The 102,674-nt window shown below is 42.9% G+C and overlaps 2 protein-coding genes across 2 annotated transcripts; both read left to right on the top strand.

The window, feature by feature from the left end:
* Positions 1–18,285: 18,285 nt before the first annotated feature.
* Positions 18,286–35,368, top strand: mtg2 (mitochondrial ribosome-associated GTPase 2). Its single transcript, XM_078236152.1, has 7 exons — positions 18,286–18,333; positions 20,157–20,372; positions 24,687–24,834; positions 28,787–28,902; positions 28,979–29,197; positions 32,331–32,469; positions 34,883–35,368. Exons 1-7 carry the CDS (start codon positions 18,325–18,327, stop codon positions 35,275–35,277), a joined length of 1,242 nt encoding a protein of 413 aa, XP_078092278.1. The 5' UTR covers positions 18,286–18,324; the 3' UTR covers positions 35,278–35,368.
* A 14,799-nt stretch (positions 35,369–50,167) lies between these two features.
* Positions 50,168–79,585, top strand: LOC144508257 (uncharacterized protein SCO4629-like). The gene is made up of 5 exons (XM_078236074.1): positions 50,168–50,239; positions 54,277–54,400; positions 62,835–62,987; positions 76,730–76,912; positions 79,467–79,585. The coding sequence occupies exons 1-5, from the start codon at positions 50,168–50,170 to the stop codon at positions 79,583–79,585; spliced, it is 651 nt and encodes a 216-aa protein (XP_078092200.1).
* The last annotated feature ends 23,089 nt before the right edge of the window (positions 79,586–102,674 follow it).

Raw genomic sequence — 102,674 nt, 5'->3', positions numbered from 1 at the left:
TTGCAAGAATCCTCCTCAACTGCCCCCTCCTGCAGGCCGAGAAACTCCTTCCAGAGTCTTGGGCCAGGGCTCCCCAGGTCAGTGGGGATTTTGCACTTTTTCAGGATGGCTTTGAAGGTTTACTTGAAGCATTTCCTCTGCCCTCCTGGGGCCTGCTTGTCAAAAATCCAAATAGAGCGCCTTTTTCGAGAGTCTCATGTCAGCCAGGCAGACAATGTGGTCCTTGAACGTGGTTAATGCTTCAATGCTGGGATGTTAGCCTGAGCGAGAACACTGACGTTGGTGCATCTATCCTGTCAGTGGATTTGCAGGATCTTGCGGAGGCAACGCTGGTGATTCTTCTCCAGGGATTTAAGGTACCTGCTGTACATAGTCCACATCTCTAAGCCACTCTAGGAGGATGCATATCACTACTGCTCTGTACTCCATGAGCTTGATGCTGGGTTTGAGATACTGGTCTTCAAACATCTCTTCCTTAAACGTAGAGACCAGAATTGCACAGAGTTCCAGGTGTGATCACACCTGAACAATTGTAGCAAAACTTCTTTATCCCTATACTCCAATCCATTTGCAATAAAGACTAACATGCCATTTGGCTTCCTAATTGCTTGCTGTACCTGCAATCTAACATTCTGTGTTCATTATGTGAGTACACCCCAGTCTCTTTGAATATCAACATTTACAATTTCACACCTTTTCTGCACTTACTAGCAAAGTGAATAACCTCATATTTCCCCACATGATACTTCACCTGCCACCTTGTTGCCCATTAACCTAACCAGTCTCTTTGCAGCCTCTTTGTGTCCTCTTATTTTTCCATCTAGTTTTGTGTTGTCAGCAAACATAGATATATTACTGCCTGAATCTTCATCTACACAGTTAATATGGATTGTGAATAGCACTGATCCTTGCAGCACTCCACCAGTCACAGCCTGCCAACTTGAAATGCACAAGGACACAGGAGCAGGACTAGAGTGGCTCTTCCAGTCTGCTCTGTCATTTGTACCATCATGGCTGATCTTGGGCTTCAGACCCACTTCTCTGCCCATACCCCATTTTCCCTGAGAGACTAAAAAAATCTGTCTATCACAGCCTTAAATCTATACAATAATGGAGCATCCACAACTCTCTTGGGTTGAGAATTCAAAAGATTCCCAACCCTTTGAGTGAAGTAGAATAGAATTATAGAATCCCTACAGTGCAGAAGGAGGCCACTTGGCCCACCGAGTCTGCACCGACTCTCTGACAGAGCATCTTGCCCAGTCCCTATCCCCGTAACTCCACACATTTACTCTGCTAATCCCCCTAACCTACACATCTTGAGACATCAAGGGGAAATTTATCATGGCCAATCCACCTAACCTGCTCATCTTTGGACTGTGGGAGGAAACTGGAGAAAACCCAAGCAGATAAGGGGGGAACGTGCAAACTCCACATAGACAGTCACCCAAGGCTGGAATTGAACCTGAGTTCCTTGTGCTGTGAGGCAGCAGTGCTAACCACTGTGCCACCATAATTCCCCCTCATCTCAGTCCTAAATGATTGGCTTGTTATCCTCAGACTGTGCCCCCCGTTTTCTACATTCCCCAACTGGCAGAAATAATCTCTCAGCATCTACCCTATCAGCCCCTTCTGAGTCGTGTACAATTCAATAAGGTCATCAGTCATTCTTCTAAAGATGGTGGCACACCGGTTAGCGCTGCTACCTCATAGGATCCAACTCCATGTTGGAAATTTTCATGCAAAGGTCTGTGTGGAGTTTTCACATTCTCCCCGTGTCTGCATGGGTTTCCTCCAGATTCTCTGGTTTCCTCCCACAGTCCAAAGATGTACAGGTTAGGTGGATTGGCCATGCTAAACTGCCCCTTGATATCAGAGGGACTAGCTAGAATAAATGCATGGGGTTATGGGAATAGGGCCTGGGTGGGATTGTGGTTGGTGCAGACTCGATGGGCTGAATGGCCTCCTTCTGCACTGTAGGATTCTATAATCTTCAATGATTCTATGAATCAGTAAGAAACTGAAATGGGAACAATACCAATGTAAGGTATTCCCATTTACCTTTCCTCCTGGATACCCATTGGCTTCTGGTGCTTTTCTCTAGAATGTCTCCCCTTATCTGATAGAGGTTTACAGCATGGAAACAGGCCCTTTGGCCCAACTTGTCCATGCTGCCCAGTTTTAGGCTCTCTGACAGATTTCAGCTCTCCCTCAATCCTGGGACAGTATCTGTGATCCCGCCTGTTAGCTGACCAGTAACCTTCATGATCAGGAGTTTATTTTTGCTGTCCAATATTATATACAAGAGCATCACTCGGGGATATAACCATGAAATCCCCTTGCTGTCGTGATTCTCATGAGTCCTCGGGTAAAACTCTCTAATCTTCTTCTGGAAGGTGAAATGATTAACTCTTCAACAAATTGAGATCAGATAAACATTGTCAACCTGCTGTATTTTATAGGCAAAAAGCGAAAGTAAGTATAATAATTATAACCTTAATACAACTTTTCTTCTGTCCCACGTGATAAATAAAACTTTTTTAAAAATGCTGCACTGACCCTTTGTAGTGTCCTACAAAGCAGCCAGCATAATCAAGGACCCCAGACACACTCCCTTCCACCTTCTTCCGTCAGGAAAAAGATACAAAAGTCTGAGGTCACGTACCAAACAATTAAAGAACAGCTTCTTCCCTGCTGTCATCGTATGGATCTACCATATATTAACTTGATCTTTCTCTACATCCTAGCTATGACTGTAACACTACATTCTGCACCCTCTCCTTTCCTTCTTTATGAACCGTATGCTTTGTCTGTATAGTACGCACGAAACAATACTTTTCACTGTATACCAATACATGTGACAACAAATCAAAATCAAAGTTATTTTCTTGGACAGTCTTTTTCTCTGAAATGTCACCAGTTTGTCACTTCACTGACTCACTTGGCAGCCTTGGAACTGACTCTGACCATATGTACCATGTTTCTATTATTTCTAGGGTCCAAAGGAAGTGTATTTGCTCGGGGCAGGGGGAATGTTTGACTTTCTAATCTTCTAATATCCAGTGGTTGGGAGCAGGGTTGCCAATTAGACTGTCCCAAAAACATGCCAGGTTTCATTCTGGACATTTGCCAAGGCAGATCTTGAACCTTCTGATGCTGGGCAATGTGACAGGTCCACATTTGCTTTCACTATGCAAACATTGAGTCACAATATTTGTCACTTAAGCTGTCCTCCTACGTTGGTAACCTTATCTGGTGCAGATGGAGGCTCAGCCTTTATGAGGCCAACAGGGAATAGCTGGCATATTCTGATCATGGCCTAATTGGTGATGTTTCTGACTTTGAAGGCTGGATTTCATGCTAACCTGCCGACGGGTTGAAGGTAGAGGCATGTAAATTCCAACAGGTGGCCTGCCTAATGGCCCACCCCCACCGACCTGGCTTCAATTTTAGCTGGGGGTGGGGGGGGGTGGTCAACGGAGGTGTCAGATGCCCCCCTCTTTCAAACATGCTATTTTCTTGTTGATCACCACTTATGAGAAAGAGTTTCCAATCAAGATAATCCTACGAATCTCTTATCAAACTTGTTCAAAATTCATATTAATGTTATCACTTAAATATGAGTGGAAGAATATTCCTTGGCGCACAGTATTAAGGACACATTAATGTTGGAATCCTTTGCGCTCTCTTCTCTTCCCCTCTCCTGTATTGGGTCCTGACTCTCTAGCCTGAACCACTTGAACTAAGCCACTTGTATTTTTAGAGTGTATTACCTTGGGACGTGAAGGATTAGTGGACAATTATAAAGGACCTCTGCCACTTTGACATAATAATATGACATTCTTTCAATCGCATACGCTTTTAAAAAATCAAATCCGTTTAAGTTCCACAGACTGTACTTTGTGAAATTGTGGTACCAAGGGTTTTACTGGCACCTTCAATCTCTTTCATTGAGATAGACAGTGCTTCACATGAAGTGTAGAAACAAAGTTCTTGTCAATCTATGAAATTATTAGGGCAGCCTAAGGAGGCAATCCATAGTTCTTTTCTCTGATTCGTTTGAATGGTCATGTTGATGGGACTACCCAGACACAATCCTTGATAGAGCCACGCTTGATATGTGCTCTCCTAAATGCATTTGCTGAAATGATACTTGCTTGTCAATCACCTTTTGAGAGGTGGGGGTTTCCAGCCAAGTGAACTCTGTTTTTTTAATGGAACATTGTAAAAGGATATCAAGCTTCTAAAGGGACTCATTTCCTTTGTATTTTGGCCCTCAGGAACCCTTTGGGGAATGATGACAAAATGTGCTGTTGGTTCTTCTAGGAATTGCTTTAGAGTTTCCGTGTATCAATCTAACATTTCTCCTGTTTTTGGCTTCACACAATGAACCCGTGGAAGAAGAGAAGCAGTCATAGAATCATTTACATTTATTTACTTGGAATAAAAGAAATCACTTGAAATTACTACAGAGAAAACTCTTGCACAATTAATAGCCAACAATGTTTAAATTCTCTGCAATAAGATATTTTTGTTTGGCAAATGCTATTGGGGAAAGTTAGAAATATTCACTTGTGAGAAATATGTAAGTGTTACAACACTCCATCAACATTAGATCAAAAAAATATATTTTAACAGCAGTACGTTTGTGGGGGTATGGTAATGTAATGTTACTGGACTAGTGATTCAGAGACGGGGACTACCGAGCTTGAGATTGTGAGTTTAAATCGAAGGATTATGGATTTAAGAATTTGAATTTAGTTTTTTAAAAATCTGGACATGAAAGTCTGACTAATGTCAGTAAAATTGACCATGAAGCTATTGGACTGTTGTAAAAACCCAACTGGTACAATTAATGTACTTTAATCTTTTATGTTTAGCTGGCATGGCTTATTTGTACCTCCAGTCCCACATTAACACATTAATTATTTAATTAGTTGTCTGTGAAGTTGCCCAGCAAGTTACTCCATTGCATAAAATTACTGAATGTGGACAACACAGTGGTTAGTTAGCACTGCTGCCTCACAGCGCCAGGGACCCATGTTCAATTCCTGGGTTGGGTCACTGTCTATGCGGAGTCTGCACGTTCTCCCCGTGTCTGCGTGGGTTTCCTCCGGGTGCTCTGGTTTTCTCCCACAGTCCGAAAGACGTGCTGGTAAGGTACTTCGACCATGCTAAATTCTCCCTCAGTGTACCCGAACAGATGCCGGAGTGTGGCGACTAGGGGATTTTCACAGTAGCTTAATTGCAGTGTTAATGTAAGCCTATTTGTGACACTAATAAATAAACTAAAATAAAGGTGATTTCAATGATTCAAAAAGAAACTCCACCATCTGCTTCTCAGTTAGAGGTGGGCAATAAATACATTTCCAGAACATCCAAATCCAGAGAATGAATTCATTAAGAAAAAAGTCAGATAACCTGCTTTTCACCACCACTCAAAGAGCTCTACAGCCAGTTAAATACTTCTTGAAGTGTATTCACTGTACAATGTCTCATCCATGAGATAGCAGCTCTGACAGTGCAGCACTCCCTTAGTACTGCACCAGAATGTCTGCTTGATTTTTGCACTTACGCCCTGGAGTAAACCTTGTGATTTAGAATTGAATGTGCTACCAATGACGCAATGGCTGACACAGCGCATGTAAATGGCTATTCTCTGTGACCTTAGGCAGTGAGAGGATTGCTAACTGTTTGAGGATAGGAGATCACAACCACACTAGCTCCTGTTCACATAACCGCACATGGACTATTCCCCAACAGGGCCCACTGAATAATGATCAGAGGCACTGATTTGATTTTTAAATATTTCTTCTGCCCTAATTTAACTACATGGAGGTCAATTGTTGAGATTGGACAATTCATAAATAGCATTTTATCCTATTGAGTGAGGTAGACCTTCATTGCTTACCCAGGAGAACATCACAAACTAATTGGGCAGAATCTTCCAAGTCTAGCTTTGACAGTGGGTTTGGGAGGAATGCAGAATGGTCGGGCTCTAGAACAGGAGGGTTCCAATTCAGTTCCTACTTCTGGGTGATATTGCCAGAGACAGGCAGATGTGGCAAGACTGTCTGTCTGGCTGGCAGTGACGGGTAACCACTTTGCATATTTAAATGCCCAACTGTGGGCAGATTGGGGATGCCACTGAGATCTGATTTGGTAGTGGGCAAATTATTGGAATCAATTCTGAGGGACAAGATAAACTATCACTGGGAAAGGCATGGATTAATCAAGGTCTGTCAGCATGGGCTTGTTAAGGTAAGGTTGTGTCTGACTAATTTGATTGAATTTTTTTGAGGAGGTAACAAGGAGAATTGATGATGTGGTCTACATGGGTTTTAGCAAGGCTTTTGACAAGGTTCCACGTGGCAGACTAATTACAAAAAAAATCCATGGGATTCAGGGGAATGTAGCAAGCTGGATACAAAATTGACTCAGTGGCAGGACAAAGTATAATTGTTGATGGATGTTTTTTGTGATTGGAAGGTTGTTTCCAGTGGGGTTCCTCAGGACTCAGTACTATGTCCCCTGCTTTTTCTGGTATCTATTAATGACTTTGACGTAGGTGTAGAGGAAATGAATAAGACGTTTGTAGATTGGCCACACGGTAGACAGTGAGGAAGATTGCTGTAGGCTGCAAGAAGCTATCCATGAACTGGTCAGGTGAGAAGATAAGTGGCAAATGGAATTCAACCCAGAGAAATGCGAGTTGATGCATTTGGGGAAGTCAAACAAGGCAAGGGATTACACAACAAATGGGAGGATGAAAAAGTGAGAGACCTTGGTGTGAATTTCCACAGATCCCTGAGGGTAGCAGGACAGGTGTATAAGGTGGTTAAGAAGACATATAGAATTCTTTCATTTATTTGCTGAGACATAGAGTATAAAAGCAGGGAGGTTATATACAAAACACTAAGTTAGGTCATAATTTGACTATTGTATGCAGTTCGTGCCACCTCATTATTGAAAGGATGTAATTGCACTGGAGAGGGTGCAGAGGGGATTTATGAAGATGTTGCCAGGACTGGAAAATTGCAGCTTTGAGGAGAGATTGGATAGACTGGAGTTGTTCTCCTGTGAATAGCGGAGGCCGAGGGGAGATTTGATTGTGATGTACAAAATTGTGAGGGGCCTGGATAGAGTGGATGGGAAAGTTCTGTTTACTTTAGCAGGGAGATCAGTGACTAGGGGGCATAGATTTAAAGTGATCGGTAGAAGGATTAGAGGGGGGGAAATTGAAGAAACTGTTTTTCACCCAGAAGGTTGTGTGGGCCTGCCTGAAAGGAAAGTAGAGGCAACAACCCTCAACTCATTTGAAAGGTGTCCGGATATGCACCTCACGTACCGTAACCTGCAGGGCTATGGGCCAAATGGTGGACAGTGGGATTAGGCTGGGTGCCTCATTTTTTAGCCAGCACAAACATGGTGGGCCGAGTGGTCTCTTTCTGAGCCGTAAAATTTCTATGATTCCATCTTTCCATCTCTGGATGGTCCCTCTGCTGAGGCCACAACCTGACAAGTACCTGGAAGCAGTTTATTGTTCCCGGTCAAGGAAGGGGAGGCTGAGAGGCTCCCCCTCCATGGTGATGGACTAGCAATGGCCGCAGTTAATATTTACAGAATTGAACCCTCTTTGGGGGATGGTTTAAGATGGTCCCCTCTCATGGTGACAGTGCCCACGTCTGTCAATGGCGCCACAGTCCCTCCAATGTTGCAGGCCCTCTGTTTGGACCTTTCACAGGGGAGGCGGTGGCTGAGTGGCTAGACTATTAATCCAGAAACTCAGCTAATGTTCTGGGGACCCGCGTTCGGATCCTGCCACATGATGGAATTTGAATTCAATATATATAAAAAAAGATTCTGGAATTAAGAATCTACTGATGACCATGACACCATTGTCGATTGTCAGAAAAACCTATCTGGTTCACCAATGTCCTTCAGGGGAAGGAAATCTGCCGTCCTTACCTGGTCTGGCCTACATGTGATTCCAGAGCCACAGCAATGTGGCTGCTCTCGGGTAACTAGGGATGGGCATTAAATTCTGGGCAGCCAGCGACACCCATGTCTCACGAATGAATTTAGCCTCAGGTACAAGCCTGCTTTTCTTAACTGGACAGCAGCCTACCAGGGGGCTGCTTCCTGGAAGATTGACCTAAGTGGTCAGGTCCACTTAGGATTCACTGACGTCCATGATTACTGATTTTCGGGGCCTGACTATAAAAACAGGACACTTCCTAGGCAGGGGAGCAAAGATGGACTGCAGTGGTCTTTACTAATGCTGCACACCTCAATATTTCCTTATGCCACGCATGTGTTAAGCGGAGTTTGAGATTGGGATTTTTATACCATGGCGCAACAGATGGAACAGGTGTTCTCTGTTCACACTGAAAATTTACAACTGCATGTATGGAATTCTCCAGAACTGTATGTATTTAATATTTGTCAGTGACTTGCTGATTTTATCTTAATTTGAGGGAACATTCAAGCTGTGAAATATGCAGCAAAAACCCCCACAACTTTAGACTATTAATAAGGCAGTTAGAAAAGTTTTTAACTTAAATCTTTTTTTTATATATCAGTTTCTTTTTTTTAATCAGTTTTATTAATTTATTGATACTGGATCTTTTTCCCCCTTGCAGGCACAGTACGGAAACTACCAACAATAGGAAACAGCTGATTGCCAACTCTGAAACAGTCATGTATACACAACATCCTTCATTGATTTTTACAGACTAAAATGAAGCATGGACTGTCATATTTCATTTTTGAGAAGTAGCTCAAAGCAGCTTCTGGATGTTGTAGAAATGTTCATTCTTTTCATGGTGAATAGTAACATTGCACTACCAATGACAAGCCAATGCGTAATTGTTTTAGACTTGGTGCTGTGAATATTGTACGTTTTAAATGGTTGCACTGTGGTACAATTACATCTCTGTTTGTTAATAGATTACAACCTAATACTAGTGCACTTCCGATGGTCCACCACGGATACATATAATGGTTAGTTTTATAAGTTTGCGGGCGCTCTCTGAAACAGTGAATTGTCCTGTGGATTTAAGCACCTGTGTGTTTATACTAAACTTTGCACTAAGATTTTCTTCTTCCACATTAAATGCAGCAACCAAGTATTGGATAGTGATCACTAAAAGCCCACTTGTGTTTCCAGCAAAGTCTAATTTGGATCACAACAACATGTTAAGTTTATACACTGAGGAAGCACATTATTACCTTGACCCTAAATGAAGTAAATTACATCCAAGACAGGATTTAATTGTCAGAGGTAGTTGCTGTTGGTGCGTTAGATTTCTATAAGGAAGGCAGTTAATTCTATATTTAATTCCCATCGCTTGGTCTGCAAGTTGACATTCATACTTCATCACAACTTTTTTGGCAAATGAAACACTTGGTAAGTGCTGCTATCACTTGAATCAGGTGAAACTGCTATAAAAGTCAATACACGGGAGAGTTATGTGGCATGATAATAATGGGGCCATCAGAAGGAAAACATCTAAGTGTTAACTATCGGTACATTTTCTCAGTTTATATAAGTGTTCATAATGAGAGTGATGTATACGTAAAATAATATTTACAAGCATTTATTTGTTCGAAGGTGTTGTCTGCATAATGTTGCCTCAAACATGAGTTCTTTTTAAAAAATCACAGTTGTATCTAATAATTTTGTATTTATGAGTGCAATTCTTATGTAATTAAGTATTGAAAATAGTGTATGCCAATATGAACAGATAATGTTGATGAGCCCACAGTGGCTTCTACTTTTCAAGCTCTATAATTAGGTTTCATGCTTATTGTCATTTTTGTAGGAACTGTACAACAGCTGAAGAATCAATTTGATATACAGGCATTTTATGTTTTTATAGTTTATCTTTGGTAGCAACTTGTCTTCAGCGCCTTTTAGGACTTGGCACAGGCCTAAGGAGTGCACTAGCTCTAGATTAGAATCAAAGCCTTGCTACAGATGACGTGATAAGAACACCGACTTTCTTCCAGGAAAAGATCACTGGGATGAGCTCCGAGTTGAATGCTGTATGTACGAGTTCCATCATTTGTCACCAGGGCTGTGGGTGAAGTGGATTACAATTATTAATCAGTTAGCACTAATTGGAGGGAAGGGCCTCAGTACCTGTGCTATTGTTGGCAGCAATTTTAAAGAAATCTGTAAAACGGACCATACAATCTTTCAAACTGGAGGATCCAGGATATTCCATGGATTATGGGTGGAGGTTGGGAACATAAAGTTTGAAAAGTATTAGAATAAATGTATTACGTTTGTAATCACATTTGATTATCGATTTAACCAGAAAAGTATGTCTTTGTTCTAAAAAAATACTTAAGGGAGTGATTCTAAAACACTCAGTCCAAAGTCAACCATTTTGTGTAAATATTAAAAACATTAATTCCAGGGTGCACCAGCTTGTGTAACTGGAGAATCTTTGTCCAATGTGGGAATGTATGGACACGTGACATGAGCACTGATGTTTGCTGTAAAATTTGTATTTCAATGTACAATCACATGGACATTTTGCATTTCATTTGCTGATAGAGCTAATGCTGTTTTTTTTCCTTTTGTCTTGCTGTTAAACAGCTAAATAGCTAAAATACAGATTGTACCGTGACAATCATCTGCTTGTTTTCAAGAAACAAAAAACTTGAGATTTTAGTAATACTGAAATTTTTCGATGAAACTTGTTGTAATGTTACATGTTAAGTCTTTAACTTCTCACCAGTATCTAAACACACTTAACGTTGAATAGATGTTTGTGCACCTCCATAAAAGGAGGCAATTGCTGTTTGAACTTAGTGACCAAAAGACTTTGACGTTGTTGTAAGTACAAGTGAGTTGAGTTGTCTTGACTGTATTAGAAATTTTATGTTGCTATTTAAAGTTGTTACATTTTAATTTTAAAAGGAACCTAATAAATCACTGAGTTAATTATATTTTTAATGTGCTGTTCGCATGCAAATATCCATTGAATATGATTGTTTGATTACTCGATCAGTCATTTGCAAAACAAGACAACTGGTGATTTTGTCTCTGAAGTGATAACCTGCGAGACTCCTATTCGGAGGTGAGGCTTGATAAATTCTGCAGATAGCACGGAATTTGTATTGATTATCACTCATCTTAACAGTTTTAAAGTTTATTTATTCGTGTCATATGTAACACTGCAATGAAGTTACTGTGAAAATCCCCTAGTCGCTACACTCCGGCGCCTGGTCGGGTACACAGAGAGAATTTAGCGTGGCCAATGCACCTAACCAGCATGTATTTTGGAGGAAACTGGAGCACCCGGAGGAAAGCCAGGCAGACACGGGGAGAATGTGCAGACTCCACACAGACAGTGACCCAAGCCGGGAATCGAACCCGGGTCCCTGGCGCTGTGAGGCAGCAGTGCTAACCACTGTGCTGCCCCAAAATTGCAGTTAGCAGAGGATGGCAAATTCATTGATGCCCTGAATGCTTGTTTTAATTCAAGCATAACTGCTTAATGTGTGGCGGACTAGGTACTTCCAGGCTGCAGTGCTTTTAAAAAAATCCGAATATTGTTCTGGAACCCCATAATGACAGTAGATTTTGGAAATTTGGAGATTGATATGGTCTTGAATTCCATGTACTGATTCTGAGAAGTCCATTGTGTGTTTCTGGACGACCAACCATGAAGTTTTGAGTTCAAATTACAGCATGTCAAGTTCTGAAATTGGATTCAACCGAGCAAGCCAATCATTGACTGGCACGATGATAAAATTTCCATGCTGTTTTTCATTTTAAATTATCATTCATGTTATCCATTTTTTAAAAATCTGACTGCTTCATTCTTGTCCTTCAATGGGAAGCTACTACCCTCCCTACCTGCTCCAATTCCATATGATTGACCCACATAACGCCAGGGCAACTAGGGATAGGCAATAAATGTTACTTCGCCAATCTTGCGCACATCCAGAGACTAAATAAAAACACGAAAAGGAAGATCAAGCATTCTAAACAGTGGATATTTGTTCAATCTCCCAAATATGAAAAAAAATCAACATATTATGGTGTGGGGCGGGTTACGAACTTTTTATTTTTTTACAAAAAAGATGCCCCGAGCAATGATACGGTCTCTCCTTGCTTTGCTGAATAGAATGTTGCACTATGCCTTTGGTGATTGTTCATCTGTCACTGCACAATGAATCTTTGTTATCACTCACATCCTGACAGAAAGCATTTGCAAACAAAACTTCAGTTTGTTGTCTGTCTTGAAATGTAATTGTATGTAATCCTGTGCCACTGTGAGTTGATCCCAATAGATTCCAAGTAGAGTCAATGGCCGCTGTGTTCTTCTCTCCAATAAAAGTTCAGCTCTGTAATTCATTGTTTACAACTTAAGCCCCAGAATCATTCTCGCTGTTCCTCTTTCAACTCTATTTTAGTGATATGGCACTCTGTACTGCACACCATATTCCGTATATGGCCTCGCCTATGACCTATACCAAGTCAGAATTCCTTGCTTTGGGTCATAACCAAGTACTTGACTAGCCTTGCTTATCAAAGTGAACAAAAAAAGATGTGTTGGCTAAATAATGATTGCTGTATAAAGTTAACCTTACAATTGTCGCTTGGCATAGATGAGGCCTGTATATTAACATAGCATGTGTGCAAGCTGCCTTCCATAAAGAGATTGTTATTCCCATGTTAAAGACAACGACTATACCGTAACAGTATAATATTTCTATAAAATGTCTATGTATGAAATACTGTCATTTATATTCACCCTTCACACCTTGATCATGCCAAAAACATTTGTTTGTAGTATTGTAGATTTGAGTTTGCAATAAAATTATTTAGAAAATCTATACTTGTATATTCAGTTGGGTGCGGGTTATCACTGAATGAGTGATATATTTGTGTCACAAGAAAGCATACATTACCACTGCAATGAAGTTACTGTGAAAATCCCCTAGTTGCCACACTCCGGCGCCTGTTCGGGTACACTGAGGGAGAATTTAGCATGGACACTGCACCAAACCAGCATGTCTTGCAGACTGTGAGGGGAAACCGGAGCATCCGGTGGAAACCCCACGCAGACACAGGGGAGAACGTGCAGACTCCGCACAGACAGTGACCCAAGCCAGGAATTGAACCCGGGTCCCTGGCGCTGTGAGGCAGCAGTGCTAACTACTGTGCCAGGTTTTGAACTTCATAGTCAAATTTTTGAATGAGCTTTTGGAAGTTCATAGACTATAGCCCAGGTGCCAAATGCCTCAAAAAATCACTGCCAGCTTGCGTGATTGGTAAAATAAGTATGTGTTCAGAACACGTGCCACTATTAATGTGTAGGTTTGGCAGCAATTTCAGGGATTAAGAGATACACTGAGGTGAGAACCTCAAGACATTGCAGTTTTTTTTATTCTTTCATGGAATGTGAGCATTGCTGGCAAGGCCAACATTTGTTGCTCATTCCTAATTGTCCTCAAAGGTGGTGGTGAGTGTCTTCATGAACTGCTGCTGCCCATCTGCTCTAGGTACACCTATGCTACCCCACCATTCCCATAGAATCCCTACAGTGCAGAAGGAGACCATTTGGCCCATCAAGCCTACAGCAGAAACATTCCCCCACCCAGGCCCTATCCCCGTAACCTGATATGTTTACCCTGCTAATCCCCCTGACACTAAGGGCAATTTAGCATAGCCAATCAACCTCACCTGCACATCTTTGGAGCGTGGGAGGAAACCCATGCCGACATAGGGAGAACGTACAAATTCTACACCGTCACCTGAAGCCAGAATTGAACCCGGGTCCCTGGAAATGTGAGGCAGCAGTGGCTAACCACTATGCCACCCTATACACAAATGGCATCTCACCCTTGCCCTCCTTATTTTTCAGAACTTAAACTGGATTTGTACATGAATTACCTAATAGTTAAGTAATTAAGTGTAAGTATCTTTAACAATGTGATAATTGTTACTGCTGCACCTATTGCCCTCTCTGGTTCAGGAATTGGACAAGTTAAATTATTTACTACTTTCAGGTAATAAGTCGATCTTGAAGATTTCAAAATGTCAATTCAGAAAAAAAATCTCATGTCATTTTTTCTGTCTTTTTCCCCCTCTCTTAACAGAATAATTCTTTCTCTTTATTTCTCTTTCTTTTCCTGATTCGGATCTAATTCACCCCTCTGTTCTGTTTCCTTTTCAATGTTCAAATCTCATTGGTTAAGCCATACACTGTTGGTCCTGTTGTTGACTATGGTCCCAGATGCTGCTCCATAGCTTTTGTTATGCTGTTACCATCTCACACAAAAATCTCAGGCTGTAAAGAACAGAGACTGGCCATGCCATGAGATACACCACTTCAGCAAGAGCAACTTGTTCTGGAACTTAAATTTTATGGCAGTGCTTTTGTTTGTATTCCCGATCTTGTGATGAAAATTCCAAAACTTAGGATTTGCTTTTGTTATGGTTCAGGTCAGAAAGTCCAAAATATTTTATGGAGCCAGCCTGGATCATAAATTTTGCATCTTGAATTTGGCTAGAATAAGCATGATAGGTTTCACTTCAGTTATGATTCAAATGACCCACTAGGGAGCTTTTATCAAACAAAGTTTAATTAAGAATACAGTTAATATGTATGGAAAGAAAATTAGCAATAGCTTTTATCAATTACAAACAACTATGATATGATATAACCCTTAATGAATATAGGAGCTGTCCCAATCAAACCAATCTCAGAAACAAACCCTTTCCACAGGTTTAAAACAGCAAAGACTAATGCTCACGTGATACTGGAATTGAATCCTTTGGAAGAATTCTGCAGTTCTTTTGATAGACTCAGAACAGTTTGAAGTCAGAACAGCTTCCCATAACCCCAGGGAGAGACTCTGGTCAAGCCACCAACAGCAGATTCTCCCCTTCAGAAAGGCAAAACCTTGTTTTCAGATAACCAGCAGAACTTCCAAATAAAGCAGGGAGAGAGGAACACTTCTTCTTTTCAGCTTGCTGTCCCTTCTGAAACGAAAACCTGCAGCACAGAACTGAAAACCATGAAAAATACCCTGTCACCTGACCTGCAATCATTCGTCCTCCTGACAATGCAGAGTCATAAACATCCCAGTAAGCAATAAAAAGCACCAATAAAAAGATCCTCCAGACGAACCGGTGCCATAATGAAAAGGCTTGCTTACAATTGCAGAAAACATGATTTAGAAAAAAAGCATCTCTTTATCAAGCTTTGTTTGATAAAAGCTCCCTTCGTGGGTCATTTGAATCATATCTGAAGTGAAACCTATCATGCTTATCCTAGCCAAAGGTACACTAACGTCACACTTTCTTCAAGTACAATCCTGAATTTTACTTCCATATTAAATTTTTTTGAACTAAGCATTTTGTGAAATTCCACTGTAAACTTCTGTTTCATAATGATTGAAATGGTTTATTATGGACACATTTGCAATAAATTCTTGCCCTTTTCCTCTTGGCGGTTAGGGTTATGTGAAGAGCTAAAATGACAATATTACACCATTGGGATGGAATCTTTCATTATCCTATGGAATGTAATTTTAATTTGATTATGTAACTTTTCTTTAAACATTTGACTTTTTTCCCAGTTTGGGGTTGGTTGCGGTGGGGCGGGGGCGGGGGGGGGGGGGGGGGGGGGGGCGGAGCAGGGGAGAGGGTGCACTTCTTACATTTTACCTTAAATGAAAACAGAAAATTCTGGATAAACTCAGCAGGTCTGGCAGCATCTATGGAGTGAAACAGAGTTAACACTTTGAGTCCATATGACTTCTTCAGGGCCTTTTAATTTGATTAAAATTGATTAAAAATATAGTCAATCATTGTTAACGTAAAAGATTTAGAATGCCAATATTGTGAAAAAAAGGAAAACTGAATACTGGCAATCTGAATTAAAAGTAAATAATATGGGATCATTCAATATCTCAAAGATTAAGGAACAGATTCATGTTTCCGTTGATAGTGGTGTCATCGGTACTCAATTCAAATGTTGGGATGTGTTCAATGCTCACTGATTGGGAATATGCAAAGACCCCACTCCTCGGATTACATGTTGGGAGCATGTCTGCAATGCTGACTGATTTGAGCTGTGAATGCTCCAGTGTTCAGTTTAGGTGTTGGGAAGTGTGCATCCAGGAGTTTCACCGAGCGACTGCGAAGGAACGGCGATATATTTCCAAGTCAGGAAGGTGAGTGGCGAGGAGGGGAACATGCAGGTGCTGGTGTTCCCATGTCTCTGCTATCCTTGTCCTTCTAGATGGAAGTGGTCATGGGTTTGGAAGGTGCTGTCTAAGGATCTTTGGTGAATTGCTGCAGTGCATGTTGTAGACAGTACACTCTGCTGCTACTGAGCGTCAGTGGTGGAGAGATTGAATATTTGTAGATGTGGTGCCAATCAAGTGGGCTGCTTTGTGCTAGATGGTGTCAAGCTTCTTGAGTGTTGTTGGAGCTGTACCCATCCAGGAAAGTGGGGAGTATTCCATCACACTCCTGACTTGTGCCTTGTCGGTGGTGGATAAACTTTATTTTAAAAAATTACATGACTGATAAAGTTGACATTACATAAGGAGCAACGCCAAATCCGTTTCTTCCAATGCTATATGTTACTCCTACATTTACAAATGCAGTTAATATTTACAGCATTCATTACATGTCAAACCCACCAGCCTAGGGGCTACTTTGCTCCCCACTGTAGGCAAGTATACAAAGCTCTACTTGAGCAAGGCTGGCATGTCGGCACGGTGGTTAGTACTGCTGCCTCACAGTGCCGGGGACCCGGATTCAATTCCAACCTTTGACTGTGTGGAGTTTGTACATGCTCCCTGTGTCTTTGTGGGTTTCCTCTGGGTGCTCCAGTTTCCACCCTCAGTCCAAAGATGTAAAGCAAAAACTGAAAATGCTGGAAAAACTCAGCAGATCTGACAGCATCTGTGGAGAGAGAATAAAGCCAATGTTTTTCTCTTCACAGATGCTGTCAGACTTGCTGAGTTTTTCCAGCATTTTATGTTTTTGTTTCAGATACCAGCATCTGCAGTATTTTGCCTTTATCAAAGATGTGCAGTTTAGGTGGATTGGCCATGCCAAATTTTTTGATTAGTTTTTTATTTGATTTATTATTGCCACATATATTAGTATACAATGAAAAATATTGTTTCTTGTGCGCTATGCAGACAAAGCATACTGTACATAGAGAAGGAAAGGAGAGGGTGCAAAATGAAGTGTATAGTCATAGCTAGAGTGTAGAGAAAGATCAACTTATTATAAGGTAGGTCCATTCAAAAGTCAGATGGCAGCAGGGAAGAAGCTGTTCTTGAGTCGGTTGGTACGTGACCTCAGACTTTTGTATCTTTCTCCCGACGGAAGAAGGTGGAAGAGAGAATGTCCAGGGTGGGTGGGGTCCTTGATTATGCTGGCTGCTTTTCTGAGGCAGCGGGAAATGTAGAGGGAGTCAATGGATGGGAGGCTGGTTTGCGTGATGGACTGGGCTACGTTCACAATCCTTTGTAGTTTCTTGTGAACCGGGACAGAGCAGGAGCCATATCCAGCTGTGATACATCCGGAAAGAATGCTTTCTAATGTGCATCTGTAAAAGTTGGTGAGAGTCGTAGCAGACCTGCCAAATTTCCTTAGCCTCCTGAGAATGTAGAGGCATTGGTGGGCTTTCTTAGTGTCCCAACATGTGTAGATTCGGGGAATTAACAGGATAAAAACAGGGTAACCGGGCAGCACTGCTGCTTCACAGCTCCAGGGACCTGGATTCAATTCTCGGCTTGGGTCACTGTGCCTGGAGTTTGCACATTCTCCCCGTGTCTGCGTGGGTTTCCTCCGGCTGCTCCGGTTTCCTCACATAGTCCAAAGATGTGCGGGTTAGGTTGACTGGCCATGCTAAATTGCCCCTTAGTGTCCCGAGATGCGTAGGTTAGAGGGTAAATTAGCGGCTAAATATGTAGGGATATGGGGGTAGGGCCTGGGTGCGATTGTGATCGGTGCAAACTCGATGGGCCAAATGGCCTCTTTCTGCACTGTAGGGTTTCTATGATTTCTATAAATATGTGGTTATGGGGATAGGGCCTGTATAAAGAGGCTCTGTCGGAGAGTCAGTACAGACTCAATGGGCCGAATGGCACTATGAGCTGTACCTGGGTTATGGCCATCCCTCAATGTGATCAAGTCGATGCCCCACTCCTCCTTGACCACAGATGGGCGTGGTCAGCAGAGGCCACACCCCTATTTGTGGGTGGAGTCATCAAATGCCCCGCCCCCTCACACGATCCGGGGCGTGGTCACGCCGCGCCCCGCCCCCAGTGTGGATGCCGATGGTGAGTATTGTGAGCGGTGCAGATTCTGCCATTGCTGCCGCTTTGTGGCTCCCTGGTCCGGCTTTCGGGAGACCAATCCTTCCTCCCCCGGCTCGCAATTCACTGCTAATTCCCGCTTGTGAAGCACAGGCCGCAGCTGAATCCCCGGACTCGCGTTACAGCTTCTGCCCGGCTGTGGGGCCTGTGTGCTGCCTGCCCTGCTGGAGAGTGAATGAACAAGGGGCCTGATTCCCCCAAATACTCACTGTTGGTGTCCAAGCATTAGGAAAGTTTAAAGTCCTTCTATAATATGAATTTTATGGTTCTTAATAGCTTATTTTTATAAAGGAGGAAACAATCTTCTACCCTGTGGGGGGAGAACAGTGTTAATGCAAGCCCACTTGTGACACTAATAAATAAACTTAAACATGTGCCTTTTAGACTGAAACAGCATGAAAGTGGAAAAACCTGTAGGTTTAAATTTATTTATTCGTGTCACAAGTAGGCTTACATTAACACTGCAATGAAGTTATTGTGAAAATCCCCCAGTTGCCACACTCCAGCATCTGTTTGGGTACACTGAGGGAGAATTTAGCATGGCCATTGCACCTAACCAGCCCATCTTTCGGACTGTGGGAGGAAACCCACGCAGACACAGGAGAACGTGCTGACTCTGTCTCGAGCTTCTTCCTGCACTTAACACAACTGCTGAGTGGCTGCTTGTAACTGGAAGAATTTGAAATGGGAAAGGAAATGACTTGTTTCCCTGTATTATTGAACTTTAAAGTTTTCTTGTGGGTGTTGGGTCTTGTAGCAGCAAATGTGCGAGCTTGTTGAATCATACAGTGCAGAAGGAGGCCATTCGGACCATTGGGTTTGCACCAACTCTTCAACAAAGCATCACACCCTATCCCTGTAACTCCACGTATTTACCCTGCTAATCCCCCTAACCCACACATCCTGGGACACTAAGGGGTAATTTGGCATGGCCAATCCACCTAACCACCACGTCTTTCGGATTGTGGGAGTAAACTGGAGCACCCGGAGGAAACCCACGCAGACATGGGGCGAAGGTGCAAACTCCACACAGACAGTCATCCTAGGCTAGAATTGAACCTGGTCCCTGGCGCTGTGAGGCAGCACTGCTAACCACTGTGCCATCGTGCTGCCAATATTCAAAAACTTAGGGCCTTAAAAATCTGGGAAGCTATTGTTTGACACATTAAAAAAATGGAAATGGCAACCATCCAATTAGCCCATCAAGCTCACCCATCTTTTTGCTACACTGTGCCTTACGACATTTTTGATCACCTGTTTTGACATGTGATGTGCAGAACTGGGATGAGGTGAGAGTAGCCTTGATCCCCTGTGTCTGGTAGGGATGCCCATAAGCAGTGAATGGAACTGACCTTTACATTTTGATATCTGGTATTTTTATAGTGACAATTTCTAAAATATTGCATCACATTTGTTAAATGATCGATATATTTAAATCCCTCCATGAGTTCACCTCTCCCTGTCTCTGTCACCTCTAGCCCTGCTAGAACTCTGCGTTCTTTAATTCTGGCCTCCTGCACATCACTACTTTCCTTCGCTCAATTTTTAGCTACTAAGGCCCAAAGCCCTAGAATTCCCTCCTTATACCCCTCCACCTCGCCCTCTTTAAGATGCTCCTAAAGGTCTTTGACCAAGCTTTTGGTTTTTTGGCCTAATGTTTTCTTATCTGCCTTGATGTCAAATTTTGTTTGATAACACTCCTACAAAAGTACTTTGTGATGTTTTGCAATGTCAGTGTTACAATATGAAGTTGTAATTGATTTTTTAAAAAAATTCCTCTTTGCCAGCTTACCATGTTCATACGTCAGATCTTGTCACTGGGAAAGCAGGTTCCACTGCAGACTTCTGTGGAAGGTGTTTGGTTATGCCAACACGTGGCATGCAACCTATTGGTGTTCTCTTATGCCAGCAAGACTTCAGTACGAAATTTCACCACAAGTTGTTTAAAATATGCCAAGGCCCGAGGAGTCCGGAAGAAGAAGGAGCTTTCTGAAAAGAAACTGGTAATATCAATCAGCCTTCATTCTTAAAATCATCAAATATCTTGGTAAATTTAACAGCTATGCATTTAGATCATGGGGAAAGAAATTAAATTAGCCTTATAATGGTCCGTGGTCAGCAGAGAATGAATGGTGGGAGCCATTCATTATAATTTTAATTTGCATTGGGATTTGCAGTTACATATAGAAACATAGAAAATAGAAGCAGGAGTAGGCCATTTGGCCCTTCGCTCCTGCTCCACCATTCATTTTGATCACGGCGGATCATCAAAATCAATATCCTGATCTCCCCCTTCCTCCCTTGATCTCTTTAGCCCCAAGAGCTGTATCTAATTTCTTCTTGAAATCACACAATGTTTTGGCCTTAACTACTTTCTGTGGTAGTGAATTCCACAGTGTCGCCACTCACTGGATGAAAAAATTTCTTCTCAACTCAGTCCTAAAAGGTTAACCCCTTTTCCTCAAACTATGGCTCCTAGTTCTGGACTCCCCCACCATCGGGAACAATCCTTCTAAATCTAATGGCGAGTCAAACAGCATGGTACCCTGGACAGGGGATCTGGGTCCTGTCTCTCATTAACCAATCAAATTGAAGAATCTTTACTGAACCACGCCAGAAACTTTGTTAGAATAGTAAACATTAAATCATGTAAAGATAGTACAGGCAGTCCCCGGGTTACTAAATGGTTTTTTTGCATCCGTATTTACTGAGGAAACGGGCATGGAGTCTACGGAAATAGGGCAAACAGGTAGGGAGGTCATGGAACCTTTACAGATCAAAGGGGAGGAGGTGCTTGCTGTCTTGAGGCAAATCAGAGTGGATAAATCCCCAGGACCAGACAGGGTATTCCCACAGACCTTGAGGGAAGCTAGTGTTGAACTTGCAGGGGCCCTGGCAGACATATTTAAAATGTCAGTATTCACGGGGGAGGTGCCGGATGATTGGAGGGTGGCTCATGTTGTTCCGTTGTTTAAAAAAGGTTCCAAAAGAAATCCGGGAAATTATAGGCCAGTAAGTTTGACGTCAGTGGTGGGCAAGTTATTGGAAGGTGTGATAAGGGATAGGATCTACAAATATTTGGATAGACAGGGACTTATTAGGGAGAGTCAACATGGCTTTGTGCGTGGTAGGTCATGTTTGACCAATCTATTAGAGTTTTTCGAGGAGGTTACCAGGAAAGTGGATGAAGGGAAGGCGGTGGATGTTGTCTACCTGGATTTCAGCAAGGCCTTTGACAAGGTCCCTCATGGGAGGTTAGTTAGGAAGGTTCAGTCGCTAGGTATACATGGGGAGGTAGTAAATTGGATTAGACACTGGCTCAATGGAAGAAGCCAGAGAGTGGTTGTGGAGGATTGCTTCTCTGAGTGGAGGCCTGTGACTAGTGGTGTGCCGCAGAGATCGGTGTTGGGTCCATTGTTGTTTGTCATCTATATCAATGATCTGGATGATAATGTGGTCAATTGGATCAGCAAGTTTGCTGATGATACAAAGATTGGAGGTGTAGTGGACAGTGAGGAAGGTTTTCAAAGCTTGCAGAGGGATTTGGACCAACTAGAAAAATGGGCTGGAAAATGGCAAATGGAATTTAACGCAGACAAGTGCGCATTGCACTTGTTGCACATTGGAAGGACAAACCAAAGTAGAACGTACAGGGTAAATGGTAGGACTCTGAAGAGTGTAGTTGAACAGGGGGATCTGGGAATACAGGTACAGAATTCCCTAAAAGTGACGTCACAGGTGGATAGGGTCGTAAAGAGTGCCTTTGGTACATTGGCCTTTATAAATCGGAGTATCGAGTATAAAAGTTGGAGTGTTATGGTAAGGTTTTATAAGGCATTGGTGAGGCCGAATTTGGAGTATTGTGTACAGTTTTGGTCACCTAGTTACAGGAAGGATGTAAATAAGGTTGAAAGAGTGCAGAGAAGGTTCACAAGGATGTTGCCGGGACTTGAGAAGCTGAGTTACAGAGAGAGATTGAATAGGTTGGGACTTTATTCCCTGGAGCGTAGAAGATTGAGGGGAGATTTGATAGAGGTGTATAAGATTTTGATGGGTATAGATAGAGTGAATGCAAGCAGGCTTTTTCCGCTGAGGCTAGGGGAGAAAAAAACCAGAGGGCATGGGTTAAGGGTGAAAGGAGAAAAGTTTAAAGGGAATATTAGGGGGGGCTTCTTCACGCAGAGAGTGGTGGGAGTGTGGAATGAGCTGCTGGATAAAGTGGTAAATGGGTCACTTTTAACATTTAAGAAAAACTTGGACGGGTTCGTGGATGAGAGAGGTGTGGAGGGATATAGTCCAAGTGCAGGTCAGTGGGACTAGGCAAAAAATGGTTCGGCACAGCCAAGAAGGGCCAAAAGGCCTGTTTCTGATCTGTAATTTTCTATGGTTACGAACGCCCGACGTACAAACGCCCGTACCTGCGTACCGACCTCCGTAAAGCCTATTATTTTTTAAAATGGAGTTACATACAATGGTTTGTACTAAACAAACGGGCGCGACGCTCAAAACACTGCGCGTTTTCCAAGTTTTGTATCATTTCCATTTTTTATTATTATTACTGTATTATTATATTTAAGATGTTTTAGGTCAAATATATACTATATACTAAGACAAACATTTGACTAATTGACGCTAGATGTGAACCGTACGTAACTGTTCCGACTTGCATACAAATTCGACTTACAGACAGACTTAAAAACGGAACTCGTTCGTAACCCGGGGACTGCCTGTAAAATAAAGCGAGGGAAAGATATGGGATTAAGAGCAAGAAATGAGAGGAGCATATTTTTAAAATTCAAATTTTTAAAAAGAATTCCTGATATAAAAATTTGAAGGAATGAGGCTCTGCATACGAAATTTTCATTGCCAAAGAGGTTGTTTGATGGTACTTAAGATTTATCATTTGAATGGAAAAGCCCTGACTTTTTTCTGAAGTGTTTGGGGAATATCTAATGGGAACATCTAATAATCTAAGTCCTGTAACTTCATGCCGTTCCATCCATTTGAACATCAAGGGTGGGATTTTCCAGCCATGCTCACCCCAAGACTGGAAAATCCCACCCGAGGTCAACGGATCTTTGCATGGTCTGGCCCCCGCCCGCTGCTGTGGAAGTTAAGTTACAACAACTATGGCAGGCAACTCTGTCAGCAAGAATGGAAAAAGCTTGTTATCAGACAAGGCCTCGCTGAGGTCAGTGGTTGTGTATTCAGGAAAGATTAATCTAACCAGCGGCACGGTAGCACAGTGGTTAGCACTGCTGCTTCACAGCGCCAGGGACCCGGATTCGATTCCCTGCTTGGTTCACTGTCTGTGTGGAGTCTGCATCCGGGTACTCGGGTTTCCTCCCATATTCTGAAAGGTGTGCTGGTTAGGTGCATTGACCCGAACAGGCGCCACTCTGTGGCGACTAGGGGAATTTCACAGTAACTTCATTGCAGTGTTAATGTAAGCCTTACTTGTGACAAATAAATAAACTTTACTTTTAACCTTGCGTGAGTTTCATAAACAGTGTTCCCAGCCTTGGCCACACGATGAAACAAAGACAAGTTACCATGACAAATACCAAAAAGCAAGATGTGATGACATATTATGCTAATGAAGGAGACGGTTTTCTATTGGATAAGAAAGGACAAAAAACTACGCTGTGATTGGTATACTATGTATGCAAATGAAGGGTTAGAGAGTTGCTCGTTTCTCATTTGCTGTAGTTACCTATCACTGCTAATTATCTGTATGAATCGACAGAACACCTAGCAGTGCATTGCGGGGCTTGTGTGTTCTCCCCGTGCATGAGTAATAAACCTTGGAAGTTTGAGTGCTGTTAGTGTTGATTGTACCCAAGTACAGTGCCTGGTGTTGTTTGTACCCAAGTCGATGACGCTATGATTTCCGTGGCGGGCAGGGTGGTAGAATTTCGGCGCCAGTCTCTTGGGAAGGTACCAGTGCAATGCAGGAATGGCAGGGCAACTTGGACATCAAGTTTCCTGATTTCAGCCTTTAACTTTGCATTTGCAGATGCCGGAGGTTGCTCCTTAATAAAACTGAGTGCTGGCAACCTCACCATTGTGATTACTGCATAATCTGGGGCAATGATTAAGGTATCTATGACCACACCATCAAATTATCCAACAAAATGAGTGCCTACAATCCAGTAAATGTAAATGCAGAAAGTTCAGCCACTAAAAGAAAGACAGTTTTTATTACTTATTGACTGGGACTTTATCCAAATGGTTAAGTTTTCTTTGCTCTTTAAGAAGGTTTAAAAAACATTGGAATTGTGAAATTATTTGTAGCCATTAAGCTTCTTGTCATTCAGACCCGGTACTTCGTGGATCAACGTAAAGTCAGTGTGTTTGGAGGGAGAGGCGGTGATGGAACCTGCACTTTCCTTAGTGAGCCTCGCAAAGAATTTGGAGGACCTGATGGTGGAAATGGAGGGGATGGAGGACATGTTATTTTCAAAGGTGAGGTGCTCCTTTTGTCTGATACAGTTCTGAAGGTGTTGGCTACTCTTTTGGAGCCAGCATTATTCAATAATGTGCCATAGTCATGAACGTCAGCAGACTGTTTGATGCTGGAAGGCATCACAACCAAATGTGAGCCTAATGTACACACAACTCCTTGCAAGGTTAGATTCCAAGCTTGGGTCACTGTCTGTGCAGAGTCTGTACATTCTCCCCGTGTCTGCGTGGATTTCCTCCGGGTGCTCCGGTTTCCTCCCACAGTCCGAAAGACGTGCCGGTTAGGTGCATTGGCCGTGCTAAATTCTCCCTCAGTGTTACCCGAACAGGCACCGGAGTGTGGCGACTGGGGGATTTTCACAGTAACTTCATTGCAGTGTTAATGTAAGCCTACTTGTGACACTAATAAATACTCTTAAACTTAACCGCTCTGGAGGTGCAGGGGTTCATTGAACCACCTGTTGTTGCTCAGTCCAGGATTGACTTTGGATTAACTTCCAATTGTTTGGAAACTTTTAAAAGCTGGTATGTCTTTTTAAGAACATAGAAATGTATAAAATAGTAGCAGGAGTAGGCCATTCAGCCCTTCGAGCCTACTTCACTACTCATTATGATCATGACTGATCATCCAACTCAATAGCCTTCCCCCCCTCCGATATCCTTTGATCCCATTCACCCTAAGAACTATATCGAACTCCTTCTTGAAAACATACAATGTTTTGACCTCATAAAATCCATAGAATCATAGAATCCTACAGTGCAGAAGGAGGCCATTCGGCCCATCGAGTTTGCACCAATCACAATCCGACCCAGGCCCTATCCCCGTAATCCCACATATTTACCCTAGCGAGTCCCCCTGACACTAAGGTCAATTTAGTATGGCCAATCAACCTAACCCGCACATCTTTGGACTGTGGGAGGAAACCAGAGCACCCGGAGGAAACCCACGCAGACATGTGCAGAATGTGCAAACTCCACACAGACAGTGACCTGAGACTGGAATCGATCTGCGCTGTGAGGCAGCAGTCCTAACTACTGTGCCACTGTGCCGCCCTCAACTGCTTTCTGTGGTAGCGAATTCCACAGGCTTACTAGTCTTTGGGTGAAGAAATTTCTTCTCATCTCAGAGCTAAAAGGGCCCTTATCCTTAGACTATGACCCCTGGTTCTTGACATCGCTACCACTAGGAACATTCTTTCTGCATCTACCCTGTCTAGTCCCGTTAGAATTTTATAGATTTCTGCCTCATGCTTCTGGACTCCAGCGAATATAATCCTAACCGATCCAATCTCTCTGCAAATGTCTGCCCCACCATCTCCGGAATCAGTTCTGGTAAACCTTCGCAGCACTCCCTGTATAGCAAGACCAAAATTGCTCACGATATCGCAGGTCTGGTCTCACCAAGGTCCTGTATAATCGGAGGAAGACATTCTTGCTGCTGTACTCGACTCCCCTTGCTATGAAGGCCAACATGTCATTTGCCGCCTTTACCACTTGCACGCATCAAATAGTTGATTCTTTGCAGTCCCATAGGACAATAAAATTTGAAGTAACTTCTTGCTGCTTTTGAACATTTTTGTAATTTTTGGTAAAGAAAAAAGATTTGAAAGAAAATGAAACATATCTTTATGAATGTATAGGGCAGATTGCTGTTCATTTTACCTGTTTTGAGTTGTTTATCATAATTTCTGTTGACCAAATAACAATTATGTCAAAATTGCCATTATATGGCATGTACGTCACAGTAATTTTGTACAAAGACTGCAGGTTATTTTGTTAAGATTACAAAAGGAAGCATTTGTATGATAGATATATTTATAAGATTTAATTCATGTTCTAAAGAAAATAAAGAACATGACCTTTTATAGCGCCTTTCATGATTTCTGAAAATTCTAAAGCACATCACAGCTGCTGAAGTTTTTGCAGTGTAAGCTTTGTTATATTATACTTTTAACAATCCATTCCTAGGTTGTGGGTGTTGCTGGCTGGGCCAGCAGTTTTATTACCCATCCCTAATTGCCCTTGAACTGAGTGACTTGCTAGGCCATTTCAGAGAGCATTGGAGAGTCAACTACATTGCTGTGGGTCTGGAGTCACATGTAGGGCCAGACCAAGTAAGGGCAGCAGATTTCCTTCCCTAAAGGACATTAGTGAACCAGATGGGTTTTTACAACAATCGACAGTGGTTTCTCGGTCATCATTACACTTTTGATTCCAGATTTTTATTCAATTTAAATTTCATCATCTGCCGTGGTGAGATTTGAACCCGGGTCCCCAGAGTAATACCCTGGGTCTCTGGGCTTACTAGTCCAGTGACAGTACCACTGCCTCCCCAAATATAGAAATGTGCAAGGTTTCAGAAACAGTAATGAGGTTAATGACCTAATACACTCAACAGGAGCAATGATAATTTCTTGTTGTAGTTACCTATGGGAGAGACCAAATTGACAACATGCACTAACTAAGACTGCAATAGAAGAACGTCAGGAGAATAGACGTAGATATTGGCATGAATTGTGTTCTTCAAGGCTTGAGATTTCTGAGTGACAACTTATGATGAACAATTTTATTCAATGTTGGTGAAGGATAAATATTGACCAGGATAGTGGGAGAGCATCTCTGTTCTTCCATGCAGACCATGGTCCTTTAGGTCCACATTATCACAATAGAAAATAATGCTTAGTTTTCCCTGTCAAGTAATACTGGCCCAAGAGGGCAAACAGGCCTATAGTTCCATGAAGATCGGCCATTTTCTAAAAGCAGGTGAGTGTAGATTGGTGAAGAATCTGTTTAGTTACATATGGGGGAAAAAAATCCTATTTGCATACGTAAAATTTCATGGCAAAAAGTTACAAAAGCAGGAAAGTCATGTTGGAGTTGTATAGAACTTTGGTGAGGCCACAGCTATGTGCAGTTCTGGTCACCACATTATAGGAAGGATGTGATTGCACTGGAGGAGGTGCAGAGGAGATTCACTAGGATGCTGCCTGGGATGGAGCATTTAACTTACGAAGAGAGGTTGGGACTTAGTCTTGGGTTGTTTTCGTTGGAGCAGAGAAGACTGAGGGGCGACCTGATCGAGGTGTACAAGATTATGAGAGACATGGACAGAGTGGATAAGGAGCAGCCGTTTCCCTTAGTTGAAGAGTCAGACATGAGGGGACGTAGGTTCAAGGTGAGGGGCAGGAGGTTTAGGGGGAATGTGAGGAAAAGTCTTTTTACCCAGAGGGTGGTGATGGCCTGGAATGCGCTCCCTGGGAGGGTGGTGGAAGCGGGTTGACTCACATCCTTTAAAAAGTATCTGGATGAGCACTTGGCATGTCATAACATTCAGGGCTATAGGCCAAGTGCTGGTAAATGGGATTAGGTGGGAGTTCAGGTGTTTCTAATATGTTGGGGCAGACTTGATGAACCGAAGGGCCTCTTCTGCGCTGTATGATTCTCTGATTCTAAATCTCAGTACACACTGTAACAGTAGTGAACTGGATTTTTAGGGTTTTTTTTAAATATGTTATCATCACAAGCTATTTTTGGACAATTCAAAAAAAATGAAATGGCAGTGTTTTTTCCAGAATAAAATGATGGTGGAAAGAAGTGATGTTAGTTTGTTTCATTTGTGGAATAATAATGGTTGTCACAGCAACAAAGCTTCACAGTCTGTCGTCCTATAAGTGTTGCTTTAGTCATGCAGATCAAAAGGCTGCACAGCACTTGTCTTTATGAGGTGTGCATCCCACAGTAGGGCTTTATTCTCACTGCTGTGAAATGTTATTGATAGCGATGGTAAAAATAACCGTGATAGCTGTAAACTAAAGCAAAGGCTTAAATGTTTTCCTGAATTGATAAGGAATGAAATTTCAGCCCCCCCCCCCCCCCCCCCCCCAGGTGATTTTTTTGTGTGTGTGTTTGGTAACTTCTATTTTTTAAATTTCAAGTAATATTGACTTTTTTTCAGTTGCTCGACAAATAAAATCGCTCTCGACCATCGTGTCCCTTTATCACGGCAATAATGGAGATTCTGGAGGACGTAAAAATTGTTATGGGAGAAACGCAGATCACATTTATGTAATGGTGGGTAGACAAATTTCCTCCTCATCTTGCATTTTTGATGTCTATTGGCTAAATTAAGTTGTCATTATGCTCTTAGGTGCCGCTGGGTACAGTGGTCAAAGAAGATGGGACGATAGTCGCTGATCTGTCATCACACGGAGAGGAATATGTAGCGGCGTATGGAGGGCTTGGCGGCAAGGGCAATCGTTTCTTCCTGACTAACGAGAATCGGGCACCAATGACCGCCACTCCAGGAGAACCCGGCCAGCAGCGGGTCTTGCAGCTGGAGCTCAGGACTATGGCTCATGCTGGGATGGTATGTAAAGATTTGGAGTTGACATTTTTCAACAACATATTGCAATGCTGCGGCTCAAAATACCTCTTAGCTACGTAAAGCTATACTTTCTACAACTGTTTCGCATCCTAAGTGTGGATATTTGGCACATGAGTCTGATTCCTCATTCAAATTATTCACCACTTATGGCAAAGTTTGTACGAACTTTTGCCCAACGCTTTAAAAAGGCCGAATGTTTAATATAAATCTATTTTCACCCTGCATTGTTATTCGAACATTCTTCTAATGACGCCTGAAAGGGACTACGACTTGCATTCTACACGATTTGCCTATGAATTGATGCATTTGTACCTGATACTGATAACTTGAATAACTTCAACACCAGTGCATTTTAAGAGATTTTACATTGAACGGTGACAAGAATGTCATTTGAATTGCAGACAAATGGAAGTTTTGTTTTAAAAAAGCCTTTCAAGTTTTCTTTCAGCATCACCATTGCTAGTTAAGAAGAGAGGATGTAATCCTGCCCTGAGGCTTTGGTTGACTACATGGAAGTGTAGTATGGATGAGCAGCCTACAGATGATCTTTCCCGGCCCCCTTTATCATATCTTAGAAAAAGCCCTCAGTATTATTAGTCATTTTTATTTCTGCGCTCAGTGCATTCTAGATAGGCAGATTCAAAGTGAGAAGCATTGTGAGATCAGCCCAGTAATGAGTAACTTACAATGACTTAGCTCATTACACAGTTCACTGCGGAATGAAGTAATGAAACAACTTGGATTTATATAACACACTTCAGGACCTCCTAATGCACACTATAACTAACGAAGTACAACCACTGATATAAAGTAACATAGCAGGCAATTTAAGTTTCCACAAACAGCAATGCGATAAAGGACAAAGATGATCAGTTTTTTTTTAAAAAGTGGTATTGGTTGAGATAAAGTGGTTAACAGAATTGTGTATACGCTTGATGTATCTGTTTGAAGTAATAGGGATCACTCACCGCCTGTAAAACCAGCAGAGTACAGCAGTATTCTAATCAGATGAGGTGGTTGTCATGGCACTGGCACCAACGGGACAAGAGCTGGCTGAGTTGCACTTAGTTTTGATTGGCATTTCAACCAGCCAATCCTACAACACCCAACAGTTGAGGGCGGAGCAGCGATATTAAGCTTTGGACATCCTTCCTTTCTGTGGAATTAAGAGAGTCGCAGTAGATTAGTGAGGTGGAAAGATCTTGCTTTCCTTATAGACTGTCAGAGACCCTATTCTGAAGTATTTGGGGTGGCACAGTGGTTAGCACTGCTGCCTCACAGCGCCAGGGATCCGGGTTTGATTCCCGGCTTGGGTCACTGCGGAGTCTGCACGTTCTCCCCCATGTCTGTGTAGGTTTCCTCTGGGTCCTCCAGTTTTTTCCCACAGTCCCAAAAACATGCTGGTTAGGTGCACCGGCCATGCTAAATTCTCCCTCAGTGTACCCGAACAGGCGCCGGAGTGTGGCGACTAGGGGATTTTCACAGTAACTTCATTGCAGTGTTAATGTAAGCCTACTTGGATAAATAGATAAACTTTAACTTTAATGTGCTTGGTCTGCAATAAGCAGGTATGATGGTTGATGGGCAAAATTTACTATGCAAATAGTAATCTAACTATTCACACACTTCACTCAAAATAAACATGTTTGTTGGTTTGTAATCATCCTCATCTCATTAGAGTGCTCAGTCACATGAGTGCACACAATCGGGCATTGGAGTGACTGGAAAGAATCGTTTCTCGGCCTTTTGGCGAAGATCAAGTGTCAGATGAAGCCCAAGATCAGATGCAAGATCTTTTCTTGTCAGCTTGGATCTTGTGTGTGTCTGTTGTGGGGACCATGAAATGGATTCAATTTGAATTGTCTTTTGGAGCAAGTAAGGAGATTGATTAAGGGCTTGTCTGGCCCTCTCTGGGCATTGGCTTTGTAACTTTAAGAATGGAGTTTTTTAAAAAATTAAATCATATTGGGCAATAAAGGTAGTATAATAGGTTTATGTGGGATATGAGATTTGCTAATCAAAATAACTTTAGACAAGGAATATCTAGTGCAGACTCTGTGGCACTTGCATACCACCTTGACATTTAACAACTACTTTAATCAGACAATGTCAATTCTGACCTGATAGTCCCAAATCAGACCATATTAGGAATAACAATAGTGCTTTCGACTTCAATGGCAGGCGTGCTTATGTTAATATATTGCAATCTTTGGATGTGTTGTCTCACAATCCACTGAGGGGCTTTGCAAGAAGAGGCAGATAGATTAATTGCCCTCTGTCTGCACTTTATGTCAACTGTATCCAGTTTGTATTCTCTCTTCCAAAAATTGTCTTACAATACCGGCATGTTGAAAATTCCCATCAAAGGGATGTAATGTAGAGATTCATCTGATCTTGTTCAGAATGATCGGGTCTGTTACAAGGGTAAACCAGCAACTGAACACGAGACCTTTATAATCTTTGACTTACCAATGTGTCACTCGATGCCTTTACCCAATGGATAATGAGAAAAGTTTGTTCCTGACCCTAAATTTAATGAAATAAGAAAGTGGAAGTGAAGCGGTTTTTTAAAAATCAAGGTTGTTATATTTTCTTTGCATCACTTCAGCAAAGACTTTCGGGAGGAGTGGCAGATTGTGATGGTGGTGGGGGAAACATGGCGTGGGGGGGAGGGGGGACTAATTTTCTCAATAGTTATTGAAGCCATTGGAAGTTCATAGAATCATAGAAACCCTACAGTGTAGAAAGAGGCCATTCGGCCCATCGAGTCTACACCGACCACAATCCCCCCCCCCCCAGGCCCTACTCCCATATCCATACATATTTACCCACTAATCCCTCTAACCTACCCATCTCAAGACAATAAGGGGCAATTTTTAGCATGGCCAATCAACCTAACCCGCACATCTTTGGACTGTGGGAGGAAACCGGAGCACCCGGAGGAAACCCACGCAGACACGAGGAGAATGTGCAAACTCCACACAGAAGTTAATATCTGTGAATGGCTTTTACCTTTCTTTTACACCCTTCTTCTTTCAACTTTGACTGAAACACATTTATTTTGGGCCAACATTATTTGACAAGAAAACTGAGCATTACTTTCTTTTGTGGGAAGGTTGGCTTTCCCAATGCTGGAAAATCTTCTCTTCTGCGAGCGATCTCAAATGCCCGGCCAGCAGTAGCTGATTACCCATTTACTACATTGAATCCTCATGTTGGTGTGATACACTATCAAGACTTTGAGCAGATTGCAGGTACGCCATGGCTTAATTTGAAAATGCCTTATTTTCTGTTTGAAATTTTATAATGGCTTAAAAATGTAATGCTCTTTCTCCTCCTCTTACAATTAAGTCTGATAGCTGTTGGCGTGCTTGGAATGTTGTGCTTCTAATCCAGGCTTCGGATTTTGGATTCCATTATTGTTTTCACCAGATCTGCTCTGCTGCATTCTTAAGTGCTGGACCCCTTGGTGGGGTGTATTCTACAGACAGCAGTTTTTGTCACTTGCCTAGACGACCGATCTCCATGCACGAGCCTCCACAAGCGAGTTACAGCGAAGAATTAAATCAGAAAATGCTGGAAATACTTAGCCGCTCTGGCAGCGTCTGTGGAGAGAGAGAGAGAGAGAGAGAGAGAAACAGAGTAAGTGGGTGAGATTCTCCAGTCTCCCAGCCGCATGTTTCTCCGCGGTGGAGGGCGGCTGCTGTTCCCTGGCGACGGGATCCTCTGGTCCTGCTGCTGTCAATGGGATTTCCCATTGAAGGCACCCCATGCCGCTGGGCAACCTGCGGGCAGGGTTACCTGCCGGCGGGACCAGAGAAACCCACTGGCGTGAACGGTCAGAGAATTCTGGCCATAGTTTCAAGTCCCTACGACTCTCCAGAGCTAATGAGAAGGAGATATGTGTTGGATTTATACCTTTCACGAGAGGTTGGAATAAAATAGGTCAGGGATAGGTGGGAGATGGGAGAGATTTGACAAAGGTCTCATGGGCACAAGTGAAAACGAGTGTTAGTTGTAAATGTTAAAGACTCAACATGTTCTGCTATCTTACCTTTATGCTCTACCTAATCTTAAACAACATAAAATCCATCACAATCCTCCCCCCCCTTTAGTTTTGAAGAAGAGTCATACAGACTCAAAACGTTAACATTATTTCTCCCTCCACAGATGCTGCCGGATGTCTTGCGTTTTATCCAGCACTTCCTGTTTTTATTTCAGACTTCCAGCATCTGCTGTATTTTGCTTTTATTATTACAACAAATAATTATCTACCCGTTTGAATTTTGTTCAGTTTTGAATGTCAGTTCAGTCATTCACTGAAGATGGGGCCCGCTTTCCGCTGGTTTCTGCTTACCAGGATCCTTTCCTAGCCTTTGCCCTTCCACTGTTCGAGGAACCCCCGAGCAGATTTTGCTCTGGGTCCGTTTTGACACCGTGCAGCAAAATCAAAAGACTCAAGGATCATCAGAAACTAGCCCTTGAACCTCATGAATGTATTTGGGATGAGTAGCTGGCAACTAAATTGCTTTCTTGATTTGAAAAAGAGTGCTGCAGTTTGGTTTCCATTCCATCCATAGCATCCAAACTACTCTAGTCAAAATACTAATTATGTCTTTTACACCTGCAGTGTGGGCCATCTTTCCTTGTGCTCAGTTGCTCCACAATATTGAACAGCAAACTAGTCAATTCTCCTCCATTAAAGTTTATTTATTAGTGTCACAAGTAAGATGACATTAACACTGCAATGAAGTTACTGTGATAATCCCCTTGTCGCCACACTCTTGTGCCTGTTCGGGTACACTGAGGCAGAATTTAGTAAGATGCCACAGCTGACACCAATCCTGTTATCATAGAATTCCTAAAGAAAGGGCCATTTGGCCCATCGAGCCCGCACTGGCAACAATCCCACCCAGGCCCTATCCCCGTAACCCCACGTATTTGCCCTGCTAATCTCCCTGACATTAAGGGGCAATTTAGCATGGCCAATCCACCTAAGCAGCACATCTTTTGGACTGTGGGAGGAAACCGGGGCTCCCGGAGGAAACCCACGCAGACACAGGGAGAACATACAGACTCCACACACACACACACACACACTGACCCAAGCCGGGAATCAAACACAGGTCCCTGGTGCTGTGAGGCAGCAGTGCTAACCACTGTGTGCATTATTCCTTTTCTGTCGAATTGCAAATAGTCTTAGCAAGAGATTCCTTGGTGAAAAGCACTCCACTAGAGTGTAATCGGACAAAACCTGACCCTGAGCCAAAGAAGGAGATATTCGATGAGGTGAGGCGACCAAAACACTTGGTTAAAGAGGTAGGTTTTAAGCAGTGTAGAGAAGCAGAGCAGTAAAGAGGTTGAGGGTCGAGAAGGGTGAAGGCATGGCTGCCAAAAGTGAGGTGAAGAAAGTGGACAATGCACTAGAGTTCCAACTTACAAACCTTCATATTAAAGTAGCCTTAGTGTTTGTGTATGCATTTTAGCATTTGGAACAAGAAATGCCACCAACAAAAGATGCATTGATTTTTAAAATTAGTACTTCAATGCCATTAGCTACTGCTTTTAAAAAAACACAGAATGGAACAAAATTGCTAATAAGCAATTTTTACATTGCAAGCTAGTTTGAAGAGGATGTGCATTTGAAAGGTGCATTTCTCTCTCTAGTTGCAGACATCCCTGGAATCATCCGAGGAGCTCACAGAAACAAGGGCCTAGGAATTTCCTTCCTGAGACACATTGAACGCTGTGGCTTTCTGCTGTTTGTTCTCGATCTGTCAACGCCAGAGCCCTGGCAGCAGCTGGAAGATTTAAAGTATGAATTGGAGCAGTACGAGAGGGGATTATCAGAGAGACCATTTTGTGTCGTCGCGAACAAAATAGACCTTCCAGAGTCCAAGACCAACCTTGTTCTGCTTCGTGAAAAATTAAAGCAGTCTGTAATACCAGTATCTGCACTAACTGGTGCTAATGTTGAAGAACTTGTAATGCATCTCAGGGAACTTTATGATGGCTACCTGGAGAGCACCCAAATTAAAGGCTGCGTGCCAGTCAAGTGGTAACATTATACTCATTATACTGATGGAAATATATATCCAAAGTAAATTATTAAACTTGTCAAAAACAAACTGAGAGATTCTTTTGTTCTGAATGTAAAATGTTGAAGTCTTTATGGTTCTTTGTATATTAATTCTCTTTAGAAATGCACATTGTCACCAAGAGTTTGTTAACTGTAAATAGCACTGATTTATTCACATGCACAATGCAGCAGGTTTTGATCTGGTACACACATTGGCTGAAAGGATGCAGACCTGATGGTAACTTTCAGAAGGGAGCTGGACGTTGTTGGAAAGGACATATTTGCAGGGGGCCATGGGGAAACCTTACTGAGAATATTTTAAAAATACAGTCTGAGTAATTGAAGCACGATCGGAAGCAACTGATGACTTTAGCTCAATAGTTCTCAAAGCTTTCCACCGTTCTGGGGGCTGTGAGAGGGATAGCGTTCTTAACCTCGTGTCTGGGTCTGTTGTCGGCTAATTGATTGCCCTGATTAGTCGTCAACTGCATTGTTCCCGCCTTATTGTATAATGCAATGACCAGGGTGGCAGAAGGTGAACTAGACAGAACCATGCCTTTTTTACATCCAGCAATTCCTGGTTTCCTATGTCAGTGCAAAAGATTTTTGCTTTATGGTGTAATTGGTTTTATATTCTGTTAATATGCCTCTCAAACAGTGAATTACTTTGAAGTGCATTTGTTGTAATGTAGGCAAACATGACAGTTATCTTTTGCACAGCTATTTCCCACAACCAACAATGAGATAAATAGCTGTTTAATCTTTTTAATTAATTGGACAAGAATTATGTCTGGTCTATTTAGCCACCAGATGAGTCAGCTTTTAGGCAATGTAGAAATATACTAAAATACTTATTTTAGTTTCCAATCCTGATGAGATTTTTTGGTTAAAATGTAATGGCAGTTCTTCAGGGTACATTCTTTATTTGCAAGTGGCGCAGTGATATTCTTACTGGACTAGTAATCCAGAGACCTAGCGTAATGCTCAGGGGACCTGGGTTCAAATCCCACAATGGCAGATGGTGAAATTTGAATTCAATAACAATCTGGCATTAAAAGTCTAATGATAACCATGAAACCATTGTCAATTGTCAGAAAAACCCATCTGGTTCACTTATGTCCTTTCAGGAAGGAAGTCTGGCATCCTTACCTGGTCTGGCCTACATGTGACTCCAGACCCCACAGCAATGTGGTTGACTCATAACTGGCCCTCCAGGATGGGCAATAAATGCTGGTGTGGAGATGCCGGCGTTGGACTGGGGTAAACACAGTAAGAAGTTTAACAACACCAGGTTAAAGTCCAACAGGTTTATTTGGTAGCAAAAGCCACACAAGCTTTCGAAGCTCTAAGCCCCTTCTTCAGGTGAGTGGGAATTCTGTTCACAAACAGAGTTTATAAAGACACAGACTCAATTTACATGAATAATGGTTGGAATGCGAATACTTACAACTAATCAAGCCTTTAAGAAACAAAACAATGGGAGTGGAGAGAGCATCAAGACAGGCTAAAAAGATGTGTATTGTCTCCAGACAAGACAGCCAGTGAAACTCTGCAGGTCCACGCAACTGTGGGCGTTACAAATAGTGTGACATGAACCCAATATCCCGGTTGAGGCCGTCCGCGTGTGTGCGGAACTTGGCTATCAGTTTCTGCTCAGCGACTCTGCGCTGTCGTGTGTCGCGAAGGCCGCCTTGGAGAATGCTTACCCGAATATCAGAGGCCGAATGCCCGTGACCACGGCTTGATTAGTTGTAAGTATTCGCATTCCAACCATTATTCATGTAAATTGAGTCTGTGTCTTTATAAACTCTGTTTGTGAACAGAATTCCCACTCACCTGAAGAAGGGGCTTAGAGCTTCGAAAGCTTGTGTGGCTTTTGCTACCAAATAAACCTGTTGGACTTTAACCTGGTGTTGTTAAACTTCTTACAATAAATGCTGGCCCAGCCACCAACGCCCACATCCCATGAACAAATTTTTAAAAAAGTTATGGTCTGTCAGAAACCAGTGCCGGGATAATGAGTTCCAGGCAGGCAATACCTAATATACAATGCTTGGCTGGAATTCCAATTTTCTTACTCAGGAGAGAGATCTGCCCATGGACATTTGCCAAAAATTCTTCCAGTACTTGAAATTTGGATAGGCATGTTTGAATAGTTTAAATTTATCTGTAGGTTTATTTTTTAAGTGCCCAAGAGGGCCAAGGAATCACTGAAATAGTCTTAAAATGTACTTGGGCATTGCACTGGAACCACACCTCACCTGAAGTCAAATCAAGCAGCAAATGTACATAAATACCTACTCCAGATAGTCTTGCGTTCTCATGTATCCTACTGGGGCTTGAGTCAACTTGTTTTGGATCTTTAGCGTTGCTATAAATTTGAAGAGAGTTAAAGAATCTTTAGCTAGTTAGGAAAATGGGCAATGTATTAACAGAATTATTGCCAGTTAAAACAGTGTATAAATTGTACAAACCTGATGCGGAAAGATAAAGGAAGTAAAAATTAAAGAAAACCTTGGTGGAGAATTGGATCAAGAGCATTAACGCACTGTGTAAATTGAAAGCTTATTGCAATCAGAATTTTGCAGCACTGAAAAGCCGTTTGGCCCATTGAGCCTATGTTGGCTGTTGTGAAAAAGCTACCCAGTTAATCCCACTTCCCCATTGTTTCCACATAGCCTTTTGCAAATTCTTCCTTGTCAAGAATCCCCAATTACCTTCCGAAAGTTACTATACAATCTGCTTCCACCAGCCTTTCAGCCAGTTTCCGCCCCAAATCATAGCCTATTGCATCTGCTGACTGTCTTCAATCTGCGTCCTCTGCTTATTGATCCACTTAGTCAGGGAAAACAATTCTCTTACTCACAAAACCCTTCTGTTGTGGGAAATTCTTCGAGGTGGCTTTATTAATTTAAAGACTAAATCTTTTCATTAAACATTTAATTTCCCAAAGGCAAAAAAAGTTTATTCAGTTCAATGAAATTCTTCAATTAAACTAGTTTTTATTAAAAGATTGAAATGTTAGAATCAAAAACATTACAAATTAAAAATATTCAGACAAACATACAATTAAGACGAGACAAATTTCTTTCAGGCGAAAGAAAGATCTCTGATTTCACCTGCACAAGAAATTAGCTGTGAGGCATTCTTGAAAGATCTTCGATTTCATGCCAAAAAGCCGAATGGTTATACTTTTTGTTATCAGTTTATTCAGCCCAGCACTTAATTAAAAGCAATTTCATTCATTCACTGTTCTGTCAAACTAACAGTGACATGTCCTTCAATCGATTATAGTTTGACACCTTTAAATATTGATCTGTCATTCGTCTGTCCGTTTTACAGAAGTTCTCTCCCAAAAATGGCTTCTTATGATTCAGCATTTCTCTAACCAGTTTAAACTGGCTCTAATACCAAGTAAAGGCTTTTGGCATCCTCCAGCCTGGATATGCAATGGGTAATTTACTTTGTTGCATAATTTGTGCCTGACTTGTGCTGGTATCTTTCATTTTACTGACATGTTACAAATGAACTTCTTAGAGACACTATTAATATGTTACTTAAATATTTTGTATTATTCTCAAGCCAAATATTAAAACAGCTACTAATTATCCTCATGTTGGGTATTTAGACTTAATCAGAATTCTCAACTACACCTTCATTTAGAACACTGCCTTTAAATCTCCAATTACCCTTCTCTGCTCCACAGAACCATAGAAACCCTACAGTGCAGAAGGAGGCCATTTGGCCCATTGAGTCTGCACCGACAACAATCTTCCCTAGGCCCTATCTCCGTTACCCCACTAATCCCTCTAACCTACGCATCCTGGGACACTTAGGGGCAATTTAGCATAGCCAATGCTCTTGTGAAAACAATTCCATCCTCTCTCGCCTCTTCACATAACTGAAGTCCCTCAGCCCTGTGATAATTATGGTAAATCTCTCCACCCTCTCAAATCCTAAAGTATGATGCTGGAATTGAGCAGATTACACGAGGCCTAACTTGTGATGTGTGAAATTTTAGCGAAGCATCCTTACTTTTCTGCTCTATGTCCCTATAAAGCTTGGGATCCCATAACGTGAGTTTTGTAGGGTCCCTACAGTGCAGAAGGAGGCGATTCAGCCTATTGAGCATACACCAACCACAATCCCACCCAGCCCATAACCCCACGCATTTACTCAACTAGTCCCCCTGATGCTAAGGGGCAATTTAGCATAGCCAATCAACCTAACCCACAGATCTTTGGACAGTGGGAGGAGACCAGAGCACCTGGAGGAAGCCCACACAGACATGGGAAAATGTGCCAACTCCACACAAAAAGTCACCTGAGGCTGGAATTGAACTCAGGTCCCTGGCACTGTGAGGCAGCAGTGCTAACCACTGCCAATGTGTCATGTTTAAAACAGTTTTTGAAAATTATCCTGCTACCTTCAAAGATTTGTGAGCTTGAACCCAGGTCTCTCTTTCTGCACTCCCTTTAAAATGGTAATATTTAATTTCTAAAACAAAATCTGTTTTGAAAGCTCAGTATCTGTGAAGAGACAAGCAGGATTAATGTTGAGTGTCCAATATGACCACTTCTCTTCCAAAATACTTCACCGATTGTAGAGTATGCCTGAGCTCATGAAAGGCGCTATGTAAATGCATGTTTTTTTACACTTGCTTCCTGCCTCAATTTTATATACACCCGCTGCCACTGGACCTTTTAATGCCATGGGTTTGAATTTTGAACGGTCAAAGCCAATCACGCTCAGACATAACCAAGACTGGGAAACAAATATAGAGCAGTCAAAATAAATAATTAAGTACTTGGTGAAGCCAAAGATGGAAAGGACCTTTAGAAACACAATGTAGTGATGTAAGTAATGTCGAAAAAAATGACCCCTTCTCCAAAAACGTAGTCTCAGAGGATTTACATTTCATGAAAATATGAGGTGGAGATGTTGGTGTTGGCCTTGGGTGGGCACAGTAAGAAGACTCGCAACACCAGGTTAAAGTCCAACAGGTTTATTTGGTAGCACGAGCTTTCGGAGTGCTGCTCCTTCATCAGGTGAGTGGAGTCCATTCACCTGACGAAGGAGCAGCACTCCAAAAGCTCGTGATTCCAAATAAACCTGTTGGACTTTAACCTGGTGTTGTGAGACTTCTCACTGTGAAAATATGAATGCAACTTGAAAATACAATAGAGCTTTTTAAAAATGGATGCATATATATTAATGTATCAGTGTCACAAATAGGCTTACATTAACACTGCAATGAAGTTACTGTGCAAATCCTCTCGTCGCCCCCACACGCCTGTTCGGGTACACTGAGAGAGAATTTAAGCATGACCAATGCACCTAACCAGCATGTCTTTCGGATTGTGGGAGGAAACTGGAGCACCTGGAGGAAACCCACGCAGACACGGGGAGAACGTGCAGACTCTTTACAGACAGAGACCCAAGCTGGGAATCGAACCCGGGTCCCTGGCGCTGAGAGGCAGCAGTGCTTGGCACCGTGAGGCAATAGTGCCACCATATCGCCCTAAAATGTAGTCTCATAGGATTTGCACTTGATGAAAATATAAATGAAACTTGAAAATACATAGTTAAACAAAATCTAATGGTAGCATATAAGATTTAACATACCATGTAGAGTAGGTACATTGTTACGACAATGGGATAATTTTTGTCATAGAGAAACTCATACATATTTAGCAGCTTGTGTTGCTGCTGCATATCATTGACGCTGCTTTTTATTGGGCCAATTTTTCAGTTTTCTGTTTGGGGAAGGGGGGGGGGGGTTTGAACAGCCCAAAAAAAGCTATTTTTTTGCCCTTGAATGTCCCCCCCTCCCTCCCCCACTTCACCGCCTCCCCGGAATTTCCTCCGCAGGCGAGGCGAGCAGGGCAGGTCGCAGAGGAGGCGCTGAATGGGAAGAGCTGAGACCGGGGCAACTCACCTCCGCTCACAGATGACAGTATTATTGATGCAAACAAAGGGAAACAGATGCTGCCTTTTACCCCTGGGCGGCAGGGACCATGCTGAGCTTGGCCGTGAGAAAAATACCTTGGAAGCAGTGCCCAGCAGTGCCATTCCAGTAATAACCAGGTAAAAAGGGGGGGATTCCGGGGGGTGGGGGGCTCAGGGCTTCTTCTGACTCGTGATCAGATTTTATTGTTTCCTAATACCCGCTCACAAATCAGACTTTTTAAAGATTAATTTGGTGCCTGAATTTTTTTTTGACACATTGGCGCAATACGGGAGGTACAGAGCGCAATGCAGTGATGAAATCATCCAGCCAAGGCTACTGGAATTCAGCAAAACCTGCTATAATCCTAGATGAGCATTCATTTTCCATATTTTCAATTTATTGATCTCCAACGTGTCCTTTTAAGCTTTGGAGTTTATTTTGTTTTAAAAAAGAGGAATATCAGAACAGAAGTAAGTAGCAATTATTTTTTTAAAGATCCCAGATGGGATGGTGCATCATTTTTTTGGTCACAATGGGACACTATAGTGACTCAGTGAGGAGGCCAACTGATTTACTGCAGCCAGTTATTTATCACTTACATATCAGCAGTTTGCATGTCTCTCGCACCTTTGATGCAAAATTGCAATTTTCAGTACATTATGCTGAATATAATGGGTGGAATTTTCCACTCCCGCCAGCAGCCAGCCTCATGGCAGGCAGGAAGCTAAATAAAAATCTGTTTCCCAATAAACTGTTGGAATTCTGCACTCCCGACTTTCAAGGCAAGTCAAAGGTCGAATTACCCGCCGAACAATTTTGATAATTCCATTTGCATGTATTAGCATCTCATGCATAGTCATTAAGAGGCCACCTGGGCGGTACAGTGGTTATTACTGCTGCCTCACAGCTCCAGGGACCCGGGTTCGATTCCCGGCTTGGGTCACTGTCTGTGCGGAGTCTGCATGTTCTCCCCGTGTCTGCGTGGGTTTCCTCCGGGTGCTCCCGTTTCCTCCCACAGTCCGAAAATGCTGGTTAGATGCATTGGCCATGCTAAATTCTCCCTCAGTGTACCCGAACAGGTGCCGGAGTGTGGCGACTAGGGGATTTTCCACAGTAACTTCTTTGCAGTGTTAATGTAAATTACTTGTGACACTGATAAATAAATTTTAAAAACCTTGCCAGAATTCCAGATAAAAGCAAATTACTGCGGATGCTGGAATCTGAAACCAAAAAAGAAAATGCTGGAAAATCTCAGCAGGTCTGGCAGCATCTATAAGGAGAGAAAAGAACTGACGTTTTGAGTCCGGACGACCTTTTGTCAAAGCTTTGACAATGGGTCATCTGGGCTCGAAACTTCAGTTCTTTTCTCTCCTTACAGATGCTGCCAGATCTGCTGAGATTTTCCAGCGTTTTCTCTTTTGGTTTCTTGCCAGAATTCCGTTCGCCCTCCAAATCAAGTTCCGTGCCAATTGTGAAATCGGAATGTTCATTTTTGGTACCGTGTATAAGTGGCAGGCACCTGGTGAGCTTCACGCTGTCCGCATCTCTGAGGTCAATAGCTGCTGCTTTCGCCTTCTTGGTGGCCGCCTGTATCTTCGCTCGAGTGCCGGTGGCAAACTTCGCGCCAAGGCTGGAAACGGGAGGCATATGAAGGTTGGAGGGGGTGGAGGGTGGAGACGAGGCTGGACAGGAGATGCAGGCTTACAGCAGCGGAAGTTGTCTGGGGAAGTGGGGGAGAGTCTTTGGGGAATGAAGGAGGGATGTCCAGGGAAGGGAGGTGAGGTGGTGGGAGCATCCAGGAAAAGGAAGAGGGTGGGGGGCCAGTGGTTGACTGTGGGGGTGGGGGAGAACTGGTGATAGGAGGGAACAGTCAGAGGAGGGAGTAGGATGGAGTAATGTGGCAGGTCCAGAGTGAGAGTCTGGTAGGGGAAGGCCTCATGGGGGGGGGGGAGGGAAATCACAGAGGGGGGGGGAGTTATGGGGGGGGGGGGGAGGAAAATCACAGAGGAGGGGGGAGTTACGTGGAGAGGGACAAGCCAGGCGGCTCAGATAATGGGGCGAGGCGGGTTCAGGGTGGACGTGGTGACAGTAGCCATGTCGGAGGGGAGGGGAAGCATGTGGAGGTGAACCAAGGGTAATGGGGGCAGGTTCAAGGGTAACAGAAGGAGGTTAATAGTGATATTAGGTGGGTAACTGGTAATGGTGGAAAGTGGGGAGGGTGGTGGAGTGAGTTTGAAGAATAACACACACCAAACTGACCTTGATCACTCAGTCAATCATTGAGGTCCTGCGAAGTGGGTGGAGGGCCTTTCTGGCTAGATGGAGTTCAAGCCCACCCAAGTGGCCAACTAAAGGGACATCCTAATAATTATGATTGTCAAAGATGCTCAGTTGTGTTCTCTCTGTGGTGAAGCCTAAGTTGCAGCAGGTTTGATCCCAACATTGTTCTCGTTACATTGAGATTCTGTACGGAGCTGCCGTTCATTCTGTGCCATCAGCTGCAGTCAGAGTCAGGACTGGTGGGAGTTGGAATCCTCCAAGGGGCACGGCTGGTGGAGAGCAGCCAACTCCCAACTCCAAACCTCCCTCCTCCCGGGTGAATAGTCATGCCTGACAAGGGACCATATGGTTAGTCTTTCTATGTTGCCATGGCAATGTTTGTGAAATTGTGAAAATGCGTGGAAAAGTGTCCACACGTGGCTTCTTGCACATGGCGCTCCTCACTCTAGTCAAAGAGCAATATCTCCATGTGCATCATGTAAGAATGGGAGAAAGACCCATCTCTGATCCTTTCGGATTCTCCTTACCTGGACGGAATTGGATGGGATGCCAGGTCCAGATGGAGGCCAGGTGAAGGGCTTAACACTGGCCTGCTGACTTCGAGATGGAGAGAAACCTGTAAAGGAAATGTTTACTTCATGTCTCACTTCATTTTGTTCACACATCCACTGCGGTGTTGATAATGAAGGGTGCAGGCAAACCCGACCTTGGTAATAGCTCTCATGCAGAAGAGGAGAAGCAAGGCCCATCGCAGGTAGTACAGGACCAGACAGAGTAAGGGCCTGAGCAACAAGACGCAGGCGAATGGGATACTACAACAGAGAGCATTGGCCTGACCATGGGGTGTATTGCAGGTGGTGTTCTTATCTAGAGACTTACAAAGGGTAATACTGGGAGAGCCCTTTGTATGTCCCAGGGTGTGGTTGCTCACACTTGCCAGCTTCTTCAGTACAAGCTGCGGCCGCAAGGACTCCGGAGCAGTAATGCATGCAGAGTTCTAGCCTCCAGTGAGTGATTGGATGTCTAGGTGTCATTTAATCATGGTGTCATTTAAACATGGTGCCAGGCCCTTTCACCTCTTGAGTTAATGGCAGGGCTGGTGAATTCCTGCCTGCCGCGCCATGATATTCGCCAAGCTCCTTGCTAACGTATAATTTAAGGGCTGAATAGCAGAATATCACGTACATTCAGCTGCCTGGCTGCCCAGTGGGATCACATCGACTTTCTTGCCAGAGTTAGACTCCAGAATGGAAGATGCTGCTTTTATGTGTAGAGATTCAGTGAACTTGTTTTGTGGCATTGTACTGTGGCAATCTTGTCTCACCAATAAGCACTTTCAGACAACTGTCCCAGATTTTGCAATGGTTAAAACTTTTAGTATTTGCCATTATTACTTCACTGAAACTTACAGCAACTCTGGGAATCCATCAGTGTGCAGAATAACAGAGAAATCTAATTGTTGCTGTCAGTAAGCGTATGCTCCTCCACAGGGTGGGTTGTTGAGACCCCCCACAGAGTACCATCCCCAAGCAATTAATGAATTGGTATCAAGTTCGACTATTATTCAATCTCATTGTAAAACCCTTGAAAATATTATATCTGAATGAGTTGAAACTGGGTTTTAACAGTATTGTTATGACCTTAGTGAAGACATTTGTTTTGCTTGGAATTCTGAAAACCCAGGTATCTACTAAAATAATGAAGCCATGGTTTAAAACAAAGGAATTTCACTACACAAAAATCAAAGACTGTAAATACTAATAAATACATTTAAAAAGTCAATTACATTTAAGATATTAAAAGTACAAAGAACACAATTATCGTAAGGGTGGAATTCTCCTATGCCCCTGCCAGTGGTGAATGATGGGTGGGGTTGTGGGGGAGGGGGGCGGTTGTGGGGTTGTCGATGGGAGGCCCAGAGCATGAATTTCCCATGAGATCTTCTGCTAGTGCCCATCATGACGGATCGAAAAACCCACTGGAGCGTGGCATGAAATTGATTTGCAACCTGCTAATGGGTTGCACATGAAGGCCCGACCACTCACGTCCTAGATGGTAGGTGGAAAACACGTCTGGAACAACATGGCATGCAAATGGCAGGACTCACTTGAAACAATGCCTGGGTCTACCTCCAGAGTTCAGGATGGCAACCCTGGACCCTGGAACAGCACAGCAGTGAGTGAGGGGAGCATCTACAGATGGATCTTCCAGATTCGGTATCCTGGAGGAAGTCCGGCTTCCAGATTCGGAATGTTCTTGCATATCCATCTGCTTTTTCAGGTGGTCCACCTTCATGTTAAGGAGGTCCGTCTTCTTTCTTCAATAATGGGTCAGTGACGTTGGGTGCATTTTCAATATGGCGGCCAGATATGGCTGCAAACTACTTGCCATCGGGCCTGTCCTGCCATGGAGCACAAAAACCCCAGTTGCATAATTAATTAGGTCGGGGCTGGAGGATTTGGTGTGTTTCCCTGCCAGCCTTGCAGTGGGCAATACTATACATTCCCACCCCACCACGGGACTTAGTTCCAGGATGGGGGAATTCTGCCAACCTGAATTTCTTAAGTTAAATTTTCTTCTACACCCACTTGATTTACTCCCCAAAACTGTTTGAAGTTTAAGTTTATTTATTAGTGTCATAAGTAGGCTTACATTAACACTACAATGAAGTTACTGTGAAAATCCCTTTGTCTCCACGCTCTGGCACCTGTTCGGGTACACTGAGGGAGAATTTAGCATGGCCCCAACCAGCACGTCCTTTGGACTGTGGGAGGAAACCAGAGCTCCCGGAGGAAACCCACACAGATATGGGGAGAACATGCAGACTCAGCACAGACAGTGACCCAAGCTGGGAATCGAACCCAGGTCCCTGGCACCGTGAGGCAGCAATGCTAACCACGGTGCGACCGTGCGGCCCTTCAAGTCAGATAGTCAGACAGAAGACTAGCCACTTCATCTGAATACTGTTTCAAAGATTCATATAAGGGTTCAGCTGTCTTAGGATTTCTGCTTAATTTGCAGTTATACCGTCAAATTTCCTCCAACCATCTCATGGTTGTTGACACCCCACTCAACACAGGTGTCGCTGGCATTTTAAGTGTAGCCAACTCGAGTATACGTCAGAACTCCCCGGTTGTAATTTTTTTTAAACTCTGGAACATCTTAGCCCTATGAACTTTCTCTCTCGCACGCTATTCTCTGCTCTGCCATCCTTGGAGTCCAACTCACTGTTACTAGATAAAAGAGAGATTGAAAAGTTTAAGCCTATACTCTCTGGAATTTAGAAGAGTGAGGGGAGATCAAATTGAAGTATATAAGATGATAAAGTAGACATGGAGCAGATACTTCCTCCTGTGGGGCATTCTAGGATGAGAGGTCATAGTCCTAGGATAAGGGGTAGCAAATTTAAAACAGAGTTGAGGAGAAACTATTTCTCCTAAAGGGTTGTGAATTTATGGAATTCGCTACCCCAAAGTGCGGTGGATGCTGGGACAGTGAGTAAATTTAAGAAGAAGTTAGAGAGATTTTTAATTCATAATAATTGAAGGGTTATGGGGATGATCGAATAGTGGAGCAGACTCGATGGGCCGAATGGCCTAATTCTGCTCCTATATCTTATGAAAAGCAAAATACTGTGGATGCTGGAACCTGAAACAAAAACAGAAAATGCTGGAAAATCTCAGCAGGTCTGACAGCATCTGTGGGGAGAGAATAGAGCCAATGTTTTGAGTCTGGATGACCCATCGTCAGAGCTGAGAGCAAAGAGAATCAGCGGAGATTTATACGGTGGGGGTGGGGGGGGGGGGGGGGGTGGCGGGAATGAGACAAAGGGAATTTAACTGAACATACAGAAGGCTGAGAAGGTGTTAAAAAGTGTCCAGTAAGTGATCAGAATGCATGAATGGCAGAACAGAGGTACAGATTGTTAAAGGACTGCCCGAGGAATGGGGTAGTTGCCCTGAAAGGGGAGGGGGAGACGGGAGGGGGCAAGAAGGAGAGCTGGAATGGAAAGTGGAAAAATGGAGGTGAGGGAAAAGGATGAGTAGCATGAAGCAAAATGAAATAAAATAAATAGAAATGGGGGGAAGGTGGAGGAGAGAGTTTATGCTCACTATTACTAGAGTCCTTCTGTTAGCCAGCTTTTTAAAAAGTCCTTTAGCCAGTGCACAGAATTTCAACTGAATCCTACTTGAAAGAAATGTTCCCTCCAGCTTGTTCTAAAACTAAAACCAAATGGCTTGAACACAGAACCACATACACCCAGATTGACTTAGATTGTAGGAAAATCCAATTCGGCCAGTTTATCATGCAGTTGGAATAAACCCCAATATTACCATTGAAATGTAGCCAAGTTGCCCACTACCTTACCCAGAATGTATTTAGTTTGAGGGTGTTGTTGATGCAAAGTAGTTTGACGTGTGTATTCATTTAAAAGTAATAATAAACTTCACAATTGGAGCAGATTGAAACCAAAGCAGTGTGAGCTGTATTTAAAAACCATCTCAGAATGGTATAATCGCATTTTTAGGTGCATTGTAGCTCTAGCCTGGACAAAGTCACGTTTCAAAAATGCTAAGTGCTAATGTTAATATGCTCCCACCTCTATAATTAAATTCTGTTTGATCCTTTCCCTCTATAGTTTATCTCCACGGCAGCTTGGTCACATGATCAGTTAATGGAAGTCAGCTGCTTTGCACAGGAAATCCTCTTTCAGAGAAACCTAATTCTTACAGGGATCATTACCCCAACATAAAACAAAGTTTCCCCAGTCTGCCTCTCCCTTCCAAAAGCACGTGGGCCATCACAGTAATAAGCTTACAATTGCTGTTAAACACTTTGCCCGGCCATGTAAAGTTCATTTTAAATTTTTATAAAGTCACATTTCTCCATTATGATACAAAATTCAACATTTTTTAAACAATATTTTTATAGTTTGATTATGATGTTTAGCTTCCATCTTAATCTATTTATTTTGCTATCTGAGAATTTAATTTAAATGTAATGATAGTCTGTGCCTTTAACTTCCCGGCTTTCTGTCTGTGAGAATCTTTCAATGTGATTGGCTGCTTACTCGGCTGACTGACTTCACTACATTCCACATCCCCTTGACTTGCTGCCGGATTTAAACTGACATTAGGAAAAGTTTGCATCTCAAAGATTACTAGATCTTTGTGGATAGCTTTTACTGAGGTCAGCGGCAAGTGCTGTCACTTAGCCTCTGACTGCATTCTCCAGCCCATAGTAATTCTGTTCTGTTTTTAAAGGTTAAATTTAGATTTACAGTTAGATGTCATCAGATGGATTAAATTTTCATAATAAATCCTTTCCAGTCACTAATTTAAACTTAGATTGTAGGAAAATCCAATTTGTCCAGTTTATCATGTTACTAGAATAAGCTCCAATATTACCGTTGAAATGTTGCTAAGTTGCCCACTACCTTACCCAGAACATATTTAGTTTGAGGCTGTTCATAGAATCCCTACAATGCAGAAGCAGGCCTTTCGGCCCATCAAATCTGCACTGGCCACAATCCCACCCGGATCCTATTCCCGTACCCCCACAAATTGACCTTGCCAATCCCCCTGACACTAGGGTCAATTTAGCATGGCCAATCAACCTAATCCGCACATCTTTGGACTGTGGGAGGAAACCGGAGCACCCGGAGGAAACCCATGCAGGCACGGGGAGAATGTGCAAACTCCACACAGATAGTGACCCGAGGCCGGAATTGAACCCGGGTCCCTGGCGCTGTGAGGCAGAAGTGCTAACCACTGTGCCACCATGCCACCCCCTGTTGTTGATGCAAAGTGGCTTGAGGTGTGTATTCACTTCAAAGTAGTAATAAACTTCACAAGCGGAGCACATTGAAACCAAAGCAGTGTGAGCTGTATTTAGAAACCATCTCAGAATGGTATAATCACACTTTCAGGTGCATTGTAGCTCTAGCCTGGGACAAAGTCAGATTTCAAAAGTGCTTGTGAGGTCTGTTGGACTTTCTAGCTGCTTTATAAACAAACTTTTCAATATTTTTAATGTTAATTATGCTCCCACGCCTGTTCCAGTAGCAAACATTAGAAAGTATCATAGAATCCCTACAGTGCAGAAGGAGGCCTATCGGCCCATCAAATCTGCACCGACCACAATCCCACCCAGGCCCTAACCCCATAACCCCATTTACCCTAGCTAGTCCCCCTGACACTAAGGGGCAATTTAGCATGGCCAATCCACTAACCTGAACATCTTTGGACTGTGGGAGGAAACCGGAGCACCTGGAGGAAACCCATGCAGACACAGGGAAAATGTTCAGACTGCACACAGATAGTAACCCAGGCCGGGAATTGAACCTGGGTCTCTGTTGCTGTGAGGCAGCAGTGCTAACCACTGTGTCACCATGCTGCCCACTGATGCAAACAAGCATACACTTGTGGAGCTATTTTGTATCATTGCCATCCATTGCTGTATACGTCTGGCTGTACATCTTAGATCTGATAACTCCTCATTATTGTCCACACATACTAACCGCAGACCAGTAGCTGCAATAGGACTGCAGCTTAATTGAACTTCCACATGCTACTCCTTCAATGCGATGGCACTGAGAGATATTCGGTTCTTTATTGTAGCTGATGGAGAAGATGTGAGTGGTATGGATAATGACTGCAAGCAATGGGCACAAGTGTTATGGAATTACCTTCGACTGGGACAACCTCTTGTAAAGGTAGGAGAGCCGTATAAATGACAGGCAGAAAGACAAACTGTGCATTAGTACAGCTGCAAAGATAAGCAGTCGAATGATTAATTGTTGTAAAATTAATTTTTCTTCTCCATTCACTCGCCTTTGATTCCATGCCCCTTCCTGGCCATTGTTTCAAACTGAAACAGACTTTGAAACCACTGTGTGCTACCTGTCTATAAGCTAAACCAGCGACCCCAAAACATCTTCATCACAAAGACACTCTACTTCCATCTCCATAAACTCACTCATCTCTGACCCTGGCTTAGCTTGTTTGTTAACAAAGTCAACCTCCATGTTTTTGTCACCTCCAAACTTAACTATTCCTAAGCTCGTTTAGTCAGCCTTCTATCCTCCTTCCTCCATAACCCTCAGCTAATCTAAAACTCTGCTGCCCTCATTTCAACCATGATGTGGAGATGCCGGCGTTGGACTGGGGTAAACACAGTAAGAAGTCTAACAACACCAGGTTAAAGTCCAACAGGTTTATTTGGTAGCAAAAGCCACTAGCTTTCGGAACAGGCTGTCCCTTTAAGACTTGATTAGCCATAAAGACTCTCATTCCAATCATTATTCATGTAAATTGAGTTTGTGTCTTTGTGCCCTGTTTGTAGTCAGAACTCCCACCCACCTGCCGAAGGGACAGCCTGTTCCGAAAGCTAGTGGCTTTTGCTACCAAATACACCTGTTGGACGTTAACCTGGTGTTGTTAGACTTCTTACTCATTTCAACCAGCAGCAAGTCCCAGTCACGTATCATCCCTGGTCTTGCTAACTTCCATTGGCTCCTGATTTCCCAATGCCTCCAACTTAAGATTCTCATCCTCATGTTCAAATTCCTTCATAGCTTCATCCTTACAACCCTCCATGAATCCTGTGATCCAGCAACCTTATCTCTTGCACATCCACCCTCCTGCCCTTCCTTTGCCCGACTATTATTATGTCTTTCGCCATCTTGGGCCCTAAACTCTGAAATGCCCTTCTGAACCCACCCAACTTCTCCACCCCACTTTTGCCCTATACGACCCACCCGAAGATCTTACACTGCTCCGAAAATCTCTTTCATTGGCAATTTCATCTGATTACATGTCTGGGAAATGCCTTGGGGCGTTTAAATATGTTAAATGTTCAGGTTATTGTTTAAATTTTATAGGAAGTAAATTCAGCTCCAAGACAGGTAGTGAAGCTATAGATGCATTCAGGTCAATGTTCTTGAGAAACTTTCAGGGTCAGCACAGTGTATGTTTATTGCATTAGCTGTTGTTCTGGCATCCCTCACAAATTGCTCAACTACACAGCGTTAATACAGATGGCAAGATCAGATTGCTTCGGCCTACATTTATGTCAAGTGTATGCATGGTTAGTTCTACTACATGGGAAACTTGCACAGATGGAAAAGAGATGATAGTGCACAGAAGCAATGTATTAAATGCATTAGCTCATTTACCCTTTACCAGCACAAATGGGCCTGTTCAAATAGTCCAAAACATTTACACAAAACTCAATTTTCTCTCAATACCTATACTATCTTTGGTCGCCATATTATAGGAAGGACGTGAACGCACTGGAGGGGTTGCAAAGGAGATTTACCAGGATGCTGCCTGGGATGGAACATTTAAGTTATGAAGAGAGGTTGGATAGGCTTGGGTTGTTTTTGTCGGAGCAGAGAAGACTGAGGGGGCGACCTGATCGAGGTGTTCAAGATAATGAGGGGCACGGACAGGGTGAATAGGGAGCAGCTGTTCCCCTTAGTTGAAGGGTCAGTTACGAGGGGACACAAGTTAAAAGTGAAGGGTGGGAGGTTTAGGGGGGATTTGAGGAAAACGTTTTTACTCTGAGGGCGATGACGGTCTGGAATGCGCTGCCTGGGAGGGTGGTGGAGGCGGGATGCCTCACATCCTTTAAAAAGTACCTGGATGAGTACTTGGCATGCCATAAGATTCAAGGCTATGGGTCAACTGCTGGCAAGTGGGATTAGATGGGCAGGTCAGGGCTATATCATGCGTCAGTGCAGAGTTCATGGGCCGAAGGGCCTCTTCTGCACTGTAGTATTCTGTGATTCTGAGAAGTCCTGTTAAAATTACACATAGATTACAAAGTCCATGGAGAAACAAATACAAATGATCTTTTATTTATGAGAAACAAGATTATGTTGTCTCACATGAATTTGTCAAACCAAAATTAGTTATTCCAGACATTTACCTGAATAGCTCCAGTTTTAGGGACCTTAGTCTTAGGGGCTGAAGGGGACTGATGTCCCTGAAATGTGTGGCCAACACAAGATCATAATTTAAGCTGGAAAACTATTATACACATCAGGAGACATGGGAGCACCACCCTCCAAGTTCCCTCCAAGCCGCTCACCATCTGGACTTGGAAATATATCGCCGTTCCTTCGCATTCGCTGGGTCAAAATCCTGGAATTCCCTCCTTAACGGCATTGTGGGTCAACCCAGAGCACGTGGACTGCAGCATTTCAGCTCAGCTCTACTTTCTCAAGGGCAACTAGGGATGGGCAATAAATGCTGGTCTAGCTGGCCACGCCCATATCCCACAAATGAATTTTTAAAAAGTATCACGTTCATCGTGTCCTGTGAAGGCTCTCACTGCGGGAGAAGCTGGATTCTGTTTTGTATTGTGCTGTATTAAGTAAAGCTTTCAATTGGCAAAACCAGAAGAAATTAATTCCGTAATTAGGACTAAAGTTTTCTTGATATTTTTGGGTGAGTTTTTGTACTCATTTGGATTGACAGAGTTTGATGCCAGTGAGATTTTCCACTTGATGGTAAAATCCAGTATAGCATGGGGCAAAAGCAAAGTGAAGTTTTATTCCAACAAAATGCCTTGGCACCATTGTGGAAATTTCTGCTGCCTGGGTGCTATTACCATTCCTTACACCAACTTGTTTGAATACAATTGCCAATTTAAGGACACATTTTAAAAAATATATTATGCTGGATAGAAAATCACAAGCAGGTGGGGGTCACATTTTCTAAGACTTGTGGCAGGAGACAGGGAGAAAACAATCCCTTTTTAGTTTAAAAAAAAATTCATTGTTTTAAATTAATTCGTTCTGGAGATCTGGGCGTCGCTGGCTGGGCCAACATTTATTGCCCATCCCTAATTGCGGCACGGTGGCACAGTGGTTAGCACTGCTGCCTCACAGCGCCAGGGACCCTGGTTCAATTCCGGCCTCAGGTGACTGTCTATGCGGAGTCTGCATATTCTCTCCGTGTCTGCGTGGGTTTTCTCCGGGTGCTCCGGTTTCCTCCCACAGTGCAAAGATGTGCAGGTTAGGTGGATTAGCCATGCTAAATTGCCCCTTAGTGTCCCAAGATGTATGGATTAGTGGGGTAAATATGTGGGGTTAGGGGGACAGGGTCTGGGTGAGATGCTCTGTCAGAGAGTCGGTGTAGCCTCGATGGGCCGAATGGCCTCCTTCTGCGCTGTAGGGATTCTATGAACTGACTGACTTGTTAGGCCATTTCAGGGGGGCATTTTTTTTTAAGAGTCAACCAATAATAAAAATGCTGGAATTCTGAAATAAAAACAGAAAATCCTGCAAATACTTCGCAGTTCTGACAGCATCTGCAGTAGAGAGAGAATCAGAAGTAACGTCTGGAGTTCTCCGGCTGTTCACGCTGGTGGGATTCTCTGATCCTGCCAGTGGCGCACCCCCTTTCCCGGCGGCATGGGGTGGCTTCAGTGGGAATTCCCATTGACAGTGGCAGGACTAGAACATCCCACTGCCAGCGAATTGTGCATCGCCTCCTGCCACCGAGAAAAACACTGAGAGGAGGCCAGAGTTTGTTGTCCATTCTGTCAGGTTGATGACCTTCCATCAGGAAACAACTCAACCTGATGAATGTGAAATGTTCAGCCTTGATATCTACACTTCTTAACCTTAATTAGCATTTTGATGACATTTCAGATTGTTTTTGACCATCCGTGTTGTTACTGTTGACGTGGAGACTGCCAATAGTAAGTGCAAAGCAGGCTGATTGAGTGTCTCTGTGTTTCCAGAGTGATGTAATAATAGCCCTGGGGTGTCATGATGTTCGAGTGGCTGAAAGAGCTGCAAATCTTTACCTTGAAAACTGGGCTCCACGGATACTATTCACTGGCTACCTGGGAAACCATACTCTTGGTAAGAAATATCGCTTCTCAATTATATCCGGATAAAATAATATCTCTGTTACATAAATGGCATGCTAATTTCCTGTGGTATGACCACATTTTTTGCTGTGGTTGATAGTATGATATTGTAGGTTTGCATTTTGCACTTAGGACATTTTTATTGTGTTTGTCGGGATTATGTTTGAAAGATTTCCATTGGTTAAGTTTTGTCATGTCTCTTCAACTTCAACAATGTAGGGATAAACATACTCAAGTTTCCGCTCTTCCTAATTTGGCAAACTCATTTGCTTTAACTCTGTGTTTTATAAATTACATACTCATTAAAAATCGAAGATGGGAGGCACTTGGGGGGCACGGTACCACAGTGGTTATCACTGCTGCTTCACAACGCCAGGGACTGGGGTTCAATTCCGGTCTCAGGTGACTGTCTGTGTAGAGTTTGCACATACTCCTCGTGTCTGCCTGGGTTTCCTCTGGGTGCTCCGGTTTCCTCCCATGGTCCAAAGATGTGTGGGTTAGGTGATTTGGCCATGCTAAGTTGCCCCTAAGTGTCAGGGAAGATTAGCAGGGTAAATATGTGGGGTTATGGGGATAGGGCCTGGGTGCGATTGTTGGCGGTGCACTCGATGGGCCAAATGGCCTCCTTCTGCACTGTAGGGATTCTATGATCCTAAGAGTGAATTCAGCCATTGAATCTTGCTCCTCCCACTTGTATCTCAGATTTGTACTTAGGGGTCCAGTTTCCAGGGTAGGTCTCTGATTTGCAGACTTAAAGCATTTCTCACACCTGTATCGGACACTCAGGCTGTTCGTCCAATTAAAAGCCTTGACTAAGGAGAGCCATGGGTACATTGCAATGTCCCCAAAAGCCATCTTCCCTACCCCACTAATTTACAACTGCTGGTTTCCCCTTTTCCAGGAAAAGATAGGTAAAAATCATCCACAAATGTAACAGATATTTCCACAACCCCAAAGAACCACTTGGTAAGACCATACCAGTTACATAGGGGGAGGTGATGGTGTTGTCCTTGGAGGACAAGAAAACTGTCGGAGCTCGAAAGATATTCGGATGCAGCGTTCGCGAGTATCTTTCGAGCTCCGACAGTATTGCCTTCTTCTCAATAAGGAGAGGAGAACTGAAGAATTCCTAAGGCTTCTTCAGTCTGCGCTGCTCAATTGTGTTACTGTTAGCTTCTTTATAGGGCACAACTTCTAGTAAAGATATTTATTTCTAGTCACCCACACCGGTAAATTATTTACATATGATACAAAGAGGTAGACCCAAGACAATAGCTGTTTAATCACGTCCCATCAGTAATGTCATCATCTTTAATGGTGGATGGATGGAATGTCCATTCATACAATGGTTACTTAATCATGTCATTATTACAGTTTCAGTGCTGTTAGCAAGGAAATGCAGTTGTGTCCCGTTGATAGATTATAGTGAAACATCCACCTTTTTATCTTGCTGTCTATTTCATGCAAATGCAAAGACAGCCAGTCTACAGTGGGGGTGCTGCTGCTGATGTATTTTCCTGGCCCCTGGTCGACCCCCTGCTGAGTTCAGGTCTCCTCTCCCACAGTGGTGAAGTGGTATTGTCACTGGACTGGTAATCCAGAGACTCAAGGTAATGCTCTGGAAATCTTGGTTCAAATCCTGCCATAGCGGATGCTGAAGTTTGAATTAATTAAAAGTCTAATTATCATAAAAACCCCTTGGGTTCACTAATGTTCCACCCTTAAAATATCAGTCATCCTTACCTTACACGTGACTCCCAATCCACAACAATGTGGCTGACTCTGAGATGGTCTAGCAACCACACAACCCTGCCACAGCAACCGCTGCAAGACGTGCCGGATCATCGACACGGATGCCATAATCTCACATGAGAACACCATCCACCAGGTACACGGTATATACTCTTGCAACTCGGCCAAAATTGTCTACCTGATACGCTGCAGGAAAGGATGTCCCGAGGCATGGTACATTGGGGAAACCATGCAGACGCTACAACAACGGATGAATGAACACCGCTCAACAATCACCAGGCAAGACTGTTCTCTTCCTGTTGGGAAGCACTTCAGCGGTCACGGGCATTCGGCCTCTGATCTTCGGGTAAGTGTTCTCCAAGGCGGCCTTCACAACACACAACAGCGCAGAGTCGCTGAGCAGAAACTGATAGCCAGGTTCCGCACGCATGAGGACGGCCTCAACCGGGATCTTGGGTTCATGTCACACTATCTGAACTCCCTGGACTTACAAAGTCTCACTGGCTATCCTGTCTGGAGACAATACACATCTCTTTAACCTGTGCTAATGCTCTCTCCACTCACATTGTCTGTACCTTTAAGACTTGATTAGCTGTAAAGATTCGCCTTCCAATCATTATTCATTATTCTGTAAATTGAGTTTGTGTCTTTATATGCCCCGTTTGCTGTTTATGAGCAGATCTCCCACTCACCTGGCGAAGGAGCAGCGCTCCGAAGGCTAGTGGCATTTGCTACCAAATAAACCTGTTGGACTTTAACCTGGTGTTGTTAGACTCCTTACATGGTCTAACAAGCCACACAGTTAAGAGCAACAGGGATGGACAATAAATGCTGGTCCAACCAGCCATGCCCACATCCCATAGGTGCATTAAAAAAAAACACCACTATTTTCTATACTGTTTTTAAAGTTATGATGGTTTCAGGTCAGAAACTCCAAAGTGTTTTATGGAGCCCGCCTGAATTATAGGATTTGCATCTTGAATTTGGCTAGGATAAGCCCCATGATATGTTCCATAGAGCCATAGCGGTTTACAGCATGGAAACAGGCCCTTCGGGCCAGAATTGCACACTTCAGGTATGATTCAAAAGACGCATTAGGGAGCTTTTATCAAACAAAGTTTATTTAAGTTTATTTAAGAATGTAGTTAACATGTATAGTCAGAAAATTAGCAATAACTTTTATCAATTACATGCGAAAACAAAACAACCACAATAATGTATAACTCTTAATGAATATCTTTAATGTGTTCTAATTAAAACCAAAATCCATAGACAAAAAACCCTTTTCACAGGTTTAATATAGCACAGATAATGTCCCTTGATACCGGAATCGAGGCCGTTAGTTGAATTCTGCAGCCCAATGCTCTTGAGACTCAGAACAGTTTGAAGACAAAATAGCTTTCCAAAGCACCAGAGAGATTCTGGTCCAGCTCTCAAGAACAACAGGTCTTCACCCTTCAAGAAACCAACAGAACTTTCAAAACAGCAGGGAGAGAGGGAAAACACTTCTTTTAGTTTGCTGTCCCTTCTAAAACTCAACTCTAACTTGCAGCTCCAAACTGAAACTGAAAATGAAATCCCTGTCACCTGAGCTGCCCACAGTTTCTTTGCTCCTCCCAACAATGACATCACTCATCAAACAGGACTAGACAGGGTAGTTGCAGGGAAGACGTTCCCGATGGTGGGGGAGTCCAGAACCAGGGGGTCACAGTCTGAGGATTCAGGGTAGACCATTTAGGACGGGGTGAGGAGACATTTCTTCACCCAAAGAGTGGTGAGCCTGTGGAATTCTTACCACAGGAAGTAGTTGATGCCAAAACATTCAATGTATTCAAGAGTCGGCTCGGTATAGCACTTGGGGCAAATAGAATCAAGGGTTATGTGGAAAAAGCAGGATTAGGCTGAATGGTGGAGCAGGCTCGAAGGGCCAAATGGCCTCCTCCTCCTACTCCTATCTTCTATGTTTCTATGTTTCTATCACCTAAGGCTGTGAGCATGAATTTTTTTTTAAATTCTTAAAGGTACACTAACATTACAAAGTAAAAGATGCATAAAATTCGAATTATAAACTGCAGTTTCAACAGGGCTACTTTGTGAAATTATGGTACAGGGGGTTGAGTTGCTCCGCCTGCAAGAATTAGCAAAGGTTTCTGTGTTTGTACCTCAAACAAAATCTTCAGACATTAATGACTAATAAAAGCTCATCATTATAACTACACTAGAATTTCTTTGATTTAAGGTATAATGTTTCTTTATAATCAAGAAGAACACAAGAACTTAAAGAGCAGGAGTAGATCAAACGGCCCATCAAGCCTGCTCTGCCATTTAATACAATCATGGCTGATCTTGGGTTTCAACTCCATAATCCCGTCCACTCCTCACATTCCGTAATTCCCTGAGAGACCAAAAATGTGTCTGTCCCAGCCTTAAACATGTTCAAATAAACACCCCTCAATATGTTCCACGTCACACTGAAGAAAAAACTGAAATGTTTAAACATGGAACCGGAAAATTTCCCTGTTTTTTCAGAAGACATTGTGGAAGACCTTGCGTATCCAATTTCAAGAATAACTTTTCAGTGTAAATCAATAATCCTCAAGCTTCTCAGTAGCTGCTGTTCCAGAGAACTCCTGCAGCTCTGAGGCAGCCTCACAACATGGACGAGTGCTTGACAAGCATTCTCATTTTATCAGATTCCCCATTCACCCGACTGAATTGTGGGCATTGTCGTGAAGAAGACCACAAATTCATTTTATCAATTATATTTAAAATGAACAGAATTAATAACTTTAACTGCCTCTACCAATGGAAATGCTGTCTACCTGAACTGATGCACTCAGTGGGATGTTCCCAACAGGATTGATTGTTAATCTTCTACTACAAATTTATTCTGAAACAATAAAAATGGAATTATACAAAAAATAGAAAAGGATAAGTTTGTATGCCATCTTTTGGGTTAAAGAAACAGGTCAAGATCACTTCGAATCCATTCTAATCAATACCTAGTGTTAAATTTCCTGTAAAGCATCTGATCTAATTGTAGTCTGATCTAGTAAAACTGGAAGTAGGGGGCATGGCCTCAAAATAAGGGGAAGCAGATTTAGGACTGAGTTGAGGAGGAACTTCTTCACACAAAGGGTTGTAAGTCTGTGGAATTCCCTGCCCAGTGAAGCAGTTGAGACTACCTCATTGAATGTTTTTAAGGCAAGCATAGATAATTTTTTGAACAGTAAAGGAATTAAGGGTAATGGTGAGTGGGCGGGTAAGTGGAGTTGAGCCCACAAAAAGATCAGCCATGATCTTATTGAATGGCGAAGCAAGCTCGAGGGGCCAGATGGCCTACTCCTGTTCCTAGTTCTTATGTTCTTATTTAGATATTGACTTTAGTTTAGTGGGAACTTTCTCACTTCTTAAGGCAGAAGGTTGTGGGTTCAAGTCCCACCCCAAATAGTTGAGGACATAACCTAGGCAGTCACTTCAATGCAGTACTGAGGAAAAGGTGCACTATTAGAAGTGCTTAAGTTTAAGTTCATTTATTAGTATCACAAGTAGGCTTACATTAACACTGCAATGAAGTTACTGTGAAAATCGCCTAGTCGCCACACTCCAACGCCTCTTTGTTTGCACTGAGGGAGAATTTAGCATGGCCAATGCACCTAACCAGCACGTCTTTCAGAGTGTGGGAGGAAACTGGAGCACCCGGAGGAAACCCACGCAGACACAGGGAGAATGTGCAGACTCCGCACTGACAGTGACCCAAGCTGGGAATCGAACCCGGGTCCCTAGCACTGTGAGGCAGCAGTGTTAACCACTGTGCCACCATGTTCTTGAAATTAAAATTGAAACAGAGATGCTAACTACCCTCTTGCGTGGATGCAAGAAATCCTGTGACACTATTTTGAAAAAGACACTTGGAGTGCTTTCAATGTCTGGTTCAGCATTTAACCCTTAAACAGCACCAAAAATAGGCAATCTGCTCATTTATGTCATCGCTGTTTGTGGGGCATTGCTGTACACATATTTCCCTGCATTATAATTGTTAACTACATTTCAAAAGTATGCCATTGGTAGTGAAACACTTTAGGATATCCTGAGATGCCAAATGATGGCAGATAAAGTTATTTTTTTCTATTTTTTTTATGTTCCATTTTTATTGTTTCAGAATAAATTTGTAGTCACAGATTAACAATCAATTATGTTCAGAATATCCTATTGAGTGCATCAGTAGTGGTAGACAGTGGGTGGGACAAAGGCCCTGCTCGAGGAGCTTTAGATGGTGCAGGCCCTGCCCACTACGATTCCCCTGGTGGGCAGGACAGTAAAATTCCACCCAGTGTTTTTGTTGATAGGGGCAGGTAGCACAAGCAAAACTAAAATTAAATCTGTATACACAAGCAATTTCAATAATGGTTACATTATTTTATAGCCATACAGTCCAGTAAATCTATTGACTGGATTACTGCTTTATTAAGCACCTATTATGCACCATGGGACATTTCACCATGTTAAAGGCGCTATATAAATTCAAGCTGCTGCAGTTACTGATATAATTCACAGATATTCCTCATTGTGAAGGACTAAGATGTCACAATGTATAGATATGCTTATCACTGTTTCTAAAATTTAAAGAAATTGAACAAAGACTTTAAAATGGCTGAAACTGTGTCTGTCTGTGACCCCTGAACAAAAGAAGCCACTTGGCCGCGCTGGTTTAAAAGGCAGAAATTCCCACCCGACCATCAATGGCGTTTCACATTCTCCACTAAAATTCCAGTGGCGGGCAGGATGGGAGAATTCCAGCCCACATCTCGTTATCTCTGAGGAACCACTAACCAAATCATGTGCGCTGTACAGCCCAACTTGAAAGAGAGTTATACAAAGGTCAGCCTGCATTTTGTAACCCAGGCTGGCCGGAAGGAGATGGATCTTCTGTGAAGACAAAGGCCCTGCAACCTTCCTTTCAATTCCTAATGACTGAGACATTTACCAGTTTTTGGAATCCAGACAGTGGATGCACATCTTTTGTCAAAGATGATGGAGAGGTAGAATTATGTGACGTGGGTCTCTGGATTGTGAAATGCGTAGTATTGCCTTGATGAACTGAAAAGCTCAGATGGCTGTTTACCATCTAACTGTGATGTGGAGATGCCGGCGTTGGACTGGGGTAAACACAGTAAGAAGTTTAACAACACCAGGTTAAAGTCCAACAGGTTTATTTGGTAGCAAAAGCCACACAAGCTTTCGAGGCTCTGAGCCCCTTCTTCAGGTGAGTGGGAATTCTGTTCACAAACAGAACTTATAAGACACAGACTCAATTTACATGAATAATGGTTGGAATGCGAATACTTACAACTAATCCAGTCTTTAAGAAACAAAACAATGGGAGTGGGGAGAGCATCAAGACAGGCTAAAAAGATGTGTATTGTCTCCAGACAAGACAGCCAGTGAAAGTTCCGCACACACAAGGACGGCCTCAACCGGGATATTGGGTTTATGTCACACTATTTCACATAAATATTTCTGCTTTTTTCCTCCTGAGTCTTTATCATGCGATCCTAGAATCAGAATTTATGTCACACTATTTGTAACTCCCACAGTTGCGTGGACCTGCAGAGTTTCACTGGCTGTCTTGTCTGGAGACAATACACATCTTTTTAGCCTGTCTTGATGCTCTCCCCACTCCCATTGTTTTGTTTCTTAAAGACTGGATTAGTTGTAAGTATTCGCATTCCAACCATTATTCATGTAAATTGAGTCTGTGTCTTATAAGTTCTGTTTGTGAACAGAATTCCCACTCACCTGAAGAAGGGGCTCAGAGCCTCGAAAGCTTGTGTGGCTTTTGCTACCAAATAAACCTGTTGGACTTTAACCTGGTGTTGTTAAACTTCTTACTGTGTTTACCATCTAACTAGCAGCCTCACAGACATGACGCTCTGCCCAGGTGGAATACTTGGCTCCATTCTACATTGCTTTTGTTGAAAATGTGGTACCATCACCTGATTAATCTCTGCACGCCTACTTCATCATGTCAAGTGAACATCACCAGAAAAGTGAGTTATCCAGCATCAGTTTTCACCCCACCGACTTCCATGAAGGAATACCTCATTAAACGTGGATTCTGGACTCATGTGAACCAATATTTTTTTTTTCTGGTCTTTGTATTGTTAAACCTTCTATTCCCGATTCCTCTCTTTACTGGAGGCCAGTTTGCCTCCTTTCACATTTTGAAAGTGGGCAATAAACTGACCCTTTTTAGTTCTATCCTATCTTGAGTTTCCTGCGGGGTTATAAACAGAACATTGGATCACAGCAAAACTGAGGAGTTGGGAAATATGCCACCACTTATAAAAAGGCAAACAAATCAAAACACCTTTCTGTTTATGGATGGAGAGTGAGAGATGAAACTAGTGCTGTTTAAATTAACCCGCTTCCTGTCCGCAACATTGCATTGCACTCAGTACAATATGCTTTGTTAGTGACACTGGATTTTAGATACCACTGCTTACACTCATTTACACTTTAGCCACAGATCTGCATTTTTAAAAAAAGAATGTTTGTCATAGTAACGACGATATTCACTAACGAATAATGCAAACGTCCACTTCCTTATTGTTAATGAAATCTAGAAATTCATTCCTCTTACTCCTCCTCATAAATATGATTTTTAAAAACAGGAGTGTGGCACCAACCAGAGGCGGATGTTTTTGCTGGAATTGCGATTAAACTGGGTGTGCCAGTTGACAAGATCCTACTGGAAAAAAATGCCACTAACACAGGCGAGAACATAAGATTTGCTTATCAGACACTGAAGAATAACAACATCCCAGGTATACAACAACTTGAGTGTTTATTATTCCTAATTATTGACATGATTGCTTGTCCCATGCGGATTTCTTCTGGGGGTTTGTCTAATGGAATATATTAATACTGTCTTTTCACTGACTGGGAACTCCAACCAAATGTACACAGACTGATCAGATGAAGCCTCCTCAATCTGATCATTCCAAGGGCTCCAAGTGGACTGAACTGGTGCAGTCTCTTTCTAGTTCATAAAGGATGAAGCTAGGTATATTTTTACTGTGCTCAACTATGGGTGGAATTTTCCTGTCCCGCCCGCCATATACCTCACTAATGCCTCCACTCATTTGCTCCCCTTGTACTTTTTAAAAGCCTCTCTTTTCCTTCTCATTGTATCCTGAATATCTCTGGTCATCCATGGTTCTCTGGGCTTGTTATTCCTACCTATCACCCGAGAGCGAACATGCTGGGCTTGTACTCTCCCCATTTCCTTTTAGAATGCCCCCCACTCTCCTGTAGATTTTCCCATTAGTAGCTGTTCCCTGTCTACCTTAGCCAGATCCTGTCTTACTTAAATAAAATCCGCTCTCCCCAATCCAAATTTCTTTTTTGCAGCGTTTCTCTATTTCCTTGTCCATAACAAGCTTATGTTGTACCATGTTGTGATCGCTATCACTAAAATGCTCCCCCACCACCACCTCAACCATCTGTCAGGCTTCACTCACCGGAATCAGGTCCAGCGCACCAGCTCCCTCCCTTGTTGAACCCTCCACATATTGATTTAAAAAGTTCTCCTGTATACATTTCAAGAAATCTACTCCATCCAAGCCCTTAACACTAGGTATATCCCAGTTAATGGTGGGAAAGCTGAAATCACCTAATATAATAACCCTATTGTTATTGTTTTTACACACCTTGTTGATACTCTTTGAAGGGGTAACCAAGAAGGTAGATGAGGGCAATGCAGTCGATGTTGTCTACATGGTCATTGACAGGGAACTGCATGGAAGGTTGTTGCATAAGATTAAATCTCACGGGATCCAGGGTGAGGTAGCCAATTGGATACAAAATTGGCTTGATAACAGAAGACAGAGGGTGGTTGTAGAGGGTTGTTTTTCAAACTGGAGGGCTGTGACCAGCAGTGTGTCTCAGGGATCAGTGCTGGGTCCACTGTTATTTGTCATTTATATTAATGATTTGGATGAGAATTTAGGAGGCATGGTTAGTAAGTTTGCAGGTGACACCAAGATTGCTGGCATAGTGGACGGTGAAGAAGGTTATCTCGGATTGCAATAGGATCTTGATCAATGGGGCCAGTGGGCTGATGAATGGCAGATGGAGTTTAATTTGGATAAATGTGAGGTGATGCATTTTGATAGATCGAACCAGTGCAGGACTTACTCAGTTAATGGAAGGGTGTTGGGAGAGTTATAGAACAAAGAGATCTAGGGGTACAGGTTCATAGCTCCTTGAAAGTGGAGTCACAGGTGGACAGGGTGGTAAAGAAGGCATTCGGCATACTTCATTTCATTGGTCAGAACATTGAATACAGGAGTTGTGATGTCTTGTTGAAGTTGTACAAGACATTGGTAAGGCCACATTTGAAATACTGTGTACAGTTCTGCTCACCCTATTATAGAAAGGATACTATTAAACTAGAAAGAATGCAGAAAAGATTTACTAGGATGCTACCGGGACTTGATGATTTGAGTTATAAAGGTGAGGCTGGGTAGACTGGGACTTTTCTCCCTGGAGCGTAGGAGGCTTAGGGGTGATCGTATAGAAGTTTATAAAATAATGAGAGGCACAGATGAGGTAGAAAGTCATCAACTTTTCCCAAAGGCAGGGGAGTCTAAAACTAGAGGGCATAGGTTTAAGGTGAGAGGGGAGAGATGCAAAAGGGGGCAATTTTTTCACACAAAAGGTGGGGAGTGTCTGGAATGAGCTGCCAGAGGTAGTAGTAGAGGCGGGTACAACTTTATCTTTCAAAAAGCATTTAGAGTTACATAGGCAAGATTGGTATAGAGGGATATGGGCCAAACTCTAGCAGTTGGGACTAGCTTAATGGTAAAAACTGGGTAGCATGGACAAGTTGGGCCGAAGGGCCTGTTTCCATGCTGTAAACCTCTATGGCTCTATGACTATTAGTGAAAAAAAATAAGTGAAGAATTTTTCCACTAGTTTCTTGCTCAGGGGCCCCACTTTTGAACCTTAATTTTAATTATTGTTGCTATTTAGAATCCTTTTATGGCCAGGTGTTGTAAGTTCTTGACAAGGTTGCTTTTGCAAGACTAATTTATCCTGGGGTTAGTGGTATATTAAGGGAAATGATTGAAAAATTCAAAGTGAAAACCTAAACTGGTGTGAGAGAGGAGACTATGTGAACACAGTAGAAAAAGATATACAGAAAAAAAGAAACTCATTTAAAACTATTGGACTGTACAGTAATTTAAAATTTTAATCCACTAATTTAACAAAAATATAATTCTAAATATGATTCCAAACTTTAGTGGGAGAAATGTGATATTTTTGCACCGTGTTATTTTTCCCAGCTTTTACTCTCAAAATTGGTGGGAAGTTAAATGTTCTTTCGAACTGCATCCGTGTGTGAATTTTTCTCTCCCCCTCCCCAGCAGCCCTGTCCCTGCTCTGCATGAAATTGCCAATTAGTTCCTAAGCTTTGGCTGCCCCAGGCAAATTTAGGCAGTGTTGCAGGTTGCAGGGGATGGATAAGCTGGAGGATCTTCTCATGAACATGCTCAAGGACCGAAGCAGCACTTTGTAGGTTCTGGATGTGTGTGGCTCCTATAGAATCCATAGAATCCCTACAGTGCAGAAGGAGGCCATTCAGCCTATTGAGTCTGCATTAACAACAATCCCACCCAGGCCCTATCCCCGTAACCCCATGTATTTACCCTGCTAGTCCCCCTGACACCTAGGAGCAATTTGGCATGACCAGTCCACCTAACCTGCATATCTTTGGAGTGTGGGAGGAAACCGGAGCACCCAGAGGAAACCCACGCAGACATGGGGAGATCATGCAAACTCCACACAGACAGAGACCCGAGACTGGAATTGAACCCGGGTCCCTGGCGCTGTGAGGCAGCAGTGCTAACCACTATGCCACCGTGCCGCCCCTTTTTTTTATGTTCTGGGGAGAAGGTTAATAGGAGTCAATAGGAAGAAGGACCTGGGGGAAGGGGAATTGGAGTGGGGCATCATTCTAGTTGCCTACCTCTCAGTTACAGTTTTGCCCATACCTAGGTGGTCCTGAGAAAGGAACATGAGGTGATTGATGTCTTCCATTACCATTGGATTCACAGTGTCTTCTAAACATTAATAACAACAGTGTGATTCAACTGGCAAAGTTCCATTCATTTCTATTGGGACTTTGTTGATTATTTTGAGACCTTTTAGTTTGATTGCATAATATGTTTCTTTCTTATATTGGTGTCATCCTACAAGGAGCATGTGTCATGACAATTCTTGTTTAGTGACCTTAGCGTAGCCCAATGTGACCCTCAAGGAACTGGATGAATACTACCCAGCCAAACACATTTCAACAAAATTTACCATGCAGCATTTGAGAGATGAAAAGTTAGCGTCTAATGCAGTTCCCAAGCTTTTAGCCTTGTTTGATTAATTTGTCCATAAAAACCATACAATGAAGTACTTGAATCGGGACCTAAAACACGTTCAAATGTAGGGGCAGATATCAAACAAAAGATTAGTCATGAAAGCAGTCTGTGAAACCCAAAGAAAGAACTCTGCTGTTTGTAATTCTTCATAAAAGTAGATTGCTGCTATTTGGATTCTGTGTTAGCGGATCAGATAAAGTTGTATTTAGAGTCATATATGGCAGAAAACAAGGCCATTTGACCCATCAAGACTCATGCCAGCTCTCCGCCGCCCGGCTTGATCCCTGTAGCTCTACAAGCTACACGGCACGGTAGCACAGTGGTTAGCACTGCTACTTCACATCTCCAGGGACCTGTGTTCGATTCCCAGCTTGGGTTACTGTCTGTGTGGAGTTTGCACATTCTCCTCGTGTCTGCGTGGGTTTCCTCCGGGTGCTCCGGTTTCCTCCCTCCAAAGATGTGCGGGTTAGGTTGATTGGCCATGCTAAAATTGCCCCTTAGTGTCCTGAAATGTGTAAATTAGAGGGATTATTGGGTAAATATGTAGGGATATGGGGGTAGGGCCTGGGTGGGATTGTGGTTGGTGCAGACTCAATGGGCCAAATGGCCTCATTCTGCACTGTAGGGTTTCTTTGATTTCTTTGAAGTTTATTTCATTTAAGTATACATTCATTTAAAAAAAATTATTGTCTGTTTCCACCACCCTCCTGGGCAGTGAGTTCCAGGTCATTACCACTTGCTGCATAATCAAACTCGTCCTCATATTCCCCCTCCAAAACCTAACATCTGTGTACCCTAGTCCTTGTAGCATCAGCTAATTGGAAAGCTTTTCCTTGTCTCCTTCATCTCAGCCTGTCAGAATTTTGTATACTGCTGTCAAATCTCCCCTCCAATATCCTTTGCTTCAAGGAGAACAGCACCAGCTTCTCCAACCTAGGCTTGTAACTAAAACTTCCCATTGCTTGAATCATTCTGGTAAATCTCCTCTGCACCCTCTCAAGGATCCTCACATCCTTCATTAAGTTTGGTGACCAAAACTGGCGACAATACTCTACAAACTCCAGAGCTTTATAAATGTTCAGCAGAAGTTCTCTGCTTTTATATTTAGTTATGAAGCCCAACATCCCATATACACTGTTAACTATTCTTTCAGTACATTCTCCCACCTTCAAAGATTGATGCACATGTACTACCAACCCTGCACCCTCTACCCCTGCGCCCCCAGCCTCCCTCTGTGTCTGCACACTCTTTGGAACTTTACCATTATTTTTGATTTGATTTGATTTATTATTGCCACATGTATTAGTATACAGTGAAAAGTATTGTTTCTTGTGCGCTATACAGACAAAGCATACCGTTCATAGAGAAGGAAAGGAGAGAGTGCAGAATGTAATACTACAGACATAGCTAGGGTGTAGAGAAAGATCAACTTAATGCTTCAGTATAAATTGTCTCTCTCCCTAATGCCAAAATGGATCACCTTACACTTCTCTGCATTAAATTCCATCATGTGGAGATGCCGGCGTTGGACTGGGGTAAGCACAGTAAGAAGTCTCACAACACCAGGTTAAAGTCCAACAGGTTTATTTGGTAGCAAATACCATAAGCTTTCGGAGCGCTGCCCCTTCGTCAGATGGAGTGAAAATCTGTTCTCCAACAGTGCACAGAGACACAACATCAAGTTACAGAATACTAATTAGAATGCAAATCTCTACAGCCAGCCAGGTCTTAAAGGTACAGATAATGTGGGTGGAGGGAACATTAAACACAGGTTAAAGAGATGTGTATTGTCTCCAGACAGAACAACTAGTAAGATTCTGCAAGATCAGGAGGCAAGCTGTGGGGGTTACTGATAATGTGACATAAATCCAACATCCCGGTTTAGGCCGTCCTCATGTGTGCGGAACTTGGCTATCAGTTTCTGCTCAGCGACTCTGTGCTGTCGTGTGTCATGAAGGCCGCCTTGGAGAACGCTTACCTGAAGATCCAAGGCTGAATGCCCGTGGCTGCTGAAGTACTCCCCCACAGGAAGAGAACAGTCTTGCCTGGTGATTGTCGAGCGGTGTTCATTCATCCGTTGTCGTAGCGTCTGCATGGTTTCCCCAATGTACCATGCCTCAGGACATCCTTTCCTGCAGCGTATCAGGTAGACAATTTTGGCCGAGTTGCAAGAGTATGTACCGTGTACCTGATAGATGGTGTTCTCACGTGAGATGATGGCACGTCTTGCAGAGGTTGCTGTGGCAGGTCTTTAACCTGTGTTTAATGTTCCCTCCACCCACATTATCTGTACCTTTAAGACCTGGCTGGCTGTAGAGATTTGCATTCTAATTAGTATTCTGTAACTTGATGTTGTGTCTCTGTGCACTGTTGGAGAACAGATTTTCACTCCATCTGACGAAGGGGCAGCGCTCCGAAAGCTTATGGTATTTGCTACCAAATAAACCTGTTGGACTTTAACCTGGTGTTGTGAGACTTCTTACTGTAAATTCCATCTACCACTGTCTGCCCATTCAACTAGCCAATCATATCCTGTTGCAATGATTCGTATCACGGTTTGCTACACCTCCAAATTTGGTATCATTGGCAAATTTTGAGCTTTTACTCTGTATTCCAATATCCAAGTCATTCAGATATGTCAACAAAGCAGTGGTCCTAGCACTGACTGTGGGGGAACACCACTGTCTACCACCCTCTGCCTTTACATCAACTCGTTGTTTTCAATCCTTAAGCCAAATTTTTATCCAGTTGGTCACCGATTCTCCTATTCCATGAGCCTCAAATTTGTTAACCAGCCTTCTATGTGGTATCTTGTCAAATAATTTCTTAAAATCCACATAGACAACATTCGCTGCATTGCCTCTGTCAACCTTCTCTGTTACTTCATCAAAATTTCAATTAGATTGGACAAGCATGATCTGTAGTTTACAAATCTGTCCTGGTCATCTCAATTAAATCAAACAACCACCTAGGAGGACAAGGGCAGCAGGTGAGTGGGAACACCACCACCTCCAAGGTCCCCCACAAGCCGCACACCATCCTGCCTTGGAAAAATACTCTGGTTCCTTCACCGTCATTGGGTCAAAATGCTGGAACTCCCTTCCTAACAGCACTGTGGGTATACCTACAACACATGGACTGCAGCGGTTCAAGAAGATGGCTCACCGCCTCTTTCTCAAATGCTATTAGGGATGGACAGTAAGTGCTGGCCTCACCAGCGACACCCACATCCCATGAATCTTTTTTTTGTAAAGCACCCATTGATTTTTTTACCTGACTATTATTTCTAAAACCGTACTATGTTAAACTAACTGGCCTGTAGTTGCTAGATCTGTCCCGACCATCTTTCTCATCCAGTATGCATTGTAATATGCCTTTCAGGGATTGTAGGATGACAATACTACAAAGGAAATATGTCACATGACACCAAAACAGAAAGTGCTGGAAAAACTCAGCAGGTCTGGCAGCATCTGTGAGGGGAGAAAAGCGCTGACGTTTCGAGTCCAGACGACCCTTTGGACAAAGGGTCATCTGGACTTGAAGCGTCAGCTCTTTTCTCTCCTTGCAGATGCTGCCAGACCTGCTGAGATTTTCCAGCGTTTTCTCTTTTGGTTTCAGATTCCAGCATCCGCAGTAATTTGCTTTTATGTCACATGACACACTTCCTTCCAAGTGATGTTATGCTGCAATTCCTTAAAGACGTATTGAAACAGCATGCTGTTTTCAATTAGTCACAAAGGTACAGAACAGCTGAAGATTAATTTTGGATTTGGTGACTTCCATTTTCCTTTTATTTCTTGTAGAACTTTAAGGAGTGGAGAATTTGATTTGTCTTTCTTATTAGATTAAAATGATTATAGAATCATAGAATCATAGGGGCGGCACATAACACAGAATCATAGGGGCGGCACGGTGGCACAGTGGTTAGCACTGCTGCCTCACAACGCTAGGGACCCGGCTTCGATTCCCGGCTTGGATCACTGTCTGTGTGAAGTTTGCACATTCTCCCCGTGTCTGCGTGGATTTCCTCGGGGTGCTCTGGTTTCCTCCCACACTCCAAAGATGTGCAGTTAGGTGAATTGACCATGCTAAATACTCCCTCAGTGTACCCCAACAGGTGCCAGAGTGTGGCGACTCGGGGATTTTCAGAGTAACTTCATTGCAGTGTGAATGTAATTCTACTTGCGACTAATAAATAAACTTTTACTTTAACATGCTGATTACGTGCATTGGCTATGCTAAATTCTCCCTTCATGTACCCGAACAGGTGCCGAAGTGTGGCGACAAGGGGATTTACACAATAACTTCATTGCAGTGTTAATGTAAGCCTACTTGTGACTAATAAATAAACTTTAACTTTTAACTTTAGAATCCCTACAGTGCAGAAGAGGCCATTCGGCCCATTGATGGCAGAGCATCTTACCCAGGCCCTCTACCGCACCCTATCCGCATAACCCCACACATTTCCCATGGCTAATCTCCATAACCTGCACATCTTTGGACACTTCGGAGCAATTTAGTGTGGCCAATCCATCTAATCTGCACATCTTTGGAGTGTGGGAGGAAACCGGAGCACCCCGAGGGAACCCACGCAGACACGGGGAGAACGTGCAAACTCCACATAGATAGTCACCCGAGGCCGGAATTGAACCCGGGTCCCTGGCGCTGTGAGGCAGCTTATGTTTGAGTTCAGCGCCTATTATCATGAAAAGCATATTTCGCGTTGGTATGCCATTTTGGAGAACTCTGGCATGTTTCCAATGAAATCTGCAAGTCTCAGGCAACTAGTGATCCAGGGCGGCAGCCCAATTATTGATTACAGGTCATTTCTTTGCATGTCAGGACCATCTGAGTCTACATTTGTATTCCAAAAGGCACAGGCTATTGGCAGGAAAATAACTATTTCAAATGGAAGGCAAATGGCCCTGGGGCCTCATTTAAACCTTTAGGATTATTACATTAGAATGGGGACAGGTCATTAAAATAATTTGAAAACGTAAATGTATGCACATGGTGTCACTTTAATAATTACTTGTTCTTGTGCTGTTTTTACAACACCTAGTAGGACTGTAGCAATGAAATATACAATTAAAAAGAACTTTTGCAATATGTTGAGCCTCCCTGATGACTAAAAGGGGCGAGGAGGAAGAATTTCATGCACATTGGCCACAGGTTCATTCTCATCAAGTTCTTAGTCGATAACCAGTAACATACTTTCCTTTAGTTCCTCCTGACTTTTCAAGGCCTGTAAACCATCTACAAGGCACAAGTCAGGAGTGTGATGGAATACTCTCCACTTGCCTGGAGTGTGGGAGGAAACCGGAGCACCCCGAGGGAACCCACGCAGATGAGTGCAGCTCCAAGAACGCTCAAGAAACTCGACACCATTCATGACAAAGCAGCCCACTTGATTAGCATCCCATCTATAAACATTCGCACCGTCCACCACTGATACACAGTAGTAGCAGTACAAGATGCATTGCAGGAGCTCACCAAGGCTCCTTTGGCAGCACCTTCCAAACCCATGACTGCTACTGTCCAGAAGGACAAGGGCTCCAGACACATAGGAACACCACCACCTAGAAGTTTCCTGCCACACCACTCACCACCCTGACTTGGAAATATATTGCCATTCCTTCACTGTTGCTAGGTCAAAATCCTGGAACTCCCTTCCTAACAGCACTGTGGACGTACCTACACCACATGGACTGAAGTGGTTCAAAAGGCAATTAGGGATGAGTAATAAATGCTGGCTTAGCCAGCGATGGCCGATATGCCATTGATGAATAAAATAAACAAATAGAGAAAAGTGAGCAAAATTGATATAAAGCAGTTCCCAAATTTCCCCTCATTTGTAGCATTATTCTAAGTATTGCTCCTCTGATGAAACTTGTCAATGGAAATCAGTGTGAAAAAATTGCTTATTAATGACTTTTAAGGTTCTGTATAGGGTCAATTGTGAACATCTCTTGCAGAATTCTGGAGAGAGATAGATACAGGCTTTGAAATCACAAAATTGCGTAATTATTTAAGGAAAAGGCTAGATTTTAATTGCACAGTTTTCATTATTTTACATTTAAATTACATGTTTTAATAGATTACTAATTACTAGGATCTGTAACCAGCAATAGTAGACAGATAGTGACACACAGTTGGTGCCAGATGGACAGTGATTGCTTTTACAGTTTCAGTGTCACGCTCTATACAATAGTCAACATCCTTCAGAACATTATGCAGAGTTAATGGCCGAGAATTTGAGGTAATAATAATGATGAGACTATCGGAATTCTCTGTTATTACTGAGCAAATTGGACATCAACTTCTGAAATCTATGCCTGCACACTTAAATACAGCAACGCTGTCAGAGATACCCTGCTCCCTAAAGGCTAAGCTGTTTCAGTCCTCGCTAATAGATTTGCCATTGAGATGACCACAATGGCACAAACTGTACTTGCTCACTAGTTCTTGACTAAAAAGGCTAGTGCATTCAGAAGTGAATGAGTCTTAAATGGCATAAGTGATGATTATTGATGAACACCCTCTCTGGCCTTGATAAATACATTTTAAAAGCATTGGCCAGAATTTTTTGGATGGTGGGGTTTCCCTTCCCGCCAGCTACAGAGTCGGCAGGGAGCACATCTCCGCAGACATTGCCTGCCCCACTGCGATTCCACGCTCCAATGAGTGTTAATTGGCTGGAGGCAGGGCTTTCGCCTCTCACTCGGGAGGAAGTTCCACTTTAGAGTGATGCGGTCAATTTGATCGGTTGACAGCTCTCTACTCTGTGTGCAGTGCTGGATGCTATGGTGGCCAGAACTGGGGCCACAAGCAGGCCCAAGAGCCTAAGTCCCAGGATTTCGGGACCAAGTAGAGCGTCTCAGGACAGAGAGAGGAAAGGAGGCCTGAGGGAATAGTGGACAGAGGGGGATTGCCATGTTGATGGAGAGGCCAGGGTGGGAGAGAGCTCTCATCGTTTTCGGGGGTAGGGAGGCCAGGGGCAAGGTTGAAAGGGGGCTTCTGATGGGGCACCGCACCCTCTTCCGGTCTGTTTTATTTTCAGGCTTCCCCCAAACTCCGGAACTCCTCCCGCCAGGCTGAAAATTGAGGCTGGGCAGGATGCGGCCAATAAACTCATGGGTTTCAACCGGGGCAAGGATGGGCTGAGGTCTCACCCCATACAGCGTAAAATTGCAGAGAAGATGGGGTGGACAGGAACCCAGCAGGAAGTCCATCCAGGGAACTTTATGCTGACCCGCCACCTAGAAACCTGCTGGCGAGAGAAACAGAAAAAATTCTGTCCATGGAGTCTCATTAATGGGGAGGTGATGGTCTCGTGGTCTTATCGCTAGACTAGTATTCCAGAAACTCAGCTCATGTTCTGGGGACCCGGGTTCAAATCCCGCCGCGGCAGATGGTGGAATTTGAATTTAATAAAAAAATACCTGGAATTAAGAATCTACTGATGACCATGAAATCATTGTCAATTGAAAAAACCCCATCTGGGTCACTAATGCCCTTTAGGGAAGGAAATCTGCCGTCCTTATCCAGCCTGTTCTACATGGGACTCCAGACCCACAGCAATGTGGTTGACTCTCAACTGTCCTCTGAAATGGCCGAATGAGCCACTCAGTTCAAGGGCAACTAGGGATGGGCAACAAATGTTGGCCCAGTCAGCGATGCACATGTCCCACAAATGAATTTTTAAAAATTCCTTCAGAGTAAAAGTAGTATTGAAAGATTACTTTTCAGGTATTTCTTACCTCTTTCTCTTAATTGCATCTGTATTTCTCAAATGTTATTTAACTTTCTGTACACCACTTAAAGCTAATTGATAGTTCCTGTTTTATACCTGGTTTTGATTCTGCTTGTCTCAGTGAAGATTCTTCAATATGACTGATTGAAGAATCATGGGGCAGGATTCTCTGGACTCCCTACGGTGTCTTTCTCGTGGTGGGAGGCAGCGCACCTCCACCCCACGCTGTTGGGAAACTCGTGGCTAGGGTGTGCTGTCAGCAGGACCGGAAAATCCCGTCGGAGCGAACAACTGGAAAATTCCAGCTTCCGTGTACGGGCACGGAAACAATGTGGATTAGAGGAAATCTGTACTGGAAAGCCCACAGAATGCTGGTGGGCAGCTGTTAGCAAGGTTTATTTATTTATTTATTAGTGTCACAGGTAGGCTTTACATTAACACTGCAATGAAGTGACGGTGAAAGTCCCCTAGTCGCCACACTCGGTCGCCTCTTCGGGTACACTGAGGGAGAATTTAGCATGGCCAATGCACTGAACTAACATGTCTTTCGGACTGTGGGAGGAAACCAGAGCACCTAGAGGAATCCCACACAGTGGAGAATGTGCAGGTTCCACACAGACAGTGACCCAAGCTGGGAATCGAACGCGGGTCCCTGGCGCTGTAAGGCAGCAGTGCTAACCACTGTGGTAGTCAACGAACACCGTTCCTTCACTACTAACAGCAAAATCCAGGCAATTGTAGAATGAATCAGGTTTAAAAGTATGGCATAGATTAGTCACTCAGTGGGAGTTATCCATTGCCATCCCTGCAATAGGTCATTTGTAGCCTGAGGTAATTACATAGAAATCTGGAGAATATCATTGTAATTTTCATGTGATAATTTTATGCATGCAACATTTTAATGTATGCTTTTTAAAATTGCATCCAAAATGTAGGGTACTCTATTTCAAGGTTGCGATCCTAGCCTGCTCTTGTGGTAACACTGCTAAAACATGACTTCTAATGGCCAGAGATAAAAAAAATACAAAATGTTTACTGAACATCACGACATATTCATTGTGATCTAAAACTGGATTATCACTCTGGGTGCAGACTCATATTGCGCGATCTTACTGCCCGTTCATGCTGTGCTCCCGCTGTAGCCAGGTCGGAGAATTTGGCGGCCAGCCAAATCTCCATTCACTGCAGCGGGATGGGAAAAATCCCGATGGTGCTAACGGTGGTAATATTCCAGCCTTAATCTTGATTAGAAAAGAACCAAAATAAAAATAAGCTAAAAAGTGCTAAAACGTTTGAGTCAGTATTGTTGACTGTTGTCACAAAAAACACTATTGGCTTCAATAGACTGACAGTATGTTGTTTAAAAAGCTCGAAGAAGATTGGTTAAAAGTGATACACAAGGATTATCCCAATCAATCAGATTAGAAGTTAAAGTCAATTGAAGCCAAGACATACACAAAGAGGAGGTTTGTAAATGTTCCAAAATGGAAGACAATGAAATGGAAGAAACAAGAAAATGTGGGAGACAGCACTATAATTATTAAGAATTTTGGTTTTGATTAACTGACAGTGCTCAGTAGTAAGAACAGCACTGATGTATGCTTTTGTTCTTAGATTACTAGCTGAACCGCTTACATGTATTAATAATAAGCTGTAAAGTGGACATCCTGGAACAGGGTTCATCCAACTTGACACATCGCAGTGTGAAAGGTATTGAATGCCCACTTGCTCAGGACAATGTATCATGGCCATGATTTGTTGATTCTTCAGACCTTCTATAAATCATTTTTTAAAAAATTCTTACACAGGATGTAGACATCGCTAGCTAGGCCAGCAGTTATTGCACATCCATAATTGTCCTTGAGAAGTTGGTGGCGAGCTGCCTTCTTGAACCACTGCAGTCCAAATGGTGCAGCCGCACCCACATATTTCAAAAACAAAATATATTTTTTCCAATGGCAAAAATTGGCCCAGGTTTAGACTTTGAAATTTTGCTTGGTCCATTGTGCCTCCACAATCTTGAAAACCTTTATACAATCTCCTGAAATCACATGTTCAAATCTATGCCCCTCCATTCTTCTGATGTGTGCTTCCTTCACATCTCCTTCTCTGCGCTCCATCCTTGGTCACTGAACCACCCTGGTGCAATGTTCTGGAACATTCTTTCTATGCCAGTCCACCTTGCCGACTCTGCCTCCTTTTCGAAGCCTTACTGAAACAAGTATCTTTGATCATGTCTTTGTTGCCCTTCATTGCCTTCTCTCCCTCCAGTGCTGTGTCCACTCTCCCCTTGGTGAAATAATTTGGTGCTCTTGTAAGAAACTATATAAATGAAAATTGTCATTGAGCAATGTTTTGTGAATCTTCTATTTATTTCCAGTGAAGAGGATCATTCTGGTTCAACAGCCTTTTATGGAACGTCGGGTCTATGCTACCTACCTTCAACAGTGGCCAGAAGGCAAAGAAAATGTGCAGGCCATAGTCACTTCTCCAATAATGGAACTCGATGAATACCCAAACAACCATGTGGGCAATATGGACAACTTAATTGGCTACATGTTAGGTAGGTTGGGAAACATGAAGAATGAATACTGTTCCAGAATGAGATTTCAAGTTGAAATAACTTCTCAAAAAGTATTAACTATCATTCTACAAACATTAATGCTACTTTTGTAATTTATTATGTTAATAGTTCACATGTGAAAACATTAACTATCATGTGCAGTATGGCATGATGAGAAAGGTTTTCATTTTATTTTTAAAAATGTATTAGTCACAAGTAAGGCTTACATGAACACTGCAATGAAGTTACTGTGAAATTCCCCTCGTCACTACATTCTAGCGCCTTTTTGGGTCAATGCACCTAACCAACACATCTTTCAGATTGTGGGAGGAAACCAGAGCACCCGGAGAAAAGCCACGCAGACACAGGGAGAATGTGCAAACTCCATACAGACAGTGACCCAAGCCGGGAATTGAATCTGGGTCCCTGGCACTGTGCAGTAGCAGTGTTAACCATTGTGCCACCATGCCGCCCATATACTCAGAGTATGAGCAGCTCTCTCAGCTGTTGGAAGGGGAGGTTGCTGATCTCTTTTTACAGGTGAAAACTTAACTATTTGCATTTTTAAATATTGATGTCCTTTGCATCTGAAGCTGTGGGTTGCAGAGTTTAGTTCATTTGTGAGAAAGACTTCAGGACCTGTAAAGGTAATTGTTCACCAGTTTAGGGAAAACACAACTTGTTTATTTACAGGTTAAAACTATACAGAGGCTGGCAGCCTCGTGGCTGCAATCAGTTCCCGAGCTGACTCTGAGTACAGAAATCAGCATTTACCAGGTGATCCCCTCACCCTGCTTCCCAATTGATTCCCTGGGTCATGTGACCCTTACCCTGCAGATCGATCCTTAAAAGGGAGAATCACCACAGGACCTATCACAGAAAGGAACTAAATTCGTAATTCTAACTGTAATTGGGTTTCACATGTTATCAAGTTCTACTTTAGTTTCAAAACAGCCAGAGCTTGTTACAGTAGTTGTACTGAAAGAAAATAATGGGAGTGGGGAATGGGCAGGATGATAAGAAAATCCAACTTGGTAATCAGTGGATTGATAATATCATTGTTAGGATTATCAGGGTAAACTAATTAGGGAGCATTTAGAAAGAACAGAACTTGCATTTACATAGCTTCTTATTACACCTCTCAAAAATATCCCAAACTGCTTCACTCAGAATTAATTACATTTTGTGCAGTGATTGTTGTTAGGTCGGTATCCATGGTGGCCATTTTGCATGATTAAGGTCTGTGCAAGCTGCAATGAGGTTAATGGCCATATTCGATAAAAGTAAAATATTGCGGATGCTGGAATCTGAAACCAAAACGGAAAATGCTGGAAAATCTCAGCAAGTCTGACAGCATCTGTAGAGAGAGAATTGAGCCAACATTTCGAGTCAGGGTGGCCCTTCGTTAGAGCTAATAGAGCAGATCTATTTTTGGTCAGGCTGCTGGAGGAACGTTGTTGGCCAGATGTTGAGACCCTTTGTTTCTTCATTGAACAGAGCCACAAAATTTTTGACATTTAACCAGATCACCAGAATGGGTGATTTGTTTATTTATTTCCAAAAGGACAGGACCCCAATAAAACAGCACTGAGTGAGAGGGGGATGATGGGCCGTTTCAACAATGTCAAATATAGGAGGACAACGACACATGGCTGACAACTTTTAAAGTGGGCAAGAGAGGAAAATTCAGCAAGGTTTGATTCGCTGACTTAAGAAAGAGAATATAAACGAAGTGGGCAAAATGAATGAGTGAGTGAGAGAGAGAGAGAGATATTTGGTTGAATCTAGATGGGAATTCTGAAGACTTGGGTAAGTGACAATTATGGAAAATGCCTTATGGCAGTTGGGTTCCCCCTGTGGCCTAGTGTTATAGGTCACTAAACTATAAACCACAAACCTTGGGCAATGCTATGGTGCCCCTGTCTCGAATCCCACCGGGATAGATGGTTTCAATATATTTAAAAAATCAGGATGTCCCAAAGCACTTAACGTCCAATTAATTATCGTTTGGCATGTGGGTAAATGTGCCAGCTAATTTGTGTACAAATAGTCCTACTAACAAAGGAAAGAAATAGGGTGGCACGGTGACACAGAGGTTAGCACTGCTGCCTCCCAGTGCCAAGGACCCTGGCTTGGGTCACTGTCTGCGTGGAGCTTGCACATTCTCTCCGTGTCTGTGTGGGTTTTCTCCAGCAGCTCCAGTTACCTCTCTCAGTCTGTAAGACGTGCTGGTTAGATGCATTGGCCATGCTAAATTCTCTCTCAGTGTACCCGAACAGGGATTTTCACAGTAACTTCATTGCAGTGTTAATGTAAACCTACTTGTGACACTAATAAATAAATTTTAAATGTTTATTTTATCTGTTCTTGGTAGCATTGGATAAGGAAGGAATGGTTGGTAGGATATTGGGATAACTCCTTGCTCCTCTTTGAGTAGCATTAGGGAATTATTTACATCCACAGGAGAGGTCAAATAAGCTTCACCTTAATGTTGCATCTTCATTGAAATCGGATTCCAGTTCAACTTTAAGTTTTGTCATGTATTTTTCTCCAGCTGTTTTGGAACGAATTCGAGATTACCCAAAGAAAGGTTTCCAAGTGGAGCAAGAAATTTTTCCCGAGGTTTATGAAGCTCAACAGAAGCTACTGCAAGCTGGTTACCAACCAAAATAAACTGAATGCATTTCACAAGTGGAATACTGTATCACTTTAACCCTTTTAATCAAAAGGACCATGCAAGTTTCTACCATTGTGCTTTTTAAAAAATTACTTTTATACTGAAATAATTATTTTTAAGGGGAGTTATATTTAAGTAAATAATCCAGCACCATTTTGCTAAACTTATCCAGGTTTCTGAACTTGGCATCAAGGAGACGATTTGCGCAGTTTCTGTATTTGTGGAGCATTACGATGGAATCATTTGATTTAATGGTGTCTAAGAGATACGTTTGAGAAAGAGCTCCAGTTTACGTCATTGGCCTGAGGGATCCACTTTTCACCCAATCGGATAAGCTCACACTGCTTGAAGGACTTATCCAGCTCACTTGCAACTGTGAATAAAGTTGGAAATTCTGTTACCATTACTTACAGCACTCACGCAGCCTTGAGTCCAAAGTGTTAATCATAGAATCCCTACAGTACAGAAGGAGGCCATTCGGCCCATCGAGTCTGTACCGACCACAATCCTGCCCCATATTCTATTCCCATAACCCCACATATTTATCCTGCTAATCCCCCTGACACTAGTGTCAATTTAGTGTTCACAATAGTAAAAAATAATCCAGTGCTAAGCATAGAACTGGGTTTGATGTTAAGCATCTTCTCCAACACATGTCCAGCCACCATCTTGGGAATCCTCTGCACAAGGATTTAAGGTAAAGAACATGAAAGCGCCAGGCTCATAATGAATCTTCTGGAAGTTGACACAAGGGAAAACCTTTCAATTCCTTGATTTCCTTCCAGTGCAAAAGGTTAATATCATAAAATCCTTAGAATCAGAGAATTCCTACAGTACAGAAGGAGGCTATGTGGCCCATCAAGCCTGTACTGACCACAATGACACCCAGGCCCTATTCCCATAACTCCTTACATTTACCCTACTAATCCTCCTGACACTAGGATCAATTTAGCATGGCCAATCAACCTTGCCCGCACATCTTTGGAGTGTGGGAGGAAAGCGGAGCACCCGGAGGAAACCCATGCAGCCATGGGGAGAAAGTGCAAACTCCACACAGACAGTGACCCAAGGTCGGAATTGAACCTGGGTCCCTGGCGCTGTGAGGTAGCAATGCTAACCACTGTGCCACCGTGCCACCCAAAGTGGGCGCAGAAGACAATGTTTGAAGTCTTATAGCTCCGTAGAATGTCACACAACAAAATATGTTGTTGGTATGCCTGCTTCACCAAGGTGCCAAATGAACAAGTTTATCTTAGCTAGTGATCAGAATGTCTGGCATTGCTCCACAAAACACAGCAAGATTGATCTGCATGAATCAGTCCAGGTGACTCTTCAATGTTCTCAAAGAGCTGGAAAATAAGTTTAATAAAGCCTGTTTTCGAAGATTGATTTGATTTGATCTGATTTATTATTGTCACATGTATTGGTATACAGTGAAAAGAATTGCTTCTTGCGCACTACATAGATAAAGCATAACGTACATAGAGAAGGAAAGGAGAGAGTGCAGAATGTGGTGTTGCAGTCATAGTAGGGTGTAGAGCAAGATCAACTTAATATGAGGTAGGTCCATTCAAAAGTCTGATTACAGCAGGGAAGAAGCTGTTCTTGAGTCGGTTGGGTACATGTCCTCAGACTTTTGTATCTGGGGGGGGTGGTAAAAAAAATTTGCATTTAAAAAGAGAAGTTTAAATTTATAGATTATCCATAAATAATTTACTTTAACATGTACTTTCATGTCCAGTTTGTTACAATGATAACAGTCATAAGGTTACTCTTGTTTCTTCAATTGATTTCTGTTTTGAACAGGCTGATGAGGCGGCATCGGTAGCACAGTGGTTAGCACTGCTGCTTCACAGCTCCAGGGGCCTGGGTTCGATTCCCAGCTTGGGTCACTGTCTGTGTGGAGTTTGCACATTCTCCTCGTGTCTGCGTGGGTTTCCTCCGGGTGCTCTGGTTTCCTCCCACACTCCAAAGATGTGCGGGTTAGGTGGATTGGCCATGCTAAAATTGCCCCTTAGTGTCCTGAGATGCGTAGGTTAGAGGGATTAGCGGGTAAATGTGTAGGGATATGGGGATAGGGCCTGGGTGGGATTGTGGTCAGTGCAGACTCGATGGGCCGAATGGCCCCTTTCTGCACTGTAGGGTTTCTATGATTCTGTGAGGGAACCTGACATTCTGAGGAGTGAGACAAGGGATGGAATTTTCCTGTCCCGCCCTCCATGGGAACTGTAGCGGACAAACAACAATTGATTTAGAGTTGTCTGCATCCAACTGAGAGACAGAGAGCAGCAGACAGTGACAGCCATTCCTTCACTGAATAATAATGTTTGTTTCAATGTTTGAATGTTGTTTGGAGATGAACACAGTGCCCATAAATGTACTTTTTTCTTAGACTCAAATTGAAGAGAGAGTTTGTGAGGACTTAAAGGAGGCTGGAAGATTTGCCTGGCTTGGGCTAGATGGAAGGAATTTCCAATAACCCTAAGTGAAAGTCAGTTTTGGGATCAGAAGTTACCTAGCTGCGAAAGCAACAAGGAAGCAAGCCATTGGGAGTTGAGAATAATTTTAGACTGCTTCCTAGAGGATGAAGTGTCCACATAAGGTCAGGGTAATGAATAACTGTGGCGGGTGATTTTCAGTCATGCTAAAGGTTAAATGGAGAATCTCTTTTCTGTAGTTTAAAGTATAAGTTGCTGACAAAAAGAAAGTGCGGTTGAGTCAATAGCATTTTTTAGCCATTTGTAACATTAACAGTTTTAAAACATGAAATTATGATGTGTCATTCTTTCAACTGTTCAAATTTTTATTTAAAAGTTGTTGGTAGCTATGGTTGTTACCCAATAGTCTGGGCTGGATTTTTTTTTATTCAATCGTGGGACATGGGTGTCGCTGGCTGACCAGCATTTATTGCCCATCCCTAGTTGCCCTTGTTCAGAAGGCAGTTGAGAGTCAACCCCATTGCTGTGGCTCTGGAATCACATGCAAGCCAGATCAGGCAAGGACAGCAGATTTCCTTCCCTAAAGGACATTAGTGAACCAGATGGATTTTTACAACAATGGGTTCATGGACATCAGTAGATTCTTAATTCCAGATTTTTTTTTATTGAATTCGAATTCCACCATCTGCCTTAGCGGGGATTCAAACCCGTGTCCCCAGAACATTAGCTGAGTTTCCTGGATTAATAGTCTAGCGTCAATACCACTAGGCCATTGCCTCCCCGCAGGATTTGGGGGATGAAGAGACAGTGTAATCAAAACGAACTGAATTAGACCGGGGAAGCAATGAGAACAAAATGGCATCACTCAGCAAGAGAAGGCAAAATTGGAAAAAGTAATTATACATAGATGGTCTCAGTTGCTACTTAGCAGCTGCTTAAAATAAGCGTGATGGCAACCTGGTAGAAGGCAGTGCCCCTCGACAACAGAGCAGAGAAGTGAAATATCTTAGAAAACGGGGTAATTGTTTGCAACAATCAAGTCTAGGAAAAAGGGTAGAGAAGGATACTCTGGTGAAAATTGTTAATTATTTCCTTCATCCAAGCATTCTTATGGCGCACGCATTGGAATATTTGAAGAATGAATCTGTCCCCAAGCGAATGTTCTCCTGAAGTAAACACTCCCATTAGCTTGCTAATTAGCTAACGCTCTAATAATTGCAAAGCACTCCATCCAGTGGTCCAGCTGAGAGCTGTCAATATGCATCGCGGTTGTCAATGGCCTATTTAAGTGGCGACGACAAAAATAAAACGAAATGAGCAGTGCTTGGAGGTAAACCGTGCAGGTGGTTGCTTGGCAGCGATAACCATGGCTTTCGAATTCAAGTGTTCCGCAGTAATCTTATTCCCCCCTCGTCTTTCCCCCAGAGAGGTTGCTTGAGCTGTCTTGCAATGTGCTGCGGGATCTCGGTTTCATCTGAATCAACTTGGGCAGAAATTTTCATCCTCTCGTCTCGTCTGAGCTTGGTCGCTAGAGTCCACGGACCTTAGAAATTAAATCAAATTTTATTCTGAGATCATGTGCTTTTTTAGGAATGTGCACTTTCAGTTCACCTAAAATTATCAATTCGTAACGGAAGTATGATACAAAAGATCTGATAGTGAACAAAAGCAGCTCGTCTCAGTTTTGTAGTATAACCGTTTAACGAGTAGTTTTTCCAGCATGTCCTTTGGGCTCTGTTAATCGTACATCTTAACATAATGATATAAATTAAATAACATTTAATTTAAATGCCATTTTTTTTCACCATTTGCAATGGTGAACAGTTGTTTCTGTGGTTCTCTGGGAGTTTAGCCGTATCCAAGGTAACCAGTAGTACTCCATAGCAACGAAAACAGCAGGCTCCCTATTCGACTGATGGAGTATCACTGCTGCCAGCGCTGTGAGACTGGTTTTACACTATCAGAGTACATTTACCAAACGCGTCAGGGTAGGAGGGTAAATTTTCAAACCCGCTTTTTTATTTCCATCAAGCATACCAAAAAAAAAGAAGCTTTTCCTAGGTTAGGGAGAAGATGGTTTGCCTCTCCCCCAAAGAGGCAGTCCTGAAGAAACGTCAATGTTTTCAACGTGGGGGACATTACTGTTTCATCAAGGAGCTAAGATAATATTTTATTTATTACTTAAAAAACAGTCATGTCTGACTGGCACTAAACAATTCAGTTTAAGTAGAAGATCAGCTGTTTCCATGGCTGCAACAAATCTCATCCATGGTCAGTAACTGATGTAATGGAGGTTGCTTTGATAGTAGAGAATCTTCAGAAATCTTTACATCACTTAATTTTGAATTAAAAAAGGCTATGCAAACTGCAGAAAATTCTGGAAAATCCCAGCAGGTCTGACAGCATCTGTTGGGAGAGAATAGAGCCAACATTTTAAGTCTAGATGACCCTTTGTCCATTTTCTGTTTTTGCTTCATCCAGCATCTGCAGTATTTTGCTTTTATGCAAACTGCAGACTTAGTGAAACTTTTTGTTTACAGAACTATTAGAATGGATGAACCCTAGTATCTCAACTCTCTAATTCACAAGATTCTGGGTCTAAGTGCCACTCTAGAACTTGAGCGCAAAAAGTTAAGGCTGACACTCCAGTAGAGTACTGAGTGAGTGCTGCACTGTTGGAGGTGCTGTCTTTCAGTTAAAATGTGAAACCAATGCTCCGTCTGCTTGCTTGTGTGAATGGAGAGGATTCCATGGCACTATTTCGAAGAACAGCAGTGGAGTTATTCCTCAATCAATATCTCAAAAGAACAGATTAGCTGGTCATTATTGCATTGCTGCTTACTACAGATAAATTAACGACTGTGTTTCTTACAGTACAACGGTGACTACACGTCAAGAGTACTTCATTGGCTGTAGTGTTCTCTGAGACATCTGGTGGTTGTGACAAACACTATATAAATGCAAATGTTTAATTTTTTAAAATAAATTGCTGAGTGCAGTTTTACAGTGTAAACAATGAACTGATTTGTATTACCTTCAATCTGTTAGGCTTTTTCAACATATTTACATTAAATAGGTTAACACTCATGTAGGTTAAATAGGTTAACACTTAAATAGGTTAACGTTCACCTGATGAAGGAGCAGCGCTCCGAAAGCTCGTGATTCCAAATACACAGGTTGGACTTTAACATGGTGTTGTGAGACTTCTTACTGTGCCCACCCCAGTCCAACGCCGGCATCTCCACATCACTTTTGTTATGACAGAGTGTAGAAAAGCAGAAGATGGGTGTGTGGATTGATTAATTGGTAGGTTATATTGGTTTATTTTTGAATTATTAGTAGAAGGATTATTAGAACCAAAGAACTATAGAACCATAGAAAAGTTACAGTACAGAAGGAGGCCATTTGGCCCATCCTGTCCACGCCAACCCGGGGACACCCAGGTTCTAATCTCACCTTTCTGCATCCAGCCCATAGCCCTGCAGTTTACAACACTTAAGGTGCAGATCCAGGTACTTTATAAAAGAGTTTAGTGTCTCTGCCTCCACCACCAACTCAGGCAGCGAATTCCAGACACCCACCACCCTTTGCATAAAATAGTTCTTCCTCATCTCCTCTCTAAACCTACTACCACTTTTCTTGAATCTATGACCGACTGGTTCTAGAATTCTCCATCAAGGGAAAAAAAAAATTCAGTCCACTCTATCTCTTCCCCTCATAATTATGTACACCTTGATCAAGTCACCCCACAGCCTTCTTTGTTCCAAGGAAAATAACCCCAATTGATCCAATCTCTCCTCATAGATACATTCTTCTAGCCCTGGCAACGTTCTTGTAAACCTCCTCTGCACTCTCCAGAACACTTATGTCCTTCCTGTAATGTGATGACCAGAACGGCACACAATACTCACCAGTGTTTCATTCACTGCCAACAAACTTTTATATTCTAAACCTCTGCCAATGAAGGAGAGCCCTCCATTGTTCAAATGATATGACCCAACTGAGATGAGTAGAAGTAAATGTTGATTCTTTGTAGGATTAAAATCCAACACTTAATTAAAATTAAAATTAAAATGCAAGTTAGCTTTATTAAGGGGTCACAGTGCAAGAAAATCCATTTCACTTTTCAATTCCCAATAATAAATGAATTGTACAATTTTGCTTTAAAGAATGATGTGGCTGAAATTGATTTATTTGCACAGTTTCTTTGACATGAATTAAGCATAACAGCCACATATGAAGATGAATCCAGTCCATGCAGCTGCAGCTGATTACTTGGGACATGGAGGAATCAGTTGTTTTGTATGTAAAACATGTCTCTTCTTTCACACTCCCTCCCAAATTCTCCTGAAGCAATCAACATTAAAAACAACAATACACGGAACAAAATTACTAAGTAAAAATGCTAGCACATTAACAAAATGCACAATCTATTTGCTGATCCTTTCTAGTGTTTACTGAATATTTTCTTCTGGATCTGTTAAGTAACAGGTGGCATCAGGATGTATTATTGCCACATCTGGAATTAAGAATCTCCTGATGACCATTGTCAATTGTCAGAAAAATCTATCTGGTTCACTAATGTCCTTTAGGGAATGAAATCTGCAGTTCTTACCTGGTCTGGCCTACATGTGACTCCAGAGCCACAGTGAGGAAGGGGATTCTGGATTTAATAGCTGAGTCACAGGTAGATTCTCAGGTTTAGTAACAATGGGAAGGAAAGAGTTAAAATGACTTACACCTAACCAGATCATGTCGGCGGTTTGCTCATATGTGAATGCTAAACACTATTAAAAGAAATGAAAGATGATTTTAATGTTAAAAGACTATAGTTATGTTGAATGATAATAGTGTATTAATATAAGAAGTTTGAAATATTCACTAAAGCCAATGTACAAATATTGCAGAGACTATAGAAGTTCAAAAGTTCAGAATTGGAAGTTATTTGGTCAGCAGAAAATACAATGAAGTTTCAGATTCAAGACAAATGTTAAAACATTTAATGAAGCATTTAATATTAAAATGTAAAGGCCCATTCTCAGGACATGGAAAGTATCAACTCTTGGGCCCAGAGATGGTGCTATCTATTGTTGAGGCAGAATGCTGGTGGGAAAGGTATTTGAGTAGAAGCATCCTTAGAGAAGCATAGCAATGAGAAAGTTAACCATGCCAGAGGAGAGGTAGCCAGTTTTTGGGGTAACAAATGAAAGATTATCAAGTCAAGCAGTGTTTTACAATTAGTCATGTATTGGACTAACATATTAATGTGAAATGAAATCAAGCCTAAGCTTGATTAGAAGGAGTACCTTAGATATCAGAAAGATATAATTATAATTGTAATGAATTTTGGCTTAGAGCTTCGAACCTTTGGAGCAGTCTTTAGCACTAGCCGGTGTTATTTGACCTTTTGAAAGACTCCCGTGGCCGAGGTTAATGTCTTGTTTGTCTTGTATGTCTTTTATGTTTTAAAAATAAGTTTTATTCACGTCTTATAACTGAAATATATTGCCTTTGTGGAATTAATTTAAGTTTTCTTAAGTTTTTAAGAGAATCAGGCCACCAACATAAAAATTTCTCACAACCCACAGTAATATGGTTGACTCTCAACTGCCCTCTGAAATGGCCTAGCAAGCCACTCAGTTTCAAAGGCAACTCGGGATGGGCAATAAATGCTGGCCAGGCCAGCGACGCCCATGTCCCACGAAATAACTTTTTTAAAAATCCCACTACTCAAGAAGTAGGAAGCTTTGAAATAAGAGAAGATGTCTGCCATTCTGTGTTTTGGACCTACTATCCCATTCGATGAGATGATCTAAAAATTCAGCAATCACTGTCTTGGATGCCCTCAACAACTGAGCTTCCACTGGGATCTCTGGAGTGGAAAATTTCAAAGATTCGCAAGGTTTTGATTTAAAAAGTCCCAAATGGCCAATGTTCTGACACTTTGATCCCTAGTTCCAGGGAAAATATAAATGTTTTCATTAGTTCGCTTCTTATTTTCTAACCTCCAGGGAATATAGACCAAGCCTATTAAATTTCTCCACATCGGACAACCCTTACAATTGAAACGTAGGATCCGGAGGGGGAATAGATAGTGTGGGTACCAGGAAGATGTTTCCTCTTGTGGGAAGGACAAGAAATAAGGAACACAATTTTAAATTAAGTGCTCCTCCTTTTAAGACCAAGATGGGGATTTTTTTCTTCTCAGGGGGTCGTTAGTCACTGGAATTCTCTTCCCCAGAAAGCAGTGGAAACTGGGTCACTGAATTTCTTCAAGGTTGAGTTTGACAGATTTTGAAAGACGAAGAAGTCAAGGGTTATGGGAGGCAGACAGGGAAGTGGAGTTGAGACCATAATCAAATCGGCCATGATCTTATTGAATGGCAGAGCAGGTTTGAAGGGCCGAATGGCCTACTATATTCCTATGTTCCTAACACTTCAGCTCCGAAATCAGTCCAGTGAATCCTTGTTGCACTCTCTTTTTATGCCAATTACGTTCTTCTTTAGGCTAGGACACTAACTATACGCAGTACACCAGATATGGTCTCCCTAAGGCCCTCTCAATAAGGCTATTTTACTCTTCTATTTCAATTCCTTCACAATAAAAGCTAACACACTATTTGTTTACTTAATTGCTTGCTGAGCTCGTTTGTTATCTTTCTGTGAGGGCATCCAAGACCTTCCTTTCAGGTAATTAGTTCCCTGTTTCCTCCCTCTCTCCTTTCTTGAATGGTGGGATTATGTTGGCTACCTTACAATCTACACAGATGATTCCACAATATTGGAAATTCTTAAGGATCAAGGGTGAGATTCTCTGGCCTCCGAACCATGTGTTTCCCACCGGCGGGAGGTGGCGTGTTGTTTGCTAGCGGCGGGATTCTCTGGTCCCGCCACTGTCATTGGGAATTCCCATTGATGTCATTGCATGCCAAAGAGAAGCCCACAGGTCAAGGTGCGCTGCCAGCGGGATCGGAGAATCCGCATGAACAGCCGGAGAATTCTGGCCCTAGACCATTAACCATCTCTTTTAAAGCCCTAGGGTATAGGCCATCAGATCCAGAGATTGGTTGGTCTTTATTCCTATTAATTTCTACAGTACTATTTCTTTACAAATACAAATTTAGTTTTAAGTTCCTCTTTCCCATTGCTCCCTTGGTCTTCCATCACTTCTGGAGTGGCTTTCTGTGCCTCCTACCATATGGATATATGTAAAGTATTGACATTCAATAGCATTACCATCACTGAATCCCCCAATATCAACATCCTAGGGATTACCGTTAACCTGCTGGATTAGCCATGTAAATACAATGGCTACAAGTGCAGGTCAGAGTCTTGGAATCCTGCAGTGAGTAACTCACCTCCTGTCTCCCCAAAACCTGTCCACAATCTACAAGGCACAAGGAAGGGGTGAGATAGAATACTCTCCACTTGTCTGGATAAATGCAGCTCCAACAATACTCAAGAAGCTTGACACCATCCAGGACAAGCAGTCACTCGAATGGCAATCTATTCACAAGCATTCGCTCCCTCCACCACCCATGCATAGTGACAGCAGCGTGCATCATCCACAAGATGCACTGCAGGAACTCATCAATACTCCCTTAATTGCATCTTTCAAACCATTGACCGCTACTATCTAGAAGGACAAGAACAGCAGATACATGGGAACATCACTATCTAGAGTTCTCTCTCCAAGTCACTCACTATTGTGACTTGGGGATATATTGCCATTCCTTCACTGTAGCTTGGTCAAAATTCTGGAACTCCCTCCCATTCACTGTGAATGTACCTACAATTCAGGTACTGCAGTGGTTCAAGACGACAGCTCACCCACCCCCTTCTCAAGGGCAATTAGGGATAGGTAGTATTTGCTGGCCTAGCAAGCAACACCGACATCGTATAACTGAATCTTTTTTTTAACATGTCTGTAACATCCTTATTCCCCATTAGAATTTCTCTTGTATTAGCCTCTAAGGGACCCATGTTTACTTTCATTCATTTCTTCCTTTTTATTTTTTGTATTTATTCATGGGACATGGGCATTGTTGGCTGGCCAGCATTATTGCCCATGCCTATTTCCCGAGGGCAGCTGAGAGTCAACCACATTGCTATGGCTCTGGAGTCACATGTAGGCCAGAACAGATAAGGACGGCAGATTTCCTTCCCTAAAGGGCATTAGTGAACCAGATGGGTTTTTCCAACAATTGACAATGGTCTCATGGTCATCAGTAGATTTTTAATTCCAGATAATTTTTATTGAATTCAAATTCCACAATCTGCCATGGTGGGATTTGAGCCCAGGTCCCCAGTACATGTACGAATCTTTGAAATATACACAGACCAAGTGATTGACCTTCTAGTTTTAGGTAAGTATCTGGCTTGAGTTTTGGGGTGTAAGTAAAATGGGTATTGAAGGAAATTTGAGTTAAGTAGTTTAGTTTGGAGAATAAGACTTCACCACCAATGATAGGTTTCTATCTGCTCTCTCAACTGCTTTAAAAACTTTAAGCAAATCACCTGAAATGTCTCCTATATTACAAAGAAAAAAAGAGTGGGTTATTTATTCCTTCCTTATAATTTAACCCATGAACTCCTTCCCAGGATTGATGAATTATAATTATTCATTTTTCTTTAAATCTCTTTAACGTAACCGAATATTTAAGATAGAGTGTAATTATTAACATCCATGTTCTGTGATTTTTGTGCGGTAAAATTCTATTGATTTAAACCGTGAACCTTTTAATAAATACTGGGGTTTTCGGATTCTTAAAAAAAACACTTTATTGGTCTCTACTGAGATCTAACCTTACAAAATGTTAGCCAGCATTGGTTGCATTAAAGAGAGGTTTTCCCAATGATGCACAGATTATTCTGAGGTTTGGAATCTGCTTGTACTCAGCAGTCCAGCTGAGAACTGGTAAAACATTAGAGTCAAAGATGTGACCATCTGGTGTGGAGGCGGGTGTTCTGTAAGCCACATATCTGAGCTCACTGACAACTTCTTTCTTGAGGAGGAACTAATGGATCCATTAACATTTGAAAAGATACATTCACATTGAAAATGCGTACCCTTAAAACTCATAACTGGAAGATAAACCAGCCCATCTATGGGACAGAACTAATAAGGCTTAATTTAATTCAGTTTTACAGAGTGTCTTACTTAACTTCCAGTTTATCCATTCTGATACACCCTATTAACCCATTTTTTCCTTTTCCAAATATTGATAGACTTAAGTTTTATGCTCTCCACATGTAGATTCTGGGCCAGATTCTCTGACCGCGCCTGTAGCTGGGATTCTCCAACCTCGCCTGTAGCTGGGATTCTCCAACCTCGCCCGCAGCTGGGATTCTCCGACCTTGCCCGCAGCTGGGATTCTCCGACCTTGCCCGCAGCTGGGATTCTCCGACCTTGCCCGCAGTTGGGATTCTCCGACCTTGCCCGTAGCTGGGATTCTCCGACCTTGCCCGTAGCTGGGATTCTCCGACCTTGCCCGCAGCTGGGATTCTCCGACCTTGCCCGCAGCTGGGATTCTCCGACCTTGCCCGCAGCTGGGATTCTCCGACCTTGCCCGCAGCTGGGATTCTCCGACCTTGCCCGCAGCTGGGATTCTCCGACCTTGCCCGTAGCTGGGATCTCTGACCTCGCCCGCAGCTGGGATTCTCCGACCTTGCCCGTAGCTGGGATTCTCCGACCTTGCCCGTAGCTGGGATTCTCCGACCTTGCCCGCAGTGAACGGAGATTTGGCTGAGCTCCAAAGTCTCTGTTCTGATTGGCAACAGCCAAAGGGCCATAAACAGCTGGAGAATTCCAGCCTCTATTTCCTTTTCTGACACGTGATATTTGCCCATGAGGCGATTTAAGCCCCAAGACTCGGTTAACGTCTGATACGGTTCAGTGGGCGAGAATGACTCCCTCTGTCATTACAGGGGAGCCGATAAAGCTTCCCCATTATATAGGACTAAGCTCCCCTTAACTGGTATAAAGGTGGTTAAGCCATGAAAGGACATTCGTGTCCTACTTGTCAGACATTTAATCGGCCTGCATTTCCTTTCATGACATCATATCTATCTTCGAAGGAAGTGTGTGAAGATACAAAAGCAACAGAGAGGAGTTATTTATTTATTAGTCACAAGTAGGTTTACGTTAACACTGCAATGAAGTTACTGTGAAAATTCCCTCGTCATCACTCTCCAGTGCCTGTTCGGGTACACTGAGGGAGAATTTAGCATGGCCAATGCACCTAACCAGCACATCTTTCGGACTATGGGAGGAAACCCACGCAGACACAGGGAGAATGTGCAGACTCCGCACCAAACCCAAGCCAGGGATCGAACCCGGGTCCCTGGCACTGAGGCAGCAGTGTTAACCCACTGTGCCACCGTGCCGCCCTACTCAGTGCAATCACAGATCAGAGGTGGTAATATATTGAAATACAGAGGGTTAGGATCTAATTGCATTGAGGAGTCCCATTGAGAAGTGGGAAACTGTAGAATTGAATATGCAAAATACAAGCAAAATACTGCTGATGCTGGAAATCTGAAATCAAAACCGAAAAAGCTAGAAGCATTACTAGAATCATCACATCCCTGGCACAAAATGTTGTTGGGTATTTGACCGATCCTGTGCTTTGGTTAAGGAGATATGTTATGACCCACCTCTGACCTGTGATTGCACTGAATAGGGTGGCATGGTGGCTAGCACTGCTGCCTCACAACACCAGAGAACTGGGTTTGATTCTCCGCTTGGGTCACTGTCTGTGCGGAGCCTGCACATTCTCCTCGTGTCTGCATGGGTTTCCTCTGGGTGCTCCGGTTTCCTGAAAGACATGCTGTTTAGGCGCATTGACCATGCTAAGTTCTCAGCAGGTCTGACAGCATCTTCATCATGGAATCCCTACAGTGCAGAAGGCGGCGATTGGGCCCATTGTGTCTGCACCGACCACAATCCCAAGCAGGCTCTATTCCTGTAACCCCACATATTTATCCTGCTAATCCCCTGACACTAAGGGTCAATTTAGCATGGCCAATCAACCTAACCCGCACATCTTTGGACTGTGGGAGGAAACCGGAGCACCCGAGGAAACCCATGCAGACACAGGGAGAACGTGCAAACTCCACACAGACAGTGACCCGAGGCTAAAATTGAACTCGGGTCCCTGGCACTGTGAGGCAGCAGTGCTAACCACTGTGCCACCGTGCCGCCCATCTGTGGAGAGAATGAAAACAGAATCAACTTTTTGAGTCTGTATGACTTCCTCAGAGCAGAACGTGGGCTACTCTGCAATGAAGCACCCTTGAAATGTTAAATCTATTTTACTCTCTGTTGAATCTTTCCAGCATTTTCTGTTGTTATTCGGAATTAAATATGTGTCTGTCTGGTGTGGGGGCAGGTGTTCGATAAGATGTGTAGAAAGACTCCTTGAAGTCTCCCCATCTAACATGTAACCAGTAAGTTCATCGGCATCTGAATAGATAGATTACTTTACAGGTAGAGTCATAGAATCATACAGTGCAGAAGAGGTCCTTTGGCCTGTCGAGTCTTCACTGGCACACGAGGAACACCTGACCTTCCCCCGAATCCCATCTGCCACCACTTGGCCCATTGCCCTAAATGCTATGACATGCCAGGTGCTCATCCAGGTATTTTTTAAAGGATGTGAGGCAACTTGCCTCTACCATACTCCCAGGCAGTGCATTCCAGACCATCACCGCCCTATGGGTAAAACAATTTTTCCTCACATCCCCCTTGAATCTCCTGCCCTTCACCTATGTCCGCTCATGACTAACCCTTCAACTAAGTGGAACAGCTGCTCCCATCCACTCTCTCCATGCCCCTCATAATCTTATACACTTCAATCAGGTTGTCCCTCAGACTTCTCTGCTCCTCAAGGGATAGCATTGGCTGAGGGGGGCTCATCATATATGTGACTCTCTGCTGCCATGATAGTATTACAATTGATATAGATGTATATATATTGTTTTTTACCTTTAATGTTCAGCTTCATTCTACAGGCAGTCAGTATGCCTGGTAGGAATGCAGCTCAGATTTTGTGAGAACATGATAATTACTCATTTCAACCTTGCAAGTGTTTATTTTAAGTAGAGGCAATGGATTTTTGTTTACTTAAGTTCCCCTGGGATTTCTCATTAAAGTGATTGACAGGGTCATGTGATGATGTGGTTAATGTGCAAGGCTGGATCTGTAGCAGAGAGAAAAAAGTTTTTGCAGAAAACGTTTGATTGCAGCTGATGCCTGGTTAAAGTTTGAAGAATTTTGCAGGCTTCTTGAACTCTATCTCTCTGTGAAAACTCCAAGACTGTTAACAAATGTTAAAGCAAGTGCACCTGGGTTTGCTAACTGTATTTATTTAGATGTGGGTTTGATCTATGCATGAATGTGACTTATTTGGAACTGGAACAGTCATAAGCTTGAAAGTAAAATTGTTTCCTTTCATTTTTAAATATTGTTCAACTGTTAATGGTTAAGCTGCTTCATTTGTTAGAGTTATATTTAAACAGTGTTATTAAATAAAGTTTGTTTAACTATAAAACATCCGTACTTTGATTTGATTTGATTTATTATTGTCACATGTATTAGCAAACAGTGAAAAGTATTGTTTCTTGCGTGCTATACAGAGACAGCATACCGCTCATTGGGAAGAAAATGAGAGAGTGCAGAATGTAATGTTACAGTCATAGCTAGGGTGTAGAGAAAGATCAACTTAATGCAAGGTAGGTCCATTCAAAAGTCTGACAGCAGCAAGGAAGAAGCTGTTCTTGACGTGACTTGGTACGTGACTTCAGACTTTTGTATCTTTTTCCCGACAGAAGAAGGTGGAAGAGAGAATGTCCGGGGTGCGTGAGGTCCTTAATTATGCAGGCTGCTTTTCCAAGGCAGTGGGAAGTGTAGACAGAGTCAATGGATGGGAGGCTAGTTTGCGTGATGGATTGGGCTACATTTATGACCTTTTGTAGTTTCTTGGATTATCCTAGGATTTCTTGTAGTATCCTTGGATTCTTTGGGAGGCAAGGGATGAGATTGCAGAGCCTTTGGCTTTGACCTTTGGGTCCTCACTGTCCACGGGGATAGTGCCAGAGGACTGGAGAGTGGCGAATGTTGTTCCCCAGTTCAAGAAAGGAAATAGGAATGACCTGGTAATTATAGGCCGGTTAGTCTTACTTCGGTGGTCGGTAAGTTAATGGAAAAGGTCCTGAGGGATAGGATTTACGACCATTTAGAAAGATGCAGCTTAATCCGGGATAGTCAACACGGATTCGTGAAGGGTAAGTCTTGCCTCACAAATTTGATTGAATTTTTTGAGGAGGTAACTAAGTGTGTCGATGAAGGTGGAGCAGGTGATGTCATATATATGGATTTTAGTAAGGCGTTTGATAAGGTCCCCCATGGTCGGCTCATGAAGAAAGTGAGGAGGTGTGGGATAGAGGGAAATTTGGCCGTTTGGATAAGTAACTGGCTATCTCATAGAAGACAGAGGGTGGTGGTGGATGGAAAATTTTCAGACTGGAGACCAGTTACCAGCGGTGTACCACAAAGATCAGTGCTGGGTCCTCTGCTATTTATGATTTTTATAAATGACTTGGAGGAGGGGGCTGAAGGGTGGATCAGTAAATTTGCAGATGACACCACGATTGGTGGAATAGTGGATGAGGTGGAGGGCTGTTGTAGGCTGCAAAGAGACATTGATAGGATGCAAAGCTGGGCTGAAAAATGGCAAGTGGAGTTTAACCCTGATAAGTGCGAGGTGATTCATTTTGGTAGGACAAATTTGAATGCGGATTACAGGGTCAAATGTAGGGTTCTGAGGAATGTGGAGGAACAGGGAGATCTTGGGGTTCATATCCACAGATCTCTGAAGGTTGCCAGTCAAGTGGATAGAGCCGTGAAGAAGGCCTATAGTGTGTTAGCGTTAATTAACAGTGGGTTTGAGTTTAAGAGCTGTGGGGTTATGCTGCAACTGTACAGGACCTTGCTGAGACCACATTTGGAATACTGTGTGCAGTTCTGGTCACCTCACTATAAGAAGGATGTGGAAACACTGGAAAGAGTGCAAAGGAGATTTACCAGGATGCTGCCTGGTTTGGAGGGTAGGTCTTATGAGGAAAGGTTGAGGGAGCTAGGGCTTTTCTTGTCAGAGCGGAGGAGGTTGAGAGGCGACTTAATAGAGGTTTATAAGATGATGAGAGGGATAGATAGAGTGAACGTTCAGAGACTATTTCCTCAGCTGGATGTAGCTGTTACTCGGAGGCATAACTATAAGGTTCGTGGTGGAAGATATAGGAGGGATGTACGAGGTAGGTTCTTTACTCAGAAAGTGGGGGGTGTGGAATGGACTGCCTGCTGTGATAGTGGAGTCAGACACTTTAGGAACTTTCGAGCAGTTATTGGATAGGCACATGGAGCACACCAGAATGATAGGGAGTGGGATAGCTTGATCTTGGTTTCGGAAAAGGTGCGGCACAACATCGTGGGCTGAAGGGCCTGTACTGTGCTGTACTGTTCTATGTTCTACTTGCGGTCTTGGGCGGAGCAGGAGTCGTACCAAGCTGTGATACAACCAGAAAGAATGCTTTCTATGGTGGATCTGTAAAAGTTGTTGAGAGTTGTAGCTGACATATCAAATTTCCTTAGTCTTCTGAGAAAGTGGAGGTGTTGGTGGGCTTTCTTAAACTATAGTGTCGGCATGGGGGGACCAGGAATGGTTGTTGGTGACCTGAACATCTAAAAACATGAAGCTCTCGACCTTTTCCACTTCGTCCCCGTTGATGTAGACAGGGATATGTTCTCCTCTAAGCTTCCTGGAGTCGATGACAATCTCCTTCATTTTGTTGAAATTGTCAGTGGAATCACTTCTGGAAAGAAATATCCTACCCTCACATTTATGTCCCATCTTTTGTACACATAATAAATAAATGCCGGTCATGCGACGCCCACATCCTGTTCATGGATTTTTAAAGATGTTTTATCTTGAAAATGTCTTTTCTCCCAATATTTTGCCCTGAAGGGGAAATTGGCTAATTTGGGAAATATTGTCAAACAGATGATATCAAACTTACTGCATTTTCTACATTTTTCCCAATTTTCATTTGCATAATAAGCAGCTAATCCAACAGCTCCTGTTTCACACCTCGCCGAGATGCAAAGTTACCCCCAATGGACGATATGTAGTCAGAGCTATTTCAATGCTGGATGAAAATTTAGATTTTAATGTGAACCAGGGGATGCTGACATCTGCTGGTCAAAGGTTGTCAATGATTGGCATTTTACAGCAAATCCTATCACTTTGCAACATTGCCATCCTGACCTGGCCTGGCCTACATGTGACTCCAGAGCCACAGCAATGTGGTTGACTCTCAACTACTCTCTGAATGGCAAGTCACTCGGTTCAAGGGTGACTAGCGATGGGCAATAAACGCTGGCCAGCCAGCGACGTCCATGTCCCGCAAATGATGTTTTTTTTTAAATGGCGCAAGTATTTGTCACTGAAGCTGCCATGCACACTCCTGCTTTGGCCACTCTCTACTCCAATGGTACACGGTGAGTAATGAGAGGCATACTAATTGTTGAAAATATCTGCTTCCCCTTGTCCGGAGTCCTACCATGCAGTTGACGTGAATTGCTCCGATTTTACAGTGGTACAGTGGTTAGCACTGCTGCCTCACAGCGCCAGGGATCCAGGTTCGATTCCCAGCTTGGGTGACTGGCTGTGTAGAGTCTGCATGCTCTCCCCATGTCTGCGTGGGTTTCCTCCGGCTGCTCTGGTTTCCTCCCGCAAGTTCGAAAGACGTGCTAGTTAGGTGCATTGGCCATGCTGAATCCTCGTTCAGTGCATCCGAACAGGCGCCGGAGTGCGGCAACGAGGGGATTTTCACAGTAACTTCATCGCAGTGTTAATGTAAGTGTAACGATTTTAATCAGGCAATTGAGGTTGGCCTGCTTGAATATGAACTCCCTGATTAAGGCCAAATTGATGGTCCAATCAGGGTGCCCCATACTCTGTACTTAAAAAGGACTCACCTGACGAAGGAGCAGCGCTCTGAAAGCTAGTGGCTTTTCCTACCAAATAAACCTGTTGGACTTTAACCTGGTGTTGTGAGACTTCTTACTGTGTTTACCCCAGTCCAACGCCAGCATCTCCACATCTTAAAAAGGAGTATCAGTTCCTCTGGCACTCCAGATATAGACTGCATACTGAGAGCCCTCTGCATAGTGTTGTTGAATCTTGTAAATAAAGGAATTCTGGTGAAGGGATAATCTGCCTCTGAGGACTTATTACAGTAAGCCTACCTGTGACAATAATAAATAAACTTTAACTTTAAACCATTCAGACCTGTTCTCAGTTCCTCCCAACAGAAGCCAATTTTCCCTTGGTTTGTCCAAAATTTCTACAACATTTGCTGAGTGCATTGATAGTTGAAATTTGGGAGGACTGCAGGTTATTTGTTGCGTGAATGAGTCGACTAGCTTTCCTCAGTAGTTGAGAGTCAACCACATTGCTGTGGCTCTGGAGTCACATGTAGGCCAGGCCAGGTCAGGATGGCAGATTTTCTTCCCTAAAGAAATTTGCTTGTATTACAGCAGAGATTCCACTTCAAAAGCACATCAGAGACTGTGAATTGCTTCGAGACACCTGGCCTGGTGTGAAAGGCGCTACATAAATACAAATTCACAGCAATCCACTGCTCATGTCACTTGAACCACTTGAGAAAACAGAAGAGATCAGAATGTCAAAATGCTGTCTCATTTGCCAGTATTCAAACGTTTCTTCTATTGGTTAGCATCCTTTGTGATGTCACTCCAATTTACTGTATAACACTGTGACAGTCAGTAGGACAACACTATGTGACACACACATTCTGATAATTGCTGTAAGACTCTTAATTGCTGATTCTGATGGGCCGAATGGCCTCCTTCTGCACTGTAGGGTTTCTATGGTTACAGCAATTAAGGGGAAGACTCTGCTTTCACTCTCTCTCATTTCCTGCTGACTCTCTATCCTATTAATGCTAAATGCGGGCTCCTCAAATAGGGAGGCCTCCTATCTTCCACCTTCAGTAAACAATCTCAAGAAAAACTCTGCTCCTATCTCAGCTTGTGCCATATCTAGTTCACCCATCACCCTGTGCTTGCTGGCCTTGCTCACAATGCCTCCATTTTAAAATTGACATCCTTGTTTTCAAAGCTCTTCTTGTCCTTGCCCCTCTCTAACTCTGAATCATCTGCTAAATCTACAGTCGGTCAAGATATCTCTGCCTGTCCAATTCTAGCCACTTGCGCATCCAGATTTTAACCATTCCATTTTCGTGGCCATGCCTTCAATTGACTAGGCCCTAGGGTCTGGAACTCCTCCCTAAATCTCTCTGCCTCTTTACTTTTCTCTCCTCCTTTAGACACTTAGAACATAGAACATAGGATCCCTACGGTGTAGAAGGAGGCTATTCGGCCCATCGAGCCGACACTGACAACAATCCCACCCAGGCCTATCCCTATAACGCTGCTAATCCTCCTGCTAATCCCCCTGACGCCAAGGGGCAATTTATCATGGCCAATCAAGCTACACATTTTGGACTGTGGGAGAGAACCAGGGCACCCGGAGGAAACCCATGCAGACACGGGGAGGAAGTGCAAACTCCACACAGACAGTGACCCGAGGCTGGAATTGAACCCGGGTTCCTGGTGCTGTGAGGCAGCAGTGCTAACTACTGTGCCTCCATGCCGCCCTTGTCAGGACCTAACTCTTTGACAAAGCTTTTGTTCATCTACCCTTAGATTATCTTATGTCACTTGGTGTCAAAGTTTTCCTTTGAATAGTACTCTTATGAAACTCTTTGGAAATAAGGACAATTTTGGGTTTCTTTTGCACCATAAGTGCCACGTTCTTTGGTTTTATATGAAGTGGAAGAGTATGCGTGTTCATAATTATGCACAGAGAATTGAGAAATCAGAGCCTTTTCATTAGAGTTGAAAAGGGGAGAGGTTGCACATTGATCAAAGGTCTGGGCTGCTTAAAACATTGATGCTCACACACGTCAAGAGCTCATCCTCTGTTATTTTGAGGGGCTCACCTTGTTGGAGCTGGATCTCTGTGTCCACCCGCTATCCTCTGTGGAAAGGGGGGGCGTGTGACTGAGGAGAAGGCAGCAAGTTCAAGGTAGAACTGCATAAGCTGCTTCCCCCCCACCACCGCCCCTCCCCCCCCTCCCCTCCCCACCGCTATAGGACATCTGACAGCAGGAATATAGTTTGAAGATGAGCTATTTCGAAAGCAACTCCAAAAAGTTTAAAATGACTCAATGTATTGATTCAAGCTGTCAGAATTAATCAGGCAATCAGAGGCCTTTCACTGTGGCTGGCCGCATGTGTAGCAATTTCAGCCTTTCAAGTCTTTGCAGCATATCAGTTTCTTTAGAGTGTCACTTCCCGCCATACTCTCGCCTCGTGGACCCCAGAGAAATGTAGAGAGCTCGGGGAAACTGTGCTCCGGCTGTTAAAACCAGAATGCAGAGATAAGGTGAAAACATGATGACCTATTTGAATATTTTAATTACTTTCCTGTCAAAATGTTATGTAGTGGCAATTCAGACGTCACCAAGACACTTCAGACTTCATTAGGAATAAAAGGTATTTATTGATAAAGAGAAACTCTGTACAGGGGTTTGCAGCCTCAGGCTGCCTTTAAGCAGCAGCCTTATATGCTGACTACATGGCTTCCAGATGTATTCTGCCCGAGAGTGGACTCCATTCTGTTAGGTGATCACTCGTTCTCGGTCCCCATTGGTCCCTCAAGCCAGGTGACCCTCTTCTGCTGTGCTGTCTTCAAGAGTCAGACACCACAATCACTACATCCCTCCCCCTTTAACTTTTTTTTATACAACCTTTAAAATTAATCTACTCAAACTCAAATTCTAAATAAACATTATACACACAAGTTAGACACTTGTAAGTCGATGTAGCAATTGTTCAATGATGAGATTTTGAGGCTTGAAGTTGGCATAACATTTCTACTAGTAAGCTTCAACAATGCACAGTTCTGAATATGGTCTTGAATGGGACTCTTTCATTCATGCTTACTGCTTTCTAAGTTCTGTCCTAGGCTGTGCGCTGACCATGGACTCGATACTTTACTCTGTGGATGGTGTCATTCTCCAGTCCTCTGTTGATCCTTTGGTCTGTTGAGCACCTTATACTATCATGCATAAAGGCACCATCACCACAATACAACACAGTCGACATCTCTAGAAAGTTTCTCGTGTAAAAGTTGGGTGAGTTTCATGGCTGATGCACCGCTGGCCTTTCTACTAATAAGTCGGAAGTGACCAAGTTTAAGAGGAAAACTGGGTCCGCTGACCCTTATCCACCATAAAAGCCAACAGAACCAGAACGTTCCTCAGCATGGCGGATGACCACCAGAAGAAACATCAAGGTTGCCATGAAAAAAAGACAATGTCCGAGAATTGGCGAACCAGCGCCCTGACAGAGGTTTGGGATCCAGCCGTGGGAGCTGTTCATTTCAGCACCGAGGGAGGTGTTCATCAGCACTGCTTCTCCAGGCTAATTCCTGCAGAACCACCTGTGCTATCAGGTTAGATATTGTGTTATCAGTTTAGACATTGTGCTGATATTGTACAATTCTGAGATCCCACCAACCACAGAGAACCCGTAATGTGGGAAGTAGGGACGTATCTGGTGAAATGAAAGGCTTTACAAGCCAATTTAAGCACACTGATAATTAATACCCACTTTAGTTTAACAAATCGGAAAATACTTGAAAGTGTTTAAAAAGCTGAATTCTGGTGGGATCTTCCCATAAGCATGCAGTTGTATAATAACTGATGTGTTCCCCACCTCCTCCCCCCCCCCCCCCCCCCCCACCACCACCACTCCCCTCTGCTTTGAGTTATAGCATACATATTGACAGTGTAAATCCGGACCCGGGAATAGAGTGGGAATTGAATGAGATGAAGCAGATTTTTTGAGGAAGTGAACTCTAGCCACACACTAGTCTAAGAGCACACCCTAACACAAACAGCCCATTCATGATGGCGGGAATGTTATTCACAGCCTTGAGGAGACAAGAAATAGAAGCAGGAATAGATGACTTGACACTTCAATCCTGATCTGCCATTCAATACAATCATGGCTAAAGTTTGGCCTCCATTCCACATTCCTGTCAGCTCTCCTTTTTCCCTCGATTCCCCAAGAGACCAAAAAAAATCTTTTTGTCGAAGCCTGGTACATACTAAAGAATAAAGCATCCACAAAGCTCTGGGGAGGGAATTTCAACCATTCAAAGCCACCTGAGTGAAGGAATTTCTTCTTATCTTAGTCCTAAATGATTAAATCCTTATCTTTTTAAAAATTAATTCATGGAGTCCATTGTTGGCTGGGCCAGCATTGATTACCCATCCCTGGTTGCCCTTGAAGTAAATGGGTTGCTTGTCCATTTCTGAGGCCAATGATGCGCGATATAACTCACGAGGCTAGAGATGCTCGAGGAAATAAAGGCTTTTATTGACTACTACAATAGAGCTACCATATATAATACACAATCCCAGACTGAGAGGTCCCAGACAGAGCAGTGACCTTTATACCTCTCCCAGGAGGCGGAGCCCGACTGGGATGTACCAT

This window comes from Mustelus asterias, chromosome 20 (genome assembly GCF_964213995.1).
Source record: "Mustelus asterias chromosome 20, sMusAst1.hap1.1, whole genome shotgun sequence".
In the NCBI taxonomy this organism is placed as follows: Eukaryota; Metazoa; Chordata; class Chondrichthyes; order Carcharhiniformes; family Triakidae; genus Mustelus; species Mustelus asterias.
Note: the sequence above shows the minus strand (reverse complement) of the source record. Positions and strands in the feature narration are given on the sequence as shown.

Coding starts and splice junctions, on each gene's coding strand:
- mtg2 (XM_078236152.1), top strand. Junction 29,198..32,330: donor CTATGGCTCATGCTGGGATG/GTATGTAAAGAT, acceptor TTTTGTGGGAAG/GTTGGCTTTCCCAATGCTGG. Junction 32,470..34,882: donor AGACTTTGAGCAGATTGCAG/GTACGCCATGGC, acceptor TTCTCTCTCTAG/TTGCAGACATCCCTGGAATC.
- LOC144508257 (XM_078236074.1), top strand. CDS start 50,168: ATGGATAATGACTGCAAGCAATGGGCACAAGTGTTATGGAATTACCTT. Junction 50,240..54,276: donor TGGGACAACCTCTTGTAAAG/GTAGGAGAGCCG, acceptor CTGTGTTTCCAG/AGTGATGTAATAATAGCCCT. Junction 62,988..76,729: donor GAAGAATAACAACATCCCAG/GTATACAACAAC, acceptor ATTTATTTCCAG/TGAAGAGGATCATTCTGGTT.